Source organism: Argentina silus (assembly GCF_951799395.1).
Source record: "Argentina silus genome assembly, chromosome: Y".
Taxonomy (NCBI): Eukaryota; Metazoa; Chordata; class Actinopteri; order Argentiniformes; family Argentinidae; genus Argentina; species Argentina silus.
In genome coordinates this window covers 26,645,299-26,780,045 of record NC_139654.1, presented here as the reverse complement: position 1 = coordinate 26,780,045, position 134,747 = coordinate 26,645,299, and the positions used below count along the sequence as shown (strand labels likewise).

Here is a 134,747-nt window from a genome sequence, read left to right as displayed (position 1 = left end):
CACCCCGCAGAAGATGAGGAAATGGAGTATATAGAACTACCACCCGGCTGGGTGGTGTTGGACGAAGTAAACTCCCTACCCGGTTCACCTGTCCAAAGCTGTTGGACCCTAGACACTCCTGCCTCAACTGACTCCCCTGGTTTGCCTCTTGCCTCTCTCCTCTATCCTCTCTCGCCTGTCTCCCCCTATCCGCCTCCCATAACCACCGATGTCATTCGAGAGCCAGGGACTGACCCGGTCCCGCTTGAATGGATGAAGGAAGAAGGTAAAACTGAGTATGTGTCAGTGATTGTTATGTCAGAGGAGGACCCAATGCAAAACCCCGCTTTAGAAGCGGAGACCATACAGGAGGCTATGCAACAGACCTCCCCTCCAGAAATATCTTGCGAGATCGATCTCACTGACCTCTATGAGTTTTTCCTACCACAGCTGGAAATGCCAGTCCTGGCCATGGAGGAAAGGATGGAGCCGTTCATCAGCCCTGCCTTCCCGGATCAGTAGAATGATAAGTTGATGTAAAACATATGTAACCACATAATTGCTTATAGAGGATAAAATGATTCATGAATAGTGTAACTGCATAAATTACCTACAAATGATGAGTAGAAATCAAAGATAATGAAATTAAAGTGATAAGTTGATTCAAACATGTGTAAACCGCTTAAACTGCTTAGACATAACTAGAATGTGAGTGTATGACCCCGTGTCACTATATCTGCTTAGGCCTCGTTGTAATGACGGCCCGCTAACAAAGAAAGTGCTAAAAATATAAGAATAACCATGTTTAACTGTGTGATCTTGCTCAGAATTAATCACTGAAGTGAGACACTATATTACTGAAAAGTTGTAGTCATGGGTGCACAGTGTAACCACTGTAGGAAAGGAGATATGAAGTAAGCCCCGCCGGGAGGGGCAGGTCAGGTGGTGGAAAGTCCCCAACTGAAAAGTACCATGGCGTCCAAAATTAAGTGTGAACATGTTAGGAAAGGTGTGATAACTAATGATATGAAGAATAGAACGATTTACTGGTTCTAGATCCTTTAAAATGATTGATTACTATATGGTTGTACGGTTGGAGAATGTGTTGATGTGATAGGGCCTAAAAGCCATACTTGCTGAGGGAAAGGAAATGGCCTAACCACAGAGTTGCGACACCTGGTATCATAGCAACTCCCCTCCCTCTTGTTTTTGTAGTCTCTGGAGAGAATGCACTGCAGGCTTGCTATGCAACAAACAGAGAAACACACTATGCAAAACAGAGATGCGCACTATGCAAAACATAGACACACACACACAAGGTAGGGAGGTACCTTAGCCAGGGTATAAAACAAGCTTTTCGGGGCATTTCGCTGGTCATTCCCCGCTGCGGAGCGTATGAACCTGAAGCATCGGAGCAGGAGAGAGTGTGTTGGAGACCAAGCCCGGAGCTCATACTCAGATCAAATTCTGACTCATGAATTGCAACCGCTGAACAGCTATTGAAGACAAGTTTTCTTGACAGTACTTGGACAACATTTTAGTGACTAGACCACACTCTGAAAACTCCACAGTTCCTCTCTCAGCACGGGGCTCCTCCCTTAGCTGTTGAGGCTGTGGCAGTGAGGAAGACTGGGGTCTATTATTATAGGTTTTCACAAATTCCTGGATCACATTTAGACATATTATTATTATAGGATTTTTCAACAGTTTCACAGAAAATACTTGGGCACATGATTTCAGGATCATCTAGATTTCAGGTTCATCCAGAATTCCGGATCCTCGAGATTTCAGGATCATCCAGAATTCAGGATTCTTCAAGCAATCAAAGAAAAAATATTTTAGTAGATTTTCTAGGTTTTACTCGTCAGGGGCAAAGCTGAGGCCCCCCGCGGGGAATCAGAGCCTCTTGGCTGGGTAGAGGAAACTCGAGCTCACTACCACAACCACGGCGGAAAGAGGAAACGGGCCTACTCGACGGGGTGGAACTGGTGCCTCTCTAAATTTCACTGACAAACAGTAAAACAGGCAGAGTAGGAATAGAGGTATGGCTTTATTTACTTTTAGGATTTTTACCATGTTTCTATATTTTATCTGATTAACATTTTAGAACACTGTCTGTAACCCTGTTTTATGATATTTTAGCTATGCTGTAATGCTTTGAACCATTATTAAAGATCATATCCTGCATTCAAAGCAACAGTGTCATGAAATTTAATGATTTAAGTGGGGGGACATGCAGCGTTCGGCCTGTAGAGGGAGCTACAGGACCGTGGCCAGGGTTATGTCGGCGAGGCTTCGTTGCACACCTGTTGCAAATAAGCCTCGTTGACTAGTGCTTAAGTAGTGTGTGCCTCTGCTTTTTCAGAAGGAGGGTTGGAAAGCGGGGACTGGAAAGTCCCAACGAACATTGAAACAAACATTCCGAATAAACGGGAGATTTCCCTATTACCGACACCGACTCCGCCTCTGTGTTTAGGACTTGTTTACATTGGCGCCCAACCTGGGACACAGAGGAAATGGAGACACTAAGTGCGGCCATTGCCGGGATGACGAGGATCCTCGAACAGCAGGCCCACCTGCAGCAGGAGCACCAGGCCGCGGTGGAGGAGATGGCGACGGCTGAGGACCGTACCCTCCTCCAGGAGCTCGTCGGGGCCATCAAAGCGGGGCCGGTGCCCGGGTCGGCACAAGGTCCCCCCAAGGTCCACCTCCAGAAAATGGGGGACCTGGACGACCCGGAGGCGTTCCTCGCGGTGTTCGAAGGGACGGCGAGGATCTCGGGGTGGCCGGACGGCGAGTGGGCGTACCATCTGCTGCCCCTCCTGTCAGGGGAGGCGCAGCTCGCTGCCCACAGCCTACCAGCGGCCGCCCAACGGGACTACCCGTCCCTGGCCCGGGCAATTCGAGACCGCCTGGGCCTCACACCGGAGGAACACCGTCGCCGGTTCCGGGCCCTGACGATGGAGGAGGGGAGCCGGCCCTTTGCCTACGCCCAGCGGCTGCGGGACAGCGCGTGGCGGTGGCTGGACCCGAGAAACAGCTCGGCGGAGGAGGTCGGGGACCGGGTGGTGCTAGAACAATTCCTCACGGGGCTCCCGGCCCGAACTGCCGCCTGGGTCCAGTACCACTGACCCCAGGATCTCGCGGCCGCCGTAGGGTTGGCAGAGGACCATCTCTCCCTCCCACCGCGGGAGTTACGTCGACCAACCCCGGCCCCGCGCCAGGGGGCGGCGGGCCGGCGCACGGGAGGAGCCGAAGGACCGGAAGGGGAAAGGCCGGCGCCCGCCCCGAGGACTAGATGGCAGGGGCGCGCACATCCGGAGCCAGCCCTGGCCCCACAGGCAGCACCCCGAGTGACAGGGGGGGTGTGTTGGCGATGCAGACGGCCGGGCCATGTGCAGGCCGAGTGCCCGGTGATGGAGGTGGGGCAGGTCGTCCGCATCGGCGACATACCGGGCCCTCCCCCCGGACCAGGAGCAGCGTATCGTGTTCCGGTAAGGATACAGCATGATACGCACCATGCGTTCTTGGATTCGGGCTGCATGCAGTCCATGATTCAGGAGCGCCTGGTTCGACCGGGGGCATTGTTGAAGGCGTCGAGGGTGTTGGTGAAGTGTGTGCATGGGGACATCCACGAATACCCTGTGGTCGCTATAGAAATTCATTATGAGGGAAAAAAACATAGTGTACAGGCGGCGGTTAGCCCGCGCCTCACGCACCCCCTGATTCTAGGTGTAGATTGGGAGGGGTTTCCTCAAGCGGTAAAGAGGGCTACCGGGGTGCGTGCACGACAGAGAGGTAGGTGTGAGGCATGTAATGTGCTCTGTGCTGAGGCGGCGCCTCGCGACACTGCCGAGGAGCCGGAGCCGGTGGGGGGGTCTCAACCCGAGATTTCCCCGCCGAACTATCCGCTGCTAGGCGACTTCCCCCTCGAGCAGTCTCGTGACGAGACCCTACGATCGGCCTATGACCAAGTGATAGCAATTGATGGTACTTTGGTACGGCCAGACACAGTGCGCGCCCACCCCTATTTTGCGATTATCAGCGACAGGTTATATAGAGTAAGTCGTGACTCACATAGTCAGGAGGAAGTAACCCAGTTGTTGGTTCCCCGCAGCCCCGGGGAAATGGTCTTCCAGGCGGCTCATTTCAACCCCATGGCGGGCCTTTTAGGGTATGATAAGACACTGAACCGTATAATGGCTCGATTTTATTGGCCGGGAATTCGGGCAGAGGTGCGTAGGTGGTGCGCTTCTTGTCGCGAATGTCAGTTGGTAAATCCCCCGGCCATTCCACGGGCCCCCTTGCGGCCCTTACCATTGGTCGAGAACCCATTCGACCGCATTGCGATGGATATTATCGGGCCATTTGATTGGTGTACACAGGGATATCGATTTGTGTTGGTCTTGATAGATTACGCAACCCGATACCCCGAGGCAATACCGCTGCGCAATATCTCTGCCAGGAGTGTAGCGCAAGCATTGTTTCAAGTAATCTCCCGCGTGGGAATCCCGAAAGAGATTCTCACCGATCAGGGCACTAATTTTATGTCACGCACCCTCAAAGAACTGTATGGCTTGTTGAACATCAAGGCGGTTCGAACCAGTGTCTACCACCCGGCCACTGATGGCCTTTGTGAGAGCTTCAATCGGACCTTGAAGTCAATGATCCGGAAGTTTGTACACGAGGATTGTCGGAATTGGCATAAATGGCTAGATCCCCTGTTGTTTGCGGTACGGGAAGTCCCCCAAGCTTCCACCGGGTTTTCCCCGTTTGAATTACTCTACGGGCGTAAGCCCCGGGGTGTCCTAGACCTTCTTAAAGAAAATTGGGAGAAAGGGTTCAATTCGTCCTGGACTTGCACACAAAGCTCCACGCCCTAGGGGTCATCTCACGCGAGCATTTGCAGCAAGCCCAGGAGCATCAAAAGTGCCTATACGACAGGGGAACTAACCTGCGAGAATTTACACCGGGGGACAAGGTGCTCGTACTGTTCCCCACTTCCAGCACGAAATTACTCGCGAAGTGGCAAGGGCCGTTTGTGGTCACACGTCGCATGGGGGACGTGGATTATGAGGTAGTACGCTCGGACCGGGGGGATAGCTTGCAGGTGTATCACGTAAATCTCCTTAAAAAATGGAACGACGTGGTCTCTGTTGCTTTGGCTACAATAATTCCAGAGAGAGATGAATTGATGAAATGAACCGGAAGTCCCAAAATCAAAAGTTAGCACTCCAGACGGTATTGATAACCATCTCTCTGCTAGCCAGGCCACGGACGTTGCAGATTTGCAAACTAGGTTCGCCGACGTGTTCTCTCCCCTGCCCGGTCGGACTACGCTTATCGACCAACATATAGAAATGCAGCCGGGTTTAACGGTGCGCACGCGTCCCTATAGGTTGCCGGTACACAAACGAGACATTGTGTGCAAGGAATTGAAAGCCATGCTGGAGCTGGGTGTGGTCGAGGAGTCCCGCAGTGACTGGTGTTGCCCCATCGTGCTTGTCAACAAGCCGGATGGGTCTATATGGTTCTGTGTGGATTATAGAAGGGTTAATGCGGTGATGAATGGAATATGAATATTATGGAGGACAGTTATTGACAGGTGGTGTCGTTCAAGATTAGGGAGGACGATTGTTTTAGTTTTTTTGGGAGCATGGTGTTATTTCTATTACAACCAGGGACGGACTCGGATAACATAAACGGAGCCCCCCCCCCAGGTATCCAATACAGGCAAAATTTAAGATAAACGCAAACTACTGTATACAAGCTAGACCAACCCTTTTGGCCTACCGAGGCTATGACAAAGAGAATGATTTGCTTTATAAGATAGATAGCAAAATCAAGTTTATTATAGCAGCTCATGAATTGCAGAGATGAAGAGTGGAAATGGTTTAAATATCAGGTTATTTTAACAAGGACCAAGCAATGGGACCAATTCCTATCTACTCTCATACCATCATCAAGCATTCTCTCACAGCAAGAGAGGCAGCGGAAATGTTTTAGTGCAATCTGACACGGCTTAAATAATGCTCTAACAATCCTGGCTGGCTCGGGAACATCTCACTCCAATCACACTGAAACGTGCCAAAAGCAAGATTTGCTATAGTTGTCATTAACTGCCAGTTGGCTAAATTTAGATTTTCGTTAAAACATGGAACAAATAAAACAATGTAATGTAATATTGTTTTGTTCAGACATTACTTAATCATAATCATAATGCCATTGCCTATTTGGGAGGAGCGACTGCCGGTGTCTTGGGCTGAATAAATTAGTTGGGAATCTAATACAGGCAAAATTGAAGATGACGTTAAGCTATGCAAGCTAGACCAAACTTTTTTAGCCTACCAAGGCTACAGTATATGGCTCAAAACACAGCGCACAGTGCATACGCATATGCTGCAACAACCATTCTCTTTTCAAACATTTTTCACAGCTCTTATCACCACCTTAAAGTTAAGCTACTGTACACGAGCTAGACCAGGCATGGGCAAACTACGGCCCGCGGGCCACATCCGGCCCGTTTGTCTTTTTAATCCGGCCCGCCGAACTTGAAGTTATATTAATAAACCTGGTTAATGTTTTATTTCCCCTGCAATTCTCACGTTGTCCCACTAGGTGGCGCACTCTAGATACAGTGACCTTTGTTGAGGTGAGGCGTATTACTCCACGTTTGCGCTTTACTCTTTCACCCCTCAGCCTTTCTGTAAAGATGAGCGGAGCTAAGAAAATGAAAGTGGACACAGAATGTCGAGTATTTAATAAAGAGTGGACAACGAAATATTTTTTCGCCGGAGGACGTCGGGACTTTCTAAACTTCTACCTACTGTACGCAGCAAGCCAGAACCCAACCACAGACTTGAAACCAGCCAACACTAGGACCCACATTCAGAAAACACATCCAAAACACTTACCAGCAAAACAAACTGTAATGAGAGAGCGGAGACTTACTCAATGCGATTTAACTGCTAGGGCCCATCAGGCAGTAACGCATTGAAGGCTGAATTACTAGTGACGGCCAGGGAGAAAAGTATTTTTAGAGGGAAGGAGTTGCAGAGCAGGCCAGCAGACAAGCAGGTAGGAAAGCGAGCGCTTCACCGGGTCGTACGAGATTCAAGAGGGGGTAATCCAAGTGGTGCTCAAGTTTGGTTGTAAAAACACAACAGATAGATTCCAGTGAGAGGTATGGTAAAATCGTGGGGTAAATCAAGACGGTAGTTTTTGAGGGTTGGGTCTACACGGTTCTCACCCCCCGTAAAGTCAAACACATAGAATCCACAAGTAACACTCGATAGTCTGTAGAAAGCAATCACAGTTAAGATAGAGTTAAGATAAATCGGATTGCGAGGATGGTAAGGTGCGATGTCTGCCAGGCAAGCTTATTCAACTGTAAATAAGTATTCACATTTAAATCAAAGCTGGCACCATGAAATCTGTTTACAGGGAGCTGCAAGATAGTAGCAAAAATAATAATCCAAGATGGCAGATCCCCTGTAAGGTCCAACACTCGACAGTCCGTAGAAGGCAATCACAGCTCTCCATAGTAGGCAAAAAAGTAGGCAAAAAAGGCAATACTATTAGGCAAACGTCTTACAAATGGTCAATCCTAATAATGATCACCCAAGTAGCAAGAAATAACGAAAGTTTAGAGACGAAAAGCGGCAGCCAAAATGAAAGTCAAGGAAGCCATTATGTGGCTGAAAAATCTATCAGAAACATAACCAAAACCTGAGACTTACCAAAATCAGCAGTTAGTGACATCTTTAAAAAAGAAAGAAAGCACTGGTGAACTCAGCAATCCCAAACAGGCTAGTAGGGTAGGTTTAAGGAAGACTTCTACAGTAGATGATAGAAGAATGCTCACCATACTAACCCAAAAAAACTGCCACTGCTTAATTTGGAAATGTGAAGGATCTCACTCCTGCTGCTTCGGCTACTGGCCACCAGAGGCCACTTTTGACTATTTTTTTTATTTTCCTTGTTCACCTCGTTTTGGAGTAATTGGTTACACCTGTGTCTTATTTTCTCCCCAACATATAAGCCTGGCTCATTCATTACTTTGTGTAACGGTCAGACAGGTGAACCCAAGTGCAAAACACAGACTAGGAGACAGGATCAGTGAAACCCCAAGCTGGGGTGTATTTATTAAGAGAAGGCTGACTGAGCCGATATGTAGACAGGTAGTCCGGTAAGGGTCAGGCAGGCAGTTGGTCAGGCAGGCAGGGGTCAAACAGGTAAGCTGGCAGGCAGACGGGCAGAGTTCAGGCAGGTAATCGGGTTGGCAAACGCGCATAGGTCGAGTAGGCAGGCGGGCAGTAGTACACACAAGAGGTCAGGCAGGGAAGCGGGCAGTCATGCAGGGAAACAGGCAGGTAGGCGGATAGTCATCCAGGCAGGGTTCAGGTAAGCAGGCAGGCAAGAGGGTCGGTGGCAGGAGGGACACAGGAACAAACAAGGTGAGGAGGCTGGGAATGCTAAGAAGCAGGAACTAGGTATGAACCCCCAGATCCTTACAAACTTTTACAGATGCACCAAAGAGAGTATCCTGACCGGCTCCATCACCGCCTTGTACAGCAGCTGCACCGCCCTCAACCGTAAGGCTCTTCAGAGGGTGGTGAAAACGACCCAGTACATCACAGGCTGCAAGTTACCAGCCATTCAGGACCTCCAGTCCGGAGCATCCAGTCCCAGACTGGATACTGGAGCATCCTGTCCTGGACCAACAGGCTCCGGAAGAGTTTCTACCCCCAGGCCATAAGACTACTCAACTAACCGCGGCAATGACAACATATTGACAACGTACAAGCCCTCACCGTGGCCATCCATCAGCGCCAGGCTCAGGCGGCATCTCCTACTGACCCACCTCCACCGGTGCATCCCAAGCCCGTTAACCAGCAAGGCAGGGACCTAGTAAGTTTGAGTGACAGTCTGCCATGTTCCCTAATGATCGTACTAAAGTAGCCTATATCATCAGTACACACCGGTAGGGCTATTTGGGACCAGCAGACATCCTCATGCTCCAACTACCAACTCTTCACCAGGGAGATGAGGAGGGTCTTCGATCATCCTGTCAGCGTACGCGAGGCAGCCAACAGACTTCTTCGCCAAGGCTCACGGAGTGTGGTCATTGAGTTTTGCACTCTCACTGCCGACAGTGTATGGAACCCTGAGGCTCTTATCACGGCTTTTCGCCATGGTCTCACTGATGAAATTAAGGATTACCTGGCTTTCCAAGAGACTGTTTATGATTTACATTATTTTGTAGATGTGTCCATTCGTGTGAATAATCGTATACGGGAGAGATGCTGAGAGTCTACAGTTTCCTCATCCTCAATTATTATTCCTCAATTATGACGTTGGGAATAGGGAACTGTTAGTCAGTCAAGCTAGCTCAAGTTAGTTAAGCTAGCTCTGGAGGAGTGGAGGCACTGGTTGGAGGGCTCTCAACATCCTTTCGTCGTTTGGACTGACCACAAGAATTTGGCCTTCATCCAGGACTCCAAACAGCTCAACTCCCGTCAAGTCCGGTGGGCCCTCTTTTTCTACGCTTTGACTTCATCCTCTCCTATCTCCCTGGTTCTAACAATCGGAAGCCTGATGCCCTATCCAGGCACAACGGAACTGGAGGAGCCCCCTGACCCTATTCTCTCAAGCTCCCCAATTGTGGCACCAGTTCGCTGGGGTATTGAGACCGTCGTGACCAGAGCGCAACAGGGGTAGGTGGATCCAGGCTGCGGTCCACCTGGACGCCTTTTTGTCCCCACTACATTTCGCTCCCAAGTCTTGCAGTGGGGGCACTCATCTCGCCTGACTGGCCACTGGAACTTCTAGAACCCTGAAATTCGTCCATAGACAGTTTTGGTGGCCCGCAGTTGGCCACCAAAGGCCACTATTGACTCTTTTTGTTATTTTCCGTGTTCACCTCGTTTTGGAGGAATTGGTTACACTTGTGTCTTATTTTCTCTTCATTCATTACTTTGTGTTCAGTCTTCATTTGATGTTCTTGTATGTACCTGTCCTACCCTGCGAACCATATACCCTATGTACATTTACATTTATGGCATTTAGCAGACGCCTTTATCCAAAGCGACTTACAACAAATATATTTGTCTAAGTAAGTGAATCATCTATACATCAGTGATCATAAGAAAAAGTAATCGATGCAAAGACCAGGGGCTATTGGCAGTCACAATGCTAAAAGAAGAAATAATTATTTATTTACAGTAGAGAAACTTGTACAGAGGGGTAGTGGGGATGAAGAGGTCTTTAGGAGGGACAGTTAAGAGAGATGGGTCTTCAATCTACGGCGGAAAATAGGTAGTGACCTGCAGTCATGACAGCAGTGGGAAGCTCGTTCCACCAGCGGGGTGCTAGGACAGTGAAAAGCTGTGACGGCTGCTGCATCCACGTAGAGGCAGCGGTGCCAGACGGCCAGCCGAGGTGGAAGGGGTTTGGGGGCTGACCATTGCTTGCAAGTAGGGAGGGGCTGTTCTCTTTTCCGCCCGGTAGGCGAGCACCAGGGTCTTGAATCTGATGCAAGCTGCTACTGGGAGCCAGTGGAGGGTGCGAAGGAGAGGAGTGACATGGGAGAATTTGGGGAGATTGAACACCAGACGGGCGGCAGCATTCTGGATGAGCTGCAGAGGCCTGATGGCGGAGGCAGGGAGCCTGGCCAAGAGTGTGTTGCAGTAGTCAAGGCGAGAGATCACAAGTGTTTGAACCAAGTTCAACTGAGTTGTGCTGCTCGAGCCTCCGTGACAGCAAGGAGCGCAGTCTCAATAGAGTGCCCAGCCTTAAAGCTGGATTGGTGAAGTTCAAGGAGTTCTGAAGGAGGGAGTGAGACAGTTGGTTTGAGACAGCACGTTCAAGGGTTTTAGATAAGAAGGAGAGAAGGGATACCGGTTTGTAGTTATGGACAGCAGACGGGTCAAGAGTTGGTTTCTTGAGAAGAGGCTGTGGATAGAAGATCCTGTGGATAGAAAGGAATTGATTATGGTGGAAAGGAACGGAAGGAGATGGATTAGAGAAAGGGGGAGGGGATAGGATCGAGGGGGCAGGTGGTTGACCACTTGGATGTGAATATCATCAGGGGAGAGGGGTGAAAAGGCTAAACCAGAGAAAAGAAGATAAACCAGAGACCAAGTGTAGCGCAGTGGGTTTGGGAGGAGTGGTAGAAAGAGTTGCTAATGTCATCAACCTTCTTTTCAAAGTAGGTGACAAAGTCATCCGCAGACAGGGAGGAGGGGGGGAGGAGGTGGGTTGAGGAGTGAGGAAAATGTGGAGAACAGTTTCCTTGGGTCAGAGGATTGAATTTTGGAATGGTAGTAAGAAGCTTTAGCAGTTGATGCAGATGAGGTGTAGTTGAGGAGGAGAGAGAGAGAAGGTTTTAAGTAAAATCTACGTTTTGATTATTGCAACTTTAAGTCCTGCCTCCTTCCTGCACTTGGGTCCACTTAAAACCACCGTTACAGGAAATTTGATGAATCTTTCCCACTACTTGTCATGGTCTAAAATGGGGACGATATCAAAAAAGTGTTGTAATTTCTGAACGGTGAAACCAATATGTATACAAATACCATCACATAAAAGCTGAGAATCTAATCTGTTCTGTAGTTCTACTCCATCATTGTAATTGTTGATTGATTTGAAATCCAAACTTTTGGTGTACAGCCAAAAGAAGAAAAAATGCTTCACTGTCCAATTACTTATGCAGGGCACTGTATATTGGGTTAGAATTGTGAAGCACCAAGGTAGATGGGGATAGAGGGGCATGATTAAGATAAAGGGTATCGATTAAAAATGAGGCGAGAGGGTTAAACCAGGGAGAAGGGGCTACAGTTATCTAGTATACATCAGAGATGAGTCAAAGTGGTCATACATTGCTGAGCCATATATAGACTAAAATGAATTCAACAAATTAACCGTTTGAACTATTTACAGTTGTGGTCAGAAGTTTACATACACTTGTAAAGAACATGTATGTCATGGCAGTCTTGAGTTTCCAATCATTTCTACAACTCTTATTTTTCTGTGATGGAGCACATACTTCTTTGTCACAAAAAACATTCATGAAGTTTGGTTCTTATATGAATTTATTATGGGAGTTCTGAAAATGTGACAAATGGCCCGCTGCAGTCTGCCTTTGTCCTTGGCAGTGGAGGCAGCGAACCAGACGGTGATTGATGAGCTGAGGATGGACTCATTGATGGCCGTGTAGAACTCGACCATCACTTTCTGCGGCATGTTGAATTTCTTCAGCTGCCGCAGGAAGAACATCCTCTGCTAGGCCTTCTTGATGGTGGAGGTGATGTTCTCCACCCACCTGAGGTCCTGTGAAAATATTGTCCCCAGGAATCTGAATGACTCCACAGTGTTAACTGGGGAGTCACACATTATGAGAGGGGAGGTTGGGGCTGGGCTTCTCCTGAAGTCTACTACCATCTCTACAGTTTTTAGAGCGTTCAGCTCCAAGTTGTTCTGGCTGCACCAGGAAGCCAGGCTGTCAACTTCCTTTCTGTAGGCGGACTCATCCCCATTGGAGATTAATCCAATGAGGGTTGTGTCCTCCACGAACTTCAGGAGTTTGACAGAAGGGTGGCTAGAGGTGCAGCTGTTGGTGTAGAGGGAGAAGAGAAGAGGAGAGAGCACACAGCCTTGTGGGGTTCCAGTGCTGATGGTCCGGGGCTCCGAGACAAGCTTGCCCAGCCGCATGTGCTGCTTCCTGTCTGTTAGGAAGTCAGTGATCCACCTGCAGGTGGGCTCAGGCACGCTCAGCTGAGATAGCTTGTCCTGGAGAAGAGCTGGGGCAATGGTGTTGAATGCGGAGCTGAAGTCCACAAACAGGATCCTGGCGTAGGTGCCGGGGGAGTCTAGGTGCTGGAGGATGAAGTGGAGTCCCATGTTGACTGCGTCGTCTACAGACCTGTTGCCTCTGTAGGCGAACTGCAGTGGGTCGAGGAGGGGGTTGGTGATGGCCTTAAGGTGGGTCAGCACGAGGCGCTCAAAGGTCTTCATTACCACAGAGGTCAGGGCGACTGATGTGTAGTCGTTAAGGCCTGTGATCCTCTGCTTTTTGGGAATGGGGATGATGGTGGATGTTTTGAAGCAGGCAGGTACCATGCATTCAACCAGTGAGGTGTTAAAGATGTCCGTGAACACTGGAGACAGCTGGTCTGCACAGTGCTTCAATGTGGAGGGGGAGACAGCGTCTGGTCCAGCTGCCTTGCGGGGGTTCTTGTCTCTTTAACAGTTTGTTGACGTCTCTCTCCTGGATGGAGAGAGATGTTATGGGGGGGAGGGGGCTGTCTGGGTCCATTGTGTTGGGGGGGTAGTGTCTCTGTCCAGGCTGGGAAGAAGAGGTGTGATAGCTGTGGCGGGGGGTTGGGTGTGTGGGTCAGAGTCAAGACTGTTCCATTGTCTGTCGAATCTACAGTAGAAGTCATTCAGGTCATTTGCAAGTCTGAGGTCATCCATAGAGTGGGGGGATTTGGTTTTGCAGTCTGTGATTTCTCGAAGGCCTCTCCAGACTGACGAGGAGTCGTTGGCCAGCTTCTCTGAGTACTGTCGTCTGGCCTCCTTAATCTCCTTGCCAAACGTGTACTTAGCCAGTCTAAACCTTTCCTTGTCTCCACTCCTGAAAGCCCTCTCCTTCTCCAAACGAAGCTGTTTGAGTTTTGCTGTGAACCAGGGCTTGTCATTGCTGTTACTCACCCTGGTGCGTGAAAGAGATCCCTCCACCTTTCGTTTTGCGTGAAAGTATTGGGTTGTGAACCGCACGTAACAGCTGGAAGCCGAGAAGTTGTACAGCAGAGTCCGGTGTAGATTCAATCAGCCACAATTCCGTGAAACACAAAACAGAAGAGAAAGAAAAGTCTCGATTTGTTCTGATAAGAAGACGCAATTTGTGCATTTTGTTGCACAGTGAGCGGACATTTAAAAGGAGTATTCCCGGTAGAGGCGGGCGTAACCCTCTCTCCCTGAAGTGCACCAGAGCCCCGGCGCGCTAACCTCTCCATCTCCACCTCACTGCTTGGCCAAGGGCCAGAGCACCTTTGACCAGAATGTCCAGTAAATCCACAGATGAGGCGAGAAAGTTGGGAAAATAAATCGGATGGTGTTGAGTCCCAGATGTTAAGTATCTTGTGAAAATAATCCGAGTGGAATCACAATAAACGGAATTAAAGACTAAAAACAAACAAAGAACCAACACACCGTGGCAGCCATAGGAGGCGCCCTCAACACATCTCAGCCAGGGAGCCAGTGTGGGCGGGTCCCACGGGCAGGTTGGCTTCTGGTTTTGTTCCTCTTTGTTTTGTTCACACCATACAACATCCCACAACACACATTCCATTCATCCATACACTACACACACTACTGATTATTCAGATTTCAACTTACATTCTTATATTGTTTATCCTTTAAGTTAATAAATATATTACTTTAACCCTTGATCATGTGTGGATTTCCTTTTTGTTGTAACAGGTGAGATTGTGCAGGTGTACAAACGATCAGAGTTTAAAAGATTGACGCTGGTGCGACGATGTCGCTGGGGTACAGCGAAGGCAGTTGGGAATCAGCTTGACAATTTGCAATGTTATATTTCAGGTCATTCACCTCTGCAAAGCAACCACCAGGAGGCATCGTTGAGCAATTCTAATGCACATGCTTACAATGTGTTATAGTGTGTTTACAAACATTTATAGTGTGTTTACAAACATGATGAATTACGCGAAGAGTAGCTCATGAGATGTTGTTTCAAATCGGAAAAGGACAAGTTATTGCCTGGTCGGAGAAATTCAAATGATGTTATGGTAAATTTCTATGGAAAATAAAGATTCCTAATTCCACAGAGGAAAGGTTGAGGTAGAGAGGGAATAAGAACGCAGATGGCCAGAGGTTGATTTGTGAGGGAAGTGAAGAGGTTCTTAGAGGTTACAGTCATGAGAAAAAGTTAGGACACCCCCCAAAATATTAAGTTATTCTCTTAAAAATATGGACATATCAATATGTTATCTTCTTTCTAACAATGTCTATAGATAAAGGGGATGTAATTGAACAAAAAACTATGAAAATGTAACTTTGTAATCATTTATTTAACGAAAAATTAACAATAATGCCAATTCCTACTGAGGAAAAAGTTAGGACACCCTATGCCCTAATAGCTAGTATTGCCCCCCTTGGCTGAAATAACCTCAATTAGACGTTTCTTATAACTGTCTACAGGTCTCTGACATCAATTGGGAGAAAGTTTTTCCCACTCCTCCTTGCAGAATTCTTTCAGCTGTGTGATGTTCGAGGGGTGTCTTGCATGCACAGCCAGTTTCAAATCAATCCACAGCATCTCAATAAGATTAAGATCCGGGCTTTGACTTGACCATTCCAGAACTCTCAATTTATTTTTCTTGAGTCATTCCTTGGTAGATTTACTGGAATGTTTTGGGTCATTGTCATGTTGCATGGTCCACATCTGCTTCAGCTTCAACTTTCGAACAGATGGTCTCACATTTTCCTCAAGCACCCTCTGATACAATACAAAATTCATAGTGGATTCTATGATGGTGAGCTGACCAGGCCCTGCTGCAGAAAAGCAGCCCCAAACCATGACATTTCCACCCCCATGCTTCACAGTTGGTATGAGGTTCTTGTTCTCAAATGCTGTCTTGGTTTTGCGCCAAACATGTCTACTCTTACTGTGCCCAAATAGTTCAACTTTGGATTCATCTGTCCAAAGCACATTGTTCCAGAAGTTCTGGTCTTTCTCTAGGTGTTCTCTGGCAAACTTTAGTCTTGCCCTGATGTTTTTTTTTGACAGCAGGGGTTTCCTCCTTGCACACCTCCCATGTAATGCAAACTTGTTCAGTCTCTTTCTTATGGTGGATGCATGTACTTTGACATCAATTGTGGCAAGAGATACCTGTAGGTCTCGTGATGACATTCTGGGATTGTTGGAGACTTCTTTAAGCATCTTTCGGTCAGCTCTTAGGCTGAACTTGCTTGGGCGGCCTGACCTGGCCATGTTGGTGGTGGTTTTAAATGTTCTCCACTTGTAAATTATTTTCCGGACAGTGGAATGGCCAATTTCGAATAGTTTGGAGATCTTTTTATATCCCTTCCCAGACTCATATGCATCTACAATTTTTCTTCTGAAGGCCTCAGAGAGCTCTTTTGATCTCGCCATGGTGATGCAACTCACTTCAACAATCAAGAGCAAACCAAACTAAATATCTGAGGTTTAAATAGGACAGGCTCCTCCAAAATCCTCTGTAACGATGTTCTAATCATTTGCACCTGATGTGGTGCTCTTTATTATAATTTTAGGCATTTTAAGTGGAACTAAATGTAGGGGTGTCCTAACTTTTTCCTCACAAGAAGATTGCATTTCTATTAATTACATTTTACCAATCATTTTTTAAATAATTTGTTTCAGTTGTATTTGTTTAGTTATATTACCTCAATTTTTCAATATTGTTCAAATGAATATCAAATGTCCATATGTTTGAATATGTTGAAGAAGACAAAGGTTTTCATAGGGTGTCCTAATTTTTTCTCATGACTGTACATGGGGGGAGCAAAGCTTGGAGAAAGCAGATGACCAGGGCATGAGAAAACAGGATATAGTAAATAAGAAGTGAAGGAAGATGTAAATTTAACCAGTTGTGGACATTCCATGTAGACAGGACAAAGAAGCTAAGAGTAGGTTATGGAAACCAGATACACTTTCATTTTCATTTCGTGAGAAAACAGGATAAGGGAGAGAGGGAGTGAAGATTTATGAAAACTCTAATAAACACTGCAGTTGGTAGGTGAAGAAAAGGTCACCAATACCAGGCACTAGGATCACAGTAATAAAGACATGAGCTTATCACCAATGTGAAGTAACGTGAGAACTTTCTTAAGGAATGGGAGGGGAAACCAGGCCATAACGAGGTATAGGAACCGAATGATATTGGTGGATATAGCCAGGAAGTGTGAAATGACTTGCATATGAGGAGGTAACCTAGATTTGAATGCTATAAAATGGGGGATTGAAATGATAACGGGAACTCCTTTGCAAACTGGTTCGGCTTTTATTACTTGTGAATAAAAGTCTCTGAATAAACCATCAGCTCTAGTCTTTGGCATTTTATTTCAGTAAAGTACTTTAACTTGGAATTCCACCACATATAATTGGCGTCACAAACAGGATTGGAAGGGGCGTTCAGTGGCGTAGCACACTAAGGCGCATACCATATCATCGCAAGGTCCCTGGTTTGATTCCGGCCATCGACATATCCTGCATGTCATCCCTCCTCTCTCTCACCCATCCTTCCTGTCAATCTCTACTATCTCTATCCCAATAAAGCAGAAATGCCCAAAAACATATATTAAAAAAAAAAGAACAGGATTGGAAAAGGGCCCGCATCGGTGGACTGTCGTCGAGCACGGACCAGGCTAACTTCACAAATAAATGGCCATAAACTGAAGTAAGCAGTATTCCTGCTTTAGTATAGAAAATGTGTGTAGTTCGCTCTGGGTCTCCGGACTCGACAGTAGGACACTAGCACGCGTCTTACCAATAAAGAAACGAAATTTAGGATTTGAACTAGAGCTGTTGGGGATTTCAGAAAATGTGCATGCACTAACTGTAAATAAGTGGGGGTACCACCATAAAGCCCAAGGTTGGGTCACATGTGCAATACCTGTAGGTACCACAGTAATTGACAGGTGATCAATACTGGGCTGCACGGACAGGCAAAAGAGAATAATTAGCTCTATTATGTTGAGGAAGTGAATTAATATGAAGCTGATTATATAGACTGAAGTTCAGCGAATAAACTCTGTATATGTGTTGAGGAAGTGCATCAGATATATTGTTGAATTGCTGGGCAGAAGTGTATAATATTACTTATGATATATCGTGTGTTGTGAAACGGCACATTAGTACTGTGATGTATGCGGAAGTGGATGAGAAGGCAGACAGGAGTGATTTACGAGCGCTGTGTCGTGCTGTATTTTTGTGCTGTCGTGTTGTGTTAATTTTTAATAATCGCTATGTTTTGTTGAAAGAGTTAAATATAGTTATGTAGTGTTATGTGTGGGAGTAAAGCAACAGAAGGCTGAATAGGGAGACAGAAATAAGAACACCAGATAGAAATAAGAACACCAGATAGAAGAGACAACTGTTGGGGAATTGAGATAAAAGCTGTAAGAGACACAGTGGAAACTGCCTTTAGGAGACAAAGATAAAATAGATAAGATGGTCTGTTCTATACTATCTGAAAGGAGAGAAGGGCTGCGCGTCATCTTTGACCGTCACTCAAGTGTGATGGCATCAACCTCGAAGGGTAGGGGATAAAAAATTAATTTAAAAAAGTCCAAGAGATTTGTTAGTTCATAAAGACCCAGTGTGCTGAGCTGTTTCTGCATTCTAAGATTTAAAGCAGTTAGTTTTAGGTGGAAAACTATACTCACCGGACACTTTATTAGGTACACCTGTTCAACTGCTTGGTAACGAAAATATCTAATCACATGGCAGCAACTCAATGCATTTAGGCATGTAGACATGGTCAAGACGACCTGCTGAAGTTTAAACCGAGCATCAGAATGGGGAAGAAAGGTGATTTAAGTGACTTTGAACGTGGCATGGTTGTTGGTGCCAGACGGGCTGGTGTGAGTATTTCAGAAACTGCTGATCTACTGGGATTTTCATGCACAACCATCTCTAGGGTTTACAGAGAATGGTCCGAAAAAGAGAAAATATCCAGTGAGCGGCAGTTCTCTGGGCGAAAATGCCTTGTTGATGCCAGAGGTCAGAGGAGAATGGCCAGACTGGTTCGAGATGATAGAAAAGCAACAGTAACTCAAATAACCACTCGTTACAACCAAGGTATGCAGAAGACCATCTCTGAACGCACAACACGTCGAACCTTGAAGCAGATGGGCTACAAAAGGGGGTCCAACCCAGTACTAGCAAGGTGTAACTAATAAAGTGGCCGGTGAGTGTATATGTCCATAACAATGACCATAAACAATTTGTTTTTGGACATTTTTATTGTGTAGTATATGCTGTGTGAAAGTAATTTTTGACTTGTAGAATCCCATGTTTAAGCTCAAATTGATTTATTTCACTTTCTAAGGTACCATACACACACACTCTCATACACTCTCACATACATATATACACACAAACACACACTCTCATACACACAGACACACACAGACCCACACATAGTTGTTAATCTTGCCCATTACTGCCTTCCAGGGTGTTATACACCAAATGTGAATAGGATAGCTCAAGCTGGTTCCAAAGCTGCTTCCTAACATACTTGTTTAGTCTTACAGTAATATCCTAGACAATCAATAACACAACATTGCTCTCTTGTAATAAATCATATTCCTTAAAAAAAAGGGGGAAGGCTTATGTTGTTCCTAGCTGATCTGACAGGACGCAAAACGCAGGAAAGAGTGGAAACTAGGAGATTTTACGATCACCCTAAAAACAATTACTGCAAGAGGACAGTGGACTATGTACAATACCAATAAATAAATGCTCCAGAAATACCAGACTAATAGACGGAGTGAGATTCACTCACTGGGTAGAGATAAAGTTGGGGCAAGAGTTAATTTGGCAAGAAAGCATAATAAAGGGAAGGATATTTAAAGAATATGAGAAGGGGATAAGACAGCAAGTAGTATTACCGCGCCCCGCAGAATATTTTAAAAAGATACGTAAAGCAACACTGTTGAGAGAGGTACAATCCCTGCAGTTTTTAGATCAAATAATAAACTGGTTACTAGAGAGTCCGTGGGAAATAGACTTTGAGGAAAAAAGAGAACAAAAAGAGGAAATAAAACTGTGTGATAGGCAGAAAAGAACAGCAAATGAGATTGTTGTCTTATTCAATAAAAACAGAAAATGAGTGTCAAATACAGTTGTGGGGAATATTAATTGAAGTAAAGATAAAGGAAATTGAGAGTGACTTGGAAACAGCGGAAGGATATCCACAGCTGTATGTCCCTCACTTTAATATAAAACCACGACCCAAATTAACGATAGTTGTCACAAGCAAAGGGATAAAAAGAAGAAGAGCACGGTCAATACCTTGCCCTATCATAGTGGTAACCACAAACACTTAGAGGTGGGTTATGTAAATGACCCAAGCTCCAAGAACAGGAACTAATAGAGCAAAAACAGTGGGAAAAATGGAGAAAGGGACTACCATGACAACTCCAGTAGACATACTAGCGAGCAAAAACCCCCTTTTGGATAAAGAAATAAAAAAGATGTCAGAAAAAATGGGAAAAACGAACTAGTAAATTTCCGACAAAATGGCCTAAGGAAGGGACATTTGATATTACAGTGTGTAAGGAAATGGGAACGCTGATAAAAAAAACACAAACCTCGAAGTAATTCAAAAAAGAGACAGGAGAAAAGGAAGAGAGAAACAGACATGTTGAAATTGTTCAAGACGGAAGGAGAAGCAATGTTAAAAGGTGCTAAGGAAATAAGAAGGTTGAAAAAGGATACAGAGGGAAGTGAAAAGGAGGAAAAGACAATGCCTCCACCCTATAGTCACGGGGAATTTCCTGTAATAACAGGAACGATCTACCTGGATGGAGAAGTGGAGGTAGGACCAGACAAAAAGGAGGAAGAGAAGGAACGTGAGGCAAAAAGTGAAAGAGGGAAACCCATAGGACTTGATTGCTATGCAGGGATTAAAAAAGCCCTAAAACAGGTAGAGATTGGCATATGGGAGCCAGAGTCAGAACAAAGAAAGGAAAACGAACTGTTGGAGGAAGAAATAGACTGGGAGATAGAAAAAATGAAGAAACAAATGAAATGCAGAAAAGGGAAATACAGCACATCCAGATATGAGGGGGCGACCGCCTGGTCACCCACCTATGCAAGAGACGACTCGGAGTCTGATGAAGGGGTCCGGTGGGGGCAGGAGAGGTGGACGAGCCAGAGGGAGAAAGATCAAGAAAAATTGAGGGAGAGCATACAAACAAGACTTATGCAGGAGATGAACTGAACTAGCAGAGAACAGGGTAATAAGCATAGTGGCCAGGGTAGTGGAAAGAGAAGACATGAGGAACAAGAAAGACAAACAACACGAGTGTCAAGAGATAGGGAAAAGTTACGTCCACGAGACGCACTCCAGTGCCTCATCCTGGTAAAAGGAAGACAAGGACACTATGTGCCCTGGGGAATGCAAGACATGCAGGGGATAATCAGCAGATTACCTGACATACATGAGGGAGCAGGAAAATGGATTAGAATCTTTGAGGAAGAGACATCGGGGAAGCTGCTGGCAGTGGGAGACCTCAAGGCCCTGCTGGCCAAAGTGCTGGGAGTGACAAAGATGGAAGACATCCTCCTGGCCTGTGGACTGGGACTGGCTACGGACGGTGCCACACTCGATGGGATGGGATTTGATCGAGCCAGACCCTTGATGTGGGCAACTCTGAGAGAAGAATATCCACAAAGGCTGGATCCTAAGACCTTGAGGGGAGACCCACTGGGAGAAACCGAGAACCCTGCCACATACCTGCACAAGCAACTGAAGAAGTGGAAACAAGAAATTGAAGCAGACCCAGAGGGAGACCCACTGATGGCAACTAGGTTTAGAACTGCAGTGGTGGAAGCCATGTCCCCTCAGGTGAGAAGCAGGTTAGAGGATGTGGTGGAACTCACGTCAAAAACACACAAAGAGTTCTGTGATTATCTAGTCCATGCGGTGGAAAAATACCGGAAGGATGAACTGAGGCAAAAGGAGCAAGAAAAGGAGAACAGAATTAAGCAAAAAGAAGACACAAGGGGTAATGTCCGCCGAAACCAGGAAACCAGTTCCACACATGGCCACACCAAAACCACCTCCAGTGCTGAGGCCTCAGGGACAAGAGCAATCCTTCATACCTGTAATCAATGTGTATACCCAGCAGTCTCAGCCATGGAGAGGAAGACAGAGACCCCAAGGAAGGTTCCAAAGGACAGACCCACCAGGCCCACCCGGCGTGTGCTGGGGATGTCTACAAGCAGGACACATCCGAAGGAATTGTACAACTAATCCATTGCAGCCGAGGGAGAATAGACAACAGGGCTATGGCCAGCAACAGCAGCAACCAATCCCTATAGGGGACCAAATTACAGTTAATAGGGATGCCCAGAGAATCCTAAAGGGGAGGGTCAGTTTCCAGTGTTAACCACAGAAGCTGATCAAGAACCAATGCTGCAGGTTCAAATAGAAAATAGACATGATGATAGACACTGGAGCTACCTACACTTGTGTAGGTCCAAAATATGCCTCTCACCTCCCCCTGTCAGGGAAATTTGTTAAAACAGTAGGATTCTCAGGACAAGTGCAGCTAATTCCAATGACAACCCCAGTAAGTCTGAAAATAGGAGACAGAGCCACAGCCCTGCCCATACTGATCTCTGACCAAACACAGATGAATCTCTTGGGGAGGGATGCATTATGCACGCTGGGGATAAAAATATGGTGCTCCCCAGAAGGTGTATATGTAGAAAACATAGCAATCAGGACACAAATGTCACAGATGAATGGGAGCGCAAACGTTTATTGTTTGGGGAAAATAAACCATGAGGTAGAGCAGACTTGGTTAAAATGGGGAAAAGTTATTGAAGCCCAACTCCCTGATGCACAAAAAACACAATTTGATTATCACTGCACTAATGCAGTTTGACCCAAATTGTGACCCCCACCGGAAACAAATTTGGCAAGAGCAAACTAAAAATCTGGTTGTCCCAATAATGTCACATAATAGTGGGAAAACAGGGAGCAGCTATGCAAGTGGACGAATCAGGATTCATGCAGAAGTGGTATAATGTATCTAACGCCGCTCCTCATGTGTCATTAATGGTAAACAAAGGGTATAGAGCAAGAGACTTGGGACCAATCAAAAAGTGATTGTTTCTTTCCAATAAACCCCCTGATAAAACATTCTGCAGATAAAGAATTCATAAAAATAATATGTGCCATGCCTATACCACAGGAAGTAGCCATACGGGTCAAACAAGTTCAGGTGAAAGAGAAATTAGACAATCAGCTGAGAGATGACATGGAAAAACAGATTCCAGAAGGTCTTTGGTCAAAACATGACACTGATGTGGGCTTAGTAAAATCAGCAAGCCCTATAACCATAATCCCTAACCATAATAATGTGCTACCCAGAAAAGCCCAATATCCTATGAAACCTGAAGCTGAGGAAGGAATAAGCAAAACAATAGAGGGATTGATAGCAGCGGGAGTCTTAGAAAGAACAAACAGCCCGTGCAATTCCAATTCCAAAGCCCCTTCTTCCAATTCTAAAAGCAGACAAGTCAAAATGGAGATTGCTACATGACCTAAGAGCAGTAAATTATGTGGTACAGGATTGGCCAGCAGGAGTACCAAATCCTCATACACTGTTAACAAATGTCCCTCCAACAGCCAAATACTATACAGTGATAGATTTATGCTCAGCCTTTTTCAGTGTACCATTGGCAGAAGAAAGTAGGTACCTGTTTGCATTTACCAACAGAGGAAAACAATACACTGATACTAGAATACCTCAAGGGTTCAAACATTCGCCTCATGTATTCAACCAGGTGTTAAAAGCTGATCTAGAAGACCTGGAGCTAAACAGCAATGTAATCCAATATGTGGATGATTTGCTAATCTGTCCACCCACGTTGGAACAGTGTCATGAGGACTCCATAAAAGTTCTCCAACAATTGGCAGTAGGGGGACACAAGGTGTCAAAAACAAAACTGCAGTATTGCTTACCCCAGGTCGAATATCTGGGAAGAACAATAGCACATGGGTCAAAAGCAATATCACCAGGACAATTAGAAGGCATAAACAAAGCACCAAAACCAGTAACTGTGGGCCAAATTATGACATTTCTGGGAATGACAGGATTCAGTGGAGATTGGATAGAGGACTATGCGATAAAAACAGCAGCCCTGAGGGAGCTGATGAAAACAGCTGATAAGCAGAACTTAAAAGCCCCTTTGACTTAGACAAAAGATGCAACAATAGCATTTGAGACGTTGAAAAAGGAAATGCAACGGGCGCCGGCATTGGTCGTGCCAGACTAGGACAAACCATTCCTGTTATATGTGGCAAATAGAAGAAATGGGTATGCTTCAGCAGTGCTAGCACAGGACACAAGCAGTGGTAGGAAAAAACAAGCCCTAGCCTACTATAGCACCAAATTAGACAGTCAAGGGTACCCGCCATGCTTTCAGGGAGTGGCGGCCATGCACTATGCCTATGAGAAGGCCTCATCAGTCACAATGGGCTATCCAATAACAATATACACACATCACAAGACAGTGGAACTGTTAGAGCAGGGAAGGTTTGTTTTAACGCAGGCTAGGAACCTGTCATATTTGTCATTATTAACATACCCAGACATCACTATCAAGAGATGTAGCACAGTAAATCCAGCTGAGCTAATACCACTGGCAGATGAAGGGGAAGAACATGATTGTATAGCACACTCGCTAACATTCACCAAGTTAAGACCAGACTTAGAATCAACACCCTTAGTGGACGCAGAAGAGACACATTTTGTAGATGGTTCATGCTATAAAGATCACTTAGGAAATCATGCAGGGTATGGCATAGTGAGACAGATAGGGCAGTCATTCCTGTTAGCCTGCATCTCTGAACGCACAACATGTCGAACCTTGAAGCAGAAGGGCTACAGCAGCAGAAGACCACACCAGCTGCCACTCCTGTCAGCTAAGAACAGGAAACTGAGGCTACAATTTGCACGGGCTCACCAAAATTGGACAATAGAAAATTGAAAAAAGGTTGCCTGGTCTGATGAGTCTCAATTTCTGCTGCGACATTCAGATGGTTCAGGCTGGTAGTGGTGTAATGGTGTGGGGGATATTTTCTTGGCACAATTTGGGCCCCTTAGTACCAATTGAGCATCGTTTAAACGCCACAGCCTACCTGAGTATTGTTGCTGACCATGTCCATCCCTTTATGACCACAGTGTACCCATCTTCTGATGGCTACTTCCAGCAGGATAACGCGCCATGTCACAAAGCTCAAATCATCTCAAACTGGTTTCTTGAACATGACAATGAGTTCACTGTACTCCAATGGCCTCCACAGTCACCAGATCTCAATCCAGAGCACCTTTGGGATGTGATGGAACGGGAGATTCGCATCATGGATGTGCAGCCGACAAATCTGCAGCAACTGCGTGATGCTATCATGTCAATATGGACCAAAATCTCTGAGGAATCTTATGAGGCAGTGGCAGATTACTATTGGATATGTGGAGGAGAAAGGCTAATGGCGACATTACCCACTGATTGGTCAGGGATATGTGCTCGAGTTAAATTAGTCCAGTCGGTAACTATTTTGATGGGAATAAATTAGACCAGATCAGGGTGAAGTTAAGCAAGGAAGCAGGAGAAAAAGGGCATATCAGTCAGACCCCGGAGTCTATATAGATGCCATAGGTGTACCTAGAGGAGTACCCGACGAGTACAAGGCAAGAAGCCAGATACTGGCAGGATTTGAATCAATTTTCCTTTGGCTCACGATAAATAAAAATGTAGATTGGATAAACGCCATCTATTACAATCAACAGAGGTTCATCAATTATACAGATGATGCCTTATCAGCCCTAGGAGAGCAAGTAGAATGACATGGCAGAACAGACAGGCATTACATTTTCTGATGGCCGCTCAAGGTGGGGTGTGCAAAATGTTTGGGGACCAATGCTGTACATTCATTCCTAATAATACTGATCCTGCAGGAAGTTTTGCCAGAGCAATGACTAAACTAAAAAACTTGAGACAGGAAGTGAAAGACAATGCAGGCACAGACTTTGGGAAAATCGACTGGTTGGAAAACACCCTTGGAAAGTGGGGAGCAATGTTGGCAAAAATGGGAATAATGATTACGATAGTGATTGTAGTGCTAGGACTAATGTTTTGTTGTATAATGCCTCTCGAGATCTTTCTTTGTACAGAGTACAGTTAAGCAAATGAGTGTGACAGCAGGGACAGCGCCGATAGCAGTCAACAGAGTTGGAGAACCTCCAGACCTATACCCTGTTTCTGACTGGGAGGAGGAAGACAATAAGTCTTCTGCCCCCTCAGACGACGACGAGATCGTCTAGTCTCCCAGTCATGACTCTCGAGCTCCAACAGTTCTTGGACCATGGAAGTCAAATTAAAAACCTGTTTGACCCAGTGACATACACCTACTCGAGAGTAACACTGCTCCATTCATTAAAAAAGAAAAACCCCTGGCAATATGAGGACTATGTTCCACTTGGAAATATTTGCGACTCACCGGACAATGATGTGTTTTATGGTATCATGTATAACAACTGTTGTTTGTATTACTGATAAAATGTCTATATTGAAAGTGCGTTAAAGAGGCAACAATGGGAAGGTCATAGATTCAGGGACACAAGGGATGATCCCTTATAATGGATAAGTATAGGCCTCATTACAGGTTGATTTATTTTGCAGTATTTTACAACAATTGTGTAACCATATACAGTGGGGGAAATAATGATTTTGTTAGTTTGCCCGATTACAAAGAAATGAGCGGTCTATAATTTTTATGGTACTTTTATTTTAACAAATACAGACAGAATATCAACAAAGAAGTCCAGAAAAAACACATTGTATAAAGTTATGAATTCATTTGCATTTGATCGAAGGAAATAAGTATTTGATCCCCTACAAACCAGCAAGAATTCTGGCTCATACAGACCGGTTATATGCCCATGAGGCACACAGATTAGTCCTGTCACTTTAAGAAAGTACTCCTAATCTCTGCTTGTTATGGGTATAAAAGACACCTGTCAATAGAATCAATCTCTTCCATTCCAACCTCTCCACCACCATGGGCAAGACCAAAGAACATTCAAAATACATCAGGGTAAGAGTTGTAGACCTGCACAGTGCTGGAATGGGCTACAAGACCATCAGCAAGAAGCTTGGTGAGAAGGAGACAACTGTTGGTGCAATTATTAGAAAATGGAAGAAATACAAAATAATCATCAATCGCCCTCGGCCTGGAGCTCCATGCAAGATCTCGCCTCGTGGGGTAAGGATGATCATGAGAAGGGTGAGGGATCAGCCCAGAACTACACGGGAGGAGCTTGGTAATGATCTCAAGGCAGCTGGGACCACAGTCACCAAGAAAACCATTGGTAACACACTACACCGTAACGGATTGAAATCCTGCAGTGCCCGCAAGGTCCCCCTGCTGAAGAAGGCACATGTACAGGCCAATCTGAAGTTTGCCAATGAACACCTAAATGATTCAGAGAAGGCTTGGGAGAAGGTGATGTGGTCAGATGAGACCAAAATTGAACTCTTTGGCATAAATTCGACTCGTCGTGTTTGGAGGGAGAGAAATGCTGAATGCTACAATCCCAAGAACACCATCCCCACCGTCAAACACGGAGGTGGAAACTTTATGCTTTGGGGTTGTTTCTCTGCTAAGGGTACAGGACGACTTCACTGCATTGAGGGGCCAACGGACGGGGCCATGTACTGTAAGATCTTGGACGAGAACCTCCTTCCCTCAACCAGAGCACTGAGGATGGGTCGTGGCTGGGTCTTCCAGCATGACAATGACTCAAAACATACGGCCAAGGCAACAAAGGAGTGGCTCAAGAAGAAGCACACTAAGGTCATGGAGTGGCCTAGCTAGTCTCCAGACCTTAATCCTATAGAAAATTTGTGGAGGGAGCTGAAGCTTCGAGTTGCCAAGCAAAAGCCTTGAAACCTTCAGGATTTGGAGAGGATCTGGAAAGACCAAAATCCCTCCTGAGATGTGTGCAAACCTGGTGACCAACTATAAGAAACGTCTGACTTCTGTGCTTGCCAGCAAGGGTTTCTCCACCAAGTACTAAGTCATGTTTTGCTTGGGGATCAAATACTTATTTCCTTCGATCAAATGCAAATGAATTTATAACTTTATATAATGTGTTTTTTCTGGACTTCTTTGTTGATATTCTGTCTCTATTTGTTAAAATAAAAGTACCATAAAAATTATAGACCGCTCATTTCTTTGTAATCGGGCAAACTAACAAAATCAGCAGGGGATCAAATAATGATTTCCCCCACTGTAAGTGAAAAATAACATATGAGTTACATCATCATTACAATAAACTCCAACTCCTGGGGACACGTCCCTTTTACAGGCAGGGGCAAAAAACCTGGACTCTTATTGAATATCAATCTACCAGGAAAATTCCCCTGCGGCTCTCATACCTTCCTGCCAACCTTGAGCAACCTACTTTACAAGTCTGTAACTGAGCACCTGTCCCTATGAGCAACAACTTCCTTCATACTTACAGTGGGGGAAATAATTATTTGATCCCCTGCTGATTTTGTTAGTTTGCCCGATCGTCAGCTTTCCAATAACGTGTGCATGGATTTGGCAGAGCCTATTGTGATGCTTAATAATAACAACCTATATAGGACAGCAAAAGATGACTGTAATATCAGCCCACATTTGCTGACAAATTCTTCCCCCACTCCACACCTTCCCCCACTCCCACTATATTGTAATTCACTGCTCATCAACGACCCACTTATCGCAGCAGAGATGTTTGTCATAGTTTTGTGATCGGTCTAATGTTACGTACGTTGCCATGTTACGATGCAGTTGTCATAAGTAAGTATTTACAACTCTCTCTGTCTTAGCTCACTCCTTAATATACCGATAGCAACTTGCGCTCTGGTAGTCTAGATATCACACTGGTTAGACTACTCCTAAAGTCTATATGCGATCACTTTGTGTAGTGGTGTGCGTTGACATAGGCTCCTGCTGGATTGTAGCGCAGGTTTGGATGAGTTGGGACTGATATACTCATGATCAGAGCTGTTTATCAGGTCTGGACGGGTGCCCTCTCTAACCACTATGTTATTCTCCCATCAAAAGTCACCAGAATTGCTTGTTTAACAGGTGATATGCAACATTTTCTCTGGGTACAAGGGCCTTCACCACCCTAACAACATTATAGGCAGCACCCCCTTGAAATATACTTCCTACGTCCCTGCATAAATGAACACAACCATATTATTATTTTTGTGATGTAAAAAGTTCTCTAAAATATGCAACAGTTTGGCTACAGTAAAATCAATGTTTGCAACGGAATTTGTTAAATGAAGAACTTTACTGTTCTGGAGGAGCTGGACTGTGCTCAGCATTCAAATTGTATCTCTAAAAGACTGTCTAGTGGCTAGATAAATTGTCACGCTTTTGTTTGTTAATGGAAAATGATTTGAGCTTGTTGTAAGCGGAGCTCAAGCATGCACTCCAGTCTGAGCCTGTTCTCCAGTCTGAGTAAACTGGTTTAATCTTGTTTGTAGTCAGAGTGCTATTAGGAGTTGTTTGTTTAGCAGTGGCTATCCTGTCTGAAGCCTGTTCTCCAGTCTGAGTAAGTTGGTTTAATCTTGTCTCTAATCAGAGTGCTATTAAGAGTTGTTTGTTTGGCTATCCTGCCTTAAGTAGGTTCTATTGAAAGCCATCTATTTGAAGTCAATTAGCTGTGAAGTGCTGTCAATCTCCAGTGGGAGGGCCAAAACACTATCCTGAAAGGTATTTAACTCCTGCTCACCCTGGACCACGACTAATACATTTGGGATTGAGTGAGTGGTGAAACCTGTCTGGTCGTTAACTGATCGTCAGGTGGGAGGGGATGCTACCCTGCTAGTCATCAGCAATCACAGAATCTGCATTTATTTCATGATGATCGCAGAGCGACAGCCTCTGTGACAGCCTCCTGACACGAAGACTCCAGACACGAAGACATAGGAGTCTATCTGTGGAGTCCCGAGAGGAAGGCCATACTACTAAGTATTTTAATTTTACTTTGATAAAAAAAATAAAAAGAATTACCCTGAGTGTATTGAGCCTACCTGTATCCTACATTTCCCACTAACCCTCTCCCTCTATAAAAATCACAATGTGCTTTCTCCCCATTCCTGTTATTTCCTACATCAGGAGGACACATCAACGCTACACCTCCATTCGCAAGGATCGCTGTCCTCTCCACGACCCCTCACCACTGGTGTCCCCCAGGGCTCTGTCCTTGGGCCTTTACTGTTCTCTCTCTATACCAAATCTCTCGGCTCTGTAATTTCTTCACTAGGTTTCTCCTACCACACCTACGCAGATGACACTCAACTTTTGCTCTCTTTCCCCCCTTCTGACTCACAGGTGGCAACACGTGTCTCGGCATGTCTTTCAGACATTTCTGCTTGGATGTCAGCCCACAACCTAAAGCTCAACCTTGACAAGACTGAGCTGCTCTTCCTCCCAGGGAAAGCCTGCCCTCTCCATCACAGTAGAGAACTCTACTGTGACCTCCTCCCATACAGCCAAGAAACTTGGGGTGATCCTTGACAACCCCTTATCCTGAACATCACAGCGACAGCAGGCTCCTGTAGATTCTTCCTCTACAACATCAGAAGGATACGTCCATTCCTCACCAGAGAAGCAGCACAACTTTTGGTCCAAACACTTGTGATCTCCCGCCTTGACTACTGCAATGCACTCTTGGCCGGACTCCCCGCCTCCTCCATCAGGCCTCTGCAGCTCATCCAGAACGCTGCCGCTCGTCTGGTGTTCAATCTCCCCAAATTCTCCCATGTCATGCCCCTCCACTGGCTCCCGGTAGCAGCTCGCATCAAATTCAAGACCCTGGTGCTTGCCAACCGGGTGGCAAAGGGAACAGCCCCTCCCTACTTGCAAGCAATGGTTAGCCCCCAAAAACCGGCTAGATCACTCCGCTCGTCCACCTCGGCTGCCCGCCTGGCACCGCCGCCTCTACGTGGATGCAGTGGCCGCGCTACTCGGTCACAGCTTTTCACTGTCCTGGCGCCCCGCTGGTGGAATGAGCTTCCCACTACTGTCAGGACTGCAGAGTCACTTCCGATCTTTCGCCGTAGATTGAAAACCCATCTCTTCAGGCTACATCTTAACAGTCCCTCCTAAAGAGCGCTTCACCCTCACTACCCCCCCTATACTAACCCCAACCCTAGAGACCTCTTCATCCCCGCTACCCCCCCTGTACAAGTTCTCTCCTGCTAATTAAAAAAAATAAAGTAGCCTACTGGCATTACGACTGCCTATGGCCCCTGGTGTGAGCATTGATTACTTTGTCTTATGATGACTGTTGGATAGATGATTCACTTACTTAAACAAATGTATTGTTGTAAGTTGCTTTGGATAAAGGCGTCTGCTAAATGGCATAAATGTAAATGTAAATGCACACAGGAGCTGAATCAAAATGTGTAGCCTACAGATCATAAATGTCTCACATATCAACAACTGTCCAAGGCTACAGCAATGAAATGACAACTATATGAAAAGTATTCATTTGTAGCCAACTATGGTACATGATATGATGGACAGGGGCGCAAAAGAACAGCCAAATACAGACAGTAGGCAACTATAAATTACTTGTTGGATACGGGCAGTAAAACAGTGAAAATATAATTTGTTTTATTCTCGTCACAACAACATTTTTGATTGATTCATGAAAGCCTTCATTTCAATCTTGTGAAATACGTTCAACGTGAACTCGCGGTGCTAGAGCGTAAAATCAATGACAAAACTTTGCTTTATGAGCACGCTGTGTCCATATAGCCTACTGCTGAAATGGGCGGAATCAACGGAGAAAAATTATATTGCTATGAGTTAATTAATATGCAATTTCGCGAACACACTGCTACATAAATTCCATGTCTGACATCATTTTATGAAGTGTCCATGAAGACATGATTTGTTCTAAATTAAGGTTTATCCAAAGACATCATCACCCCCCTCACAACATTTTAGGCAGCACCCCCTCACGAAATATACTTCCTACGTCCCTGATAACAACTGTAGGCTACTTTTCTATCCAGTCTCAGTCCCACTGAAACCCAAAATCCTTACTCTTGTCTCGCATGAAAATCCCTAAATTCATTCTGTAATCAATACGTTGCATGATTAAAGCCGTCTCGCAATTATTTATGTCAGATTGCGGAAAAACATTTCCCTGCTTCTCTGCACTGAGCTACGTGATGATGGTATGAGAGTAGATAGGAGTTGGTCCCATTGCTTGGTCCTCGTTAAAATAACCTGATATTTAAACCATTTCCACTCTTCATCATCATCCATCTATCTGACAAGGCAAGCTGATAAGGCAAACCATTCTCTTTTCAAACATCCTTCACAGCTCGTCACCACCTTGTGGTGGATTTCGGCAGCTCATCACACCTTGTGTCTGCTGCTGCAGCGGCATTGAGGTAGACCATGCAATGTCAGCCTGAACCTATTAACCACTGGACCTTATGCTCCATTATGCTCTAGTTGTACATATAGTAACAGTGTTGTTTCAGGGTGTAGGTCTGGTTACCTCCAGACTGCCTCGTTTACCAGGGTTCAGCACCAGCAGTTTCTTCAGCAGGTTCTCACAGTCCGTGGACATGTAGAAAGGAATTCGGTACTTCCCTCGTAGAACCCTCTCTCGTAGCTCCTACACAACACAGAGACAGAGGTTCTGTCAAGTGGTGGTGTGGACTATGATAAACAGAATTAACATAGATAACAGACCTTCTGGGTTTTCATCTTTCCACCAGACCACCTGCATGCACGCACACACGCATGCGCACACACACACACCTTTAGATTCTGTCCGTCGAAGGGTAGCGATCCGCTGACCAGTGTGTAGAGGATGACCCCCAGACTCCAGACATCCACCTCAGGCCCGTCGTACTTCTTCCCCTGGAAGAGCTCCGGAGCAGCATAGGGAGGAGAGCCACAGAAAGTATCCAGCTTACTGCCCAGGGTGAACTCATTACTGAAGCCAAAGTCTGCTATCTTGATGTTCATGTCTGCATCCAGGAGCAGGTTCTCTGCCTGAGGGATGGAGAGAGGGGAATGACAATGTGGAAGGTGTAGAAAAGCAATTTGTTTGGACCAAATCACTGCTCTTCACTGAACATTCTTTTATCATGTGATCTAATTTCTTGATTGCTACCGATTTTTTATGGCCATTTAGCACTGTTTTAAAGCTCAAAACTAAATACTAGACCTTGAACATCACAATAAACACCATTCTATTAACAGGGGTACCCCCCTTACAAATCAGGACAGTCCTGTAAGTGTTGAAGGTATTCATGTGCTTTTTTAATCAGCGACCGAATAGGAATTAGCTGCACCACTGGGTCCAAATCATATTTTTACAGGCTTTGGTCCTAATCCACCCACATGAAAAGGAGCCACCACACTCTTTAACCCTTTACAGTAGAGTAGGCTGCCTCTTACCTTCAGGTCTCTGTGCACTATCCTCCTCTGATGACAGTACTGCACAGCTGACACTATCTGAAACACACACACACACACACACACACACAGGTGGGGATCAAACATGGTTGCCATATGGAGAACTCTTAAGTCTCTATACGCCTAGTACCTACTGCTGTGTTTGAGGTTATGATCCACACATGAACAGGACGTAATAGTCATCTGAGGGTCAAAACCTAACCTGTGTCATTTATGTGGGAGAGAGTAAATTGTGTCCTTGATGCACACAGACCAAAGCTCTCCCTCAAAATGTTCAAACCTACACACACACAAACAGGCTGTCTAAAAAAATAAGAAATAAATGGATGCATAAAATGAGTGTTGGCCAATTTCTCAATATTATTTGAGGATTTTTAATTTCTGGACCTTTTTCTGAAGCAATCACATGGAAGCACACCACTGTTTGAGGCTTCATCCTATGGTCTTAATTTGCAATAAAACAGGGATTCCAAAGAGCTAAAAGAAATTTCCAGTGTACTTTCATAAGTGGCACTTCTGTGAACTTTGGGCCTGGATGGCTATCTGCTAAGACCTGTGCCTGTCCTGTTTCTGGGAGCTTTTTGGCAAGATGAGTCATCTCGCACCCATATCCATTCTGGGCACCAGCGCCCATCCACACACCCCACAGCCTTCGTGGAATCTTGCCCACCTCGCACTCAAGCGGCCTCTACTCGTCTGCCTGCCCTCTCATTCAGTGCGGGCCAGTCGCTTACCTGGCAACCCGAATTACGCACGTCAAACAGAGCTGTGTCGGCAGTAGGCTTGACTGCCAACTTTTTTCTGTGGCGTTATTCAGTCATTTTTAGCCACAATGGTCAAAATGGAATGGCTACTGTTGATATACTGTCTCATCGCCTTCTGTGATGAGCAGAGCTGGGTGAGTAAATCCACAAACTCTGTGCAATCACCGGAGATAATCTCCCCAACGACCGCCACAGATGCATTGTTTCACTATGATCACGTCCCTTCTCCCTCGTCTACAAATCACTAGGTTATCCTACATCATCTTCACAGCTGGTTGAATGATTATTTTGATGTTTTGGAGGACACTGTTTCTGGCATTTTCAACAAACTAAATGCTACTTGCAAGCAATGGTTAGCCCCCAAACCCCTGCATGATCACTCCGCTCTTCCACCTCGGATGCCTGCCTGGCACCGCCACCTCTACGTGGATGCAACGGCCGCGCCACTCGGTCACGGCTTTTCACTGTCCTGGCGCCCCGCTGGTGGAATGAGCTTCCCCCCACTGTCAGGACTGCAGAGTCACTACCGATCTTCCGCTGTAGATTGAAAACCCATCTCTTCAGGCTACATCTTCACAGTCCTTCCTAAGACCTCTTCACCCTGTGGCGCCCGCCCCGTGCCTAAGCCCATGCGCGAGTGTGGGACAGTGGTAAATGGAGTGTATATCTCGCCTCGCTTTGTCTCTGCTGTCTCTCTCTTGCCCCGTGTTGTCTTTGGCAGGACCATGTATGGAGTTCCTGCGCCCCAAGGGGCCACAGCTGCAACCCGTGGAGATAATCACCGTATGCCCATACATGGAGTTCCTGCCCATCAAGGCACAGCTGAAGGGCATCAGCAGGAGCAGCAGAGACCGTACAAAAGGAGCCAACGGAGCACCCAGTGGAGAGGGGTTGCTAAGGCGAACCACGGAGCAGTGGATGAGAGAGAGAGAGAGAGAGAGAGAGAGAGAGAGAGAGAGAGAGAGAGAGAGAGAGAGAGAGAGAGAGAGAGAGAGAGAGAGAGAGAGAGAGAGAGAGAGAGAGAGAGAGAGAGAGAGAGAGAGAGAGAGAGAGAGAGAGAGAGAGAGAGAGAGAGAGAGAGAGAGAGAGAGAGAGAGAGAGAGAGAGAGAGAGAGAGAGAGAGAGAGAGAGAGAGAGAGAGAGAGAGAGAGAGAGAGAGAGAGAGAGAGAGAGAGAGATCCTGTGCATGATCCCTGACCATAGGAGAGCCCCCTTTGAAGCCCGACTCCGAGAGCCCGCTACATTGCCAACCTTCGCCTGTCTGACTACCCCGCTGCCGCCCCGACCTGGAACGTAAGAGGACCACCCACCGTGTACCGAACCCCCTGCTATCTTCCCGACGACGGATCTCCTGCGAGGCCCTTGAACGACACGACGCCTTCTCACCCCCACCCTCTCTCTATCATTTCCCTCTCCCCGCTAATCGAATAAATATTGTTGACTGTAATTCTGGTGTGGACCTCTCTGATTACACTGTGTTTGGGTCTGTGACGCGCCCGCACACCCCGGCGGCCGTCACAACCCCCACTACCCTCCCTGTACTAACCCTAACCCCAACCCTTGAGACCTCTTCACCCCTGTACAAGTTCTCTCCTGTTAATAAATAATTATTATTATTTTATTTTTTTAAATATATTTTAGGGCATTTCTGCTTTATTGGGATAGAGATAGTAGAGATTGACAGGAAGGATGGGTGAGAGAGAGGAGGGATGACATGCAGGATATGTCGATGGTCGGAATCGAACCAGGGACCTTGCAATGATATGGTATGCGCCTTAGTGTGCTACGCCACTGAGCGCCCCAATACATAATTATAAAAAAAAATAAACAAAAAAAATAAAATAAATTGGCTTCTGGCATTACGACTGCCAATGGCCCCTGGTGTGAGCATTGATTACTTTGTCTTTTGATGACTGCTGGATAGATGATTCACTTACTTAAACAAATGTATTTGTTGTAAGTCGCTTTGGATAAAGGCGTCTGCTAAATGCCATAAATGTAAAAATGTAAGAAGGTGACATTGCGTAAAGACTGTAAACTGAGATGTTTGGTTGTTTTATTGCTGTTGATATCCGGGAAGCTTCAACCACCAAGCCCTAGCCCGGGTGCGAGTCTACAATCTTTACAAACCCTGTCTGATTTTAAAAGTAGGACTGATTTGGGTATAGTCCATTTTAATGTTCAAAGCTTGGTCTTGAAAATGGAGTTTGGAGGCTGTTTTGAGAGTAAAGGGAGGCCCTACCCAGTATTAGTATAGTGTTCCTAATAAAGTGTAGGTGTGTGTAGGTCCATCATTACCAATCCCAAACGACTGTGAAACTGACCCTGGTGCACTGCTGTTCTACCACCACTAGAGGTCAGGGCAGTTCCAATCCCAGGGCCACATAGTGAGCTTTCAAGTTTCCTTACCTTTCCTGGGGATCTAGCTATGTATACTCTGCTGACATTAAGTGACATCATTCCATGACAGATGAGCTAGTTCCATAATTCATGCTGTCTGTCTGTCTGCCCAAGCTGTTGTGGGGGTTAAAGACTCACCTGTCTGAACTTGGCCCTGGCCTCCTTCTCCTTCATCCTCCCATGAGCCACCAGGTAGTCAAACACCTCCCCTGGAGAAGAGAAGCAAAACACATCATCATTACAGTACCTCTAGGTCACATCCTCTCTCCTCCTCGCCTCCTTCTCAAAACACATTGGACCAAATGCGTTTTTAAGAAGGAGATAAGATTGAGAGGAATTGAATCTCAAAGATTCACCTCTGTTGACACACTTTTAACACAGAAGCAACAAGACCTTGTTTTACTGGACTGGAGTCACTGTCCTTCTAACAAGGATCGAGTGCTGTGTGTAGAATATAACATTAGGGAAGGTGCTGCTGCATGCTAACAGGTAGCATATGGCACGCCACGACAAGTGACCTTCATACTGTACGCAGCCCAGCGTTCTCTCCAAAGAATGTGGCGCCACTATGTACACATCTCAAGGCAAATTAAACTATATATTTAGTAATGATAGTTACTCTCTTTTATTGCCAACAACATCATTGTTAAAAACAATGTTATGATGTTCCTCACTGAAATTAGCGTTTTAGCTGTATTTTTGGAGCATTTTGACATGAATAAATGCGAGTCGGGTTTTGATAATGCAATCCAGCGCCACGCTGTTCAAAAATCCTGGGGAGAAGCCTGCAGCCCACTCCAAGGATCTTTACAGGCCAGAAGGGGGCCATGGAGACTTTCCTGCTCATGTTGTCAGGAAAAACACATGGCCTAGCCTATACTGTAATGAAACAATTCCAAGTGCCCTTCACACTGTTGTCAACCCAAGGCAGGGGCACTTGGGTGTACTCAGACCATGTTAAGGGGTACTCCAGGCTTTAGTCAGACCATAGGAAGGGCACTTGATAGAGAAGCCTACTCACCTCCACTGGCATACTCCATCACTAAATAAAGCGTATTTTCTGTCTCAATGACTTCAAATAGCTTCACTGGAGGAGAGAGAGACAGAAGAAAGTGCAGGAAAGACTCAGCACTCAAGACATTTTTCTCAAAGTGTTCTTTCATACAAAACTTCACAACACAGAGGATCAGTGTTATCAGTGTGGTTGACTATCATCTTAGCTACAACAATGCTTTTGCTCCAATCAGAGTATCTACTGGCAGTGTGTTTTGGATTGTTAATTTCAACTCAGACCTACCTATGTTTGGATGATTTAATATCTTCATTATTCGGACTTCCCTGAAGAGCTGTTGAGATGAATGACATTTTAAAAAATGAGATAAAAAAACATTTTTAACATGGGAAATCTGATATCTAATCAGGGCAGGGAATTACAAACAGTCATTATTAGATAATGTGTGTGTGTGTGTGTGTGGAGACAGAGGACTGGTAGAGCCTTGTCAGTATGAGGCTAGTACAGGGGTAAACCCATAGCTTCCGAACTGAGTCCCATTGTGTGTGTTGTGTTCCCCTCTGAAACAGGATTACAGCCCTGGGTTCTGCACAGCGGGGCGGCTATGCTAGGCTGATGTCCCTCTGGGCTTGATCCAGCCTCTGGTTCTCTCTCACACACTCTCTCACACACACACACACACACACACACACACACACCTCCCCTCTGTGATGAAGCCATTGTATAATCCCTGTCCTACACAGCTGCATTACAAATCCTGAGACGCTGCGGCCCAGAGAGAGCGAGCCAGCCAACACACAGCCAACAGGGCCAAACCAGACAGCACCGAGGACACAGGCTTACATCATGTCCAGTCTGCGCATTGCTTTATTATCTATCTTTATTAATTTGTCTTACAGGCTGGGAGCACACAATAAAAGTGGACATACAATAAAAGTATAATACAATAGAAAGTTAAAAACAAAACGTACACAAAATCACACTACACCCTAACATACTGTACAATTAAAGTGCCAGCCTACAGTAAAGTGCAATCTGAGGTCATGTTTCATCCTTCTTCCTGGAAAGTGCATTTAGTGACTTAAGGGCTGTGGGAATGAAGGAGTGTTTGTATCTGTTGCTTTTTTGTTTGAGGAGTCTGAAGCAGGAGCCTGAGGGTAGGAGTTAGAACTGTGAGTTAAGGGGATGGTCACAGTCCGACGCTAAAGCTTGAGCTTTTCGGTTGACTTGTTTGTCAAACAGGTCCAACGTACTGCTCTGTTTGACCTGAAGGGTCAGGCAGAAGAGGTCATAGGTCAACTTCAGAGTTTGGTGGCCCTGCAGCCATTGAAAGTAAATAAAGGCCTAAATATAGAAGCAGGGCCGTAGTGATTCTGACTTTTATTTTACTTTTGCTCTGTTTGACATTTTTCTTCAACAATGTAGTTAACTTTTGATAACAGAACACAGACTCTTTCTCTGTGAAGTCCTATGCAGGAGTTAGAGAAGAATGTTATTTTGTGGGACCCGGAGAGTTTGTGGTCCGCAGTGCCTGGCACAGGGCAAGATAAGACGGGGAGAAGTAGCTCATTATTTGGTCAAGGTCTCACATCTGCACATGACTTCATACCCTGCAAGAAAGCTCACTATTGATTTGAAACCAAAAAACCTGTTATGGTGTTCTAATATGATAGGCTGATAAGAAAAGAACAATCAGTACAGCGCTAAATCTGACCCAGGTATTACTGTGAATGCACAGGAGAATTATACTTTGAGACATGGCTGATCCAGAACTTTCTTCTAGGCGCCTGTCTTGTTTGCTGCTCATCATCTTGTACTGAAGATCCACTGTCTGATCCTTCATAATTGATCACTTGAGTCCTTCAGTTGGTGTTAGCATTGGGATGTGAGTATGTTTTTCCCTTCCCGGTACACCTGAGGGCTGACAGGTCCAACCACTGTTGCACTGGCACGCGATCAATCCGCGTGCCAGTGCAACAGTGGTTGGACCTGTCAGCCCTCAGGTGTACCGGGACTGGCTGGGCGGATCGGGGTGATCGAGGGTATCAAAGAGACTGGACCTGTTGGGCCTCGGGCGTACCAGGTTTGCCTGTGCGGGTGGAGATTGAGGGGAACAATAGTGATTGGCCATGTTGAATCAAGGGTTTATGGGTGTTGAAGTTGAGATAGCGCCTGTGTATCCAGTAACCCAGAGGTGATCAATTGAAGTGAGTAATAATGAGAGTGGATTACAGGGATAAGAGGTGCTTTCAAGATTCAAGATTCAAGATGGTTTTATTGTCATATGCACAACAATTACAGAGCAATCGCTGGCAATTAAATTCTTAAGTCTTGGGCTCCTCCAACAGTGCAATAAGAAGTGTAAATAATAAAAATAAAAGAAATAACAATAATTACCTAAATACAAAACTAAATAAATGTAAATGTAAATGTAAAATGTAAAAAGTGAAATGTAAACAGACGTTTTTATCCAGATGTCGACTGGTATAAAGTGGCATTTTATAAAGTGGCATGTTATAAAGTGGCATAGTTAAAGTGTCATTGTGGTGAGCTAAGTAGCTCAGGAGTTCAACAGTCTTATTGCCTGTGGGATGAAACTGTCCCTGAGTCTGGTGGTGTGAGACCGGATGCTGCGGTAGCGTCTGCCAGACGGGAGCAGCTGAAACAGTTTGTTGCTGGGGTGATGAGGGTCTTTAATAATCCGGTTAGTCTTCTTCCTGCAGCGCTGAGTGTAGAGGTCCTCCATGGATGGGAGCTCCGTCCTGGTAATGTGCTGGGCAGCTTTCACCACCCTCTGTAATGTCTTACGGTTGAGGGCGGAGCAACTGCCGTACCAGGCGGTGATGCAGCCAGTCAGGATACTCTCTATGGTGCACCTGTAGAAGTTGCAGAGTATCCTGGAGTCCATGTTGAACCTCCGCAGCCTGCGGAGGAAGAAGAGCCGCTGTCTTGCCGTCTTTGTGATGGCGTCGGTGTGGTGAGTCCAGGTCAGGTCCTCGCAGATGTGGACCCCGAGGAACTTGAAGCTGCTGACTCTCTCTACTGCCGTCCCGTTGATGGTGATAGGGGCGTGCCCGGCTCCCTGCCGCTTCCTGTAGTCCACAATCAGCTCCTTAGTTTTGCTGAGGTTGAGCTTTGTGTGTGTTTTGTGTATATTGATCGAAATAGGGGAGGGATCGTAATTCTAATTCGGCTTGCATAATCAACTTTAATTCCAATTTGGCTTGGTAAAATGATTCTGAGGTAACATTTAGTTACACTGTGAAGGTCTGTGTTCAGTAACATGCCAGGAAAGGGAGAGATGGGGAGAGCCAAGAGGGGAAATGAAATGGTCAGGCAAGGTTACCCCTGGTTAGAAGTGTGTGCTGTGCCCTCAGCCATATTCTGTGCAGAGGTGTTGTATGATTTCAGACTCTGGGATGTTAACCTGGCAGGGTATGTGGAAGACCAATACCTTTGTGGTGGGACTGGAGACTTGGCCACAGAGGACGACACAGACCTGTCGAAGGGGTTGGAAGTCATCCAAGCAACCATAAAGGAGAGTAACGGCCAATTCCACCAAGCCATAAAGTGACCCAAGCTAAACAACACTGTAGCCATTCTTAATTTGATCCCAGAATCATTTGACATATACTGTGGCACATGGAGAGATTTGTTCATGTGGGGAATGCTCATATTATGCCTTATGCTGTTCTTCTATCTGCTCTGTGTGCTTCACAGGATAAAGGGATTGATGAGGAGGCTACAAGGTTACCAAATGAAGCCAAGCTTGTGAGACTGGCACCAATGTCGTGGATTTGAGCCCAAGCCCAGTTAGACAGAGCGATGGTCGGGGGGGAAGCGCTAGGTTCCCTACGTGTCCTAGCCGGTGAAGACTCCCTTATCCTTACCCCCTGGGGAGAAAAAGTAGTTCATTATTTGGTCACGGTGTTTGACATTCAGGTTGCCAAACCAACAAATCATAGAAAATTATTAAATGGACTCAATAAAGAACATACAGTGCCCTCCATAAGTATTGGAAATAGGAAGCATTTTGTCTTCTTCTAGCTCTATACTCCAACAGTTTGGATTTGAAATCAAACAATTACTATGAGATCAAAGTAGAGATTCTCAGCTTTAATTCAATAGGGGGGTTTTCAGATTGAATTTAAACATACTCCCTCTAAATCAGGGTTCCAAAAGTATTGGAAAAAATCATATAATGAAGAAAATTATCATATTATAAAGTACTTATGTTTAGTATTTGGTCGACAATTCTTTGCATCCAATAACTGCCTTTAGTCTGCTACCAGACTAAAGGCAGAGCATTACCAGAGAATATACTCAGCATCTAGTAGTAGTGTGTTTTGAGGTTTTTTTGCCTAAAATCTTATCATCAGGAAATGAAATGCATGTTCAATTGAATTTAAATCTGAAGATTGACTTGGCCAGTCAAGAACTTTCAACTTTTTGGCCCTGAAAAACTTGCTAAGGCAGTATCTTTGGGGTCATTGTCTGACTGTATGATGAAGCGCCATCCAATTAATTTGGAGGCATTTGCTTGTACTCGAGCAGACAAGATGTTTCTGTACACTTCAAAATACATTCTGCTGCTGCTGTCAGCAGTAACATCATCAATTAAGACAAGTTAGCCAGTTCTTGTGGCAGCTATACATGCCCAAACCATATGCTGTAAATCTTTTTTCTCCAAACTTTCCTCTTGCAACCACTCTGGTACATGATAATATTCGTCTTATCTGTCCACAAGACCGTTTTCCAGACCTCTGCAGGCTTTTTATGTACTTTTTAGCAAACTGTAACCTGACCATCCATTTTGAGGATAACTAGTGGTTCAGTCAGGACACTTAAGGTGTTGATGTGAATGTTTTTAGTTTAATGAATATACAATTTGATTTGGGGTAAAGGATGGTTCCACTCTGATATAGCTGCCCGCTGAATTTAACAACATTAAAATACAATATACATAGCGGGAAGCCCATGAAGTTCTAACCCCCAAAAACAGCAGAACCATCCAATGCCACTAGACTGTGTGCCCGATCTAAGCCGGTACCTGCTTAGCAGGGTGACCCACCCTAACCCTAAACGCATGCAGGGACGGGAGTACTCTTTCAACCTGGACCAGACAGGGGTCATTCTAGCATTATGTGAACTAAAACTACACTACCAGTCAAAAGTTTGGACACACCTTCTCATTCAATGGTTTTTCTTTAGTTTTATTATTTTCTACATTGTAGATTAATATTGAAGACATCAAAACTATGAAGGAACACATATGTAATTATGTAGTAAACAAAAACAGTTGATGTTGAGATGTGTCTGCTACTTGAACTCTGTGAAGCATTTATGTGGGCTCTAATCTGAGGTGCTGTTAATTTGCGTTTCTGAGGCTGGTAACTCTAATGAATTTATCCTCTGCAGCAGAGGTAACTCTTGGTCTTCCTTTCCTGGGGCGGTCCTCATGAGAGACAGTTTCATCATAGCGTTTGATGCTTTTCACGAATGCACTTGAGGATACATTCAAAGTTCTTGAAATTTTCCGGATTGACTGACCTTCATGTCTTAAAGTAATGATGGACTGTTGTTTCTCTTTACTTAGTTGTAAAGAGTGGTTCTTGCCATAATATGGATTAGAACAGTAGTCGAATAGGGCACTATATAGAACTGTGTACCAACCCTACCTCTGCACAACACAACTGATGGTCTCAAACACGTTAAGAAGGCAAGAAATTCCACAAATTAACTCTTGACAAGGCACACCTGTTAATTGAAAACCATTCCAGGTGACTACCTCATGAATCTGATTGAGAGAATATCAGAAGTGTGCAAAGCTGTCATCAAAGCAAAAGGTGGCTAAGAATCTAAAATATAAAACATATTCTGGTTTGTTTAACACTTTTTTGTTTACTACATAATTGCATATGGTGTTCTTTCATAGTTCTGATGTCTTCAGTATTAATCTAGAATGTAGAAAATAATAAAAAATAAAGAAAAACCATTGAATGAGAAGGTGTGTCCAAACTTTTGACTGGTACTGTATGTGTCCGGTCAACAACCGGTACCTGCTGTGGCAGCCGGCTGGGAGTAAGGAGGGGTATGGTCATAGAGGGCAGATATGTGGCAGTTCGCTGGCTCCAACCCATGGCCATATTAGGGCTTCCTGCTCAACGAGCTGTACCGGGAGAGAATCACAGCGCACCTGAGAGGAATCACCGGGCTGAGTGGCTGTACTACAAAGAGAGACGCGGCACTCAGCCCAGGAGAGTACCACAAGGGAAATTCACCCGAAGAGAGTGAGTAGCAAGTGAAGTGAAGTTACCGTGCTGTGTGCCATTCATCATTTTGACCTTTGTTTGAATAGGAAAACCCGCCTGTGTACCGAACCGCGACCGTCTGACTACCCCGCTGAAAGACCTGACCCGGACCGTAAGAGAATCTGCCCCTGTACCGACCCCAGCTCTCGACCAACGACGATTCTCCAGGATTACGGACTACCTGAAAGCTACCATTTACTCTCTCCCCCTCCCCTTCAAAGTTCAATAAAACTCAGATTGAGATTGGTTGTGATTCTGGTTTATTATTTGGCTTGGTTTTGTGGCAATTCCACACTCCCCGGAGTTGCACGGAGTCCCCGGAGTTGCACGCTGCTTAGCAGGGTGACCCACCCGGTGTTCCCCCTGCACGTGTGCGGGGACGGGAATCATCTTTTTTGACCTGGATTAGACCACGGGGGGTAAAGTAAAACTGTGTTTAACAACCGGTACCTGCTTAGCAGGGTGACCCACCCAGTGTCCCCCTGCTCGCACATGCAGGGACGGGCTTGACCTACCTGGATCAGACGGGGTTCATTCTAACTTTATGTGACCTACACTGAGCTATATCCCAAGTAACACTGTGCTAGAAACGAGCATGTCTACGAACCCACCAGGAGAAACTAAATCTGCTTGTCATTTAACTACTACACAAGTCAGTCCCAACCACCACCAGCTAGAATAACTTTCACATACATGTAGCACTGTACCAAAATTATTGCAACATGCCATACATTCTAAACAACATTACTCGGGGGGGGGGGGGGCCTTTTGAGCATTAACATATTCTACTGAACGAAGGAATACAAGCAACTATGACTTGAGAATTACAATGGAGTTCCTCTGCTGCCTCTATCCAACTAGTGTATGAGAGTGAGTAACAAGTCATCCAATCTAAATCAGAAAGTGTAAGAATCATAAGGATACGTGATTCACCATGCCTTAGAAGCCCATGCAACCGTGAGAACCTAAAGCTACTCAGCGACTAAATCTACTGTAACAAGGTCCGTTAGTACACAGAGGCAGACGCAGTATAGGATTTAGGGATTGCTCCCGTTTATTCATACAGTCTCTCGTCAAAGTCCTTAGTCGGCTTTCCAGCCTCGTCAAACGGTTCATTCGTTCGTTTGGTCGTTACGTCTTTCTCTCTCTCTCTCTCGCTGTTCCCAGCTCACCTACTGAAATGGCAGAAGCACACACATCTTAAGCACTCGCCAACGAGACTTCATTTGCAACAGGTGTGCAACGAAGCCTCGCCGACACAACCCCGGCCACGGTCCTGTAGCTCCCTCTACAGGCCGAACGCTGCATGTCCCCCCACATCTACATAGAGGCAACTAAATGTTCACTAAGAAGAAAAATTAAATATTTAACATTCTAAATTGGTTCTTTAATGCCTGAGAGACTAAGAGGACTCCTAAATATTTAAAAACTGCAGAAACTGCCCGCAGCTGAAGAACCTGTCATCTGAGCCTAGGAGGCTGTAGTCTTGCTGTCCCATTCACCTGTATGTACAGCCTTGGAACACAACTGGACGTAGACCCGATATGATCTAACCATCGCTAAAAGGGAGAGTGTAAGAGCCATTTAGGCCTACATGTTATTTATGTTAATTTTCTAACATTAATTTTGAATTGAACTTAATGATATCTATTGCTTTGATTTAATTATGATAATATTTGCTCTAAGTTTATATTCCCTATTGAATGCTATTTTGACTTATCCTTGTGGTCATTGCCCCCTTGTGTTTGGAATGAATGGATATTAGGGATAAAAGGGAAGAGGAAATGGGATGTCGGGTGGGAGCAAATAGGTTTTCAACAGCAGTAGCAATGGCTAATATGATTGAGAAAACAATAAGAACGTGTTTATTTTTATACGCGCGTCCCTCCGTTTTGTATGGAACTGTTTGTTGGAACCTCCGACTCACCCAAGTAGAGGCTATTTGGATTTGTTAAGACGCCTCTACAGGAAGACACATTCCAGGCACATTGAGCAGGATAATAATTCACAAGCTCTGAATCATTTTGGTTAAGACCCCCAAAACAAATAGAAAAGCTGCATCGCAACTCGACGACACCCTGCATCCAACATAAGTGCAAAGATAGCGAGTGCACAGTAAACATGCCTTCTCCCGCAAGAATATAGCACCCCTGAGAGAAATGAAGGAGAACACGTAAAAGAAGTAAAAAGTTATCCAGAACTCAACATGACAAACTGTGACTTGTGAAAAAGACGCTGCGATCCCGATGCTTATATACACACCAATTAGAAGAAACAGATTGATTTTATAATACACACACACACATATATACAGTGGGGGAAATAATTATTTGATCCCCTGCTGATTTTGTTAGTTTGCCCGATTACAAAGAAATTAGCGGTCTATAATTTTTATGGTACTTTTATTTTAACAAATAGACACAGAATATCAACAAAAAAGTCCAGAAAAACATATTATATAAGGTTATAAATTAATTTGCATTTGATCGAACGAAATAAGTATTTGATCCCCAAGCAAAACATGACTTAGTACTTGGTGGAGAAACCCTTGTTGGCAAGCACAGAAGTCAGATGTTTCTTGTAGTTGGTCACCAGGTTTGCACACATCTCAGGAGGGATTTTGGTCCACTCCTCTTTACAGATCCTCTCCAAATCCTGAAGGTTTCGAGGCTTTCGCTTGGCATCTCGAAGCTTCAGCTCCCTCCACAAATTTTCTATAGGATTAATGTCTGGAGACTAGATAGGCCACTCCATGACCTTTGTGTGCTTCTTCTTGAGCCACTCCTATGTTGCCTTGGCCGTATGTTTTGGGTCGTTGTCATGCTGGAAGACCCATCCACGACCCATGTATTTCTTCCATTTTCTAATAATTGCACCAACAGTTGTCTCCTTCTCACCAAGCTTCTTGCTGATGGTATTGTAGCCCATTCCAGCCTTGTGCAGGTCTACAACTCTTACCCTGATGTCCTTTGAATGTTCTTTGGTCTTGCCCATGGTGGTGGAGAGGTTGGAATGGAAGAGATTGATTCTATTGACAGGTGTCTTTTATACCCATAACGAGCAGAGATTAGGAGTACTTTCTTAAAGTGACAGGACTAATCTGTGTGCCTCATGGGCATATAACCGGTCTGTATGAGCCAGAATTCTTGCTGGTTTGTAGGGGATCAAATACTTATTTCGTTCGATCAAATGCAAATGAATTTACAACTTTATATAATGTGTTTTTTCTGGACTTCTTTGTTGATATTCTGTCTGTATTTGTTAAAATAAAAGTACCATAAAAATTATAGACCGCTCATTTCTTTGTAAGGGGGCAAACTAACAAAATCAGCAGGGGATCAAATAATTATTTCCCCCACTGTATATATATACTGCTCAAATTAAGGGAACACTTAATCGTCACAGTGTAACACCAAGTCAGTTAAACTTCAGGGATATCAATCTGCCCATTTAGGAAGCACAAGTGATTGTGAATCAATTTCACCTGCTTTGGTGCAAATGAAAGTGACAACAGGTGCACTGGAGAGGCAAAAGCAAGACAACCCACAAAAAGGTAATGGTTTTGCATGTGGTGGCCACAGACAATTGCTCTCTCCTTATCCTTCCTGACTGATTCTTCTCTAGTTTTGTGTTCTGCTAGTGTCCTTGTCACTACTGGTAGTATGAGGCGGTACCTGCAGCCCACTCAGGTTGCACAGGTAGTCCAGCTCCTCCAGGACGGCACATCCATACGTGCGGTCGCAAGAAGGTTTGCTGTGTCTCCCAGCACAGTCTCAAGAGCATGGAGGAGATACCAGGAGACCGGCCGTTACATGAGGAAAGCTGGACAGGGTCGTAGAAGGGCATCAACACAACAGCAGGACCGGTATCTGCTCCTTTGTGCGAGAAGGAACAGGAGGAGCACTGCCAGAGCCCTACAAAATGACCTCCAGCAAGCTACTGGTGTGCATGTGTCTGACCAAACTGTCAGAAACAGACTCCATGAGGGTGGCATGAGGGCCTGACGTCCTCTAGTGGGACCTGTGCTCACTGCCCAGCACCGTGCAGCTCGATTGGCATTCGCGAGAGAACACCAGAATTGGCAGGTCCGCCATTGGCGTCCTGTTCTCTTCACAGATGAGAACACGTTCACACTGAGCACATGTGACAGGCGTGAAAGAGTCTGGAGACGCCGTGGTGAACGTAATGCTGCCTGTATCATCCAGCATGACCGGTTTGGCGGTGGGTCATTGATGGTCTGGGGAGGCATATCCTTTGAGGGTTGCACAGACCTCCATGTCATAGCCAACGGTACCCTGACTGCTGTTAGGTACCGGGATGAGATCCTCAGACCCATTGTCAGACCTTACGCTGGTGCAGTGGGCCCTGGGTTCCTCCTAGTGCAGGACAATGCCCGGCCTCATGTGGCCAGAGTGTGTAGGCAGTTCCTGGATGAAGAAGGCATTGATACCATTGAATGGCCCTCTCGTTCCCCTGACCTAAATCCAATTGAGCACCTATGGGACGTTATGTATCTGTGCATCCGACGCCACCAAGTACCGCCAAGATTCAAGATTCTTTATTTGTCACGTGCATACAAGTATACAGTGAAATGCAAAAGTGACAGTGCCACAGAGTAGTGCAACAATAAGTTTTAAAATAGAATAAAATAAAATAGAAGTACGAAAAAATATAAACAGTATAAACAGCGGTGAAGCAATGTACACAATGGAATGGCAATATACAATGGCAATGATAGGTTGACAGTACAGATAATTACAGTGGAGGATGAGTCTGCAATGGATGATTATGTGTGCATATGTGTTATGATGTCAGTGAGTGTGTGAGTGACTTGAGGGGGGCACTGGTGGGGTCATCGTTGATGATCCTGATGGCAAAGGGGAAGAAACTCAGTCTTAGTCTCTCTGTTCTTGCTGCATGACAGCGAAGGCGTTTGCCTGACCGCAGCAGCTGGAACAGTCCGTTTTTCGGGTGGTGAGGGTCCTTCATTATCCTGTAGGCTCTGATCCTACACCTCCTGGTGTACAGGACATGGAGAGGGGGGGTTGGAGCTCCCATGGTCTTTTCTGCCAGGCGTACCACCCTTTGCAGAGCTCGCCTGTCCTGGGCCGTGCTGTTACTGTACCAGACGGTGATGTTGCCAGCCAGGATGCTCTCCACAGCTCCAGAGTAGAAGGACTGAAGGATCCTCTGGGAGACTTTGAATTTCCTCAGCTGCCTGAGATGGAACAGGAGTTGCCTTGCCTTTCCCACCAGTGTACTGATGTGGACTCCCAGGTATTTAAAACTGCTCACCCTGTCCACAGCAGTCCCACCGATGTCCAGCGGCATGTAGGTCCTTGGATGTTGTGCTTTCCTGAAGTCCACAATCAGCTCCTTTGTCTTGGAGACATTCAGGATGAGGCTATTCTCCTGACACCAGAGTGACAGGTCTGCCACCTCGTCCAGGTAGGCTTCCTCATTGTTATCTGAGATCAGCCCCACCACAACTGTGTCGTCCGCAAACTTGATGATGGAGTTGTCGCTGGACTTAGCCACACAGTCGTGGGTGTACAGGGAGTAGAAAAGGGGGCTAAGGACGCAGCCCTGAGGGGACCCTGTGCTCAGGATGAGTATGCTGGAGGTGTGTCTACCCACCCTGACCGCCTGGCCATCAGGAAGTCCAGGATCCAGGCACACAGGGGAATGTTCAGTCCTAAACCAATCATCTTTTCAGCCAGTCTGGTGGGACTATGGTATTGAACGCTGAGCTGTAGTCCGTGGATCTGTTTGGTCTGAATGCGAACTGCAGTGGGTCCAAGGTCGGAGGGAGGGAGGAGCAGATGTATTCCTTAATCAGCCTCTCAAAGCACTTCATGACCACTGAGGTTAGAGCCACGGGTCTGTAGTCATTCAAGCAGGCTGGGGAGGTGATCTTGGGCACAGGGACGATGGAGGATCTTTTAAAACAGGTGGGAACTACTGAATTAGCCAATGATGGGTTGAATATGGTAGTGAACACAGGAGCTAGCTGGTTAGCACAGGTCTTAAGTACTCTCCCAAGTATGCCATCCGGGCCAGCAGCTTTCCTAGTATTCACCTTCAGCAGAGCCCTCCTCACGTCGTGTTCCGTCACGGAGAGTGCTTGCTCTGCCCCAGCGTGTGAACTCCCATCAGCCGAGCTAGCCAGCACTCTGACGTTGTTGTTGTTAGCCGGCGCGGTGGTGTTGCCAGCCTCAAACCGTGCATAAAAAGAGTTCTGTAGTCCGTAGTCCTCGCCATGGGCCCCTGGTGTCGTTGTTCTCCATCTGCGCCTGAATTCTGTCTGCATATCTCCTCTTGGCGGCTTTCACCGCCCTCCGCAGTTTGTAGGACTCCGCTTTATACTCCTCCATGCTGCCGGATGCCAGGCCGGAGTTGTAAGCAGCGGTGAGGGCTCTCAGAGCGGCGCGGATGGAACTGTCGACCCAGGATTTCTGGTTGGGGTAGATCTTTACCGTTCTTGTTGGTACAATGTTATCGGCTAATGTTGAGATGAAGTCCAAGACAGTCTCTGTAAACTCGCTGACATCACTGGAACTTGATTGAAACATATCCCAGTCGACGTCACTCAGCGCGTCTTGTAACACGGCCTCTGATTGGTCGGACCACCGCTTTCCCTCTCTCTTCACGACCGCTACCTGTTGGATCCTCTGTTTGTAAACAGGCATCAACAAAATGGCAGAGTGGTCTGATTTCCCAAAGGGAGGGCAGGAAACAGCTTTGTACCCATTCTTAAACTGAGTATAACAGTGGTCTAAAGTTCTATCTCCCCTGGTGGCACACGTGATGTGTTGGCGGATGTTAGGCATAACTTTTTTAAGGTTAGCCCTGTTGAAATCACCTGTTACTACCATCGCCTCAGGGTGGTTGCTCTGATGCCGGCACAGCGTATCATGTAGGGTCGATAGCGCTGCCTCGGTATTGGCCTGTGGTGGAATGTAGACGGCTGTGATGATAATTGAGCTGAACTCCCGGGGAAGGTAGAATGGGCGGCATGAGATGGTCAGATGCTCCAGGTCCGCCGAGCAGGTCTGAGAAAGCGTCGTTACGTTGATAGGGTTACACCAGTTGTTGTTGGTCATGGAACAAACTCCACCACCCCTGGATTTGCCGGACTCCTCTGTTCTATCCGCCCGGAAAACAGAGAAGGACTCGGAAGGGCAGATGACTCGGTCCGGTACCAACGAGGTAAGCCATGTCTCTGTCTCTTACGTCTCGCTGGAAAGTAATCCTCGCCCTGAGATCATCCATCTTGTTCTCCAGAGACTGGACATTAGCAAGAAGTATGCTAGGCAGAGGTGGATGGTGGGCCTGAGCTCTCAGTCGGTTCCGAATGCCTCCCCGCTTCCCCCGGTGTTTCCTCCTCTTTTTTGGCGCGCTCCCATTGTTGTTATCGTGGGGGGTCCTTCTGATCTCCGCCGGGTCGATGAAATATCAAAAATACTTGGTCTTAAGTTGTAATTTACATGTAGAAGTGTGTCCCTGTCGTAGGATATCAGTGCCAGTGAGTTTCTCACAATGAGAGAATTTAGAAAACACATAAAAGCTAAAAAAAGGTCAGCTGGGCTGATCCCTCACCCTTCTCATGATCATCCTTACCTCACGAGGCGAGATCTTGCATGGAGCTCCAGGCCGAGGGCGATTGATGGTTATTTTGTATTTCTTCCATTTTCTAATAATTGCACCAACAGTTGTCTCCTTCTCACCAAGCTTCTTGCTGATGGTCTTGTAGCCCATTCCAGCCTTGTGCAGGTCTACAACTCTTACCCTGATGTCCTTTGAATGTTCTTTGGTCTTGCCCATGGTGGTGGAGAGGTTGGAATGGAAGAGATTGATTCTATTGACAGGTGTCTTTTATACCCATAACAAGCAGAGATTAGGAGTACTTTCTTAAAGTGACAGGAGTAATCTGTGTGCCTCATGGGCATATAACCGGTCTGTATGAGCCAGAATTCTTGCTGGTTTGTAGGGGATCAAATACTTATTTCCTTCGATCAAATGCAAATGAATTTATAACTTTATATAATGTGTTTTTTCTGGACTTCTTTGTTGATATTCTGTCTCTATTTGTTAAAATAAAAGTACCATAAAAATTATAGACCGCTCATTTCTTTGTAATCGGGCAAACTAACAAAATCAGCAGGGGATCAAATAATTATTTCCCCCACTGTATATATATATATTATATATATAATATTATTTGATTATTTCCCCCACTGTATATATATATATTATATATATAATATTATTTGATTATTTCCCCCACTGTATATATATATATACAGTGGGGGAAATAATTATTTGATCCCCTGCTGATTTTGTTAGTTTGCCCGATTACAAAGAAATGAGATATGATGTGCAAAATACTGACTACAAGCGAAACTACGCAAGTTAAAACACGATGGTCCGTAATAACAGCCAAACGGTAGATTAAGCTGCATGCAGACTCACAAGCAAATATTTCTTAAACCTTTAGGCTAAAATTATTTATATAATATATCATATTGGGAACACAAGATGGCGGCGCGTATACAACGCGAGGCCCCGTGTCTCACCAGATTCTGCAATTTAGTAATTATTTGCCGACTAGTTTCAAATCTGTTCACTCAGTACAGCCTTGCATACACTTCATACAGCCGGCAAGCACTACTGGATATTGAATCACGATGCACAAACTGTATTCGACAACCTTCAGCTTCCCCAAGAGATTGCTAAAACACCGCGGTCCAGCGCTCCAACTGGCGCGGAGGGAGTTGCCCGTCGCCGGCGGCGTGATGGTAAACATCAACGAGGACGGCGAGAGGTCTCCGGGCTAGGCTGCAGCGAAATCCCCATCTGCTATCGCTACCTAGCATCTTTCTCGCCAATGTACGAACAAAATGGATGAGCTACGACTTCGGATCACCTCACAGATAAGGTTTATGGGCTGCAGCATCATTATATTCACGGAAACATGGCTCAACAACAGTATCACCGACAGCGTGATTGAGCTAGCGGGACACAACGTCTTCAGGGTGGACAGGACGGCAGAGGCCTCAGGTAAAACGAGAGGCGGGGGACTGCATGTCAATAAAACTTGCTGTACAGACACTGATATTACTGAGAGTCACTGCTCTGCCAATCTGGAGTACCTGATCAAGTGTAGGCCATGTGGTAGAAAATCCCAGAATGAGGTGACAGAAAGTTCAGTGATAACCATGATGTCATAAGCGATTTCTAAGAAAGGCTAATAGGATCCAGATGTTGTTATTGATACAGGAGTAAGAAAAACAAGTTATTATGATGTTGCAACTATTATGTTTTTGCCAAAATTACAAGGATGTCGAAATTATAATGTTCTGATCCAATTTTTGTAAGCCAATGGGTTTTGGGCCAAAAGGTGGATATTGTTCACCTGTTTATGTATATAAAATGGGGAGACATGATCATAACTTTTTTGGATTACTCTGCAGAGACCCCAGTTTGTTCGTGCAAATATTATTATCTGCATTAATAAAACTGTGTAAACCCTCTTGGAATAACTCATTTGTCCACTTCCACACCATTTTACCTGCATAGAGATTTTACAGCTATTGTTGTTACTGCAGCCTATATCCCTCCGGATGCTAATGCTAAGCTAGCAATGAAAGAACTCCATGCTGCTATTAGCAAACAACAACCTGTACACCCGGATGGAGCCTTTATTGTTGGAGGGGATTTCAACCACTCCAACCTGAGAACTGTACTTCCAAAATACCATCAACATGTCTCCCACAAACATATAAGAACTTTCCCCAACCAGAAGGCTTGGATGAGCAGTGAGGTCCGCTTACTGCTGAAGGCACGCAACGCCGCTTTTAGATCTGGCGATGCATAGGCCTACAGCTCATCCAAGGCTAACCTGAAGAGGGGCATCAGGAAGGCCAAACACAACCACAAACTGCAGATTGAGGAGCACTTTCAGAACAACTCTGATCCCCGATGCATGTGGCAAGGCATCCAGACCATCACGGACTACAAGCCCAAAAATACAGCCTCCCCCACCAGCACTGCCTCCCTACCCGACGAGCTCAACCACCTCTACACACGCTTCGACAACAAGGACCCAGCCATCAAAGCTGAGCCCCGCCAAGACGACCAGCCCCTCACACTCTCCACCACTGATGTGTGCTGCGCACTAAGCAAGGTGAATGCACGCAAGGCTGCTGGCCCTGACGGCATCCCTGGCCATGTGCTCAGGGCATGCGCTGGGCAGCTGGCCGAGGTCTTCACTGACATTTTTAACCTGTCATTGGCCCAGGCAGTTGTCCCCACGTGCCTCAAGTCAGCAACTGTGCCGGTGCCGAAGCATTCTGCTGCAGCGGGCCTGAATGACTTCCACCCCGTTGCACTCACCCCCATCATCATGAACTGCTTCGAGAGGTTGGTCTTGGCTCACCTTAAAGACCACCTACCCCCCACACTGGATCCCCACCAGTTTGCCTACCGCCCGAACAGGTCAACGGAGGATACCATCTCCACGGCACTACACTCCGCCCATGCAAGGATGCTTGCAACTGGACCCTAGCCTTCCTGACCAACAGACCCCAGTTTGTTAGGTTAGACAACCACACCTCCTCCACCCTGACCACCGGTGTCCCACAGGGCTGTGTGCTGAGCCCTCTCCTCTACTCCCTCTTCACCCATGACTGCGTGCCTGTGCATGGCTCTAACACCATCAAGTCCACAGACGACACCACGGTGGTAGGCCTGATCGAACAACGACGAGTCGGCCTACAGGGAGGAGGTCCAGCACCTGGCGGTGTGGTGTGCCAACAACAACCTGGCCCTCAACACTAAGAAGACCAAGGAGCTCATTGTGGACTAGAGGAAAGCTGGGGGCTGCAGACACACCCCCATCTACATCAATGGGATAGAGGTGGCATGTCTCCAGCTTCAAGTTCCTGGGTGTCCACATCTCCGAGGACCTCTCTTGGACCCTCAACTCCTCCACCCTGGTCAAAAAAGCGCAGCAGCGTCGATACTTCCTGAGTAGACTGAAGAAAGCCCATCCGTCTCTTAGGATCCTGGTCAACCGGTGCACCATTGAGAGCATTCTGACAAACTGCATCACAGTGTGGTATGGCAGCTGCTCTGTCTCCGACCGGAAGGCCCTGCAACGGGTGGTGAAAACCGCCCAGTACATCACTGGTGCCCAACTCCCTGTCATCGTGGTCCTCCAGCGCAGGTGGTGTCTGTGGAGGGCGCGAGGCATCAGTAGGGACACTCCTCACCCCAGCCACAGACTGTTTGCCCTCCTCCCATCCAGGAGGCGGTACAGGAGTCTCCGTTCCTGCACCAGTAGGCTCAGGAACAGCTTCTTCCCTGCAGCTGTTACTGTGCTGAACTCAGAATCCCAGCAGTAGCCCAGCCACCCCCCCTCCACCCCCCCCAACAAGAGGAACATTGACTCCCAGTATCAGGGTACCCTCCCTCTACTGGCTGCACACTCAGGACTTCAATTTAGCTTTTGCACTACTGCTTGTTTGCACATAAATAAGCTATTATATTGGTCTCTAATTATACATCTTACATATGTAACATACCTCAAGACCTATTGCCCTTGTTCAACTGTACATATATTGATATTCATCTCATGTATATTCACTTATAATATTCATACTCACTGTAATACCATGCACTGTCTACAATTGTATGTCTGTAATTGAAATCTCTACTTTAACCTCATAATAATTGTTTGATTTCAAATCCAAACTATTTGGAGTTTAGAGCTAAAAGAAGACAAAATGCTTCCTCTATCCAATACTTACTGTATGAAGGGCACTGTATAAAAAAAGAGTCATCATAGTTGTATCCACATTAAAAAGCCTACAGTAGGCCAGAGTTTAAAATGGGGCCGCTGGTGTGACGATGTCACAGACGTACCGTGACAGCACTAGTGAGTCAGCTCGACTATTTCACCTTCACAATTCACCTCTGCAAACAACCACCAGGGGGCATCGTTGAGCAATCCTAATATGTATATATGTACAGTATATGTGTAACATTCATATATAGGGTGCAGTACAATCCTAGCAATGTTGTCACGGTTCCATGACTGAAGCATCCGAGAACGTGCAATAAAGTTCTACAATACTCTGACAGAATTACCTCCTTTTATTTTTCACATTCAAAACGTAAGTGTGTAGTAGATGTTCCCTCGATCCAGTCTTTCCTATGGGCAATATTAGGCCTTTTTTCAAAAATAAAAAAATAATAATTTATAAATCTTTTAACCTGTGCAGTATTGTATTTATAGGCCTGTATATCTGGAGACAAACAGAGCAAGCATGTATAGAAAGTGTGACGCCCGCCGTGCGAATGAGGTGATAAATGGGGTGTATATCTCGCCCCGCTATGTCTCTGCTGTCGCCTCTCTCTATCTATCCCTCTCTCCTCGCAAGATCGGTGGCATGCCCATATATGGAGTTCCGCCGGCCAGGGTGAGGTCAGCAGGAGAACGCAATCAGCGGAGCGCAGCTGAACCAGATCAGCGCAAGTGGAGGCAGCAGAAAAGGAGGACTCAGACCAACAATGGGAGGAAGTACTGTGGTGAAAGAAGGTGGTAGTAGGTGATGAGAAGAGTGAGAAGGAGAGATTTAAAAGCGCTGTGTATGACCTATTTGTGGAGGAGAACCCCGTGGAAAGTGCGACCCCCTGACTGTCTGAGAGCCCGCCTGTGTACCGAACTTCGCCTGCCCGACTACCCTCCCGACCGCCTCATCCTGGATCGTATGACTGCCCGAGCCCGTGTACCGAACCCAGCGCTTGACCACCGACGACGAATTGACAGCCCAGCGGACGCATTGACCCCCGATTCTCCCTTCCCCTATCACCTCCCTTCTCCCCTCCCCGACCCCCAAATAAAGTTAATTAATTTGGATCCTGGTGCGGAACTCACGTCTTTTACTGTTTTTGGTTCAGTGACACTCCCTCATGCCCCGGAGGGTGTCACAAAAGCTTTATAGGATACTGTAAATACATATTTTAGCTAGATTGTTGAACATGATAAAACATTTTTGATTTGATATTCGAGACGTGCTAGTGGGCCTACAAATAACGTGGCTAACTGTGACCAGTCGGCAATATAAAACAAATCTCTAACCTGCACAGTTTTACACACACCGTTTCTGGGATGATGGGGAAAGCGAAATAATGAAGAATATTCAATTATATTATGTTGGGAGTTGGCTACATTTAGCAGCCAAATATTTCCACCATGTCAGTTTTGCAGCACTCAATATTTGTTCAGTGAATTTCCAACTTATCAGCGTAGCCTATAAACCCACTTTGACTTTCCGGTCCTTGATCCTGCCTGGCCTACCGGTGCGTTAAAGTTAACACTGTGAGAGGGTATTAAAAGTGTCAGTAATTGTCTTGGGTTTTCATAATTGGAACCTTGCTTTTTTGGCGAGTTGGTCTTCAGCTCCTCTCTGCGTCTAGGGCTGGCAGGAAGTATTGGGGAAAGCTCCCCTCTGGGGCCGGCAGGCCGTGTTGGTGGCAACATTGCCTTATTTACTGTCGAGAGGAAGGTTGCAAAGAACGCATTTAATTGTACAGGTTACAACCTCTATACTTTGCATATATATATATATATGTTGATGATTAAGTGGGACAACAGGAGTTTCTATGTACTGTACCATTATCAGAACAGGTCGTTGTAGTGGGGGAAAGTGAGCGAATTGTAGCGTATTTGTCATTCATAATGCCATTGCCAACCTCTGCCGCACCTGGCCATTGTTAACAAATGGGTGGGGGAAGGTGAATGTTATGTATGTGGTATACACACATAATGAAGGCACTACTTTATGTTGTCAGTGTTACCTGGGTGCGATGTGTGATGTTACATGTATGTTGAACAGTAAAGCCACGTTGACTGCATCTCCTGGTTTAGACATTCTTATTAATGTTATTAGTAAAGCTAATACATAACATTATTGGCGACGAGAAACGTGTTGTATCCCCGCGGTGCAATGCTACATAAGACAGGAAAAATGTGTCTTTGATGGCTGGAAAAATCGCGTTCTGTTTGCCCACCCCGCATGGATGCTACGTAGCCTCACAGCACCAGAAAAGCCGTCTGAGAAAACTTTCCAACAGAATGTGGATTTGCTACAATGCCACTTGAACCCGAAGCCACTAGTCATAGCCGAACGTTTCCGATTTCATAAGAGAGATCAGCACAAGACGGAGTCTATAGCGGAATATATTGCAGAGCTGCGCAGATTGGCTGAACATTGTGAATGCGGGGCGGGACTTTTGGATGCACTCAGAGACAGGCAACCCCACCAGTGCCCCCCTCAAGTCACTCACACATGCACTGTCATCTTAACACATATGCACACACATAATCCATCTGCTATTTATATTGCTTACTTACAGTCATGAGAAAAAATTAGGACACCCTATAAAAACCTTTGTCTTCTTCAACATATTCAAACATATGGACATTTGATATTCATTTGAACAATATTGAAAAATTGAGGTAATATAACTAAACAAATACAACTGAAACAAATTATTTAAAAAATGATTGGTAAAATGTAATTAATAGAAATGCAATCTTCTTGTGAGGAAAAAGTTAGGACACCCCCACATTTAGTTCCACTTAAAATGCCTAAAATTATAATAAAGAGCACCACATCAGGTGCAAATGATTAGAACATCGTTACAGAGGATTTTGGAGGAGCCTGTCCTATTTAAGCCTCAGATATTTAGTTTGGTTTGCTCTTGATTGTTGAAGTGAGTTGCATCACCATGGCGAGATCAAAAGAGCTCTCTGAGGCCTTCAGAAGAAAAATTGTAGATGCATATGAGTCTGGGAAGGGATATAAAAAGATCTCCAAACTATTCGAAATTGGCCATTCCACTGTCCGGAAAATAATTTACAAGTGGAGAACATTTAAAACCACCACCAACATGGCCAGGTCAGGCCGCCCAAGCAAGTTCAGCCTAAGAGCTGACCGAAAGATGCTTAAAGAAGTCTCCAACAATCCCAGAATGTCATCACGAGACCTACAGGTATCTCTTGCCACAATTGATGTCAAAGTACATGCATCCACCATAAGAAAGAGACTGAACAAGTTTGCATTACATGGGAGGTGTGCAAGGAGGAAACCCCTGCTGTCAAAAAAAAACATCAGGGCAAGACTAAAGTTTGCCAGAGAACACCTAGAGAAAGACCAGAACTTCTGGAACAATGTGCTTTGGACAGATGAATCCAAAGTTGAACTATTTGGGCACAGTAAGAGTAAACATGTTTGGCGCAAAACCAAGACAGCATTTGAGAACAAGAACCTCATACCAACTGTGAAGCATGGGGGTGGAAATGTCATGGTTTGGGGCTGCTTTTCTGCAGCAGGGCCTGGTCAGCTCACCATCATAGAATCCACTATGAATTTTGTATTGTATCAGAGGGTGCTTGAGGAAAATGTGAGACCATCTGTTCGAAAGTTGAAGCTGAAGCAGATGTGGACCATGCAACATGACAATGACCCAAAACATTCCAGTAAATCTACCAAGGAATGACTCAAGAAAAATAAATTGAGAGTTCTGGAATGGTCAAGTCAAAGCCCGGATCTTAATCTTATTGAGATGCTGTGGATTGATTTGAAACTGGCTGTGCATGCAAGACACCCCTCGAACATCACACAGCTGAAAGAATTCTGCAAGGAGGAGTGGGAAAAACTTTCTCCCAATTGATGTCAGAGACCTGTAGACAGTTATAAGAAACGTCTAATTGAGGTTATTTCAGCCAAGGGGGGCAATACTAGCTATTAGGGCATAGGGTGTCCTAACTTTTTCCTCAGTAGGAATTGGCATTATTGTTAATTTTTCGTTAAATAAATGATTACAAAGTTACATTTTCATAGTTTTTTGTTCAATTACATCCCCTTTATCTATAGACATTGTTAGAAAGAAGATAACATATTGATATGTCCATATTTTTAAGAGAATAACTTAATATTTTGGGGGGTGTCCTAACTTTTTCTCATGACTGTATATGCTTACTGGTTATACTGTTCATATTGTTTATACTGTTTATACTGTCCATACTGTATATTTTTTAGTACTTCTATTTTATTTTATTCTATTTTAAAACGTATTGTTGCACTACTCTGTGGCACTGTCACTTTTGCATTTCACTGTATACTTGTATGCACGTGACAAATAAAGAATCTTGAATCTTGAATCTTGAATCTTGAATCGTATGCGGATTGGACAATGAGAGCACACAGAAAAGATTATTGACAAAGAGAGATCTGGTACTGGATATCGCATATGACATCGCCGTGTCAATGGAAACTGTTGCAAAAGACGCAATTCAATTGCAAAGGAAAAATATGGGACAATGCTCTGTGAATACATTCCACACAAAACCGAATGACAGAACACAGTCATGCTCTCAGTGTGGGAAAAATTCACATGACCCAGCTGAGTGCTGGTTCAAAGATAAAGACTGTAGACAGTGCAACAAAAGAGGACACATACAGAAAATGTGCAAGTCAAAGCAAAGTGATAATAAATCATACCAAAGGAAAATAGGAAAGAGAGACAGAAATGTACATCGGGTCAGTGAAACTGATTCAAGCGATTCAAATGCAGATTTGTCATGTCTGGAACTTCATTCTCTTAAAGAGACAATTCGTAAAATCATATGGGTGACACCTGAGGTAGAGGGAGTGAAATTAAAGATGGAGTTGGATACTGGATCTGCCCTCTCAATCATCTCCCACAAAGACTATGTGAGTACATTTCCAAATGTGAAACTGAAACCAACCTCAGTAATGCTGAAAACATACACAGGGGAGAAAATCTCTCCTATGGGAAAATTGAAAGTCAAAGTGAAACATGAGAATGACAACCAAAAGTTGGAGTTGTATGTGCTGCAAAGTGAGGGTGTACCTTTATTTGGACGTGAATGGCTGAGAAGTATTAATCTTAACTGGCAGTCAATAAAGGCAATGCAGATCACCTCAAAGCAAAACAGAAGCACTACAGATGAAAGACTAAGACGGATACTGACACAGTCTGCACAGGTTTTCCAAGATGGAATAGGCACCCTGAATGCGACACCCAAGTTCCACAAGGCTCGCCCTGTGCCCTACGCCATTTGCCCAAAGGTGGAGGCAGAGCTACAGCACTTGGAGGATCAAGGTATTCTCTCCAAAGTTGACTGGTGTGAATGGGCAACACCAATTGTGCCCGTGGTCAAGGGGACTGGTGCTGTACGCATCTGCGGTGACTTCAAGGTCACAGTAAATCCTGTCCTGCATGCAGACCAGTATTCCCTCCCACGCATAGATGATATATTTGCGTCCCTGGCATATGTTGCATATGATATAAAAAATGTTTTTATATCAAGATAGTTACAGATAGGCCTACTGCTAATTTGTCAGTTATCACTGGCTGGTACACTTTTATTTCATAGCCCCCAAATATTAAATCATGTCGCCAGTTATGATAGAAATATATACTTGTAATTTTGTAGTTGTATTTACATATGTCGATGATTAAGACAACAGGAGTTCCTATGTACCATTATCAAAACAGGTCATTGTAGTGGGGGAAGGTGAGCGAATTGTAGCGTCTTTGGGATGAATGACGATGAATGAGTGACGGTAAATGAGTAGATAAGGATATTTGAAGAAAAGAACGAGTTGGTGGTCGTTGCTTGGTACTCGTTAAGATAACCTGATATTTAAAGCATTTCCACTCTTCATCTCTCTCATTCACTATAATCAATTACATTTTGCCAGAGATTTGTTTCGCTCGGATGTAATGACACAGGTCTGTTTGTTACAGTTGTCATAGTAGGTTGAAATGTAGATTTTTCGTTAAAACATGGAACAATTTTTTAATTTAATCTGTTATTTCAAGTTTTTTTTAATCATAATGCCATTGCCAACCCCTGCCGCACCTGGCCATTGTTACCAAATGGGTGGGGGAAGGTGAAGGGGGAATTAAATGCATGAGCTCTGCTTACAACAAGCTCATGATTTCCCATTAACAAACAAAAGCGTGACAATTTATCTAGCCAGTACACAGTCTTTTAGAGATACAATTCAAATGCTGTTCTTGATTTAACAAATTCTGTTAGTTCATAGAAGACTGAAATGAAAACATTGATTGTACTGTAGCTAAAATGTTGAGAACTGTTATCAATTCCATTTTATGTCAAGATAGCCCTACTGCTAATTTGTCAGTTATCACTGGCTATTTATTTAATATCCCCCACATATTAAATCATGTCACCAGTTATGATAGAAATATGTTTGATTGAGCAGTGTTTTTGTGGGGGGACAGGGCTTTCATCACTGCAGCCTCCACTCTGGGACACTCCCAAACCACATCAATGAATCCAGGAAGCTCTCCTCCTTCAAACAATCCTCAAAAAGCACTATACAAAATAAATGCATTATTATTATTATTATTACATTGTGCGAACGAGAGAAGGCTGCCATTGCTGAAAATGTGGACGTTTGCATCCTATTGACGGTTTTAATGACTACAACTGTAGTCAACTTTTTTAGCCAGTCTCAATTCCACTGAAACCCAAAATCCTTACTCCTGTCTCGCATGAAAATTCCTAACTTCATTCATGTCATATTGCTCTAAAACATTTCTCTGTGCTGTGAGAGAATGCGTGATGACGGTATGAGAGTAGATAGCAGTTGGTCCCATTGCTTGGTCCTCGTTAAAATAACCTGATATTTAAACCATTTCCACTCTTCATCTCTGCAATTCACGAGCTGCTATAATAAACTTGATTTTGCCAATGTATCTGATAAGGCAAACCATTCTCTTTTCAAACATCCTTCACAGCTCTTGTCACCACCTTGTGGTGGCTTTCGGCAGCAGCAGCGACATTGAGGTATACTACCGCTGCGATGTCGGTGTGCACGTATTAACCACTGGCCCACTGTAAACTTCCTTTAACAAAACAAACGCTGTTGGCCCTTCTTGCAAAAGATTACAGCATTTACATCAAAGCACAGTTTTATATTTACTGTACATTAGCCAACACGTTGTTGAGATATGGTACATTTCCATAGCAAATAAAGAGAGAACATGTAAGGACAGGACAAAGAGGCCAAGAGTGAGTTATGGGAAATTGAGAAAAACAATTATAAACATTCCATAAGAAACATGTTGATGTATGGAAGGACCAGTACCCAGAGGATAAGGGCAGGAATAGTACCAAGAAGTACCGGGGGTTGATGTAATATTTTTTTGATAATCACGATGGGCTCGTCACTAATATTGTTACAACCTGATAACTGACTTTAGAAATGGGAGGGGAAACCAAATCGTGACGAGGTATAGGAACCGGGTGAATTATATTGGTGGCGAACAGCCAGAAAGTGTGAATGATTTACATGTGAGGGATGGAACCTAAATTTGATAAGGATTGGAAACTGTATAAATATGGTGTGCTGAGGGGCAAACAACAGGATGCTTCGCAAACCACCTCGGCTTTGTTACTTGTTATAAAAGTCTCTGAAGAAACCATCAAACCAACCAGTATTTTAGCATTTACCTAAATCCTATTGAAGGACTAAACTAGTTAGGCTAGATGGGAATGACAATAAATTGGTTGATGAAGAAATAACATGAGATATTGTCGCAGACTTCAGGCAGGTATTGCATGCAAAGGATTGTCCACCAAATACTAAACATGCGTGCTAAATTTTGACATTTGATAAATCTGCCCCATTACTTTTGGGTACCCTAAAATAGGGGGACTATGCATAAAAAGTGTTGTAATTTCTGAATGGCAAAACCAATATGTACACACCATCAAATAAAAGCTGAGAATCTGTACTTTAACCTCATAGTAATTGTTTGTTTTAAATCCAAAATCCAAACTTTTGGAGTGTAGAGCCAAAAGAAGAAAAAATGCTTCACTGTTCCATTGCTTACGCAGGGCACAGTACCAACACATGTGCCAACCCTTTGGCATTTCAAAACAAAAAACATGGCTGATATCTCTCACCTCGAATTATGTTATCCTTTGGTTACCACAAAACAACAATGTCAATATCGCAAACCTAAAATACATACAACATGTCAAGCGATTTTGGCTGCAGTCATTTTCTAGTTAAACAAATAGCTAGCATAAGAGAAATGCTAGCAAGCTAACACGCTTGTTCGACAAGCCATGACCACCAGTGCTGTAGCTAGCGACTTTTCTTTCCCACAAAAAAGTGGAAGTGTTTGGATATCGGCTGTTAATGCACACCTTGACATGCATTAATGCTAACTAAAATATGCATAATATGCATGCATAACTTACATAGAAAATACGTCTGGAGAGCTTTTATGCAAGAACTAAAAAGATGGTTGTTAGAATCATCCTGAAAGTATAGTAAATTTCTTTAGCAAATAAAGAGAGAACATAACAAGTAAGACAGGACAAAGAGGCCAAGAGTGTGTCACACCCTCTACCTCTAGGTAGAGGGCAGTCTCTGTCTCGACCAGTCAGGCTGATTTCAGGAGTGGTGTCAGGTGTGCAGGAGTCAGATGACCATGTGTTCCCCATTCTCATTACCAGCGTTATAATACCCGGTTCAACCTTCACTACCCTGCCAGATCGTAACATCAGTTCATTGTTAGTCACGCTTCTAGCTATAACTCCTAGTTCCTGCTTCTTAGCATTCCCAGCCTCCTTACCTTGTTTGTTCCTGTGTCCACCGACCCTCCTTCCCTGCTTGCTTACCTGAACCCTGTCTGGACAACTATCCGCCTACCTGCCTGTTCCCCTGCATGACTGCCCGCCTGCCTACTCGACCTATGCCTGTTTTTGTTTTTTAAATAAAGGCATTGCGACTGCCAATGGCCCCTGGTGTGAGTATTGATTACTTTGTCCTATGATGACTGTTGGATAGATGATTCACTTACTTAAACAAATGTATTTGTTGTAAGTCGCTTTGGATAAAGGCGTCTGATAAATGCCATAAATGTAATGTAATGCCCGTCTGCCTACCAGCTTACCTGTTTGACCCCTGCCTGCCTGACCCTTACCGGACTACCTGTCGGCTCAGTCAGCCTTCCCTTAATAAATACATCCCAGCTTGGGGTTTCACTGATCCAGTCTCTTAGTCTGTGTTCTGCACTTGGGTTCACCTGTCTGAGTGTTACAGAGTGAGATATGGGAAATTGAGAAAAACATATATAAACATTCCACACAGGACAGGACAAAGAGGCCAAAAGTGAGTTATGAAAACCAATTATAAATGTTCCATAAGAAAACAGGTTGATGTAGAGAGGGACTAAAATCAAGAGATAACCAGATGTTGATTTATGGAGGGAGTGATATCAAGAGGTACTTACAAGTTCTAGTAAGTCTGCATGAAAGGAGCAGAGCCTGGGGTACCAAGTACTAGAAATATTTTAACAGGAACAGTACTAATCAGTACCAAGGATGATGTAAAATTATTTTGGATAATTACGATGAGCCCACCACCAATATTGTAGCAACCCGATAACTGCCTTTAGAAGCCATGACGAGTTATAGGAACCGGGTGAATGATGGTGGCGAACAGCCAGGAAGTGTAAATGATTTGCATATGAGGGATGGAACCTAAATTTGAATTGTATAAACATGGTGTGCTGAGGAACACACGGGGGATGCTTCGCGAACCACCTTGGCTTTTGTTACTTGTAATAAAAGTCTCTGAATAAACCATCAGCTCTAGTCTTTGGCATTTTATTTCAAAGTATTTTAACTTAGAATTCCACGACAAAAGTTGTCAAATTCCACTTATTCAATCCATGGTAATATTGCAAGGGGAAAATAATATAAACTAGCATACAATAGGCCTATGTAAATCCACCCCCACACTGCATGATTGCCCACATTGGAACCGTGCGCATCCTAACAGGTTCAAACAATGCGCTACACAATGATCCCCGCAATGTATTTCTTTTTACGTTGAATATTATCCACTATTGTTAGCTACCCTAAGTAGGCCTACACTAGGCTACTGTAACTGGACTTTACAGAGAGGAAACAAAATGTATGAAATAAACAAATAAATTAATGTAGGCAACTGTAACACGACACTAAAGTGGCAAGTAATTATGGTTATGAGTGGGGGTTGCGAGAGAGAAAGGAGAATTGCGTATTTATTTAGCTGATTGCAAACGATAAGTCGTGACAGGCTCATTAACCTGCAGCAGGTTGAATTTCACGCGCCACTGTAGGCTTGTTGACTGCTTAGATTATGATATCATAGACACTTCGGCTTGTTTTCATTGTCAATTTATTTATTAGAGAGATTAGTGACAGTCAAGTACATTGCATGTCTATGGATGACGTGCTTGTGTAGAAACACAACACTGAAACTGCAAGAAGCTTCTGGAAAGAAAGCACAAATTTCACCTCCTGTGGCTTTACTGTTGTTTCTCAACTTAGATGATTCTATGATGATACCAACCGAATGGAAACCTATCATTCAGGCAGGAAGCAATGCTACAATTAAACCTTGTTTGATTCCCTCTGTAGTGCCATTGCACTCAGTGACACTCATTGAGTTCTTTCTACTCTCCTCCATTCACACACTGGTGACAGAACATTCTTTATGAGAGTTCATTGTTGTTGTTATTCTGTCATTTAAACATTTTATTTATTTTATTTTACCTTTATTTTACCAGGGGAGTCCCATTGAGATGACAAGACCTCTTTTTCAAGGGAGCCCTGGCCAAGAAAGCAACAACACAGTTTAAAACAGCATAAAAGCAAACATCTGCAGAGTAACACAACATATACAGTGCCTATAGAAAGTCATCATACCCTGTGAAATCTTTACCTTTTGTCACATTACACCCTGGAAATTAAAATAAATCAAATCTAACTTTTTTGAGCTATATGTACATTATAACCCTCATCATCAAAGTGAAAATAATTAGTTTTTTTAAATTCTGGACAATTATTACAAATTAATTCGTGAAATACCTGGTTTGGTTAAGTGATCAGCCCCTTAGAGTATACCATTATAAACTTGCTCAGGTGCAACCAATCAACTTCCAGATCAAACACCAGGCTAATTGCCCCCCACCTGACATCAATTGTAGTGGTTTTGATTACTTCAGAATAAAACCAGCTGTTTCTTGAGGATTCCACTACTAGAAGTGCATGGTTCTGCAAAGAATTCACCATGGTTGGAAAAGTACTTTCAAAAGGCCTCCGGGATAAAGTTGTAGGAAGGCACAAGTTAGGTGAAGGCTACAAAAAGATTTCGAAGGCTTTAGCTATCCCTCTGAGTACCGTTCAGAGCATCATTAAGAAGTGGAAGGCGTATGGCACCACCAACACCATGCCTAGATCAGGCCGTCCGTCCAAACTGGATGACCGAGCCACGAGGACATTGATCACTGTCTGTGCATGTGACAACAATCTCACAAGCTTTACACAAAGCTGGCCTGTATGGCAGGGTAGCAAGAAAGAAGCCTTTTCTGAAAAAGTGCCACACTCAGTCTCGTTTGTGCTATGCAAAAACACACCTGGAAGATTCTGTTGCCATGTGGAAAAAGGTTTTATGGTCAGACGAGACTAAGATTGAACTTTTTGGACTGAACTCCAAGCGCTATGTTTGGCGAAAACCAAACACAGCACACCACCCAAAACACACCATACCTACTGTGAAGCATGGTGGTGGCAACATTATGTTGTGGGGATGTTTCTCTTCAGTGGGGACTGGGCAATTGGTCAGGATTGAAGGGAAAATGGATGCTGCCAAGTACACCCAAATTCTTGAGGACAACCTGCGTCCCTCTGCTAGACAGCTAAAGATGGGCAGGTCATTCACCTTCCAACACGACAATGATCCTAAACATACCGCCAAAAGAACAACGCAGTGGCTTAAGGATAGAAAGGTGAATGTCCTTGAGTGGCCAAGTCAGAGCCCTGACTTAAATCTGTGGATGGACTTGAAGAGAGCAGTCCATCGCCGCTCACCATGGAATTTGACTGAACTCAAACAATTCTGCAAGGAAGAATGGGCAAATATTCTCCAATCTAGGTGTGCAAAGCTAGTAGAGACATATCCAAACAGATTGATGGCTGTAATTGCAGCAAAAGGTGGCTCTACAAAGTATTAAATCAGGGGACTGATGAGTTTTCCAACCCTGTTATTCTTGTTTTTCATTTGTTATAAATTTTCAGAACTGTCGCCTTTTTTTTCATTAGTTTGATGTTGTATGGCTAAATTTGTACATGAAGCTGGAAAAAGTTTTGATTTCAGGCTGTACGACAAATATAGTAACTATTTCAGAGGGGTATAATGACTTTCTATAGGCACTGTAAGCAACACCAAAAGCACAAAAGGCAAAGCACACAAGCAACACACAGGATCCTATGTGTAACAGTAGACACACAAAAGCAACACGCAATCAGCATTAAAAGGTACAAAAGCAAGACAAAGAACACAACACACAAGCAAAACATTAAAACGCATAAAAAACAAAGCATGCAGTAACAGTAAACACCTCGCAGAAGCATAAAGAGACAGGTCTAATGGAAGCAGTTACAGACTCCTATGGAGTCTGCCTCCAAGCCCTTCACTAGACTTTTGAAAGCCCCGACCGGGATCAGCTCCTCAATTTCTAAGTCTGTCTGTAAGTGGTTCCAAGCTACAGGGGCGGCGAACCTAAAGGCCTGCTTCCCAAGTTCAGTGCGAACCTGAGGGACGTTAAGTAAAAGTGTGTCGCTCGAACACAAACAGTAATTACTAGTTTTGAACAAGATATACCCACCAAGATTAGAGGGGAGCAGACCGAGGATAGACTTGTATATAAAGATGTACCAGTGAGTTAGCCTGCGAAAGGCCAATGAAGGCCACTGAACTCTGGCATAAAGGGTGCAATGGTGAGTGAGAGCTTTGCAGCCCGAAACAAACCTCAGAGCACTGTGGTACACGGTGTCCAGGCGTTGCAAGCATTGGGCAGAGGCATGCATGTACAGCAGATCGCCGTAATCAAGCAAAGGGAGGAATGTGGCCTCAACCAATATTTTCCTGGTGGAATAAGAAAAACAGGTTTTATTTTTTAAATAAAAACGTAGTTTGAGCTTTCGTTTCTTTACAAGGTTTTCTATGTGAAGTTTAAAAGTTAAACAATCATCAATTAAAATACCTAGATACTTGTATTCTAACACTAATTCAATCTGACTACCCTGCAAGGTTGTAATGTTGGGAAGAGAAGTGGGTGTTTTCTTGGCTTTTGAGAACAGCTTTAGTTTTTGAGGCATTCAACACCAATTTAAATCAAACAACCGAGATTCAACAATACCAAAAGCAGACTGCAGGAACTCAAGTGATTAAACAAGGGTGGTACCACAACAGTAAATAACAGTATCGACGGAACATTAAGACCCAGATTATTAACGTAAATAGTAAACAAAAGTGGTCCCAAAACAGAACCTTGGGGGACCCCTGAGACAACATGCATTACACTGGAGGAAGTACCGTCAAATTTAACACAGTGTCCTGCCATATAGATAGTTTTCAAACCAGCCAACGGCCTGTTCTGAAAAGCCAATGTTGAGCAGCCGCTGTTTCAAGATGAGGTGGTCAACAGTATCGAAGGCCTTCGAAAGATCTATAAAAAGAGCAGCACAGGTTTTTTTGGAGTCCAGTGACTCGATAATATCGTTGACAACCTTTAGGGATGCCGTGATTGTACTATGTTGTTTTCTGAAGCCAGACTGGTGCAGTGAAAGAATGTTATTAGCACTCAGGAACTCCTTCAGTTGATCATTTATCAGCCCCTTGAGGACCTTCGATAAGATCGCTAGGTTTGAAATAGGCCTATAGTTATTAAGAAAGGAAGGGTCCCCCCCCCCCGACATTTTGAGTGAGGTTAAAGATGCTGCATAAGGGTTTGGCGATAAAAATCTGCAGCGAGTTTTAAAAAGTACAGTTCGAGGTTATCTGGACCAGCCGGTTTTTTGGTATTCGGTGAAAGGAGAGCTTTATGAACCTCACTATCAGAGAAAGGAACAAAAGAAAAGGGCTGACCATCAAAAGCACAGTCAGCAGCTAAGTGCGGAGAAGGCATGTTTTTTAGAGGTGGGGACTGGTTAAACAGGGAACCAGAGGCAATGAAGTGTTCATTAAAGCATTCCAGCATGTCTTTTTTTATCCTAAATGGATTTGGTGTCCTTAACAATACAAGGGGGCAGTGTATGACAGGTATTAGAGGTTGATAAAGATTTTATGGCTTTCCAGGATTTCCTGGGATTATTCAAATTGTCAGTTGTTGTGGTCAAATAAAAATCAGACTTGGCTCGTCTAGTAAATGAAGTAAAACGATTGCGAAGTTGTCTAAAATAGAGCCAGTCAGCCTCGGCCCCTGTTTTCCTAGCCCTCACCCAAGCCAAATTTCTTTCATGGAGTAATTTAGACAGGTCAGGGGAGAACCATGTGTTGTCTCGTCCCTTAACCCTGTACCTTCGAACAGGAGCATGTTTATCCACAGTACGAGAGAACAAGTCATCATCAATGTCCCAGTGTAACGATGTCCTTGGACACAGAGGCGGACTCAGTAGTTGCGATAAGGGAAAACCCAGTTTATTCACACTGTTACTTGTTCTCCTTCGCAATCATCAAACCCTGGTTGACTTTCCAGTCCCAGCTTTCCAGCCCTCCTCCGAAATCAGAGGCACACACATCTTGAATAGGGATGGGCGATACCACACTTTTAGGATTCGATACGATACCGATACTTTTTCTTGCATTTTCATCGATACCGATACTTATTGGCAATTTTTGTCAGTAAAAATATTATTACATTTAAGACAAATCACAAGACAATTACAGACCATTTATACAAAATGTATTATGGTCAATGCATAATAAAATAAAAAATAAAATAAATAACATAAATATGAATGAAATAAATTAAATATGAACAAAAACATACACATTTTCACTTTTCTTATTTCTCAAAAAAAAGAAAAAAGACCAATCTTGGTAGCTTCCTGTTTTTTCCTCCGGCTCCCGCATTCGTGCTGAGCGGGCTCTGGCTGTGTCGTTGTCGGCTGTGTCGCACGTTGACGCTCATTCGCTCGTCTCCTGTCACGTGACATGGGCCAGCTCAATACGCCGCCAGTACAGGGGTGTCCCGGCACATAGTAATTTAAGTAAGGAATCAAAACAGCTGAAAGTGATGCATACACCCCCAATTATTATTTTTTAGTTTATATCGATATTTTTTTAGAGAAATAAATTCCAAATGAGTAGTGCGTGAGTATCGATCTATCGATACGCCCATCCCTAATCTTAAACCATTCGTTAACGAGGCTTCATTCGCAACAGGTGCGCAACAAAGCCTCGCTTCCGCACCTTGGCCACGGTCCTGTAGCTCCCTCTACAGGCCGAACGCTGCATGTCCCCCCACCGCCCGACACAGGCCGGGGACATGACGGCCAACAGCAGTCAGCCCCGCCTGCCTCAGGGACCGCAGAACAGCAGCCACACGCTGCATATGCTGCGCCCAGGTGTCACTGTAAATGACAATGTCATCCAGGTAGGCAGCAGCATAGGCAGAGTGTGGCGGCAGAATGCGGTCCATGAGGCGCTGGAAAGTGGCTGGGGCTCCGAACAACCCGAAAGGGAGCACCGTGAACTGATACAACCCGAGCGGAGTGGAGAATGCAGTCTTCTCCCGGGATACTGGCAAGAGGGGAATCTGCCAGTATCCCTTCGTGCAATCCAATGTCGTAAAAAACCTGGCCGTGCCAAGCCGGTCAAAGAGCTCGTCAACCCGGGGCATCGGGTAGGCATCGAATTTGGAGACCGCATTAACCCTTCTATAATCCACACAGAACTGTATAGACCCATCCGGCTTGTGGACCAGCACGATGGGGCTACACCAGTCACTGCGGGACTCCTCGACCACACCCAGCTCCAGCATGGCTTCCAATTCCTTGCACACAATGTCTCGTTTGTGTACCGGCAACCTATAGGGACGCGTGCGCACCGTTAAACCCGGCTGCGTTTCTATATGGTGGTCGATAAGCGTAGTCCGACCGGGCAGGGGAGAGAACATGTCAGCGAACCTAGCTTGCAAATCTGCAACGTCCGTGGCCTAGCTAGCAGAGAGGTGGTTATCAATACCGACCGGAGTGCTAATTTTTGATTTTGGGACTTCCGGTCCGAACTCATCTCTCTCTGGAATTATTGTAGCCAGAGCAACAGTGACCACGTCGTTCCATTTTTTAAGGAGATTTATGTGATACACCTGCAAGCTATCCCCCCGGTCCGAGCGTACTACCTCATAATCCACGGCCCTTGCCACTTCGAGTAATTTCATGCTGGAGGTGGGTAACAGTACGAGCACCTTGTCTCCCGGTGAAAATTCTCGCAGGTTAGTTCCCCTGTCGTAGAGGCGCTTTTGATGCTCCTGGGCTTGCTGCAAATGCTCGCGTGAGATAACCCCTAGGGCGTGGAGCTTTGTGCGCAAGTCCAGGACGTACTGAATCTCATGTTTACCCTTCCTCCCAATTTTCTTTAAGAAGGTCTAGGACACCCCGGGGCTTATGCCCGTAGAGTAATTCAAACGGGGAAAACCCGGTGGAAGCTTGGGGAACTTCCCGTACCGCAAACAGCAGGGGATCTAGCCATTTATGCCAATTCCGACTATCCTCGTGCACAAACTTCCGGATCATTAATTTCAAGGTCCGATTGAACCGCTCACAAAGGCCATCCGTGGCCGGGTGGTAAACACTGGTTCGAATCGCCTTGATGTTCAACAACCCGTACAGTTCCTTGAGGGTGCGTGACATAAAATTTGGTGCCCTGGTCGGTGAGAATCTCTTTCGGGATACCCACCCGGGAGATCACTTGAAACAATGCCTGCGCTACACTCCTGGCAGAAATATTGCGCAGCGGTATTGCCTCGGGGTATCGGGTTGCGTAATCTATCAAGACCAACACAAATCGATATCCCTGTGTACACCCATCAAATGGCCCGATAATATCCATGGCAATGCGGTCGAATGGGTTCTCGACCAATGGTAAGGGCCGCAACGGGGCCCGGGGAATGGCTGGGGATTTACCAATTGACATTCACGACAGGAAGCGCACTTCTGCCCGAATTCCCGGCCAATAAAATCGAGCCATTATACGGTTTAGTGTCTTATCATAACCTAAATGGCCCGCCATGGGTGGAAATGAGCCGCCTGGAAGACCATTTCCCGGCGGCTACGGGGAACCAACAACTGGGTTACTTCCTCCTGACTATGCGAGTCACGACTCACTCGGTATAACCTGTCGCTGATGATCGCAAAATAGGGGTGGGCGCGCACTGTGTCTGGCCATACCAAAGTACCATCACTTGGTCATAGGCCGACCGTAGGGTCTCGTCACAAGACTGCTCGAGGGGGAAGTCACCTAGCAGCGGGTAGTTCGGCGGGGAAATCTCGGGTTGAGACCTCCCCCCCCCGGCTCCGGCTCCTCGGCAGTGTCGCTAGGCGCCGCCTCAGCACAGACCACATTACACGCCTCACACCTCCCTCTCTGTCGTGCACGCACCCCGGTAGCCCGCTTTACCGCTTGAGGAAACCCCTCCCAATCTACACCCAGAACAAGGGGATGCGTGAGGCGCAGGCTAACCGCCGCCTGTACACGGCTTTTTTCCCTCATAATGAATTTTGATAGCGACCACAGGATATTCGTGAATGTCCCCATGCACACACTTCACCAACACCCTTGATGCCTTTAAGAATGCCCCCGGTCGAACCAGGCGCTCCTGGATCATGGACTGCATGCAGCCCGAGTCCAAGAACGCCTGGTACGTATCGTGTTGTATCCTTACCGGAACACAATACGCCTCTCCTGGTCCAGGGGGAGGGCCCGGTATGTTGCCGATGCGGACGACCTGCCCCACCTCCATCACTGGGCAATCCGCCTGGACGTGGCCCGCAGCGCCAACACACCCCCCCTGCCGCTCGGGGTGCTTCCTGTGGGGCCAGGGCTGGTTCTCGACGTGCCTGCCCCTGCCATCTCGTCCAGCACCACGGCTCCTTCCGGGCGGGGTTGGTCGCCAGGGCTCCCGCGGCGGGAGGGAAAGATGGTCCTCCACAATGGCGGTCGCGGGGGCCGGTGGCACTGAACCCAGGTGGCGGTCCGGGCCGGGAGCCCCATGAGGAATTGCTCCATCACCACCCGGTCCCCGACCTCCTCCGCCGAGCTGTTCCCTGGGTCCAGCCACCGCCACGCGCTGTCCCGCAGCCGCTGGGCGTATGCAAAGGGCCGGCTCCCCTCCATCGTCAGGGCCCGGAACCGGCGTTGGTGTTCCTCCGGGGTGAGGCCCAGGCGGTCTCGAATTGCCCGGGCTAGGGAGGGGTAATCCCGCTGGCAGGCTGTGGGCAGCGAACTGCGCCTCGCCTGACAGGAGGGGCAGCAGATTGTACGCCCATTCGCCGTCAGCCCACCCCGAGATCCTCGCCGTCCCCTCAAACACCGCCAGGAATGCCTCCGGGTCGTCCAGGTCTCCCATTTTCTGGAGGGGGACCTTGTGCGACCCGGGTGCCGGTCCCGCTTTGATGGCCCCGACAAGCTCCCGGAGGAGGGCACGGTCCTCAGCCCTCGCCGTCACCATCTCTCCCACCGCGGACTGCTGCTCACGCTGCATGTGGGCTTACTGTTCCAGGATGAGGGTCATCCTGGCGATGGCCGCGCTTAACGTATCCATCTCTTCTCTTTTATTTTTTTATCCGCTTTCACTCTGTGCCCCACGTTGGGAGCCAATGTAACAATGTCCTTGGACACAGAGGCGGACTCGGTAGTTGCGATAAGGGAAAACCCTGTTTATTCACACTGTTACTCGTTCTCCTTCGTAATCATCAAACCCTGGTCAACTTTCCAGTCCCAGCTTTCCAGCCCTCCTCCGAAAGCAGAGGCACACACATCTTAAACCATTTCGTTAACGAGGCTTCATTCGCAACAGGTGCGCAACAAAGCCTCGCTTCCACACCTTGGCCACGGTCCTGTAGCTCCCTCTACAGGCTGAACGCTGCATGTCCCCCCACACCCAGTCAAGGTGAAATAAGTCGTGCAAAAAGCCTTGTTCAGAGAAGTGCTTCAAATATCTTTTTTTAACAAAGCGAGGCCTAGACTTCGGAATTTTAGCATTTCTAATTGCAGCAATTACGCAGTGATCACTAATGTCATTTGCAAAAACACCAGCCACAGAATATTTGTGGGGAACATTTGTTAAAAACAGATCAATTAAAGAGGATTTCTCTGGGTATTTGGGGTTAGGGTGTGTGGGGGACCCGATAAATTGGGTAAGATTTAGTGAGCTACAGAGATCTTTAAAACCATCAGAAGGTTTAAGCCAATCCCAGTTTAGGTCACCTGTCAAAATGATCTCGCTGTACTGCAGTTGTGATAGCACCCGACTATAGTAATGCAGAGCCCTTTTGAAACCTCAATATTTAGAGCCAGGAACTCCATTTGTTTGCTGACCGATTTAGAGAGCACAATTGTGGGGGGACATGCAGCGTTCGGCCTGTAGAGGGTGCTACAGGACCGTGGCCAGTGTGCGGGAGCAAGGCTTTGTCGCACACCTGTTGCGAATGAAGCCTCGTTAACGATGGTTTAAGATGTGTGTGCCTCTGCTTTCAAGAGGAGGATAGAAGGACAACTGAAAAGTTGCCGAGTGTTTGGAGGGCTGGAAAGCCAGAAACAAATATAACAAAAACTTTATGAATAAACGGGACCATTCCCTCATCACACCACTGAGTCCGCCTCTGTGTATAACGGATCCCGTTACAACAAAAATTGCGATATCCTCCCCCCCCCCCCCTCTCCTGGGGCGATCACATCGATAAACATTATACCCACCAATAGAGATGTCCTTATCCACGACAGACCTAGTGAGCCAGATCTCGGATAGCACAATAACGTCGGCATCAGTAAATTTGGCCCAGATACGTTAGAAATCAATTTTAGGAAGCATACTACATATGTTCATATGAATAACACCCAGACCAGACCTGCACTTAAAATCTGCTGGAGTATCACAAATCTTTGTCCGTGTCAGCAGGGCCAGGGTTTGGCTGTATATTAACAGTAAAAGAAGGATCAAATACCTCTGCTTAGAAACACCATGGGGCGACTCATTTTTTTAGTGTAGCATGTTAACAAAGACAATGAGAGAGTTTTCAGAGAAGACAAAATATTTTTTTAAAGCAAAGAGGCACAGAATGCGAGGCAACTCGATTGAGTTGAAAGTGTCTGTGCGAAAATGATTCCGCATCAATTATGTTTTTCTTAAACATTCGTTCCCAGAAAATTGTAGTTCCTCCAAGTACTATATTAGAGTTTAACCATAACATTTGTTGTAAAATTTGTTCCTTTTTTTTCTGGTGGATGATACTGAAAGTGCAACCAACTTTGTAAGGCTTCTGTAAAAAAAGCAGACAATTTGGAAAAAATACACGTCATCATTGAGAAATGCAAGAGTTGAATTTGTATAAAAGGAAAAAGTCGTTTTCCAAACATAGGATGAGCCTTTACAAGAAGTTTACTTGAGAACCACTCTGTGTTAAAATAGAATTTTGGTATCAAGGAGGCCTTTAATGATAGATTCATACCGTGCAGTTCGTGGGGCAGAATGCTGGTGAGCGCGTTTGGCACGACCGGCGGAGAGTACACCTTCCATGGCGCACTCTCCCCACGATAGCCAGTAAGCCCATTGTTCCAGAGCGAGAGCGAAAAGAGCAACGCAAGAGGGAGTGTCATTGTCAGTAGAAAGAAGTTCGATTTGCGATATGCATCAGTTCAGTTTATGAGAGGGTCCAGTTTGTAAGTGTACGTATGAATGTGCGTGAGAGCGCTGCATGCGCCTGTCTCTGTGTGTGTGTGCGCTTGTGTGCACGCGGAAGCGGGGAGAGAGAGGGGGGGGGAGGCACCTGAGTCGGAGGCAGGCCGACAACAGCAGCAGAGCGGTGAGCCACGCAGACGAGGAGAGGCAAGCGGCAGGGCGGCAGACATTTACATTTATGGCATTTAGCGACGTACAACAAATACATTTGTTTAAGTAAGTGAATCATCTATCCAACAGTCATCATAAGACAAAGTAATCAATGCTCACACTAGGGGCCATTGGCAGTCGTCATGCCAGTTGGCTAATTTAAAAACAAAAACAAAATTAAAATATATTTTATTAGCAGGAGAGAACTTGTACAGGGGGGTAACAGGGGAGAAGAGGTCTCGGGGTTAGGGTTAGTATAGGGGGGGTAGTGAGGGTGAAGCGGTCTTTAGGAGGGACTGTTAAGATGTAGCTTGAAGAGATGGGTTTTCAATCTACAGCGGAAGATTGGAAGTGACTCCTGACCGTTGTGGGAAGCTCATTACACCAGCGGGGTGCCAGGACAGTGAAAAGCTGTGACCGAGTAGCGCGGCCACTGCATCCACGTAGAGGCGGCGGTGCCAGGCGGGCAGCCGAGGTGGAGGAGCGGAGTGATCTTGCAGGGGTTTGGGGGCTAACCTTTGCTTGCGAGTAGGGAGGGGCTGTTCCCTTTGCCGCCCGGTAGGCAAACACCAGGGTCTTGAATTTGATGCGAGCTGCTACCGGGAGCCAGTGGAGGGTGCGGAGGAGGGGCGTGACATGGGAGAATTTGGGGAGATTGAACACCAGACGAGCGGCAGCGTTCTGGATGAGCTGCAGAGGCTTGATGGAGGAGGCGGGGAGTCCGGCCAAGAGTGCATTGCAGTAGTCAAGGCGAGAGATTACAAGTGCTTGGACCAAAAGTTGTGCTGCTTCTCTGGTGAGGAATGGACATATCCTTCTGATGTTGTAGAGGAAGAATCTACAGGAGCGTGCTGTCGCTGTGATGTTCACCACACAGGATAAGTGGTTGTCAAGGATCACCCCAAGGTTCTTGGCTGTATGGGAGGAGGTCACAGTAGAGTTTTCTACTGGTGGGCTTCTTTTATAGGAATAGATCTTGCCTTTCCCTGAACAGCAGAAAGCAGATGCAATCAACCTTCATACCAGTGCTTGATTATGGTGATATCATCTACCAAAAGGCAGCAGCCACTACTCTTAAACCTTTGCACCATCTACCATAGTGCCTTTCGCTTTATCACAGGTGATAGTTGTAATACTCAATACACTTTTTTATATTCACACATACACACTCACACCACCCCACCTCTCTAAGGGACGACAACTTCTTAAATTATAAGATTTAAGAATTTCATTAATTTCTAATTGTTCCATCCTTCCACTTGCTTTATCTTAACCCATCTTTCCGCATAAGGCTTTTTCTCGTTTTCAGAAACATTTATTGCCGTTGTTCTGATAATGAAAAGTTTCACTAATAGTATTATTATATTTTGCGGTTCCTGACTATTCTTTGACAAAATGCCAAACACTGAAAATAAGTCTACCTGTAACTGTACATCACAAACAAATAACCATTGTTCAACTTCCGTCCAAAACAAAGCAACTGTGGAGCAGTACCAGAATAAATGCTCTACTGTTTCTTCCTCCTCCTGACAAAAACGGCAGCATGGTGAAGCCTCTATTCCCCAAATATTTAACTTTTTTTTTGTTTCCAAGTATCTATATATTAATTTATATTGGAAATATCTCATTCTTGTATCAAGCGTTGTTTCATATAATGTAATGAAAACTTGGTTCCAGGGGATAAGTACGTCTATCATTCTTTCCCATTCATTAAATATTTTATATGGTACTGCCGTTAGTTGCTTTACTCTCAAATAGAAATTATACATATCCTTATTAATCTTTATCTTTTTTAACCAAGTTGTCATTTTAATGTGTGGTCTACATACCATGTAGGATCCGTCATTATATTAAATTTTTCTCTTCCATACTTGTGGTAAAGATCCAATAAGTTGATTATATTGTTGTAAAGTACATGTTACTCCATATGTTTGCATTAGTTGTATGTATGACATAATCTCCCCCTTTCCATTAATTATATCTTTTACTTAAACATTCGTTCCCAGAAAATTGTAGTTCCTCCAAGTACTATATTAGAGTTTAACCATAACATTTGTTGTAAAATTTGTTCCTTTTTTTCTGGTCGATGATACTGAAAGTGCAACCAACTTTGTAAGGCTATAAAAGGAAAAAGTCGTTTTCCAAACATAGGATGAGCCTTTACAAGAAGTTTACTTGAGAACCACTCTGTGTTAAAATAGAATTTTGGTATCAAGGAGGCCTTTAATGATAGATTCATAGCTTTTAGAATCAACAGTTTTATACCACCAGAATTATAATCATTATATAAGTATGCACGTTTGATTTTGTCTTTTTTATCGTTCCATATAAATCTAAAGATTTGTTGTTCATAGTCTTTAAAGAAAGTTTCTCCTGGTGAAGGTCGTGTTAACATTAAGTAAGTGAACTGTGACACGACCAGTGTATTTATTAATGTTATTTTACCATATATAGTCAGTTTACTCCCTTGCCAGGGTTGCAAAATTTTGGAGATCCTACTAAGTTTAGTGTTAAAATTCACTGTTGATATATCGCTCATGTTTTCTGGTATATGAATACCTAATACATTAATAGATCCGTTAGTCCATTTTACTGGTATGTCACATGGAAGGGAGAAGTTTGTGTATTTTAATTTGCCTAATCTCATTATATAACATTTTTCATAGTTTGGTTTTAATCCAGATATTGTTGAAAAATCATTTAAATCTCTAACCAAGTTTTGCAAAGAAACATTGTCCGGATTAATCATAAAGGTTGTATCATCTGCATACATTAGTATTTTTGAATTTATACCTTGTAATTGCAATCCTCAGATTTTTTCATTTGATCTTATTCTCTCTGCCAATATTTCAATGGCTATGATGAATAGGTACGGAGATAGAGGACATCCTTGTTTCACTCCTCTTTCCAGAGAGATTTTTTAACCTCCATATATCGACCAAATCTTTTTCGTCCATTATTGTTCTAATCTCTTTATGTGCTCGTGGGTGATAATTAGCTGTATTGTTCCCTTTACGATCTATTTCACTGTTTTGGACTATATTGTAATCTCCAACCATTATATAATAATCACTTACAAACTTAATTCCATTAATGGCTTTGCTGATGTCTTCAAAAAAGCTTGGTTCATCACCATTTGGCCCATATAAATTGATCACACAAATCTCTTTGTCTTCAATAATAAATTTCAAAATCTTCCTTGAGGGTGTAGTTCTAAGTTCTCTATCTTAATATCAAAATGTTTATTAAATAAAATCATCACACCTCTTGTGTTTTTGAGACCATGGGAAAACAAAACTGAACCACCCCATTCTTCTTTCCAGAGATGTTCATCTGCAGGTACTGAGTGTGTCTCTTGTAAACAAATCATAGAATATGTTTTTTCTTTGAGCCATGTAAATATTTGTAGTCTCTTTCTCTTATTTGCCAACCCATTTACATTATAGCTTGCTATTTGGATCTCGTCAGTCCTAATATTTTGTTTGGAAGATTACTTTGTGATTCAGTTGTCTTTGTATATCAAAACACCTAATTGCAGATAGATTGGAAGGCTCATTATATAATGTATTATCCTTAGAGTCAAGTTCTCTCTTGATCCACACAACCACACATCTTAGCTCAAACTCTTCCCCCCTTTCCCTCCCAAGATCCCATCTCCCCTACTTTATCATCGTACTCCAGCAAATCAAACAGCCAATCAAACAAACACAAAAAGAAAGAAAAAAAAACAAGCGCCATGAATCCTGATATAATTTGAGTGTCACTGTCTCTCTTTCTTCTTATTTTAATTCTTCCAGATATTAACTCAAAGTTCACTCTTTTTTCCTAATGCTAACAAAGTCCATGTAGCCCGTTAGGCTCTCAGTTCCCAGACGAAGTCAGAAATATGTTAACATCACCATCAGCAAAATTAAATAAACGTCACTTACCTAGTGCACTCAATGTAATCTGAGGCAGAAGTTTACTCACAACCATGTCGTAACTTTGGGATTTCTGTATAGTTTATCCACAACTAATCGGGCCTCGATTTTCTGAGCTTTGTGTTCTTTCATTATTAGGACAAGTAGGCGTCTTCTTTCCACAATCTCACGAGGGAATTGCTCGAACATTGAGTAATGTGAGCCTTTCAGTTTGTTGCCTCGATCCATCACATCCATCTTACTTTTATTGTTTAGGAATCTCACCACCACTGGCCTAGGACTTTCGCGTTTCTTTATGCGGCCTAGTCGGTGCGCTCTTTCAATTGAGAGCTTCGGTAGTTGTGCCTTGACGATGTTTTCAGTTGCAGTGTAATCCTCTCCTTCTTCTTCCTTTAATCCCATAATAATTACATTATTTCTCATACTCCGACACTGTAAATCAAGCATGTCTGTCTTCATGCGTTTGTTTTCTATCGATAGCCTCTCCACGTCGGTCTGTAGGGCATTCACCGTCAATTTCAATGTGGCATTTTCTTCTTTTAATTCTTCGTGAAGTCTACAGACGTTTTTAGATCGTTTATGTCCTTACTCATATCGTGTAGTAGATCCAGCTTTTTTAGTTGTTCAAGTTGTGCGTGCATTGCATTGAGCAGGGCACGGTCAGCCGAGGTTAACTCAGTCATGTCTGGTTCACTTGCGCTTGAGAGTTCCAATCTGGTTCTCTTGTTTTCTGGCTCTTTTTTCTTTGTAGCCATGTCGAAGTGTTGATAAATAAACTTTTCCAATTCCTTTAACTCCGCCAGTATGTTATAGTTTGTATTTGCTTTTAAACTTAGACTTATCTAATAATCATGGACAGCGTCTTACTCCGCTCATTCAACCTGCCATGCACGTCACGTCACTCACGTTTTTGCCAGTGTCATTGCATGCTTTATCAAAAGGTTGGCTGGACCTCGTTAAAGTCCCGTAGATCTCTTCATTACTCCCTTGTTGTGTATAAAGCCCTACTGCATAGACTCCCAGCTTGCCTGACATCATTATTTAAATTCAAGAACATAAATTACCTAACTCGTTCTCAGAGTTGGTTAACTTTTGAGGTTCCTTGGGTCTCCACCAAATTGGGTAAATCCGCTTATACTTATGGTGCACCTCACTGCTACAGAAAAATTTCAGTCGGATGTTCTGGTGCCGCTCAGGCAATTTAGGGAGTTAATTGAGCACCTCCTTGGTGAAGGATGTGATTGTTTCTCCTTATATATTATATAATGGTTTTATATGATTTCTGTATTTAACTGTGTTGTTTTGTTATTGTGTAAATATTGTGGACATGGTGCACCTGCAAAAGAGGCCTAAGTGTGTTTTTTCCCCAGTATAAATAAAGGTTAAATTAATAAAAAAATATCAAACAGTATCAACTACCCATGTAGCTTAGAAAGTTCAAAGAAAGGTTTCTTGTTTCATTCTCTCATCAATAAGATCATTGCTTTTTGAAGGACCTTGCAACATGCTGATGCCACACCTTTATAACACCTATAATGCTTGTATGAAGTAAAAACCTGCCAGACAGTGAAATCATGGCGATGCAAGCAGTAACGATGCAGCCTGTGGATTGTGTGTGTGTTTATTTAATCATCAGAGCAGCAGGAATTTGGGATAAGTGATCAGAAAATCAGGCGCTTCTCTCTAATTGGTTATGACTGTTAGACAGGAGTATATAACAGGCAGCCGGGGGTATTTTTTAGCTACGAGCAAACCACAAACCCACAGGGAAGGAGAGAGTTGAGATTATACAAACCTTCTGTTCATCTATTTAATTTATTTTTTTGTTGAAATTTAATTATGTAAAGTACTGAGTTCAAAGACAACAGAAACAGAACATCGGATGTAGACACAATAAGAAATTGCACTGATGTCCAAGCCAACACAAAGCTAGCCAATGTAATTGACAGTGGCCTGCCTAATAGCCAAAGGACAGAGAAAGAAGACCTTAGAGAAAAGTTTGCTTGTAGTCAGCTGCAGTATAACGCTCATAGTACCAACATTTGTGAATTGACTTTTCTCAAAGGTAATATCAAGCCTTAAAGTTAGGCTAAACATGTACAGCAATTGACGCAAGGTTTAGGATTAGGATAGTGTCAGGTTAAACCCAGTGTGTGTGTGTATATTGTGAGACGGTACATAAAAGGCAAATATCTTACCCTCTGTAGACTAGTGGGGTTCAGCTGGGTTTTATCTATAATCTTCACAGCCACCTGGAAAAGGGAAATAAAGATGAGAGGACAGATTAGATGAAGGTTCTACATTCCTTTGTGTTTCTTTAAAACCCAGATTATGCACCACAGATCAGGTATCAAACATTCTCAATCAAATGATGGAGCTCCTCACGACGCCCACCTCCCCCAACCAGAGAAGGGCGGACGGAACCCAGAAAAGCAGCGACCCACGAGCCCCAGCAAGACGAGGGCAGGTGAGACACCCTAAGGGGGGAGCGAGACTGACCTCTGCCTTTTGTGTTTTCTACAGGCCACGAGACCGAGTCAGAGCAAGTGAGATACCCCGATCCAGAAAGAAATGTTATTTTCTCCCCATTCCCCCTGCCCGGTCAAGGATCGACGACAATAAAATCCTTTATTATTTACTGTACTGCCGACTCTGTCTGTTCTGTTGCGCTCAGACCTCTGTCAACATAGCCCCTCGAAGTGCGGTGCCCCACAGCATGCACACACAAAGACACAAAATGTGCAGACAGACACAGAGGACCTCAGGCCTACAGACAGTACAGTATGTGTAGCTGGGTTAGTAAGTTCATGTTGTCCCTGGGCTCAGGGTTGGCTAATTACTGGTGGCATGCGGCTGGTCTGTCTGCACCCTTTCTAGCTTCTTCAGAGACAACATTAACCATAAAAATAAAACAGTAATCATCTCTATGACCTTAACTGTCATCTGACAAGAAGAGCTAGAGCTGGACAGTATACCCACACACTGGTAATAGGTCTACAGTACCAGACAGACTGGTCTATTGCACTGGTTTCATAAGAAGCCACTGAGACATATAGAGGTGGTTTCTGGCTGCAGGCCAAAGGTTGCCAGGAAGAGGCTGAGAAGTGCACTATGGGACTGCTAGAATGGATGTAGCTTGCTACTGCACCTAGATCAGGATTTCCCCTACTCACATTGAAATCAACATCCAGAGCTGCTTAAACACACATTTCAATAGAATATGAGGCCTAAATACTGTGCTTTCACATTCAGAACTTAATATATGCCATTTAGCAGATGCTTTTGAAGGACTGCAGGAGGTGGTCAATAATGAAGAAATATCAGACGGTGGATTTGCTGAGTGTAGATTATGTTTATTTGTCATAAAGGCCCAGGAGAAACTCGACAACAATTATAACAAGTATTCAATCATTTCTCCAAGAGCATTTCCCTTGTGCATTATTCTTTATACTTAGATTTACGTCAGAATGCGCCTTGCAATAATTGGTTCTCCTTATCAAATTCAGCATATTATAACATCTTAGTGTAATATTTCAGGTGACCAGTACAACCATACTTCCAGGTGATGACCTCAATAATGAGTCAGTTCATGTAATGATCGGTTTTGTTGATACATTCAGCATACAATGTACATTCATAACAGATAAAAAAACATGTTGTTAGTGCCAAGGTGGTACCAGGGACCCTTCTCGCTTTGGCCATTGAAGGCCTTCATTCCCATGAGATAATATTTGGGAGTGAAACTCTCCTCATCAGACTTCCAAAGGAATCTTTCAGAGGCCTAATTAATTCCAAAATCCACTTGCAAGATGACTTTGTTTCTACGATAAGCAAAGAAGACCCATGGTACCCCCCTCCTCACTCTGTATTTTCATTACAGCAAAACAGGTTGACGGAATATTGGAGGATAAGTACAGTAGGCTGGAGTTTAAAAGTTGGCCGCTGGTGTGATGATGTCGCACCAGCGAGTTTTATTTCAGGTCATTCACCTCGGCAAAACAACCACCAGGAGGCTTCGTTGAGCAATTCTAATGGATATGCTTACAATGTGTTATAGCGTATTTACAAATATTGCCGCCTGATGAATTATGTGAAGAGTAGCTTATGAGTTATTGTTTCAATTTGGAAAAGGACCAAGATGATTGTCTGGTCGGAGAGAAAATTGAAATGATGTCCTTGGATAAACCTTAATTTAGAACAAATCATGTCTTCATGGACACTTCATAAAATGATGTCAGACATGGAATATGTGTGTCCGCGAAATTGCATATTATTAACTCATAGCGATATAATGTTTCTCAGTTGATTCAGCAGAAGGCTATATGGACACAGCACGCTCACAAAGCAAAGAGCACAGTTCATGTCAATAATTTTCCACTCTGGCACCGCGACTTCACATTGAACATATTTCACATGATTAAAATGAGAGCTTTCATGAATCAATCAAAAATATTGACATGCCATGTGCAATGACGAAAATAAAACAAATTATATTTTCCCTGTTTTACTGCCCGTATCCAATGAGTCATTTGTAGTTGCCTACCGTCTGTATTTGACTGTTCTTTTTCGCTCCTGTCTGTCATATCATGTATAGTTTTGGACAACAGATGGGTCCAGTGATGGCTTCTTGAGAAGAGGTTTAACTCTGGCTGTCTTAAAGGCAGCGGGGATGGAGAAGTGTCATAAGATTTCCATTCTCGTTCTCAGTGCCTTGCTCATGCTGATACAATACGCTCATACAATCCCTGCGCGTTCCCGCCCCTTGGCTGGCTCAGACTCTTCCATATGACTTCAGCACTTTATAGAAGTAAGAGAACACTTCTATCATCCGATCTGGGTCATAAAAAACATTGCGACAGCCAAGGCATGAATTTGTATATTTGAAAGTAATTGGAGAAAATCAAAGTCATGCTGGAATCAACCTCATTTGATCAGAGGATCCATCACAGTGTAGGCTTTGATGTCATATCATGACATCATACCAACAATAATCATTTACAATTGTAATGTGAATTAAACCAATTTCAGAGCACTTTTGTGTGAGGTTGTGTAGAGTAGGGCCCAGGAGCAGAGAAATGCAGTGAAAGGCAAAAGCCACTTTACTTGAGTAATCCACAGGGATACAAAGGAAAACAGATACAAATACAGAATACAAAACCCAGGAATACTCGCGATGGAGGAACACAAGATAAAACTAGGGAAGGTTCGCGAGGATAACATAGGCGATTCCAAGCTAGGACAAAGCACAAACAAAAACAAATTTTTCAAAGGGAAAGGGTCCCTAATTAGTGATTAGCAACACCAGGGATTCCATAGTCTCTGGGGGAGATCCCTGCCACCCTCTGGTGGCCAGACGGAACCGTGACAGGAGTGGCTCCAGCTGCGGTGCCAAAGTGACCACCATGCTGGTCGACGACCGCCAGTATGGTGGCCAGCCCCTGGGAAAAAGTCCAGGGACAGGGGGGACCAGGGCCGGTAGGGGCTTGGGCTGAAACCGGTCAGGGACTCGGAATGGGTGCCGGTCTGGGGCTCGGGAGGGACTGCGCATTATTGTAAGTGCTGTGTTGGCTAAAACCACCTTAGCTCCTGTAGCCGGTTTGTGGCTAGGGCTTGGCTCGGGGAGCTTTGGGTGCTCGGGAAACCGGGAGACTGGCTCGGTGGGCTCGGGATGCTCGGGAAACCTGGAGACTGGCTCGATGGGCTCGGGTTCACTGGGGAATCTCTGCCGACAACTGACGCACTGGGTGCTGAGGCCGTTTTGTTGTTCAAATTCAACCTCGGACGGTTACCTAGTATGATATTTTCATCCTTTGATACACCAAAACTGCAAACATTCATGATTAATTGAAGTGGTACCAACAAAAGGAGTACATGTAGAATGGGATGTAAAAAATCTATTATTTTGATATTAAAATATTGTCTTTGGACACAAAATATTGTGAAAAAAAACGTCACGTCAATTGCCCTTGTATTAGTTATTTTAAAAAGAAATGATGGGAAAAATGAAGGGATTTTTGGCTTCAGCCAGAAGTAAGTGAAACAAACTTAAATATGTAAGTAGTCCACAGAGCTGACGGACAACGACAGTCCTGACATACAGGGAAAAGGGTTGTCCATTGTATCTGCAATCCTCAGAATACCAAATGTCCTATCTGTCTCAATCACCTATTGACAACCAACTGACATGCATTTGAACCCAATGAATGCCATTGAATGTAATCTTCTCCATGCCCAAGTTAGAGAGCACTTAGCTAGCAGATATATAAAGTTCTGTCAGATTTCTCAATAATTCTATGAGGTAACATCCTATACATCTAATACATTAAAGACATTCCAACAGTTTAAATGTACAGCTACTAGAGTGGCATAAGATAATCAGTGAATGTAGTTTCTGCATTTCAACAGTTGTTGTAGAGTTGTCGTTTATACCCATTAAACGATCAATACCTAATTTGTCAGCCTGAACATCTACATACTGTACCACCGAAAGAGGAACAACAAAGTTGGACCAAAGGGACTGCTCTCACCTCTCGTACAGTTAGCACCTGGCGCGCTAGCTTGACCTTGGCGAAGTTGCCCTTGCCGATGGTCTTGAGGAGGTGGTAGTTGCCGACGTGAGAGTCTTCCTCTGTGAAGGTGAGGGAGCTGCGGCATCGTGGCAGGCCGGGGGGGCGGGGTGGTCCGTGAAGCCGTCCACGGATGAGTGCTGGAAGAAAGCCACATGCGTGGAGATCAGTAACATCCTCACAGCCAGCTGTGGTTTACACTCAAATGTCATACAGTACACACACACACGCTGTGGTAAGGACTCTTGTTTGAAGGAGTGTTTTCTCTTTCTCTCTCTTGGTGTTCCAACGCTGGGTTATCAGAGATTAAGCCATTGACTGGGTTTCTGATCTGGAAAGTTGATCTAGAGTTCTGTGTGTGTGTGTTTCCGGGTGTGTGTGTGTGAGCATCAGGTTCCCTTCTACACCTTAATGCATACATACCATACAGTAATTAACCACATGTTTGTTTCTGTGTGTGTGTGTATGAGGCCCTGATCAAAGAAAACTTCAGGCCGTTTGTTCCAGCCCAGCACTAACACACCTGATTCAACTTATCCAAGTCTTGATATGTGTAAGTGATATAAAAGTGAAAAAAGCCTTTGTTTGGATTGAATTCTAATCTAATATGCTGTTCCTGCCTACCAAAACTCTAATCCCTGGTATAGAAGTAAGCATAGATAGAGCAGCTGTGTGTCACTTATCTGTTGCTTGTGGATGTCTTAATTTAAGTGGCTTTGGTTCTTTTCATCAGCTTTCCACAGATCTTTCATACGGCTGTTTCATCCTCTGGTCACACACACACAGACACACACTGATGGAGACGGTTCGTGAACACACATGTGCAGACACACACACAAAGGCTGGACCAGCTCCAGGTCCACTAAATTAATGATGAGCTGGAGAATGTCTGGACAGGTAGGTGATTTAGAGCGTTAACTCTTGATTAATACACACAGTGTGTCACACCATTCGTTGACATAACACCCAGAGACATAGGACTGTGCTCTACACACACATAGATAACATGCACGCGCACACACACACACAGAGAGAGAGAAAGGGAGCACAATCTGCATTTCAAACTCCCAGGAGAGAGAGAGCAATGTAACCTGAGCCTACATAAGAGGTAAAATAATTTAAAAAATTGCTGTGGTATCGTGGTTAGTATCAATATAGTATCTGTCTCTTTATTGGAGGGTAACATGGGTCAAATCTCAAGTCCTTGATTCCTCGTGTCCACTCTCCTCGCCTCCTTCTTAAAACTAATTGGAAGAGAAGGTCAGATGTGAGGAACCTCCTACCTCTCCTCCAATGTGTTTTGAGAAGGAAGCGAGACATTTAGCTGACGCTTTTATCCAAAGCGACTTACATTGTAGAGTGCATACATTTTTCAGTATATATGGTCCCAGTGGGAATCAAACCCACAACCTAAGCGTTCTTAGCGCCATGCTCTACCGACTGAGCCATAGAGAACCAGTGCAAGAGATCCTGACTCATTGCTCATTGTATCTGAGTATTCAACATAAAGCATGTACTGGTAATAGTTAACAGTACATTTGTAAATCCCATTGATTCATTTGGAGAATATGTTTAGTTTAATCAGTCATGATGAGGGGATCAGAAAATATATAGGGATCATGGAAACCCATTTCATGAAGCTCGAACAGTTCTTGTGCTGACGTTGCTTCCAGAGGCAGAACTCAGTAGTAAGTGTTGCAACCGAGGACAGATGATTTTTACACGCTTCAGCACTTGGCGGTCCCGTTCTGTGAGCTTGTGTGGCCTACCACTTCGTGGCTGAGCTGTTGTTGCTCCTAGACGTTTCCACTTCACAATAACAGCACTTACAGTTGACCGGGGAAGCTCTAGCAGGGCAGAAATTTTACGAACTGACTTGTTGGAAAGGTGGCATCCTATGGCAGTGCCACGTTGAAAGTCACTGAGCTCTTCAGTACGACCCATTCTACTGCCAATGTTTGTCTATGAAGATTGCATGGCTGTATGCTTGGTTTTATACACCTATTAGCAATGGATGTGGCTGAAATAGCCGAACCCACTAATTAGAAGGGGTGTCCACATACTTTTGGCTATGTAGTGTATGTTCCTCAACATTCTGTTTTATATATTCGGTCTTTCAACCATCAGTATTCAAATCAAGAGCTGTCTGTAAAGGAGAACCAATCATCTTATCAGTACCAGTCAAATTACACTTCAGTTTCCAAACATTCCAAGAGCCACTCAACATCAAAGTTAGAATTCACAATAGCCATTTGGCCCATCAGGGGAAGGGATCTCAAGTCGGGGGGCAGATTTGTCTCCCCCTTCAGTCCACCCCTTGGACACAACAGAGGCAAGAAAGAAAGGCATCGAAAGTGTACATGAGAAAAGTCTTGAGAGACCCTGGAAAGAGGTGAGCGGTCGTCGATGGCAGCACACTTCCAAAGGTAGGAGGCACTGTCCTTGACATGCAAATCCCTTATAAAACAACTTTCTGCAAACAAGCTATAACGTCACAGGCAAAACACACACACACACAATCAGTACAAGAACATAATAATTATCAAAATGCTTTGAATGGCCTGATAGTATTGAGGATATAAAAGGATAAAAGGGAAGCAGAGGAAACAGATCCTTCTAAAAACCATATAAGATGCAAAGTTTACATTTTAATAATAGCAGATTTAACTTTCCCATAGAAAAGATGTCACTGCATATTCAAATGAGCTACCCCCTTCTTGAGAGAAAGAGATCACCTTGCAAACAAAAATATAGGAAAAGGTTTGACAGTAAACAGTCAATGTTGAAACATGTGCCCAGGAACAATTCCATAGGCTTGGCATTGTAACCTTCAAGTATCAAAACATATCTTCAATCTTTAAACATATTGTGACGGCCGCCGGGGTGTGCGGGCGTGTCACGGACCCAAACACAGTGTAAGCAGAGAGGTCCACACCAGAATTACAATCAAAAATATTTATTTGATTAGCGGGGAGAGGGAAATGATAGAGAGAGGGTGGGGGTGAGAAGGCGTCGTGTCGTTCAAGGGCCTCGCAGGAGATCCGTCGTCGGGAAGATAGCAGGGGGTTCGGTACACGGTGGGTGGTCCTCTTACGTTCCAGGTCGGGGCAGGCAGCGGGGTAGTCAGACAGGCGAAGGTTGGCAACGTAGCGGGCTCTCGGACGTTCTCGGGGTCGGGCTTCAAAGGGGGCTCTTCTACAGTCAGGGATCATACACAGGACAACGGTGACTTTGCTTACTCTCTCTCTCATCCACTCCTCCGTGTTTCGCCGTAGCTACCTTTCGTAGGGTCTCTGCTGCTCCTGCTGATGCCCTTCAGCTGTGCCTTGATGAGCAGGAACTCCATGTATGGGCATACGGTGATTATCTCCACTGGTTGCAGCTGTGGCCACTTGGGGCGCAGGAACTCCATATATGGTCCTGCCAAAGACAACACGGGGCAAGAGAGGGACAGCAGAGACAAAGCGAGGCGAGATATACACTCCATTTACCACCGTTCCACACTCGCGCATGGGCTTAGGCACGGGGCGGGCGCCACAATATGTAGAGAAGGTTAGAGATAAACAACATGGATATGTGCTAACCCTAACAGTACAATGAAGACTTAGATTAAATCAGATTTAGAAAAACTTTACACAAGTTATGTGTTGTTTTATAACATAAATATACATGTTTGCTAAATTAAAAAAGAATGAAGATGAAAGGCAATAGGCCACTTTACTTGGAATTCCACAGAAGAGTACAGGCAAGGACTTAAAAAATAACAAACAAAAGCTATCTTTAACTCTAGCACTGGATGCGAGAGAATAGTCAAGGACATAAACTTAGGTTCGCTTGAGAGACTGTAGTACATGGCAAGTATCAAGCTACGACAAAGAACAGAGGAAAACACACAACTTATAAGGAGAGGCCTTGATTAATAATAGAATGCATCTGAGTGCTGCCGCCCCCTAGTGTTCAGATGGATGGAACCATTACAGAGAGACACCAATAGCAGACTCCAAAGGCAAACTCGAAGCCTAGAATCAATACTAGACATTGACAGCTCTCTTATGCCTGCACAAATTATGTAATGGAACACACCTGACTAGCCAATTGTCCCATTACTTTTGGTGCCCTGAAATAGAGAGACTATGTATAAAAAGTGTTGTCACTTCTAAATGGTGAAATTAATGTTCACAAATACCCTCAAATAAAAGCTGAGAAACTCAATTTCAACCTCATAGTAATTGGTTCATTTCAAATCCAAACTTTTGGAGTATAAAGCCAAAAGCAGAAAGAATGCTTCACTGTCCCATTACTTATGCAGGGCACTGTATAACAATCTAGAAACAGAATATTCCCCATGTGCGGTCGAAAGCCACTCAATGTGAGACTCAGGGAAACCCTGAAAAAGACGATAAGGCAGTGTCAACAGTAGTTACCAAATGCACTAAGCATTTGTCTGGCTTTGAGTAACATCATCTGGAAAGCATGAGACTGAAACATGTGGCATCCGCACATGGGTTCTAAATATTACCTGGAAAGAAAAACATGTTATCTATTCGTTTGTCGCACAGTCATCCATTTGTATGATTGACTGGGAATTTCCCACAATTTAGGGGACACAACATTAGACGTCGCCCAGTAGACTCGCCCATTCTTGGATTGATCAGGGATCAATGATAGTTAGTCTAATTGAGTTCCATCTGACTCCAATTAATAAAAGATGATGGATTGGCTTCCTACTTGCGTAAGTGGCCGGATATGATGAGCCTAAGACTTATAGTCGGACGACTCTTAAACTCTAGAAGCTTTGCATATTGATTTAGTCGGGAATCTCTTATGCAAATAACTAGTTTAAGTCAAGTAGAGACATTTCCTGTCATGCAATATGTATGTCAGAAATATCTCTCCCAATTATATACGAGAAACTAATTGCAGAAATCAAAAGGCTACGAAAGGCAACCGATGTACAAATTATACAACGCAATTTCTAGGCTTAACCTGGTCAAATACACTCACTGAACACTTTATTAGGAACACCTGAACACCTTCTAATGGTGTAGGGAATGTTTTGTTGGCACACTTTGGGGCCATTAATACCAATCAATCATCGCTTGAATGCCATAGCCTATTTGAGTATTGTTGCTGACCATGTGCATCCCTTCATGGCCACAATTTACCCATCTTCTACTGGCTACTTCCAGCATGATAATGCACCATGTCACAAAGCAAAAGTCATTTCAAACTGGTTTCATGAACATGACAATGAGTTCAGTGTTCTTCAGTGGCCTTCCCAGTCACTGGATCTGAAGCTATTAGAACACCTTTGGGATGTGGTAGAACGGGAGATTCACAGCTTGAAAGTGCACCTGAAAAATCTGCAAGAATTGTGTGATGCAATCATGTCATCATGGACCAGAATTTCAAAGGAATGTTTCCAACATCTTGTGGAATCAATGCCACGAAAAATTGAGGCTGTTTTGAGAGCAACGGGTATTTTTTTAGTATTCCTAATAAAGTGTTCAGTGAGTGTATATGTATGTTGCAAATACAGAAGTGAGTCCATTGGGGCACTTCTATGGCAATGCTCCTGAATGCTCTCCTTAGAGGCTTTTTCACTTACGAGTAAAGCATCTACCGCATCTCTCTGAATGTTCTCCTTAGAGGCTCTCTCACTTAATAGTAGGCTTATCGCATAAAGATCCTCTTGCGCCTGATCGAGATCCTTATGTATATGCTTGTTGACATCTTGCACCTGGGCAAGATTCTTGTGTTGATTGTCTGTTAAGCAGTGACATGCACAATTTACTTTTTCTCTGACTTGCTGTCATGAAAGTCAATTGTTTGCCAATAATCAAGAATTATACAGATCAATTCGCTGTAAGACCAATCTTGTCTTTCTTGCACAACTTCAGCAATGTGTTTTTAACAGTTACCGAAGCCCATACAGTAGGTCAGAGTTTAAAAGATTCACGCTTCTGCAACAATGTCGCTGGGGTATCGCAACGGCAGGTGGGAGTCAGCTCTTTATTTCAGGTAATTCACCTTGGCAAAACAACCACCAGGAGGCATCGTTGAACAATTATAATGGATATGCTTACAATGTGTTGTAGACCCCTTTCAGTGTTTACAAACATTGCAAATGAGTAGCTTACAGTAGGCCTGAGTTTAGAAGTTGCTTGCTGGTGTGACAATGGGCCTCATGCAGCAACATTCTGTTAAGAGAAAAAATAAGAGAAGTCAACTCCAGATGCACCAAAAGTTCTTAACCATCCAAATCTGCTCTTACCCAGGTGTGCTGAATGATGAATCCCACTTGATCATACATTGGAGGCGTGTGGCCGATTGTTTATTGGCATAGGTAACGCCCCCTAAACACTATATAAGGGCAGGTGTTGTGCCGTGTGCAAATATTCTGGCACATGCCCAAGAATTGGAGAGATGCCACCAAAAAAAGGCTGTAAGAAGAAGAACTTCAGCAATAGTGAAATCGATGTACTGTTAAATGAACTAAAACAAAGTAAACATGTGATTTTCCAGAGCGTCAGTACTGGCGTTACAGAAAAATCAAAAACCCAGCAATGGCACAACATTTGTGATGCTGTAAATGCAGTGTCAGCAGAGGCACAGTAACTGAAATTAAAAGAAAATGGTTTGACATAAAAATGGAAGCAAAAAAATGCATTGCCCAAGCCAAGCGCTCCATGATGACAACTGGAGGAGGACAGGAGGAGGTGGCGGTCTCGCAAGTAGACCTAAGAATTCAAGAAATAATTGGAGAGGCGGCACTGCCAGGTGTCCAGTCAGACGCTCCACTTGACAGCGATGCCGCTCCATCAGTTTCTGAAGCCCCCGACACTGCCAGGCACACCAGGGACTCGAGCCCCAACCAGCGATGCATTTACAGACATACCAGTTGCTGAAGGTACATCTTGCATGTTCGTGTTGGAGATCTACTGTATAAACGCCTTAAAATTAATTTATACAAAACCTTTTTTTCTACCTGTGGTAGTCTACAGGCTTCTTTGCTGTTATTTCAATTAACACTCAATCGTCTGCATTAAAATATTTTTAGATTTTATTTTCAGAACAAGGCCAAGCAAGTGCATCATCACAAACTGCAGAGCCTGAACGCCCTCGCCACATTTTCTCTCTGACTTAAGTCTCTGATGCAGTCCTGCAAAATCAACAGATTCTCTCAACATTACGAGCTATTTCCACAACTTTAATTTAATTGGCTTCTGTGTTAAATAATATAACCGAAAACCTTGAAAGGATTAATGAAACACTCAAAAGCAAGTCCAAATAAAATGTGACACTGCAACTGGCTTGTGTGGAATTCCTTATTTGTTATTCACCACCATTTAAAGTTCAAGTTTATTTAAAGCCCAATATCACTGTTTACAGTCTCAAAGGGCTTTACAGGCCCACAGGTATACAAAACCATATGCTAGCCTACCTTATAAGCGGTCAATTAACTGCTGTCGAACGATGATGCCATCTCCATAAGGTGTGTCCACGGTCGTCTACAGGGGGTATCTGATCTGGAAGTGGCACGCCATCTCATGGTCACATTGTGCAGCATACAGCAGGCCATTGTTATTAGACAAGCTTTCTCCGGGGTGTATAGAAGCTGTCCACCAGCGGAATCAAGGCACAATCTACCTGGCCTTCAGCACTCCAATTGTGAGCTCTACTACGGAGTGAGTGCGCGCGTGTCGGTGGTTGTAAGAACGCTCCTGTCTGGTCTGGGGGTTTGCAAGCGGGGTCATGAGCCATGGAGTGAGGGCCTAACCTCGGTCACCTATGTTACATTTTGATAAAGTTGAGTTTTTATAAAGGTTAAACTGGATAATGGTTTCCATAATTACAAATCACTTACCAATCAGCCACCAAGCAAGGCCGGCGGTGGCTATGGGCAGCGCTAAATAGATAGACATAGTATATGGACCTACAGTAAATACGAATATGAGATTAAACATTCAAACAATTCAGAACATTTTTTTCTTAACTTTTGATTGGGTGGGCAAGACGCCCACAGCCACCTCCAGCCTTGGCGCTAAGTACTTGTAGGTGTGGAGGCACGGGATTTGACCGCTGTGTGTTTCGCCTAAATTACTCGAAAACAGATGATATTCATGCGGTTTTTTTATGTTCCTCAAATTTAAAACGTATGTTTCCTTGCGTTGGACAAACAATTTGTGGACTGTGGAAACAAGATGTTTTTTTCTTATCTTGGCAAGAGTGCTCTCGACCACTCGTAAAATGTTCTCTTATCTAAGAGAAGAGCAGAAATAAGAACACATTGGTGAATCCCAGAAATCAGTGGGTACAAACAAAATAAGAAGAAACTTGTTCGTATATCGCTTCCTGCATGAGGCCCAATGTCGTAGGAGTACCGCCAGTCATTCACATCGGCAAAACAACCACCAGGAGGCATCGTTGAGCATAATGTATATGCTTTACAGTGTGTTTACAAACATTGCCGCCTAATTAATTATTTGAAGAGTAGCTTATGAGTTGTTGTTTCAAAGTGGAAATGGACAAATTATTGTCCGGTCAGAAATTCTAAATGATGTCCTTGGATAAACCTTAATTTAGAACAAATCATGTCTTCGTGGACAGTTGATTCCACGCCTTCCAACAGCTATATGGACACAGTGCGCTCACAAAGCAAAGTGCCAATAATTTTCCGCTCTGGCACTGCGAGTTCACGTTGAACGTATTTCACATGATTGAAATGAGAGCTTTCATTAATCAATCAAAAATGTTTACATGCCATGTGCAGTGACGAGAATGAAACAAATTATATTGTCACTGTTTTGCTGCCCGTATCCAACAAGTAATTTGTAGTTGCCTACTGTCTGTATTTCACTGTTATTTGTCACCCCTGTCCGTCATATCATGTATCATAGTTTGCTACAAATGTAGGACCGCGTGTGACATTCCAAATATTAAGACGTCCTGTTTTAAATACATTTGAATAGAATCAATGGCTACGTCCATGGGATATATTCCAAACATTGACACTTAAAAAATGCAGAGTGGTACTGTCGGCCTGCCTACTCTGCTCAAATACATTTGAATAGAATCAGTGGCTACGACCATGGGAGACATTCATTTTTACATTTACATTTTAGACATTTAGCAGCCTTGATCCAAAGCGACTTACAACGAGTACATTTGTCAGTGAATCATCTATACATCAGTTATCATAAGAAAAACAAATCTATGCCGAGGGGCCATTGGCAGTCACAATGCTAGAAGAAGGACAAATTACTTTTTTTTATTTACAGTAGAGAAACTGTACAGGGGGTAGTGGGGATGAAGAGGTCTTTAGGAGGGACAGTCAAGATGTAGCCTGAAGAGATGGGTCTTCAGTCTTGTTAGAAATTATTTTTATGAAAACAGTTGCATTATAATGCTCAATAGCAGACGAGTAAATAAAGATATTCAGTTCTTTATTTAGGGTGATTTAAAATAATTGTATTTGATATTCCATGTGCAAATCAATTGAATTAACTTGTTTTTTAATCATCTGATTCAGGAAACATTTATCTTTGGTAATCATTAACTTTTGATTGAGAAGTTGTTGGAAATTGTATTTGATGCTCCATGTGCAAATCAATTGAATTAATATGTTTTTTAATCATTGATTCAGGGAACATTTTTTTGGTAATCATTAACTCTTGGTTGAGAAGTGTTGAAAATCATTATTATAAAAAACAGTTTATTATTGCTATAAGAAAAATACATTACTGCAGTGTGCTAAATTTACTAATGTGATGGCCTGTTGATAAATGAGAGATGGATCAAGCATTAGTCCCATGGTACGTTGGATTAATACATGGAGAGGTTAGGGTCAGGTCATCAAGATGGATGTTGCAACACACGCATAACACAAGAATGATGTAATGGAAAAATACTAGGCTAGGAAAGGACAAATCAGAGTAGGTATATGTTTTCTTCAGCAGGTCAACACGTTCCCAAGATGGAACGGATCGGCTGTCAGGGGCTGGGACCAGCCTAAGCGCACCAACAAGGGGCGAGCCAAGTCTAAACCACGGCTCCTCCCCAACCAAATCACAATCACTTTGTTTACTGTAAATGCTTTGTGTGACATTTTGAATGTATCCATTTTTGGAGGGTTGGTTACAGATTAACAGCTTGCTGACTGTGATTTTCTTCGCCAAAAGTGGTCCTTGTACAAGATTGGATTTCTGACATATAAATAAATAGCTAAAAGTAGGAAGTAGTTTGTCTTCTCCTTCAAATAAATAACACGTTTTCACAGTCTACGGCGGAAGACAGGTAGTGACTCTGCAGTCCTGACAGCAACGGGAAGCTCGTTCCACCAGGCGCCAGGACAGTGATATACATCTATTTCATCTAGATTGTACAAATTTTTTTGTTTGATATTCGAGACGTAGTAACGTGGCTATATGTGACAGGGCGCTAATATAGCTGAAAAACGATTCTTGAAGTTATTACTATTATTTGTGAGTATATTGTACATTGTGGACAACACTTCAATAAAGAATGAAACTGATGCAGAAATAAAAATGCTGAAAAGTGTTTATTTAAGGTTGTACATAAGGCATACCGTGCAATGTGTCATTTGTAGCGTACATGTACACTACAAGGACAGCCCAGGAGGTTGGGCGCTCAGTGAGCGCAATAACTTGTTGATCCTGTCCTTGACGCTTCTGCGATCTCCATCGGTCATGGCTGGAAACTTGTGTGCTGTTGTGTCCATGACGAAGTCCTTGAGATTGACAGGTAAACCCCACTTGCCCTGTGAACTATCCCAGTTGGTGTTGGTCACCCACTCTTTGTACCTGTCTTCGGTTATGGACTTGCAGAACAGCAGGTAGCCATAACGGTCTGGACGGCCGGCGCACAGCCTGTATATGAGATTGTCGGTCTCTGGTGAAAATTCAGCAACGGTGATGTTGGGCTAATTGTTCACAACAGTGAGCCAGCTTCGATACGCGCCTCTTGGTGGGGGGGTTGGCGGCAGCTCCTCTCTGTGTCTATGGCTGACAGGGAGGGCACAGCAGGACGCGCTGTGCTAAGTAGTAAGCTCATCACCTTATCCAGCTGCGTATTCGTCTCTTTGAGTGTTTCGTCTGGCTTACCATTTGAAATAAGAGTGTGGCATGGTCAGCCCTCAGCTGCAGGTAGGAAGTGGGTGGCCTCCGCCTCATGTTTTTGATAGGAGTTCCCTGTAAATGAACGGAACAAACACTTTTAGTCATGGAGCTTTTTTTTAAACTATAAAACTGCCAACAGGGGTCATTTTCTCACGCAACTTCATCATAGCACAATTCAAACAATGGGCTACTTACCGCTTTTTTTGCCACTATGCGCTGTTTATGTGGTGCAGTCCTATGTGTCTGTGAAGACAAGGGAAACATTCATTAATTATGAGGCTATAGGCCTGCTTTGTAGCAACTAGCAGATTAGCGTTTTTAAAAGGAAAAGGGAAGTCATCTTTTTTATTAGGCTACTGTACCTTCATCGTGGAGGTACATGGGGTCCTGTTCTTGTAGAAAGCAGATATCTTCATTGGAATTTGTGCGCAGCAGGAGTTCTTTGTAGGCTAATTGTCCTTCGTTCTACTGTACACGATAACAGTAATGACAGAGGACATATATAGGTACAATTCCCCCCAAACCTTGAAAGGTGTTAGAGGTGGGCCAGGGGCCGGGGTGGGCGAGTGGCCATATTAACAAGTTCACAGCCTAATAGACCCCCTGCTAGCCTCATTAGACAGATCACAGAACCATGACGAAGATCTCTGCTGCGATGAGTGAGGCGATCAAGATTATGAGGAGGGATGGCAAGACTGTCCACAAGATTGCAACCACGCTGTCATCGTCTGGAGTTCTTGTATCGGGGAACACAATCGGAAGCCATTGCTGCCAGACCCCGGTTTTGCGACAAAAGCGAATGCCCAGGAAAATGACATGGTAAACCCTGGCCTTCTCGATTGCATACACTATAAATGCATGAGAGAGAGAGAAAGCATTCACCATATGTTATTATATACATTATATACAATCTTCTTTTGTCCTAGCGATATCATTGAATCCATCGATTCCTACTTGGAGGAGGATGATGAGCTGTCTGCAAAAGCCATTAAGGGTCTGCTCGAGACCAGAAATCAGTCCACATAGATACCATCAGAAAACATCTGCAGAAACTTGGGTGGACATTTGGAAAGACACGGTAAGAATAATGCACCTAATCCATATATTCCTGGATTGTTGTAATTTATTATCTTATTTAACTATAATTGTGCAAATTACACATTTGCTATTGTTGTGGTAATCGGTGAACCGCACCGGTGAAAAATTAATTAAATGACAAGCCATAATGTACAGTACTATAATTAAAGATGCGCCTTCCTGGGAAAGAACTCCCAGGCCCTCCGTTGTTACGGTTCCCCCTCCCAACCAACCCTCTGGCACCACCTTGAGGCCATCACTGGAGCGTCTTCCCAGTCGACAGCGCACCTGGACCCGATCCCCAATCAACGACCTACTTAAACGCTGCCTGATCTTCACTCCAGTGCCAGATCGTACTGTGTCTATGGTAACCTTCCCAGTAACCCGCATTACGCTTCGAGCCATTGATATCCTCTCGTGTTCCTTGTGTTTGTTTGTGTTTCACCGCGTTCTCTTGTGCCCATCCAGATACCTCGTCCTCCCTGGTTTTCCCCTCGTCGACCCTTCCACGGACCTATCTCCCTTACTTATTACTGGACCTCCCTGCCTCCCGACCATCGGTCCAGGGTTCGGCAGGCAGGTGGGTAGTCAGACGAGCGGAGGTTCGGGAAGCCGGGAGGTCCAGTAGTCGGGGAGGGGGCTAGGTCCGTGGAAGGGTCGACGAGGGGAAACACCAGGGAGGACGGGGTATCTGGACGTGGACACAAGGGAACGCGGTGACAACACAAACAAACACAGGATACTCGAGAGAGGTAATCTAGGGCTAGAAGCGTAAGGAATACTCGAAGGGTTACCGTGGGACGCAGTACGATCTGGCACTGGAGAGAAGATCGGGCAGGGTTCTTATAGGCAGGTGATTGGCGATGGGTAGCAGGTGCGCTGTCGACTGGGAAGACGCTCCAGTGATGACCACCGCGGCCTCGAGGTGGTGCCAGAGGGTTGGTTGGGAGGGGGAACCGTAACACTTATAATGATTATGTTTATAGCTTGTTAACGATAATGACGGAATTCTCTTGCAGAATGGACCCTATGATTTGTGACGAGAATAAAACCCTTTGCGTAGAGCAGACACGTGCATGGATTGATACTGGGGAATATTTTCACCACATAATCTTCAGTGATGAGTCAACAGTGGCCCTGAAGTGCTTCTCCTTGACATGTTGGCATAAGCGGGGTAGACGGTCTCCCAAACCGAGACCGAAACATCCCCTCAAACTGCACGTCTGAGGTGCCATATCTCGCTAGGGACCAGGCCCATTGCATATTTTTGATGGTATAAGATCCACATCCAATCTAATCAGTCATCTGTTCTTTTAAGCTTAAATAAATAAAGGTGAAGCTAAAGAACATGCACACCCCCAAGGGAGAACAGAGCTCTGGGCACAGGGACAGCCATATCCGGCGCCCCTGGAGCGGAGCAGTCAAGGGCACAGGCAGGGGTTGAGACACAGGCAGGCAGTTCAAGGGAAGGCGGATAATCCGACAGGGGTTAGGCAGAAGCACAGTCCAGAAAACACTCGAAGATCCGAAACCAAGAATCAACAGACTAGAAATGCTGGGACGTATAGGTAGGAAGTACTATGACGAACTGGCGGGGAATTAATGAAAAACCGGAGTATAAATTACAGAAGGGTGATAAGGAGACGAGCCGCAGGTGTGTAGATGATGACGTTACTATTGGCAGCCACGCCCACACCAAACACCCAGGCTGGGAAGAGGGAGAGAGACTGACACTGGCTAGGTGGAAGTGGAGGGTGTGATAGAGAATGGTTTGCCTTATCAAATACATGTACAGTAGAATCAAGTCTAACATGAATAAGCACGAGTCGGCTTATAATAATGTAACAGAATGATTACAGAATGACAGGTCGTTGATCATGCGTGACAGCAGCAAGTACTGCCTTACCCACTAATTTACAAAGCACAATTCTCCACAATTGTAGACATGAAGACATTTGTTCGAAATTAAGGTTTATCCAAGGACAGTACGGGCAGTAAAAGACTTGTGATTGATTCATGAAAGCTCTCATTTCAATCAACGGAAATCAACTGAGAAACATTATTTCATTATGAATGTGTGTAATATTGCGGACACACATAATTTGTGCCTATTGTGACGATAACAACCTATATAGGACAGCAGAAGATGACTGTGACATCAGCCCACATTTGCTGACAAATTCGCTCACCTTCCCCCACTATATTGTAATTGACCGCCCATCATGACCCACTTATCGCAGCAGAGATGTTCGTCATGGTTCTGTGATCTGTCCAATGTTAGCCTACGTATGTTGCCATGTTACGATGCAGTTGTCATAGAGAACATAAGTATTTACAAGTCTCTCTGTCTTAACTCACTCCTTAATAGATATGGTAAGACCAGAAGTGGAGGTTTGTGCATTTATGTGAACAAGACGTGGTGCACGGACACTACCATCACCGAGAGTCACTGCTCAGCTAACCTAGAGTTTCTCATGGTTAAGTGTAGACCTTTCTATCTGCCCAGAGAGTTCACATCCACTGTTATCACGGCAGCCTATATTCCCCCGGATGCTAAGATTGCCATGAAAGAACTGCATACTGCCATTAGCAAACAACAGACTCTGCATCCCGAGGCAGCCTTCATCCACTCCAATTTAAAGAATGTACTGCCTAAATTCCACCAAAATGTCTCATGTCCCACCAGAGGAGACAGGGCATTGGACCATGTATATACCAGCGTGGCTGATGCTTACAAAGCCGTTCCCCTCCCCCACCTAGGACAATCTGATCACCTCTCATTGTTCCTACTGCCCAAGTACTCAGCACTCATCAAACGGGTGAAACCTACAGTGAGGACAGTCAAGGTCTGGCCAGAGGGAGCTGACTCGGCGCTCCAGCAGCGTTTTGAAAACACTGACTGGAGTGTGTTTGCCACACAGGCCACCCATGACTCCCACACGGACATTGACTCATATCCCTCCTCCGTTCTGGACTGCATCAACTCCAACATGAACAGTGTCACCACCCTCAAACGGATTACCACTTTCCCTAATCAGAAGCCATGGATGAACAGTGAGGTCCGACTCCTACTGAAGGCACGCGACATTGCCTTCAGATCAGGTGATGCTCAGGCCTATAGCTCATCCAGGGCTAACCTGCAGAGGGGCATCAAAAAGGCCAAGCACAACCACAAGCTAAGGATCGAGGATCACTTCAAGAACAACTCTGACCCCCGACGCATGTGGCAAGGCATCCAGGCCATCACAGACTACAAACCCACTAACATCTCCTCCATCGACGCCTCCTTGCCTGATGAGCTGAACCACTTCTGTGGCCGCTTTGACAGGGACAACAAGAAGGTGGCCATCAAGGCTGTGCTCCCTGCAGATCACCAGCCCCTCACACTCTCTCCCACTGACGTGTGTGCGGCACTGAGCAGGACTAATGCACGTAAGGCTGCTGGTCCTGATGGCATCCCCGGACGCGTCCTCAGGGCCTGTGCTGTGCAGCTGACTGAGGTTTGGACTGACATATTCAACCTGTCCCTAGCCCAAGCAGCTGTCCCCGCGTGCTTCAAAACCACCTCCATCGTGCCGGTGCCAAAACACTCCACTGCAACAAGCCTTAATGACTTCCGCCCAGTTGCACTCACGCCCATCATCATGAAGTGCTTCGAGAAGCTGGTCCTAGCTCAACTCAAGACCTGTTTACCACCCACACTGGACCCCTTCCAATTCGCCTACCGTCAGAACAGGAGTACAGAGGATGCTATCTCAACGGCACTTCACTCCGCCCTGTCCCACCTTGACAATAGCAACACCTATGTGAGAATGCTGTTCATTGACTTCAGTTCAGCTTTCAACACCATCATCCCCTCCAAACTGATCACCAAACTCAGTGAACTGGGCATCAATACCTCCCTCTGCAACTGGATTCTGGACTTCCTAACCAACAGGCCGCAGTCTGTTAGGCTACATAACCACACCTCCTCAACACTCACCCTGAACACTGGCGTTCCACAAGGCTGTGTGCTGAGCCCCCTCCTTTACTCCCTCTTCACCTACGACTGCACACCTGTACATGGCTCAAACACCATTGTTAAGTTTGCAGATAACACAACGGTGAGTCGGCCTACAGGGAGGAGGTCCAGCACCTAACAGTGTGGTGCACCGACAACAACCTGGCTCTCAACACCAGGAAGACCAAAGAGCTCATTGTGGACTTCAGGAAGTCAAAAGTTGGCACACACACCCCCATCCTCATCAACAGGACTGAGGTGGAGCGAGTCACCAGCTTCAGGTTTCTGGGTGTCCACATCTCTGAGGATCTCTCCTGGACCCCCAACACCTCTACCCTGATCAAGAAGGCTCACCAGCGTCTCTTCTTCCTGAGGAGACTAAAGAAGGTCCATCTGTCTCCTCAGATCCTGGTGAACTTCTACCGCTGCACCATCGAGAGCATCCTCACCAACTGTGTCACAGTATGGTATGGCAACTGCTCTGCCTCTGACCGGAAAGCACTTCAGGGGGTGGTGAAAACTGCCCAACACATCACCGGTTCCTCACTCCCCTCCATTGAGGCTGTCCAGGGCAAGCGATGCTTGCGTAAGGCACGCAGCATCGTCAAGGACATTTCTCACCCCAACCACAGACTGTTCACCCCACTCCCCTCCGGGAGGCGCAACAGGTCTCTCCGCACCCGAACCAGCAGGTTCAGAGGAAGCTTCTTCCCTGCGGCTGTCACCCTACTGAACTCCAACTCTGCACCTAGGTGACAACCTATCAACCCCTACACCCCCCCCGGACAATTGTACTACTCTTACCCTTTAGTATTCCTATAAACTGTACATACTGTATCTCCACTTGTACACACTGCTCTTATACTGTATACATCTGTCTATACTGTTCATAATGCACATACCCTTATTTATTTATTTTTACTAATCTTATAATGCTACTGTTAATACACTGCACATATCTGTACATATCTGTTTATACTGTTCATACTGCATTCCATATTTATTCTGCTTACTTACTCTGCTTTAATGTTACTGTTAATACATACAGTGGGGGAAATAATTATTTGATCCCCTGCTGATTTTGTTAGTTTGCCCGATTACAATGAAATGAGCGGTCTATAATTTTTATGGTACTTTTATTTTAACAAATAGACACAGAATATCAACAAAAAAAGTCCAGAAAAACATATTATATAAAGTTATAAATTAATTTGCATTTGATCGAACGAAATAAGTATTTGATCCCCAAGCAAAACATGACTTAGTACTTGGTGGAGAAACCCTTGTTGGCAAGCACAGAAGTCAGACGGTTCTTGTAGTTGGTCACCAGGTTTGCACACATCTCAGGAGGGATTTTGGTCCACTCCTCTTTACAGATCCTCTCCAAATCCTGAAGGTTTCAAGGCTTTTGCTTGGCAACTCGAAGCTTCAGCTCCCTCCACACATTTTCCATAGGATTAAGGTCTGGAGACTAGCTAGGCCACTCCATGACCTTAGTGTGCTTCTTCTTGAGCCACTCCTTTGTTGCCTTGGCCGTATGTTTTGGGTCATTGTCATGCTGGAAGTCCCATCCACGACCCATCCTCAGTGCTCTGGCTGAGGGAAGGAGGTTCTCGTCCAAGATCTTACGGTACATGGCCCCGTCCATTGGCCCCTCAATGCAGTGAAGTCGTCCTGTACCCTTAGCAGAGAAACAACCCCAAAGCATAATGTTTCCACCTCCGTGTTTGACGGTGGGGATGGTGTTCTTGGGATTGTAGCATTCAGCATTTCTCTCCCTCCAAACACGACGAGTCGAATTTATGCCAAAGAGTTCAATTTTGGTCTCATCTGACCACATTACCTTCTCCCAAGCCTTCTCTGAATCATTTAAGTGTTCATTGGCAAACTTCAGATGGGCCTGTACATGTGCCTTCTTGAGCAGGGGGACCTTGCGGGCACTGCAGGATTTCAATCCGTTACGGTGTAGTGTGTTACCAATGGTTTTCTTGGTGACTGTGGTCCCAGCTGCCTTGAGATCATTACCAAGCTCCTCCCGTGTAGCTCTGGGCTGATCCCTCACCCTTCTCATGATCATCCTTACCCCACGAGGCGAGATCTTGCATGGAGCTCCAGGCCGAGGGCGATTGATGGTTATTTTGTATTTTGCATTTTCTAATAATTGCTCCAACAGTTGTCTCCTTCTCACCAAGCTTCTTGCTGATGGTCTTGTAGCCCATTCCAGCCTTGTGCAGGTCTACAACTCTTACCCTGATGTCCTTTGAATGTTCTTTGGTCTTGCCCATGGTGGTGGAGAGGTTGGAATGGAAGAGATTGATTCTATTGACAGGTGTCTTTTATACCCATAACAAGCAGAGATTAGGAGTACTTTTCCTAAAGTGACAGGACTAATCTGTGTGCCTCATGGGCATATAACCGAGCCAGAATGAGTATGAGCCAGAATTCTTGCTGGTTTGTAGGGGATCAAATACTTATTTCCTTCGATCAAATGCAAATGAATTTATAACTTTATATAATGTGTTTTTTCTGGACTTCTTTGTTGATATTCTGTCTCTATTTGTTAAAATAAAAGTACCATAAAAATTATAGACCGCTCATTTCTTTGTAATCGGGCAAACTAACAAAATCAGCAGGGGATCAAATAATTATTTCCCCCACTGTATATACTGCTTATACTGCGCTGCTTATACTGTTCATACTGCATTCTATATTTATTCTGCTTATAATGTTACTGTTAATACATATACTGCTTATACTGCACGACTTTTACTTACCTGTATATATTGTTCACACTGCACTTTTCTGCTTTTTTTGCACTTCTGGTTAGACGCGAACTGCATTTCGTTGTCTCTGTACTTGTACTCTGCACAATGACAATAAAGTTGAATCTAATCTAATCTAATCTAATATATCGATAGCAACTTGCGCTCTGGTAGTCTCGATATCACACTGGTGAGGCTACTCCTAAAGCCTATATCCGATCACTTTGTGTCGTGGTGCACGTTGGTAAATCAGCGCGTCTGGTAAATCAAGCGTGTCTGATAAATCAGTGCTTCTGGCAAATCAGCTATAGGCTTTGTGTCATTTACCGGAGACCAGATCATTTCATGCTTTTCACTCGCACTAACCACTACATCAACCGAAATGTGGTCAATAACGTCAGTATTGAATAAAAATCAAATAACAGCACAAACCAGCACATTGTGTCCAGTTACTGGCCATTGTTAACAAATGGGTGGGGGAAGGTGAAGGGGGAATTATAATAATAATAAGCTTTTATTTATATAGCACCTTTCATACATAAGAATGCAGCTCAAAGTGCTGTACAATACTGCGCAAAAGAAAGAAAAAGGAACAGATTAAAAAATGAGAACAACCAAAACATCAGCAAAGTGCTGTACAATACAGCGCAAGAGCAGATTAAAGACAAAAACAACTATAACACAATTAATCAATACAATACAATAAAATCACTCAATCTGGTTGCATAGATAATTGACCAATACAATAAAATCAGCAGAGATAGCAGCATAGATAAAATGCTAATTGAAAGCTAAATTGAAGTAAGAAGAATTTTTAACTGGCGCTTAAAGATGTTTGCTGACCTTGCTTCCCTGATTTCTTGAAGTACCACATTCCACAGTTTAGGGGCATAGTTAATAAATGCCGCATCACCAACTTTCTTTTGGGTTTTGATAGTAACCTTCAATAAGCTAGCAGCAGAGGACCCGAGTGGTCTTGAGGGCGTATAGATTGTCAGCGAATCAGTAAGGTAGGATGGTCCCAGCCCATTTAGTGCTTTAAATACGAATAGAAGGACTTTGAAGTCAATTCTAAACGATACAGGGAGCCAGTGCAGAGCAGTTAAGACTGGAGTGATATGCTCTCTCCTCTCAGTTTTTATCAGTAGCCTAGCAGCAGAGTTTTGAATTCGTTGGAGCCTGTCTATAGACTTCTTGGGGAGGCTAGTAAAAACTTAAACTTAGTAAAAAGTGCATTACAGTAGTCAAGTCTACTTGAAATAAAAGCATGAATCTGTTTTTCAGCATCCCGTTGAGTTAAAAACGGCCGCACCTTGGCAATGTTTCTCTGATGAAAAAAGGCTGTCTTGGTCACCTTGCTAATGTGGGAATTAAAACTCAGATCGGAGTCTAAGTGTAACATGATCCTTGACACACAGAGGCAGACGCAGTGTTGGGATGAGGGCATGTTCGTTTATTTTACTGTTTTGTCGACTTTCCAGTCTTTGGCTTTCCAGCCCTCCTTTTTCGAAAGCAGAGGCACACACATCTTAAACCATTTCGTTAACGAGGCTTCATTTGCAACAGGTGCGCAACAAAGCCTCGCTTCCGTAACCCTGGCCACGGTCCTGTAGCTCCCTCTACAGGCCGAACGCTGCATGTCCCCCCACACTAAGATAACACCAAGAGACTTGTAACCTCTGACTAACTCAAGGGAGTTAGATTCCCAAGGCTGTTTAAAAGCATCGCCCGTTTGTCTTTGGGGCCAAGTAAGAGGATTTCAGTTTTGTCCTCATTTAGCTTTAAAAAGTTATTGTTCATCCATTTATTGACAGCTGATAGACAGTTTGTGAGGGGGTAAATAGCATTAGTATCATTTGGTTCAACAGAGATGCATAATTGAGTATCATCCGCATAGCCATGGAAGTTTACATTGTGTGCTCTGATAATGTCCCCAAGCGGTAGCAGTACAGTGAGAATAGTAAGGGACCAAGGCAACTTCCTTGTGCAACACCAAAAAGTATATCATACTCATCCGATACATGATCTACAAGACTGACGTGGAATTTTCTCCCTGGAATATATGTACGGAACCAGCTTAGGATGCAATCAGAGAGGCCAACCCAGTTTTGAAGACGATTGATGAGGATCTTGTGATCAATCGTGTCGAATGCTGCACTTAAATCCAAGAGAACAAGAACAGAGACCTTATTAGCATCAGTGTTTAGTCTGAGATCACTGACAATTTTAGTCTCTGTGCTATGATTAGACTTGAAACCTGATTGAAACTTCTCCAGAATCTTGTTTTCGTGTTGGAAGGAGTTCATTTGATGATAAACCACCTTTTCGAGTATCTTGCTAATAAAAGGGAGATTGGATATTGGTCTATAATTAGAGTCTCACTATCTAAATTGGATTTCTTCAGCAATGGTTTCACAACAGCTGTTTTAAAAGCATCTGGAAAAATGCCCGACTCCAGAGATGTGTTGATGATTGTCAAGACAGGGTTTGCAACACTGTCAAAGACTCGCTTAAAGATTGCAGTGGGGACAGGGTCAAGATGAGAGGTGGACTCTCTAGTTTTGTAAAGTTCTGCTGCAGAAATGCATGTGAATTTATCCATTGTCACTTGCTCATTACACGTTTTATTATAAGGGTCATGTAAGCTTTAGCACGGATGGCGTTTCAGTGAAGAGGCAGACATGTTGCGAAAAAAAAAACTTTCGATGGCCACACTTAAATACCCTCCCAGGTGACATGATTAACATAGGACAAACCAAGTAAGAGGGGAGCTTCACAATGTACACAAACCAAATTACATAATCTAACATCTGTTTTTACACATTATCACACATAACCAAGTATCACAGGTAGGTAAAAACAAACAATCACTGTTAGGCTATGGTAAGTGCAAAGGACACAGTATATTCTCCAGCCACAAATCCCATCCCCCCGTTCAATTAACAATGGGAGCTTCCAGAACCATATAGGCTGTCCCTGTGGCTTAAGGACTCCTTTTGCCGGTGAACCAGGAACTGCAATCACAACCAGGTGGGCAAATGAAGCTTTTGTGAAGCACTGAATCACTTGAGCCAATTGTTTCGAAAATGGGTTCATTACTCAAAGCTTCAGTTACAGTGACCTCTCCTGGCGAAGTGCAAGGCTGCAGTCAAATTAGGCAGGCTAGTTGGTGGACAGGAGGCTTTTAATTACACGCACGCACGCACGCACGAACACACACACACACACACCTCAATGAGCAGTGTTGGAGAAACTACTTTACTTTTGTAGAAAAGATCTTTTGTTCTGAAGCATCTTTGCTTTGATCACCCTTGGATTGAAAGTATTGTAACGACCCTGTGAAAGGCCCGTTAGCAATTCCGCCAAAGGAGTTACCGCTCTTGGTGTTGTGGCTAGCGCGGCCGGTTTGTAAGCGAAAGATTGCGAGTTCGATACCCGCTTAAGGCAAGCTGCTCTACCCCGCCGTTCGCTACAGTATCTTTGCTTTGATGAAATTCTTTGATGCACACACACACTAAGACTGAATATCATGTTCTATTTACAAATAAAGATTGATGAATGTGTGTATTGTGTTATTGAGGAGAGAGTCCTGGGGAAAATATGGCATAGGTTGGGTGTGTTTGTGTAACTATGGCAGGGGGTGATTATGTGGGATGGGGAACACTCAAAGATTACAAGAAGAACACTCAAAGAATACAAACGCAATACCAACAACTCAACAGCAACAATGCACCTACTACGACAATCCACAAATTGTGCATTGTTTAGAGCGGTTATAAAGTGTTGAGGCACTCAAATTCAAAACTGTCGCAACCTATCACCTGTCAGAATCGAGACGAGGCAGTGCCAGTGAATCACCTGATTGGACCGCGAACCAGTCAGGTGATTCATTCAGGCAACGAAGCAGTTGCTGCTTCGGACGTCATATGTCACGTGATTTTTTTCGCACCAAAGCAAGCTTTGAAGCAGTGCTTCGATAAAATTGTTGGTCAGTGTTTGAAGCACGTATCGAAGCTTCAGTGTCAAACTGCCATCACTAGTATATACACACATTCTACCTTTCATTCATCTCCCATATACAATGTAGAATACCAATGTTTCACAATAACTCAAATGTTATTTATAGTTAATGTTATTTACAGCTGTGAGTACCAATGTGTTAGCCGCGTACTCATACCTTTTATTCTTTGCAGAACCGCCCCTCATGACTGCCCAACAACCGCAGACCCATGAGTCGTCCCCTGCGTTGCACAAGCACCTAAACACAACATATACCCCTGCACACAAACACACCCATACACTCCCAACCCGTGATGGACTGATCTCCATCACAGGTCACCAGTGTCAATAATCCCACCCCTAATGGTTATGATTTTATTGTTGAAGAATTTGGCAAACTCCTCACATTTCGAAGTAGAGGCTTGAGAGAAAGTCAGTAGAAGGGGCAGTATTTAGCAGCTGGTTAATAGTTGAAAACAATATTCTAGAGTTGCCAGCATTGTCACTAATCATCTTAGAGAAATATGTTTTTCTTGCTGTGCGTACTGCCTTATTATAGTCAGCTATTGCTTCCTTATAAATGCCACAGTGAACCTGTAATTTGCTTTTTCTCCACTGCCTTTCCGCCAACCTGCACCTTCTCTTAAGCTCTTTAACAGAGTTGTTTAACCATGGAGATGTTTTCTCACGTGACCTCTTTTTAACCTTTAGTGGAGCCACACTGTTTAGAGCACTAGACATGATATTGTTAAAGGCATCCACCATTTCATTCAGCGAATAGGTTTGAATACATGGATCAAAAGAACTTATGATTTCTGTGAATTTATGTTCTGCCGAATCATCTAGAAATCACTGTCACACTATCATTTCCTTTGTTTTCCTTGGCAGAGTCAAAGTAGTATCAAAAAACACACAGACATGGTCAGAGATAGGAATGTTAGATACTAAAAGATTTACGATGTGCGGCACCAAATCTAGCAAGTTACCATGTTGGTGAGTAGGTTGAGTGGCATGTTGAATTAGCTCAAAGCTAATGCTTATATGAATTTAAAATGATCCTGTCATATCTAGTGATAGCAATAGATACTAGTTCAGTGAAATCCGATAAAAAATAGTGATGGTTGCTTTGGTGGCCGACATAGAGTAATGATAAGTACTGTAATTTCAGCCTCGAGTTCAAAAGCAAGATATTCACCTCTTTTGCCATGTCTAACTGACTGAAAGAAATTGTAATTTGGAGGGCATGTCTCAATTAAAGTTGCTACACCATCGCTGGTAAGCCAGGTCTCAGTTAAAAACATAAAATGCATAACATTTTCTCAGATATAAAATCATTAATAAAAAAACTCTTATTTGTTAGAGATTTGACATTTAGCAAAGCCATATTGATTGTCAGATTCAGTGATTTTGTTTGATGGCAGGTGAGTGTTAACTGTCTCTATAGTGATAACATTGTTCTGATTTCTGGACTGGCTGGATTTTAAGATCTTCAGGTCTGACTGTACACCAGACCGGGATGGTGTATTGTGATGAGGGTGAAAAGTCAGTGAGTTCTCCACTGGGTCCCAGCTTATTCTGTGGGTAAACATGGATAGGACCTCTGTAACAGCAGGGACCCTGCCCATATCAGTTGTTTATCCTGAGGAGTGATGTTTGGGTTCGGGGCCAGGTTTAGTTGGGCAGTGATTAGCCTTGGGGGGAGAGAGGGGGGGTACGCCATTATAAGGGTCAGACAGGTGAACCCAAGTGCAGAACACAGACTAAGAGACAGGATCAGTGAAACCCCAAACTGGGGTGTATTTATTCAGAGAAGGCTGACTGAGCCGAGTCAGGCAGGTAATCGGGTTGGCAGACAGGCAGAGGTCGAGTAGGCAGGCGGGCAGTCTTACACACAAGAGGTCAGGCAGGGGAACAGGCAGGGTTCAGGTAAGCAGGCAGGAGGGCAGGGAAGGAGGGTCGGTGGCAGGAGTCAGGAGAAAACTGTGGACACAGGAACAAACAAGGTAAGGAGGCTAGGAATGCTAAGATTGAACCGGGTATTAATGGCAAACGCTGGTAATGAGAATGGGGAACAGCTGGTCATCTGACTCCTGCACACCTGACACCACTCCTGAAATCAGCCTGACTGGTCGAGAGAAAGAAAGACTGCCCTCTACCTAGAGGTAGAGAGCTTGACAGCCGTGGTGGGGACATAGGGAGTTGGGCAGTGATTAGTAGTGATGGGCAAATGAAGCTTTTGTGAAGCACTGAACCACTTGAGCCAATTGTTTCGAAAATGGGTTCATTACTCGAAGCTTCAGTTACAGTGACCTCTCCTGGCGAAGTGCAAGGCTGCAGTCAAATTAGGCAGGCTAGTTGGTGGACAGGAGGCTTTTAATTACACGCACGAACACACACACACACACCTCAATGAGCAGTGTTGGAGAAACTACTTTACTTTTGTAGAAAAGATCTTTTGTTCTGAAGCATCTTTGCTTTGATCACCCTTGGATTGAAAGTATTGTAACGACCCTGTGAAAGGCCCGTTAGCAACTCCGCCAAGGGAGTTACCTCTCTTGGTGTTGTGGCTAGCGCGGCCGGTTTGTAAGCGAAAGATTGCGAGTTCGATACCCGCTTAAGGCAAGCTGCTCTACCCCGCCGTTCGCTACAGTATCTTTGCTTTGATGAAATTCTTTGATGCACACACACACTAAGACTGAATATCATGTTCTATTTACAAATAAAGATTGATGAATGTGTGTATTGTGTTATTGAGGAGAGAGTCCTGGGGAAAATATGGCATAGGTTGGGTGTGTTTGTGTAACTATGGCAGGGGGTGATTATGTGGGATGGGGAACACTCAAAGATTACAAGAAGAACACTCAAAGAATACAAACGCAATACCAACAACTCAACAGCAACAATGCACCTACTACGACAATCCACAAATTGTGCATTGTTTAGAGCGGTTATAAAGTGTTGAGGCACTCAAATTCAAAACTGTCGCAACCTATCACCTGTCAGAATCGAGACGAGGCAGTGCCAGTGAATCACCTGATTGGACCGCGAACCAGTCAGGTGATTCATTCAGGCAACGAAGCAGTTGCTGCTTCGGACGTCATGTCACGTGATTTTTTTCGCACCAAAGCAAGCTTTGAAGCAGTGGTTCGATGGAATTGTTCAGTGTTTGAAGCACGTATCGAAGCTTCAGTGTCGCACTGCCATCACTAGTGATTAGCCTTGCCTTGGTGACTAGCTGCTGGGGGGGTCATGGATTTAATGGCCATAGTGACGTTCGTGTGGAACCAATAACAGCACAGGGAGCGGCGAAAAGCGATATTGCCCGAAGGCGTCTTTAATTATAATAATAATAATAATAATAATAGGGAAAAGGGGAATGGGGACGAGTGGAGAATCCGAAGAGAGTAGTCCAGGGTCGGCAGGAGAACGGGTAGTCAGACAGGCAGTGGGTCGAGCAGGCGGGGAGGTCCAGTAACAGGCAAGGGGCTAGGTCCGTGGGAGGGTCGACGAGGGGAAACCAAGGAGGTCGGGACTGCAGGAGGAAAACACAGGAGACAAGGGGTGAGGCAACGACGAGGAGACGGAAAGAAAACACTGGAGGGCTGAAGCGTAGCGATGAGAATACTCTAGAGGTTACCATATGGTCACAGTACGTTCTGGCAGTGGACTGAACCTCAGGCAGGGTTTAAGTAGGCCATTGATTGGGGATCGGGTCCAGGTGCGCTGTCGATTGGTGCCAGAGGGTTGGTTAGGAGGGGGAACCGTAACAATGTGCTTCCATATCAGCAGATTCAGATAACGGTTTGAGGCATCACTGGAGGAGTGTCTTTGTTCCTTCGGTCCTCAGTGTCCGCCACACTGTTGGCTAACAGGCTGGAATCTAGAGGTGGGGGTGGACTGTGGGGGGTTGTTGTTGACTGGTTGGAGTTTATTATGTTCTTTTCCTCTGGTTCCATTTTGTTCAAGCTGTCTTTATCAGCTTGGGTGTCCTTCACATCCAGAGCTGATATGCTCTCAGCTTTTTCACTTCACGTCTCAGTAGACATTTGGACAGCGTACAATATATTTGTTCCAAGTATATTGGCCCCTAGTCTGCTTGGTCGAAAACCATCCGCTTGAAAACTGTGTTTTTGTTCCCAGAATAAGTTAAAATTGTCAAAGTTCAGGCCACGGGTCGTGCATGCCAAGAGTATAGGCTCAAGAGCCTAGAGAAATGTTCACCTCCTTTTCCCAGAGTTGGTATTGGGCCAGAGATATACACTTTTTGGGACAGTTTGCTTGCTGAATTTAGCAGTTTGGTGAAATGCTCCTTTAATAGCTCAGAGCCATACTCTCTTCTAGCAGATGTGTCACAGTTTTAGCACTCTGGTGGCTCTGTAGTGTTTCAGGCAGTTTATCAATTGTTTCACGTACCGTAGCACTGGGAATGCAGAGGGTTTTCATCATCCTACTTTAACGTCTTTTATTGTGAGATCACCCACTAGGAGCAGGCTTGATGGTTGGGCTGGGTTGGCCTGTGTGGACTTCGCATTAGTCCCTCTTGTTGAGCTTGTGTGTGGTTTTCTCTTTGGTCTTGCACCAAACTTATGCCAGCATGTGGTGCCCTCTTGCTCAAGTTGTTTAGCTTGTGAAGTACCAAGTCTTGGAAAAGTTATAGTCATCCAAAGCCAGTGTTACTACAGTGTTTAGCTGGCTGTTGCTGTGCTGGCTGTGGATGAAGACTCACCGGTGGGCATCCAGGATACCGTGTCATCTATAGCATCTCTTTTATCCTCCAGTGCGAAAATCCTGGTTTCAAATAGGGCTATCCTGTGTAATAGTTGATGACAGCACCTGCATTTCATACCCATAGAGTCCACTGCGTGAGGAGGCATGTTCTGGACAAGCCTGACTCGATAGTTTAAGTAACCCAGGTAGCTAGCAATGATTAGCGATTATGCTAACACAAACTTCGTAGGCTCGAATAACCAAATAATAAAGATTAACGTGTACCAAACACGAAAGGTAGCTTCATAAGCCTTCATAAGCAGCTAGAAACAACAGTGGAAACGACAGTAGAAACGACAGTAAGCAGCTTGGTTAAGTTGAGTTTGGGCAGTCTCTGAAGAATTAAATGCTCTCCCCCTTCAAACAATCCCTCAAAAAGTGCTATACAAAATAAATGCATTATTATTATTATTATTGTGTGAACAAGAGAAGGCTGCCCTTGCTGAAAATGTGGACGTTTGCACCCCATTATGACGGTTTTAATGATAACAACTGTAGAATACTTTTCTATCCAGTCTCAATCCCACTGAAACCCAACATCCTTACCCCTGTCTCGCATGAAACTTCATTCTGTAATCAATACGTTACATTATTAAAGCCGACTCGCACTTATTCATGTCAGACTGCTAAAACATGAGAGAATGTGTGATGACAGTATGAGAGTAGATAGGAGTTGGTCCCATTGCTTGGTCCTCATTAAAATAACCTGATATTTAAACCATTTCTACTCTTCATCTCTGCATTTCACGAGCTATAGGCTAAACTTGATTTGCCAATCTATCTGATAAGGCAAGCTGATAAGGCATAAACCATTCTCTTTTCAAACATCCTTCACAGCTCTTGTCACCACCTTGTGGTGGCCTTTGGCAGCACTTCACATCGTATGTCTGCTGCTGCAGCAGCGGCGGCATTGAGGTATACCCCGCTGTGATGCCGGTATACTTCTATTAAACACAGGCCTACTGTATGAGTTGTTGTTCCAATTTGAAAAATAACAAATTATTGTCTGGTCTGAGAAATTCGTTTTTTTTAATGGGTTTTGATTTCAGGCTGTACGACAAATACAGTAACTATTTCAAAGGGGTATGATGACTTTCTATAGGCACTGTATGTCTCACTATATGCAATTACTTTGTGTGGTGGTACGTGTTGACATAAGCTCCTGCTAGATTGTAGTGCAGGTTTGGATGGGTTTGGATTGATATACTGACAAATATATGCAACGCTCTCATGATCAGAGCTTTTTATTGGGTCCGGACGGGTGCACTCTGGTAAATCAGATGTTGGCCTTGTGTGATTTACCTGAGACCTGATCATTTCATGATTTTCACTCGCACTAACCACTACGTTATTCTCCCATCAAAAGTCACCAGAATTGCTTGTTTAACAGGTGATATGCAACATTTTCTCTGGGTCACCCCCCTCACAACATTTTAGCCAGCACCCCCTTGTGATATATACACTACGTCCCTAATAACAACTGTAGGCTACTTTTCTATCCAGTCTCAATCCCACTGAAACCCCAAATCCTTACTCCTGTCTTGCATGAAAATCCCTAAATTCATTCTGTAATCAATACGTTGCATTATTAAAGCAGACTCACGCTTATTCATGCCAGATTGCACTAAAACATTTAACCTGCTTCTCTGTAATTAATGAGCTGCTATAATAAACTGAATTTTGCCAATTTATCTGATAAGGCAAGCTGATAAAGCAAACCAAATCTGCTTTCGGCAGCACTTCATACCTTGTGTCTGCTGCGGCAGCGGCATTGAGGTAGACCACCATTAACCACTGGCCCACTGTAACTCCAACAATTCATGCACTTCTTTTTCCCATGCCATGGATTAATTAATTTAACCCTCGTATTGTCTTCACTTTTTGGACCCTTTGGAAGTCTTCGGGTCAAATTGACCCGGGACATTATTGGGGCTTTAAAAGCAATACAAAAATACAAATTTCCATTCAAAACTCTTTAACATATATTGTCTTTATCTCAATTCCAAACAATATAGATAACATGTATGATTAATATTTGCAATTAATCTCTGCTAGATCATATTTAACAGTGGAAGTGTAATTCGTTTTTTGTGATAAAGTTATAATTTATGTAAAAAATCTGCTATAATAAGGACTTGGGTGGAATGCTTATCTCTGAAAAGTTGAAATGAAACAATGTTTTCATTGATGTTTATTATTTTTGAGGAGATATTCTCATTTGATTTTCATCTTTATCTTATTATAATCAAAGCTGTGAAAAGCAAATACAGGTGATGAACGACAATAGAAACACAAGAACCAAACTTAGATCGATTTAGTCACTGGATATGAAATACATCTCTCAAAAATGTCTCAAAAATAATTTGAGATGATTTACAATAAATAGAAACACAAAACATGAACGAAATGTACACTGCTTTATTCACTGTCAATGAAATACAGTACACTGAAAAATACATCTTTCAAACAATTCTGAAATAATATTGGATACATACAATTTGAGAGTATGTGTCCTACAGATGTACTTTTAGCAGTTTCTGCATGTGGTTTGTGTCTTTGAGTCCTTTGAGGGTTCACACACCTCGCTGTGCTTCCTCTTGTTGCCACCAGCTGCAATCTAGAATAATGAAAATACTTTATTAGTTCAGGATTTTTTTCCCACCACATCTTCTAATAGTCAATTTCAATTTGACCCACATACATACAGAGATACTCAGAAACATACACACACACACACACACACACACACAGATACATGCACACATAAACAACAACAACAACAGGACACTTACTTCAGGCACTGGAGGTTGTGGTTGTGTGGGTCGTGCAGGTGGGACAGCAGGAGCCTCCTCCACCCGCCTCACTATGGCTAGAGAAGCTGGGTTCCTGGGCACATGTTGTCTCCTCTGTATGTGCAGTGTCACCAGTGCTCATAAGCATCACATTTTTGCCCTTTTTGGGTATGTAGGATACCAGGGCCATGTTGGCCGTAAACACAAAGTGGGAGGAATGGACTGGCCTGTTCGTTACAGTTAGAAGCTGAGGTGGGAGCTCTGTCTTATTTTTTCTGACTGTTCCACCCATTGTCAGCTTTCTTTTGAGAAGTTCCTGTCCCGGGCTGTACGATGTGAAAAAATTATCCCAAGTGATGTTGTGGCCACTGAGGCCCTGTGACATATCCAGTACCACCCGTGTCCCCTGATGTCTCTCAGGGTCTCCTCCCTCTGGCTTCCCAGAATGTTTTGTAACAACATTGTGCAGATTCTGTGTGTGTGTGTGTGTGTTTGTATGTGTGTGAGTGAGTGTGTGTGTGCATGTTTCTGTGAGTCTGTGTGTCTCTGTGTATATGCGGGTCAAATTGACCCGAAGACCTTGTGAAGGACATAAATGTGTAGGGGGGGTGTAGCATGTGCACTCAATGATTTTTTTTTCTTTGACATGTTCTTCACAGTAAATAAGCCAAGGCCATGGAGTTTCAGGTTGAAAAAATGTTTCCTTGTATATTTTTTCTTCAGGTAAAAATTTAAAAAGGGTCAATTTGACCCGAAGACCACACAAGGGTTAAAGCAATTTCAACATCATGTCACGTCGGGGTTCAGCAAAACTGTAGAGCCGTATAGGTTGGCAGTTACAATATGAAGGATTAGCAAGAAAATGTGGCTATGTAATTGTTAATAACAAAGCATATCTTAATATTAATAATCTGACTCCAAGTAATTTAATTAACACTATATGCAGAGAATTGTTGAGTTTCGGTTGATTAGAGCAAGAATGGTGAGGCTTTAATAACACTGTAAACATATACAGTGATACCACATGTAACATGACTACAATGTCTGAATGAGTCCTACATTGACTCTGTCCTCTTTCCAGGTATATAAGAAGGAGGTGAAGCTACGTCAATCTGATCTACGTAATGTACAGAAAACATCAGTTTTGCTGCTCTCATACAGAGGGCATGTATAGCCAATTTGATTTTTTAAATTTATTTAACCATTTTTTTTTTTTAATTTATTTTACCAGGTTACCAATGTAACACGTGTAGGCCTAGTCATTTAGGGTTAGTGCTGGGTCATGCACAGCCACACTGACAAATGACTAATAGGCTTTAGGCTATGGTACTGTGTGTATGCGTGTACCTCATCCTTCAATAAATTCCATCACTTGGGCCAACAGTGAATGACACATCTGTACAAAGCCCACACTGTCAGTCATTGATTCAAGAGCATGGCATTCTGATTTTCAAATGACAGGGTTGGGCACAGTAAACCATGAGGACATGCTGTTTAAAATACAATCGGCCCATTCAAGGATGGATTGTTGAACATTGCCTTTAAAAAGTAGGACACCATTGGGCGTCCCACAGATAAAATGCTAACTAAATAGGGCCTCATGGTAAGATAAATGATGTTTCTAATTGCATAGAAAAAAAGGACACAACTACAGTCATGAGAAAAAATTAGGACACCCTATGAAAACCTTTGTCTTCTTCAACATATTCAAACATATGGACATTTGATATTCATTTGAACAATATTGAAAAATTGAGGTAATATAACTAAACAAATACAACTGAAACAAATTATTTAAAAAATTATTGGTAAAATGTAATTAATAGAAATGCAATCTTCTTGTGAGGAAAAAGTTAGGACACCCCTACATTTAGTTCCACTTAAAATGCCTAAAATTATAATAAAGAGCACCACATCAGGTGCAAATGATTAGAACATCGTTACAGAGGATTTTGGAGGAGCCTGTCCTATTTAAACCTCAGATATTTAGTTTGGTTTGCTCTTGATTGTTGAAGTGAGTTGCATCACCATGGCGAGATCAAAAGAGCTCTCTGAGGCCTTCAGAAGAAAAATTGTAGATGCATATGAGTCTGGGAAGGGATATAAAAAGATCTCCAAACTATTCGAAATTGGCCATTCCACTGTCCGGAAAATAATTTACAAGTGGAGAACATTTAAAACCACCACCAACATGGCCAGGTCAGGCCGCCCAAGCAAGTTCAGCCTAAGAGCTGACCGAAAGATGCTTAAAGAAGTCTCCAACAATCCCAGAATGTCATCACGAGACCTACAGGTATCTCTTGCCACAATTGATGTCAAAGTACATGCATCCACCATAAGAAAGAGACTGAACAAGTTTGCATTACATGGGAGGTGTGCAAGGAGGAAACCCCTGCTGTCAAAAAAAAACATCAGGGCAAGACTAAAGTTTGCCAGAGAACACCTAGAGAAAGACCAGAACTTCTGGAACAATGTGCTTTGGACAGATGAATCCAAAGTTGAACTATTTGGGCACAGTAAGAGTAGACATGTTTGGCGCAAAACCAAGACAGCATTTGAGAACAAGAACCTCATACCAACTGTGAAGCATGGGGGTGGAAATGTCATGGTTTGGGGCTGCTTTTCTGCAGCAGGGCCTGGTCAGCTCACCATCATAGAATCCACTATGAATTTTGTATTGTATCAGAGGGTGCTTGAGGAAAATGTGAGACCATCTGTTCGAAAGTTGAAGCTGAAGCAGATGTGGACCATGCAACATGACAATGACCCAAAACATTCCAGTAAATCTACCAAGGAATGACTCAAGAAAAATAAATTGAGAGTTCTGGAATGGTCAAGTCAAAGCCCGGATCTTAATCTTATTGAGATGCTGTGGATTGATTTGAAACTGGCTGTGCATGCAAGACACCCCTCGAACATCACACAGCTGAAAGAATTCTGCAAGGAGGAGTGGGAAAAACTTTCTCCCAATTGATGTCAGAGACCTGTAGACAGTTATAAGAAACGTCTAATTGAGGTTATTTCAGCCAAGGGGGGCAATACTAGCTATTAGGGCATAGGGTGTCCTAACTTTTTCCTCAGTAGGAATTGGCATTATTGTTAATTTTTCGTTAAATAAATGATTACAAAGTTACATTTTCATAGTTTTTTGTTCAATTACATCCCCTTTATCTATAGACATTGTTAGAAAGAAGATAACATATTGATATGTCCATATTTTTAAGAGAATAACTTAATATTTTGGGGGGTGTCCTAACTTTTTCTCATGACTGTATAATAGCAATCGAGCAACAAAGTAACATATAGGCACTGTAATTTGACCCAACTGACAGAAATGCGCACAATCATACGCAAAAATCACACGGCTTATCACACTTGGTTTTCAATGCATTTCTGGGACCAGAATGTTAAAAGAACAATAACATGTCTTAAATGCATAAAGACAATTGTCCCCCAGGCCTATATTTTAAGTAGACTTGTGTCGTATTGAACCCTACCTTTATGCCCACTCATCTACCAAGCTATAAGCTAAAAGGGTGTTCATTGGCCAATCATTCTGCAACGCCGGTAGCCTACCCGCGCTTTCATCATCATCCATCATCCTTCATTTCTCCTTTCTCCTTACAGTGAACAATAATACATTTCACTAACCATTACAAGAACATTCCTGTAAAACAGACTGTAGGCGTATATACTTACATTCTCAGTATCACGTTCGTTCACTGTGGGTAATGGTGTTCTGGTCGACATATTGTGCTTTTAGGCCGCTTAGCGATGCAGCAGGCTGGGCAGCGCAGTGACGGGGCGATCCGATGGGGGAAAACTGTGTCCCTACCGCCACATCCCTGATAGTGGTGTCGCCCTTCACCGCTGCATATTGCACAAAGAGCCCCGGTTGAACCAGGATGTCACCACTACTATTAGCGTACCATGGAGACGTGGAAGAAAAGACAGAGCGCGAGGGGTAGGCAATAGAGATGAGCCGGGAGCGAGTCAGACAGACCAGGAGGACACATCACCGCTGCGCGGCGCAGTTCCAACCTCTCCGCACAGGAGCGAGTTGGCAGTAGAAGGGATGGGGGAGGCTCGCATCATCATAGGGGCAGGGAGCCCTACCCAGGCTAATATTGCACTCATATTCAATGTGTGTTATTAAAACTAAAACTGAAAGGACAAAATGAGCATAGGCAGATGTAGGCTGTGGTTATTTGTAGCACATAGTTTCACATACATAGAATTATAATCCAATGCTTCCATTCAATGCTTGTTGTCCATATTCTATTTTGATATACCTGACCAATACTTTAAATAGTGAACTATTAGCCTAGTCCCACTGATAAGGCGTGATCTGATGTTAAAGGCCTCCATAATGTAGGCCTATAACAGTGTCATAAAAAGTCAAGGAGCAGTTGCATATCAAATTGATGTAACTTCACCATCTGTTGGATTATTATGGAAATTATGCGGCATCTCGGGACACCCCTAGTCATTCTTGATGGATCGATCTGATGCTATTTGATACTGCCACGGTGACACCTTATATTGATCCACATTGTGAGATGACACTTCTGAGATGGGCTACACCACTTTGCCAAATGTCAAAACAATGAGAATAATGTGTCAACATGTTGGTCTATCATTGTATACCCTCATACCCGGGTGAGTGACAAGATTCCGGTGTCATGAGATTGATCATTATATAATGCGAGGCCTTCATTTAGGTGACAGTAAATTCAGTACATTTTATTTAGCTCTGTGTCAGAACAGCAGTGCATTGCTGGTGAATGTTGCTATGTGTAGTGGTGGTGGTGGTGATGACTCATGTGCGAATGGTTTGCCAACTAGATGTCAGACCTGCATTTTACTGTGCTGCCCACATTTCTGAATGGGCTATTAGATTGTGAGCCTAATTAAATCAAATCCGCATTGTAGCGTCTTGTTAGCAATGATGGTGAGGTAGACCCAAGTGCAGAGGAATACTCAGACGAACAGCGTAATAGTCAAAAACAAAGAATGTTTTAATAAGATGGTTGGGGCACGGCACACAAACAAACACTGGGGAAAAAGGGTAAAGGTGGAGAAAACCAAGCTCCGTCAGCAAAAGTACTCACTTAACAAGTGGAATAAACTTGAACTTAAGAAATAATAATAACGTTCTAGGGCAACGGGGTAAACAACTGGATACACAAAACCGACTGGCAGACAGGGTACTTACAAACGTACAGGGGGAATCTCCGCCAAAGACATAGGGAACACACAGGCTACATATAACAAACACAAGACAGAACACACAGGTGATATGAATCCTGGTGATTGGGAGGAGAGCACTGCCAGAGGAGGGCACCAGAGTCACCAGACAGCAACCTCAGGCATGACAGCGTCTGCGCATTAGTTTAAGATATATTATCCTGTGGCAAAATACCAATTAACTACCCTCATACATTTTTCATACATTTTCAGAATATGATTATATGCACATGAGCAGTGGTTTGTTTAGTCTTGTTTAACCCTATCAGAACCACAAATTGAGAGTGATATTCCAACTCTCCAATTAGAATAATTAAATCATGCTTTATTGCTTTGTCTCTCCCGTCTTGTGCTGTACCCTGACAATGTACCACATTGATAAGATTCCAGGGAGTTAGTGTAGTTGATTGATTTTCTGTTCTGTTGAACTAGTACATTTGTGCTAGTACAGTAGCCCCATCCACAACAATAGGCTCACCATAACCATATTTTATTTATAAAGGGGAAAGCACCTTGAGACCAGAGTCTCTTTTTTAAATGTACCGTGATTATATAATCTGAACACATCACTATTTACTTTCCATTCCATTGACAATACATTTATATACAGTTTTTACAGAAAACAATAATTCATAACAACAACAATCCTCCACCAAGAATTTGGCAATGACGTTTCTGAAATGGCCCTAATTCAACTATATGTGTTTTAAATGATAAGTTGTAATCAATCCAGATACCAAGATACTTGCGCATACTTTCTCTCTTTGGAAAACATCTGAGGTTTGAAACAATGGCCTCAGATTTGTGAGCCCTAGCAAAAAGCATATACTTAGTTTTGGTTGCATTCAGTACTAATTTGAGGTCAATAAGTGCACATTGAATGGCGTCAAAAGCAGTCTGCAGGTTAGACAAGACAGTATCCACAGTAGAGACTGTAGAATAAAGAACAGTATCATCTGCATAGAATAGCAGTTTACAGTCCTTAACTAAGGAGCCAATATCATTTTTATACAAACAATAAAGGACCCAAAAAAGAGCCACTAGAAATTGTGACTGAAGGTCACTGAAGGTAGGTTGTCCTCAGTTGGTTTAGATCAGAATGCTTGCCAGTGGTTTCTTAATTACCTCACAAATGCAACTAACAATGAATGATCCACAGTGTCAAAAGCGTTGGATAGATCAGTAGCTGAAATAGTACTGTGTCCTGGCCTAAAGTCTGATTGAAATGTGTTCAGGGTACCAATATTGGACAGGAAAGAGCATAGTTTGGATATTGGATGATAGTTATCTAGGTTGGAGGGGTCACCACCTGTATGGAGAGGGAGCACATGGGCTGCCTTCCAGACCTTGGGGATAGCACCTGAGATAATAGTAAGATTAAAAATATGTGTCAATGATTCCGCAATCGTCTCCTTATCTGTTGATAATGCCTGTCTAAGTTTGCTCAGTCTTTTCTGGTATTGTCAGCACACTCCCCTGGATTTACATACTGTACCTGAGCTGCACTGTATGCTGTTGAATATACACTCACCGGCCACTTTATTAGGTACACCTTGCTAGTACCGGGTTGGACCCCCTTTTGCCTTCAGAACTGCCTTAATTCATTATAGCATAGATTCAACAAGGTGCTGGAAACATTCCTCAGAGATTTTGGTCCATATTGACATGATAGCATCGCAGTTGCTGAAGATTTGTCGGCTGCACATCCATGATGCGAATCTCCCGTTCCACCACATCCCAAAGGTGCTCTATTGGATTGAGATCTGGTGACTGTGGAGGCCATTGGAGTACAGTGTACTCATTGTCATGTTCCCTGCTGGAAGTAGCCATCAGAAGATGGGTACACTGTGGTCATAAAGGGATGGACATGGTCAGCAACAATACTCAGGTAGGCTGTGGCGTTTAAACGATACTCAATTGGTACGAAGGGGCCCAAAGTGTGCCAAGAAAATATCCCCCACACCATTACACCACCACCACCACCAACCTTTGAGTTACTGTTGCCTTTCTATCATCTCAAACCAGTCTGGCCATTCTCCTCTGACCTCTGGAATCAACAAGGCATTTTCGCCCAGAGAACTGCCGCTCACTGGATATTTTCTCTTTTTCGGACCATTCTCTGTAAACCCTAGAGATGGTTGTGCGTGAAAATCCCAGTAGAAATACTCTGACCAGAGTATTTCTGAAATACTCAGACCAGCCCGTCTGGCACCAACAACCATGCCACGTTCAAAATCACTTAACCCTCGTATTGTCTTCACTTTTTGGACCCTTTGGAAGTCTTCGGGTCAAATTGACCCGGGACATTATTGGGGCTTTAAAAGCAATACAAAAATACAAATTTCCATTCAAAACTCTTTAACATATATTGTCTTTATCTCAATTCCAAACAATATAGATAACATGTATGATTAATATTTGCAATTAATCTCTGCTAGATCATATTTAACAGTGGAAGTGTAATTCGTTTTTTGTGATAAAGTTATAATTTATGTAAAAAATCTGCTATAATAAGGACTTGGGTGGAATGCTTATCTCTGAAAAGTTGAAATGAAACAATGTTTTCATTGATGTTTATTATTTTTGAAGAGATATTCTCATTTGATTTTCATCTTTATCTTATTATAATCAAAGCTGTGAAAAGCAAATACAGGTGATGAACGACAATAGAAACACGAGAACCAAACTTAGATCGATTTAGTCACTGGATATGAAATACATCTCTCAAAAATGTCTCAAAAATAATTTGAGATGATTTACAATAAATAGAAACACAAAACATGAACGAAATGTACACTGCTTTATTCACTGTCAATGAAATACAGTACACTGAAAAATACATCTTTCAAACAATTCTGAAATAATATTGGATACATGTGAATTAGAAAAATGGTGTGTGTGCATGGGTATGCCTGTCTACACAACACATGATGCACAGAATTTGAGAGTATGTGTACTACAGATGTACTTTTAGCAGTTTCTGCATGTGGTTTGTGTCTTTGAGTCCTTTGAGGGTTCACATACCTCGCTGTGCTTCCTCTTATTGCCACCAGCTGCAATCTAGAATAATGAAAATACTTTATTAGTTCAGGATTTTTTTCCCACCACATCTTCTAATAGTAAATTTCAATTTGACCCACATACACACAGAGATACTCAGAAACATACACACACATACATGCACACATAAACAACAACAACAACAGGACACTTACTTCAGGCACTGGAGGTTGTGGTTGTGTGGGTCGTGCAGGTGGGACAGCAGGAGCCTCCTCCACCCTCCTCACTATGGCTAGAGAAGCTGGGTTCCTGGGCACATGTTGTCTCCTCTGTATGTGCGGTGTCACCAGTGCTCATAAGCATCACATTTTTGCCCTTTTTGGGTATGTAGGATACCAGGGCCATGTTGGCCGTAAACACAAAGTGGGAGGAATGGACTGGCCTGTTCTTTACAGTTAGAAGCTGAGGTGGGAGCTCTGTCTTATTTTTTCTGACTGTTCCACCCATTGTCAGCTTTCTTTTGAGAAGTTCCTGTCCCGGGCTGTACGATGTGAAAAAATTATCCCAAGTGATGTTGTGGCCACTGAGGCCCTGTGACATATCCAGTACCACCCGTGTCCCCTGGTGTCTCTCAGGGTCTCCTCCCTCTGGCTTCCCAGAATGTTTTGTAACAACATTGTGCAGATTCTGTGTGTGTGTGTGTGTATGTGTGTGAGTGAGTGTGTGTGTGCATGTTTCTGTGAGTCTGTGTGTCTCTGTGTATATGCGGGTCAAATTGACCCGAACACCTTGTGAAGGACATAAATGTGTAGGGGGGGTGTAGCATGTGCACTCAATGATTTTTTTTTCTTTGACATGTTCTTCACAGTAAATAAGCCAAGGCCATGGAGTTTCAGGTTGAAAAATTGTTTCCTTGTATATTTTTTCTTCAAGTAAAAATTTAAAACGGGTCAATTTGACCCGAAGACCACACAAGGGTTAAATCACCTTTCTTCCCCATTCTGATGCTCGGTTTGAACTTCAGCAGGTCGTCTTGACCATGTCTACATGCCTAAATGCATTGAGTTGCTGCCATGTGATTGGCTGATTAGATATTTGCGTTAACAAGCAGTTGAACAGGTGTACCTAATAAAGTGGCCGGTGAGTGTAATGGACATTGACATCAGTGTAATGAGTGCTTGTACACCCAGGGCCATGTGCAATTACATGCTTTCACAGGCAACCTTCAAACAAAGGGAGCTCTTAACTCCACAGAGTGGCTGTTCATGGGCTGGAGAGAGAGAGGGGGGGGGGGGAGAGAGAGAAAAGAAAATGAGAGAACAGAAAGAGAGAGAGAGGGGAAAAAAGACACAACAAGATAGAGGGAAAGAAAGAGAAAGAGGGAGATAGAAACAGAGAGAGAGAGATGACCTTCCCTAGTTTCCTGTCTCTGTTTTGCCAGTGAAGGTGAAGCAGGCTCCTTTGTGAGTAAAAACAGTAAGTCCTGTGGAAACGACAGTAAGACAATGAACACAACTCTGCCAACAGTAGGGAGCACTACAGTACCTTGGTTTTGATCATGCCATCATCTCAGATATTAAATCTTGCAAGATACACGGCAGAGCTTGCTCGACCCTGTCTGCTCTAACAAGTCAATAAACCCTTTCTGTTTGGAAGACGAGAGAGAGATACATGAGTCAGGGGAGGAATTTGATCAGAGAAGCGAGTGATCCCTCCATTACAGAGCTGTCCAACACGAACCCCCAAACACACCAAACACACCTCCACTAAGGAAAGGTATTAGTGTCTGTCTAGAACATCACTGGGAATCTGAGCCTTCTCTCCCTCCCTCCTTTCCTCCCTTTCTGCCATCCTCTCCATCATCCTGTTGGTAAACTCTGAACTGGCTTCTCTCTCATTTTAAGGAATGTTTTTCAAAGCTACATTATACCTAATTTAGCTATGTGTATCTGATTAACTGACAGGAAGTCATTTACAGTATATTAAGTTGAATAATTATCAAATCAAATCAAATTGTATTTATCGAGTACATTTCATACACAGATGCAACACAATGTGTTTTGCAGGAATATGAATAAAAACAATACAGATTTAAAGACAACGAGACAAAACATGAGAGTAAAAGCAGAGAACAAGTGAGGACTGTAGAGACCAATGCATGCAAAATAAAAGCTCAAATGTAATAAAAGCCAAAAATAATAATAATATTAATATTGACAAAAAAACTAAAAGCACCGTAAGTAAAAGCAAGGCTAAAAAGGTATGTTTTAAGATGTCTTCTAAACATGTCCACAGTGTCTGCCCCCCTCAGGTTCTCTGGCAGGCTTTTCCAAAGGCTGGGGGCATAAAAACTAAAAGCTGCCTCTTGGTCCTAGGCTTAGGAATAATTAAAAGGTCAGTGCCAGAGAACCTGAGGGATCTGCATGTCTGACATGTAGTGGGGTGCATGACCATAGATGATTAATAGTGATTAATTTTTAAAAGGGTTAGGGTTAGGTTATATTTCATTTTAAAAAATCAAATCAGGTATCCAGTGCAGAGACTTTAGGGTTAGGTTTAATGTGTGCTCTCTGTCTGGTCAAATTATACAGAACGCTGCTGCAGTCGACCAAAAGCTTTCTTTGGTGTCACGGTTCCATCTGGACATTAGGGGGCGGGGGGGGACCATGAACATTCAGAGACAACACACTTGCACTGCAGGCCCTGAGACAACACACGTGCACACCCCCAGGAAGAACAGAACTCTGGGAACAGGGTCAGCCATTTTTCAGCACCCTGAAACACGGTCCATGATACACAGAGGCAGACGCAGTGTTGGGATGAGGGAATGGTCATTTTATTTAGCAGTTTTGCCGACTTTCCAATATTTGGCTTTCCAGCCTTCCCTCCTCGAAAGCAGAGGCACACACATCTTAAACCATTTCGTTAACGAGGCTTCATTCGCACCAGGTGCGCAACAAAGCCTCGCTTCCGTAACCCTGGCCACGGTCCTGTAGCTCCCTCTACAGGCCGAACGCTGCATGTCCCCCCACATACCCCCACCGCCCGACACAGGCCGGGGACACGTCTGCCACGACCATCTGCGCCCCCGGTCTGTGCATGACCGAAAAGTTGAAGGGCTGCAAAGCGAGATACCACCGGGTGATCCTCGCGTTCACATCCTTCATGCGGTGGAGCCACTGGAGGGGAGCATGGTCAGAATAGAGGGTGAAAGCGCGACCCAGCAGGTAGTAGCGGAGGGCGCCGACCGCCCACCCGCTGGGTCAGCACTGCTCCCAGGCCTCTATCCGACGCGTCCGTCTGTAGGGAGAAAGGGAGGTTAAAATCAGGCGCATACAGGACCGTTTCTCCACAAAGAGCGCCCTTAAGGGCCTCGAACGACCCCTTGCACTGGCCCGACCATTGGACCGGATCCGGGGCACCCTTCCAGGTGAGGTCCGTCAAGGGACTGGCCAGCTCGGAGAAACCCGGCACGAACTGCCGGTAATAGCCAGCCAGCCCCAGGAACGCCCTCACCTCCTTCTTAGTCCTGGGCCGCGGAGAGGCGGCGATGGCCGCAGTCTTTTCAACCTGCGGCCGCACCTCCCCTCGACCCAAGTGGTACCCAAGATACCGGATCTGCACATGCTGCGCCCAGGTGTCACTGTGAATGACAATGTCATCCAGGTAGGCAGCAGCATAGGCAGAATGCGGTCCATGAGGCGCTGAAAAGTGGCTGGGGCTCCGAACAATAAGAAAGGGAGCACCGTGAACTGGTATAGCCCGAGCGGAGTGGAGAATGCAGTCTTCTCCCGGGATACCGGCGAGAGGGGAATCTGCCAGTATCCCTTCGTGCAATCCAATGTCGTAAAAAATGTGGCCGTGTCAACCCGGGGCATCAGGTAGGCATCGAATTTGGAGACCGCATTAACCCTTCTATAATCCACACAGAACCGTATAGACCCATCCGGCTTGTTGACAAGCACGATGGGGCTACACCAGTCACTGTGGGACTCCTCGACCACACCCAGCTCCAGCATGGCTTCCAATTCTTTGCACACAATGTCTTGTTTGTGTACCGGAAACCTATAGGGACGCGTGCGCACCGTTAAAGCCGGCTGCGTTTCTATATGGTGGTCGATAAGCGTAGTCCGACCGGGCAGGGGAGAGAACACGTCAGCGAACCTGGCTCGCAAATCTGCAACGTCCGTGGCCTGGCTAGCAGAGAGATGGTTATCAATACCGACCGGAGTGCTAACTTTAGATTTTGGGACTTCCGGTCCGAACTCATCTCTCTCTGGAATTATTGTAGCCAGAGCAACAGTGACCACGTCGTTCCATTTTTTAAGGAGATTTACATGATACACCTGCAAGCTATCCCCCCGGTCCGAGCAACTACCTCATAATCCACGTCCCCCATGCGACGTGTGACCACAAACGGCCCTTGCCATTTCGCGAGTAATTTCGTGCTGGAGGTGGGTAACAGTACGAGCACCTTGTCTCCTGGTGTAAATTCTCGCAGGTTAGTTCCCCTGTCGTATAGGCGCTTTTGACGCTCCTGGGCTTGCTGCAAATGCTCGCATGAGATAACCCCTAGGGCGTGGAGCTTTGTGCGCAAGTCCAGGACGTATTGAACCCTTCCTCCCAATTTTCTTTAAGAAGGTCTAGGACACCCCGCCCGTAGAGTAATTCAAACGGGGAAAAATCGATGGAAGCTTGGGGAACTTCCCGTACCGCAAACAGCAGGGGATCTAGCCATTTATGCCAATTCCGACTACCCTCGTGCACAAACTTCCAGATCATCGATTTCAAGGACCGATTGAACCGCTCACAAAGGCCATCAGTGGCCGGGTGGTAAACACTGGTTCGAACCGCCCTGATGTTCAACAACCCGTACAGTTCCTTAAGGGTGCGGGAGATAAAATTAGTGCCCTGGTCGGTGAGAATCTCTTTCGGGATTCCCACCCGGGAGATTACTTGAAACAATGCCTGCGCTACACTCCTGGCAGAAATATTGCGCAGTGGTATTGCCTCGGGGTATCGGGTTGCGTAATCTATCAAGACCAACACAAATCGATACCCCTGTGTACACCGATCAAATGGCCCGATAATATCCATGGCAATGCGGTCAAATGGGTTCTCGACCAATGGTAAGGGCCGCAACGGGGCCCTGGGAATGGCTGAGGGATTTACCAATTGACATTCGCGACAGGAAGCGCACCACCTACGCACCTCTGCCCGAATTCCCGGCCAATAAAATCGAGCCATTATACGGTTTAGTGTCTTATCACAACCTAAATGGCCCGCCATGGGGTTGAAATGAGCCGCCTGGAAGACCATTTCCCGGCGGCTACGGGGAACCAACAACTGGGTTACTTCCTCCTGACTATGTGAGTCACGACTTACTCTGTATAACCTGTCGCTGATAATCGCAAAATAGGGGTGGGCGCGCACTGTGTCTGGCCGTACCAAAGTACCATCAATTGCTATCACTTGGTCATAGGCCGATCGTAGGGTCTCGTCACGAGACTGCTCGAGGGGGAAGTCCCCTAGCAGCGGATAGTTCGGCGGGGAAATCTCGGGTTGAGACCCCCCCGCCTGCTCCGGCTCCAGCTCTTCTGCAGTGTCGCGAGGCACCGCCTCAGCACAGAGCCCTCTCTGTCGTGCACGCACCCCGGTAGCCCGCTTTACCACTTGAGGAAACCCCTCCCAATCTACACCCAGAACAAGGGGATGCGTGAGGCGCGGGCTAACCGCCGCCTGTACACTATGCTTTTTTCCCTCATAATGAATTTCGATAGCGACCACAGGGTATTCGTGAATGTCCCCATGCACACACTTCACCAACACCCTCGATACCTTTAACAATGCCCCCGGTTGAACCAGGCGCTCCTGTATCATGGACTGCATGCAGCCCGAATCCAAGAACGCCTGGTGCGTATCGTGTTTTATCCTTACCGGAATACAATACGCCTCTCCTAGTCCGGGGGGAGGGCCCGGTATGTTGCCGATGCGGACGACCTGCCCCACCTCCATCACTGGGCAATTCGCCTGAACATGGCCCGGCCGTCCGCCTCGCCAACACACCCCCCCTGCCGCTCGGGGTGCTTCCTGTGGGGCCAGGGCTGGTTCTCGATGTGCCTGCACCTGCCATCTCGTCCTCGGGGCGGGCGCCGGCCTCTCCTCTTCCGGCAGCATGGCTCCTTCCGGGCGCCGGGCTCCCGTGGTGGGAGGGAGAGATGGTCCTCCGCCAAGGTCACGGCGGCCGCGAGATCCTGGGGCCGGTGGTACTTGACCCAGGCGGCGGTCCGGGCCGGGAGCCCCGTTAGGAACTGCTCCAACACCACCCGGTCCCCGACCTCCTCCGCTGAGCTGTTCCCTGGGTCCAGCCACCGCCACGCGCTGTCCCGCAGCCGCTGGGCGTAGGCAAAGGGCCGGCTCCCCTCCTCCATCGTCAGGGCCCGGAACCAGTGACGGTGTTCCTCTGGGGTGAGGCCCAGGCGGTCTCGAATCGCCCGGGCTAGGGAGGGATAATCCTGCTGGGTGGCCGTTGGCAGGCTGTGGGCAGCGAGCTGCGCCTCGCCTGACAGGAGGGGCAGCAGATGGTAAGCCCACTCGCCGTCCGGCCACCCCGAGATCCTCGCCGTCCCCTCGAACACCGCCAGGAACGCCTCCGGGTCGTCCTGGTCCCCCATCTTCTGGAGGTGGACCTTTGGGGGACCTTGCGCAGACCCGGCCGCCGGTCCTGCTTTGATGGCCCCGACGAGCTCCCGGAGGAGGGCACGGTCCTCCGCCCCCGCCGTCGCCATCTCTCCCATCGCGGACTGCTGCTCCTGCTGCTCCTGCTGAAGGTGGGCCTGCTGCTCCAATATGAGGGCCATCCTTCCGATGGCCGTGCTTAATGCCTCCATCTCTGTGTCCCAGGTTAGGCGCCAATGTAACACGATCCTTGATACACAGAGGCAGACGCAGTGTTGGGATGAGGGAATGGTCGTTTTATTTAGCAGTTTTGCCGACTTTCCAATCTTTGGCTTTCCAGCCTTCCCTCCTCGAAAGCAGAGGCACACACATCTTAAACCATTTTGTTAACGAGGCTTCATTCGCACCAGGTGCGCAACAAAGCCTCGCTTCCGTAACCCTGGCCACGGTCCACGCTCCCTCTACAGGCCGAACGCTGCATGTCCCCCCACACACCCCTCGAGCAGTTAGGGATTAAGTAGCACAACAGCAGACTTTAGATATGCCAGCAACCCTCCAGCCACCAACTCCACCAACATACCTGCCTGGTTATTTCAAGTAAAGTGGTTTTGCCTTTGAACTGTATTCCCTCGTCTGGTCTCCTCTCTGCTCCTGGGTCCGATACTATATAACCTCACATTTGGCAGACCAGAAAGGAGAGCATTACGGTAATCAAGCCTGCTAGTAATAAAAGCATGCATTAGTCTCTCAGTGTCAGCCTGGGAGAGGAAAGGTTGCACCTTAAGTGATAAAAAAAAAAATGTTTTACTCACATTCTTGGGTTTCAAAATAAAGATCTGAGTCAATGATGACGCCTGGTGCTTGGTGTTAAGTGCTTGTGTCTTTGAGTATGCAGACAGTTTCTCTCTTTCGGCTTTTGCTCCAATGACTAGTACCTCTGTCTTATCTTGTTAAGCTGGAGGAAGTTCTGTGACATCGATACATTAATGTCCGCAATGCATTTCACCATCAATCAAACTGAAATTGTTGGGTGGTACAGAGATGTACAGCTGGGTGTCATCTGTGGTAATTAATATTGTGCTTCCTCATGACACTGCCAATGGGTAACATGTACAGACTGAAGAGTACAGGCCCTAAAATGGAACCTTGAGGGACCCAAAGGTGATGTCTATTTATTCCAAGGTCTGGTCACCAGGGGCAACAAAATACGCCAGTCGGAAATAAGGAGTATAATCAGTTAATTATATATTTTCTTACGAATTTTGCTTTCAAGGGAAGGTTGTAGAAATGATCATCTTTCTGTATCATGTGTTCCCTTTGACTTATGTCATGTTTCACAAACTCGACGTCAATGTGCTAACAAACTCTCCACTGAGGAGCAGGCCATTCATTGTCATGACATAATTACATTCATAACATCCTGAGGACAAGGCTCAGAGTAACAGTAACCCTGGGGTATCATCAGGAAATGTAATCAACCAGGTATGGAACTCCAGGATTTATATTCCAAGCTGATTGAAGCCTGTTTGAAACACTGTGAAATACAGTTAGGTCCACAATTTTTGTTATTTCAGCTTTTTACTAAAACATATTCAAGTTACAGTTATATATGGATATGGGCTTAAAGTGCAGACTCTCAGCTTTAATTTGAGGGTATTCACATCCAAATTGGAGGAAGGGTTTAGGAATTACAGCTCTTTTATATGTAGCCCGCTCTTTTTCAAGGGACCAAAAGTAATTGGACAATTGACTCAAAAGCTGTTTGATGGACATGTGTGGGCTATTCCTTCGTTATTTCTTTATCAATTAAGCAGGTAAAAGGTCTGAGTTGATTCCAAGTGTGGCATTTGCATTTGGAAGCTTTTGCTGTGAACTCACAACATGTGGTCAAAGGAGCTGTGAAACAGGCCATCCTTAGGCTGCAAAAACAAAAGAAATCCATCAGAGAGATAGCGGCAATATTAGGAGGGTGGGAAACAGCTTTGTACCCATTCTTAAACTGA

The 134,747-nt window shown here is 44.6% G+C and overlaps 1 protein-coding gene across 1 annotated transcript; it reads right to left on the bottom strand.

Moving 5' to 3' along the window:
- Window positions 1-32,340: 32,340 nt before the first annotated feature.
- LOC310824043 (serine/threonine-protein kinase MARK1-like) lies at window positions 32,341-121,569 on the bottom strand (the record flags this gene model as incomplete). Its single annotated transcript, XM_083696934.1, is given in 10 exon segments — window positions 32,341-32,481; window positions 32,628-32,864; window positions 33,273-33,329; window positions 36,593-36,663; window positions 37,476-37,541; window positions 37,752-37,800; window positions 82,917-82,970; window positions 87,246-87,388; window positions 87,391-87,424; window positions 121,519-121,569. Coding segments are annotated over 10 exon segments (903 nt in total).
- Window positions 121,570-134,747: the final 13,178 nt, after the last annotated feature.